The 130,232-nt window shown below is 43.5% G+C and overlaps 1 protein-coding gene across 7 annotated transcripts; it reads left to right on the forward strand.

Annotated features, from left to right (window-relative positions):
- Nucleotides 1-35,880: 35,880 nt before the first annotated feature.
- meis2a (Meis homeobox 2a) lies at nucleotides 35,881-117,886 on the forward strand. Of its 7 annotated transcripts, none has more exons than XM_040137813.1 (13): nucleotides 35,881-36,310; nucleotides 36,823-37,049; nucleotides 38,716-38,857; nucleotides 39,169-39,219; nucleotides 39,660-39,710; nucleotides 40,271-40,420; nucleotides 48,703-48,817; nucleotides 69,537-69,682; nucleotides 90,954-91,030; nucleotides 110,278-110,336; nucleotides 112,185-112,295; nucleotides 112,806-112,904; nucleotides 116,102-116,195. In XM_040137813.1, the coding sequence occupies exons 1-12, from the start codon at nucleotides 36,299-36,301 to the stop codon at nucleotides 112,862-112,864; spliced, it is 1,200 nt and encodes a 399-aa protein (XP_039993747.1). In that variant the 5' UTR covers nucleotides 35,881-36,298; the 3' UTR covers nucleotides 112,865-112,904; nucleotides 116,102-116,195. The 7 variants fall into 7 exon arrangements, with proteins under 7 accessions (XP_039993747.1, XP_039993750.1, XP_039993749.1 ...); XM_040137816.1 differs by having other exon boundaries at nucleotides 112,206-112,295; XM_040137815.1 differs by having other exon boundaries at nucleotides 69,540-69,682.
- The last annotated feature ends 12,346 nt before the right edge of the window (nucleotides 117,887-130,232 follow it).

The raw sequence follows: 130,232 nt of genomic DNA on the forward strand, positions 1-130,232 counted from the left end.
AGAGTTTAACCCTGGTGTTTAGGCTCGGTTACGTATATCCAATTCAAATTCGCTCTAAGAGTTTCGCATCTGCAACAAATAAATTCCATTACGTTAATAACATGGCGAAGTATGTCAGTTAGTCAGTAAGTGTCACATAATGTTTGCAGGTTTGGGACGTGCTCAACCTCCTCCAGTGGTCCTTGAGATAACCCTGTCCATTTGAAATGGCTACAGTGTGTGTCAGTTGTCTCTGTGTATTCTGACAGGCAGGTGAACCTCTCTTTTCTTCAAACAGGACAACAGTCTCCTTCTCGCTCCCACTCACTGTCTGTCTCTCTCTCTCTCTCTTCTTCTGTCTACAACACGACACACTTCTGTGCCAGTACTGTCACTGCGGATGAAAATGTCCCCTAGTTATCTGCCTGTGTAATTGCTGTCTTGTTTGGTTAGGAGATTAGAGGGCTGACACTCTTTGTGTGGTCTTGCAGATTGAACAAACAGGCACCAGTAGGAACCCCTGTCCAAAAATCACAAGACAGACTCTCGTCTGTGTGATGATAGCGAGCCAGATGGACTGGCGCAGGTGATAACTGTGGTGGTTGGCGTGTTGATGGGCCATGTTAGGCTTTGACGATGTAGCCTCATTTGAAAGCCATTCCGCGCCGTGCTTTTACATTTCCAGATATGAGAGCTGAAGTTTTCCTGCAGAGGGAAGATGAGTATTTGGACACCTCTGCTCATGACTGCATACAGATTACACCAAATGACTTTGATTTATTAGTAACATAGAAGAAATGATTTAATAGTTAAATTTGTCAAAACTCTTTTGAGTTCCCTCAGAGCCACAGTCTCTTTAGCGTACTGTATAGAACTGCTGCTCCTCTCCCAAGTGGTGAAGTCTGGTTTGGTCTTTTGTGTGCTGTCGCTAGTCAGAAGTGACAGGCTATATTTCAGCAGCCTGCACTTTTCCTCCCTGTCTCCGAGGGTGGTATCCCATCAACAGTGGAGCCTCAGCCTCAGCCCCAGCCCCGTACAATACTACACTCAGGTCCTCACTATTAAGGCAAATTTCCATCCCAAGCCCGCCAATCTCCTTTGGCCTCCGTGCTTTTATTTCCCTCTTCTTTCTCCTTTTCCCTTTTTCTTTTTGCTGTCCTCCCTTTCGTGAAAAGCGGAGGGAATGCCAGTCTCCTCTTGTCACGGTGGTTCCCATCAGTGGGGCAAAGCTCAGGGATCATGTTTGATATTGTCAGATGGCCTGGAAAATTAAAAACCCAATTAAAGTGGCAGTCCAGAGGTCAGCTCTTCTGCATATCAAAAGCTCTCCTCTGGCTATTCTGCACAAATTATATCCATTAACAGCTCACTTTGCTTAGGCTGCAACAGCACAGCACTTAGGGAGTAATAAGTGCTTTCCCCTCTCTCTGTTCCATTTCAAATGTAAACCTCTCAGACAGAGGAAATAGCGACGAACAAATCATCACCAAAACATTTTTCGTTGTGTCTTTCTTTGACCAAGACACAAAGGTCTGTCTTGGGTTTATTATTAATGTAGCGAGAGAAAGAAAAATACAACCAGGAGTTTATTTTTAGATATGTTGCCTCCTAACTCTTTTTCTCCTCTTTCTCCTTTGTTCACACATGACATGCTACATTTCTGCTCGTATTTATCTTTTGCTTTTGAGAAATAGCCACCAACCAAGCCTCCCATTTCTCTTTCACTTTCTCTATCTCTCCCTTTTTCTTTTGTGTTCCCTGTTTTACCCACGATTCATTAATTCCTGTACAGTGCTAGGGAAAGGACAGAGAAAAATGGCCAACCAAGCTTAATGGCATGCGTCTCGGGCCAGGCCATTAATATTCAGCTTAATGTTTCTGATAACGGGACTGGGGGCCATGAGGAGCCGCTGGCCCAGACAGCCTTATTAAGCAGCTGGAGTGGAATGATGCCCGCTCACGTCGGGGATCAAATGCAAGAGTAAACACATATGCACGCACACACACTCGCACGCACACGCACACACACACACACACACACACACGCACACACCCACACCCACTCACAGTAAAGACAGTTGTGTTCGGGACTTCGGCATCGGGATCTTCCCACCAAATCGCTCCCACCATGTGCCCTCTTTTTATCTGTGTCAGTAGCAGCGTCAAAGGTTCGGTTAGCTGAAGTAATTGTTTGTAAATGTATCAAACGGTCCTGTGACAATGTGCCGGTTCATTGTCATAGGTTGGTCAGCTTATTAAATGTTTATATTCCCACAAATGAACATAACCTTGACATTTTTTTCTCTCTCACATTTTCCTTTTTCCCTTCCCCTTTCTCTTTCTCCAACGAGCCACAAGTTCTCTGCATTGGGTCTTTTAGCTCCATCTCATTTACATTTAATGACATGATAATACACATTAGCAGACTATTTCAAATAATTACAGCCTTTCAATCGCTTTTTACCCTCACCTCGCTCCCCCAAATGTTCTTCTATATCCTACAAGCTCTTTTCTTTTTTCTTCTTCTAAACTTTCATATTTCTAATGGCAATAATAGAAAATGCTTTTCCTCAGAAACAATGTATAATAATATGTCACAGGGACATGGAAAAGAAAAAAGATTGAGCAATTTTCGGAACTGGTGCAGGGCGGGTGGTGAATAGGACATTAAGTTCTTTTCTGTGGTAGTGGCAGTGGGTTTTTTTTTTTTTTTTTCCCCCCCTGCCACACTGACGAGGTGTGACGACGTAGCTAACAGCAGCCGAGCACACAGGAAGGTGACAGCTCTTCTGTTCGGCCAGCCGTGGGCCGATGCTGAATAAGAACTGCTGCAATTCTCCCTTAAGTTCAAAGAATCCACTCAGTAAACAGGCTGAGAGTTGACTATATTATGATTCCCTCATATTTATCTTGTTTCGCAGTAGCACTTAGCTCTGTCACAAAGTATGAGGAGAGTCTGACATGCTGTGGACAATTACAGATAAAGAGGGAGAAGAAGAGAGGAGTTGAGATAAATAACTGATAGGATGTTGATTGACAGGTGCAAAATAAAAATTGTTCAACAGATTATTATGAATAATCAAAAGTATAACAAATAAAAGAATTGGTAATAAAAGCTACACTAAATTGAAAGAATAACTGTGTATTACAACTTTGGTTTTATTTTTACAGTTTTGACCAACAATTTTCATCTGTTATAATAACATCAAATTCTTCAGTTATTACTGGTCAGATGATCAGACAAGCTGCAAACACCAACAGTTTAGCCAGGTTACCTAGACCACTTTATTTGGAGGTAAAACCAAAAGTGACCGTACCTGTACTGTCTGATAAAGGCTGTCGATGGTATTTTAAAATAAAGCCTAAAATATTACCCTTCTTGGCTACAGAACTTTCAGTTAATGTTGAATGATGTTTTTCATCCTGGTGTCCATGAATCTACTTTTGAATCTATTTAGTAATGTGTATGAGGGCCTTTTCAATTTAAGGAACATAATCACCCAGTGGTCCCTCTATGGTCCTTTAAAATGCCCTCCACTTCCTTTGCACTTATGGTACCCTGCAGAGTGATCATTGGACCTAATGACTCTGTAAAAAGCCGGCTGACCATCCCGTTCCAATCCTACACCTTGTTTAACGGATGGCAAGAGACACTATTGGCTGAGCCTAAACCCATTTGAATTTAGGCAAAAGGTGTGAAAGATGACTCATTGTCAAGCCGTATTACTTTTTCTATTGCTTTGTGCTTGTTCTACCAGGGAATGCCAATGTTTTTAACATGCTAGTAGTTATAGATAGAGTAGAGGTGGTTTCAGGCTGTGTGATTTGTTGTTTTGTTGAGCATATTTTTTCATCATTTCTGAGGCTGCTGCTTGTCTCACAGTCAAGTTATTTTGCAGTTTTTGGGACTGATGCATCAATTCAGGCACCGACTATTTTCAGCCTTGTGTTGCTTTGAAAATGTGCAAATCTAACCGCTGACTGTCAGACTTCCGCAAGACCTGACACATCAATAACTTACATTCAACTTGATATGGTCCACCTTAGGGGTATACAGCAGAAACGGTATAGAAAGTACACCGGTAGGAAATTGCCTTACAGTATGGGTTGTGACTATACTGTGGTGACCGGCAGAACCCTCGCAGATCTAAAGTGGCAATGGCATAACTACACCTGTGGGAGGGAGCGATGCACTAAACCGTGCCCAGTCTGCCGAAAACAAAAGGGAGAAGATTCGTTGCAGGCTTCGTCATCATTAGCCTGCCCCGGCGAATCGTCTGGAAAATGTGAGAGCCCACGCTGCTTCGTTTGGAAAGGAAGAAATGGCTGAAAGTGCTGCACACAACGATAGATACTGTGAAATTACCATCCGTGCTTTAAATTATACCGTGAAATAACTTTTAGGCCATAGCCCTAGTCCACTTGCCTTATGTGACTATGACTTCAAACCTGCAACCTCCAATTTACACATTCTCTGTAGGAATAGAAAACATTTTTATTTGAACAGCACTGTTGTGTGCACCATCTCTGTAAATGTTCATATTTTAGTGTCTTGACCCACATGTCACTGTGATCTGAAGTCTTTTTAAACTTGACGTCTGCACTTGATACACATTACCATCTGACGGCTTATACTTGAATGCATGTGAGAAACATGACTGAACTGTCCAATGGACACTGGACGTGCTAACATGCTGCCTAAATGCCCAGGCTAGTGTAGACTCTGTAGATGTGAAACTACTCCAACTAACCAATAGAGGACTTTTAAATTTTAAAGCCAAAGAAAAAGGAGGAAGAGAAGCTGAAATATTTTAATTTTCTATTATGTAGCTTAATATTTACATTGTATTATTACCATATGACAAACAGACAGAATGTTATCTTTATATTAGCACATTCTTGTTTAGGAATATATCTCCATATATGTGTCTCTTTACATGTGTGTGAGCGTATGCATCCTTGTGTTAATGTGTACTTGGGTTGGGATGAAGGGACTTGTAAATGAAATCAAGGTTTCTATAGTCTCTATTTTTTTTCCATAATAGTGTGTGAAAGAATTAGCCATGTGGAAGAGTAAGCAGAGCTCCCTCGTGGTGCCGCTATGAATCTATTCCTCGCAGTTGCACTGTACTGGTCAAACAAATTAAATTACGACAGCAGTATGTACGTAATTTTATGTAAATTATGGTGTTAATGTTCTGCGTCGTGCTGTTGATGATGGGCTGGTGTGCTCCTCCTCTGGTGGCTCTCGTCTGCGGGCCTGGCAATCACCGGCTGGAAATGAACATGTATATTTGCCAAGAACAGTCGACGGTCTGCTCCAATTTTTTTTTTTCCCTCTACAGTCTGTACATTCAAAAGGATTTAACATATCTCAGTTGGCTTCAGGCTAGAACAGTAGTGGGACTTTGTAATAGAGGAGAGGGTGGTTAAGATGCACAGACCTATTGCTGTCAGTACAGATATATCCATATTTGGGAGTTTTTCGGCCAAGAGGAACATTTGTTTGGACGCTTACAGCAATACAACAACCATTATCTTGTGGATGTTATCGGGCAATGAATATTACATATGATGTATTCTAATGTAAAGCATTACATGTTAATTTCGCATGTGCTTCTAAGACATTGTTTTGTATGACTTTCAAGCTGGGAATGTAACAATTACAAAACAGATTGATGGATTTACAGACGCGGGTTTACCTAAGCACATATCGACTTTCATTTCCTTTCTCCACCGAAAACCTCGGCTGCCATCCTCCCTCCCATCCTCCTTCACGTTCCCCTTCTCTGGCTGCTACAATTTATACGGCCACGGAGGAGTGCAGAATTTACACTGGATTTTTGCTTCAGCCATCTATGGAATTAAGAAGTGTATCCTTGCATTTCATTAAATCTTGCCTAATGAGATGACTGTCTCTCCCCAAAGAGCAGATGATAGAGTACCCTATGCCACGGTGCATAATTTAGTATGGTGAGGTTAAATGCTGGAACTGACTCATGTTTCACAGAGGACCCTATCCAGCAGTTAAATCAACTCATATAAATATTGCCAACTGCCAGCCGAATTCACCTGCCCACTTAGAGCTTGCATCCAAACTAATGGATCATTTGTTGGCTCATAATGCAAAAGAATGGAGATGCATAGAAACTGGTGTCTTTGCCTGTGCACTGCTTTCCAAACCTGCACACAGATTCTCACGTATTGTGATTTTAACTGGCTTTCTACTGTGAGGAGTAGTAAAATGTATCAGCTAACCTTATTATCACTGAAGTTGAGACATTTGGTACTTACTCAAGTAAAAGTAATGATACCACATTGTAAAAATACTCCATTGCAAGTAAAAGTCCTTCCATTTAAAATTTAATCAAGTGTAAATAAACACGCATTAATGGAGATCGGGAGTCCCATTTGAACGTGTTCTATAATCTATAGCGGAAAGTAACTAAGTCCATTTACTCAAGTATAGTACTTGTGGTACATCTTCAACATAAAATATGGCTTACAGGTAAATGCATCAATAATGTTCCAATAATATAATATATATCTATATTGTTATTACACTCTTTCTGCAAAATGAGTACTTTTAATTTTGATACTTTTATGTATATTTTGCTGTACTTATGTACTTTTACTCTGCAGAAGTTTTACTTGAAACAGAGTATTTGACATTGTGATATCATTACTTTTACTTAAGTAAAGGATCCAAGCACTTCTTCAACCACTGTAAATTATTATATGCGATAAATCATTGGATTATTATTACCCATGCATTATCCTGTAAACAGCATAATGTTGTGGCTTGTCAAGTTGGCGTTAATTGTAACTACTTTATATTCTGTTGGATAATGGTCATTTACATGCTTTGCACTGCAAAAAATTCTCCATTTTAAAAAGTATTTATTTATTAGTTACTGAGTTGTGAAAGTCTTTTTTCTTTTTCTCAAAAAAAAAGTGGAAAAATCTGCCAGTCCAGTTAAATTATTTTAATGTTTTCAATAGGAATCAATTTGTTTTCAAGAATTTTCAGAAAACAGTGTGAAGGAAGACAGGATAAGAGGAAGGGCTCCTCCAGTATCATGAAAGTGACACTTGATGTTGTAAAAATTAATGAAACCAGTTGATTTCTCTCAGAAAAAGGTTGAAATAACCTAACCACAGAACCGCAGAGGTTTTCACCTGTTTTAAGAAAATGAGATTTCTAGAAATCAATCTGCAGTGTGTGCAGTATTTGCAGTATTTAAAGTACTAAATTTACAAAGTAACTATTTTTTATAGCTTAGATGTAGCAGAGTTAAATACACAATATTTCCCTTTGAAATCTAGAGGGGTAAAAGTATTGCATGGCATAAAATGGAAATGCTCGAGTAAATTACAAGTGCCTGAATTGTACTCATTGTGTAGACCCTTTTTTTCAAATACCACTTTTGCATTATTTGAACTAGGTTAAATTATTGTGTCAGAATTTTTTGCAAGTCTATGTATTGCATTTTTTTATTATTGCATTCTCTCTGCTGTGTCTATGGCTGCGAGTTGGAAAATACACAATGAGTGGTGATAATCAGTTTGATACATATTTCAGACAAAATTATATTACTATAATGAGGTGCCCCACATGGCTCATGCACTTTGAAGGAAGCATTTCCGATGAATTAGTGTAATTACCAGAGATGAGAAAAGTAACCAAATTTCCTTTCATGAGTTCATCTGAGCTGTGGTTTCACCACACACACTTATTCACACAGATTGAGAGAGAGTGTGTGTGTGTGTGTGTGTGTGTGTGTGTGTGTGTGTGTGTGTGTGTGTGTGTGTGTGTGTGTGTGTGTGTGTGTGTGTGTGTGTGTGTGTGTGTGTGTGTGGTGGGGGAGGCATAAAAATCATTGAGAACTTGAGTGGGGTTCATGCCTGATTTGATCATCACTTCGAATTGGAAGATAATTTTCATAAAGCCTTTCAAATGGCTGACAGCTTCTGTCCTCCATTCTGGTCTCTCTCTTTCACCATATTTTTCCTTGTTTTAAAAGATGCCCTCGGCAGAAGGGGAGTGATTGGAAGGGATGCTGGGAGTTTGCTGATATTCCAGGTATTTTAAGCTTTTGGGTCCACAAGGGTGTAATGGACTTATTCTCAAGCAGTTCTTGTCTCTCTAATTAGTGGTCCCCCCTCGAGCCGTAACAAGGGCACTGACGAGAGAGGCTTTTTCCCAATGATAATGTGAATGGATACCTGCAGGGGGAGATTTCTGCACTGTTCCTCATCCTGTCAGCCACTCTGGGTAACACTGGGGCTTAATGAACCTGAAAACAAGACACTGTGTGTGGTGAGGGGAGTGTGTGTGTGTGTGTGTGTGTGTGTGTGTGTGTGTGTGTGTGTGTGTGTGTGTGTGTGTGTGTGTGTGTGTGTGTGTGTGTGTGTGTGTGTGTCTGTGTGTCTGTGTGTGTGTCTGTGTGTGTGTCTGTGTGTGTGTCTGTGTCTGTGTGTGTACGTAAATCCAGATGGGTACTGTACAGCACCTCAGAGCTGGCTGGGGTATATTTGAAAATAAAAAATACAGTGCATCTCTGGTGAGAGATAGGCAGTCTGCGTTACCATGATGAAGTAAATTATTTGTCTGTGTGTTTTGGATTTCATGGAGTACGCCAGCTGTAAAAGTGAAACACGCATTGGCATCCCGCCACATTCACAGAGGCACAGATTACCTTGTGTGAAAGTGCAAGAATCCAAATCAAACCACGTCTTTCCCGCTAGAAACACAAGAGCCGCTGAACATGTAATGTGATATGTCCTGTATGTCCTGCCTACGAGATGGTTTGACTGATAGGTTGACACCATGGGGATGCATATCTAGGATGCATGCAATGTCACAAATGTCTTGTGTGATCGATTGAATGCTGCACTGTCTGAGTGAGAGGTCATTGCTCTCGAATATACAGCCGGGGTGGGGGGGGCGCAACAGAATGCCTGGTCAGCACATGGTCACATTTTGGATGCACCATGTTTCCCTCACCTCCTGTGTGGGTAATGAGCTGTTTTGTTGGTGGAGCACACGTCACTCCATGTGACATTAGACTCAGGCAGTGCTGCCAGAGCCTACCCTGTGCTTTATCTTGGGCCCTTCCAATGAGGGGCCGCAACTATGTTCTCAAGCTTGCTGACAGTGAATGATGTGTTTGTTTATCATGGTGGATAGGTGTCATGTCAGGCATGCATTAAGTCCTTGCAAAGTGAGCCGTGCATTTTTTTTTCTCTGATAATAGTGCTGTGGACCAAAGCAGCGAAGCACTCGCTTGATGATAAAGCAATGGGGAAAGTCTATGATGGACTAAACAAAGTGAAAAAAAATTGGATGGAATAAAGGATGAGTAGGAGAAAGATGGGCAGGTTGCGTGTGAGAGAGGTAGAAAGACAAAGAGACAGAAAGAGGGAAAGACTGAGAGACAGAGATGGAGGAAGGGAGCCACAGATGTGGCAGGGCCTCAGGCGATACAAGTCATTATGGTATAAACTGCTGCGGTGGTGATGTTGTAGGGAGAGCAGAGAGGTCACCAGCTCAGGGTGTGTCAAGCAATACATGCACGCATACACATAAGCAGACACACATACACAGAGGAAACTGAGAGAACATCTGGATATGTGCCACCTGCCTAGAGGAAGTCATCTAGTTTACACGCAGTACAGGAGGGGGTTTGTCCCTTCCTGGATGTGCAACCTTCATGCAAGCCTGCACCACTGGGAGAGGATGGAGGATGAAGTGGAGAGTGAAGAGCATGCAAGGCAAATGCCACACTTTACACGGATTAAGTGTTAAAGTAAACACGGATATCGTGAGCTAGGACAGGAAATGGGGAGAAATACACACCGCCATCTCTCCCCTATCATGTCACCACAGTTGCCTACTTTACTCAGCTGCAAGGCGCTGGTCCAAGGTGTGGGATGGATGCTTACTGACAAGGGCTATATCCATTGCAAACACACTCAAGGGCATTAATTGAGAAAATAGAACGGTTTTAAAATTTAAGGTAAAAGATTAGATTAAGATTAGACTATGATTTTGTTTTAAGGGTTTTTACGTCTGTATGCTTTCGTGAGCCTAAAAGAAAGAAAGCAAGAAAGAAGGGAGGAAAAAAAGAAAGACAGGAGCCACAAAACTCAGCACAAAGTATTGACCATCTGGCTCCAGCCCAAGCTAGCGTGCCACAAAACAATTGCATTCATTAGGTTAATTTATCATGGTGGTAAGCTCAATTTACTTTTGCTTGTGTGAGCGTGGCTCATTAAGATTCAGTCTGCCGTTTCCTCAGGCCGTCTTGTGATCATTCACACAGGGTTCACGCATTTTGGACCAGATAGGAAGCACTCCAGGGTTATCTGCCAGACCTAAACTGTTTAAATAAAGGCAGCAAAAGAAGAGGTGGAGAGAGGGATTATGGTGGCAAATGAGAGAATGAGAATAGGATGGGGGGGGAGTGTCAGCGGAGGAGTGATCTGAAGAAGGAATGCCGTTGAACAGAAGTGGAGAAAGAAAGGCTTGGCTCTCAGTTAACAGAATGGATGTCGTGGAGCCGTGGTGGAGGAGGAATGGAGAAAGAGCAAGGGAAGGGAGGCACGTGACTAAATGTATTCTGATAACTGAACAGCAGATGTCTCGCATGGAGCTCCTTTGTTGCCTGAACAGCAGGACACTGCACTTCAGTGGGCTCACTTCACACCGCATTCATTTGCCTGCCAGCTGCCAATTTAGGGTAGAGAGAGTGAAAAAGAAGGAGGGAGAGAGAGAGAGAGGAGGGAGGCTCACACCAGTCCGTCCCTCCCTTCCCTCGGCATGTCTTGCAGAGAGGCTGCCATTCCGTTCTCTCTTCCCCCGGTGGCCTCTACAATTAGTGATCTGCATAACCACCCACACCTCCACGCACTGCTCTCACAGAGCAGAGGGGGAGCTGCCTTTGTCTTTTGGCTGCTGTACAATGAGTTGCTTTGGACTTGGCTGGAAGCCAGGAACTGTGGCACAAAACTGCATGTTCTTGATGGATGACGAATACTCCGGGAGTCTTGTTTCCTCATGGAGCTGATTTGGCAGGTTAGAGATGAACTGCTGCAGCAGCCATCAAAAGCCCTTTTGTTAAAACACCTCCTAAACTGTGGAAAGGGAGAGGTTTCTGAATTGTGAGCTCTTATTATTCTCCCAGGTACCTTTGATCAATAGAAGCACACTCTCATTAACCCCACAAAGCCCACAGTTCATTAACGCCTGGGTGAAAACAAATTCACACCCCTCTGCTAAGTGATGCGGGCTGAGGCGTGATGGTATCGAGGCTGCAGCGAAGCTGGCAGTGTGAGGCGAGACTCAGGTGACTACAACCACAACTTCACAGCTCACCTGATGCTTGTGACCTCGCTGAGAACCAAATCACATCTCACTTTCTGCTACACATCCGCCGTCTTATGAGAGAAGGGGGACAGAAAAGTGTGAAGTTCATATTAAGTTATTATAATTGGCTATGAGCGTACTTATTATACGATAGTAGAGGTAAACTTGAGGCAAAAAGGTTTTATTTTCTATGAACTCCTTCATTTGCATTCTCCCTCAGTGCACAGCAGTACCATAAACTTGTGCTCTGTTTGACTTTCACCATGTGATTATCTTAGCTGTGAAGTCCATTCAGTGATGTGGGTGCGATGGGAGCTTTGAAGGGATTGCTAACCCCATTATTAGGGCTTGCGTGGTGCATCGTATGCTGGATAATACACATATTGATCGACAACCACCAGCTCATCTAAATTGTGCTCGCTTGTTACAGTACAAAAGGCAGCAAGAGCAGATCCCTCTCACCACCCTCCCCAATGTCAATTCACAGAGTGAGCTATGGAACAAGCATTATCCCCACTTCCTGAGTTGGAGGGGGGGGTGATAAAAACTTTTTGATTAAGGGAAGGGAATGTTCTATTTTATTCTGATTCGGGAAGCAGGAGAAAGAGCGGAGGATTAATCTTAAGGCCGTCGTTTTACTGCCTATCCCCACTCCTGTCTCAGAGCTGTAGAAGCGCGAGTGAATAATGGGTTGTCCATCAGCCGTGGGCTCAAGCCCAGATTGGGATTTTCTCTGGGGATAATACAAAGCAGGGCGACAATTGATGATTCATAATGTACAGTTTTAGCCTGGCGATAGCGCCAGCTATTGTGGCGGGGTTGGCATTAGTATTACAGTATCTCCCCATGAGGTGTTCCCGCCTGACAGCAATCTTTGGAAATGTTCTTCTGCTGAGGATGGGAGAATCATGAGTTTATAAATATGGATATAGAGAGTCATATATTCTGTAATTCAGATATGTGACAAATTGCACTTTTAAGTCGTCTGAAGAAACCTCCTCATTCAGTCATACATGCACCGTGTAATATTTAAAATCCTTTGAAAGGAAGGGAGGATCCAGCTATGGCAGGAACCAGCGAGGAATAATGGCGCCTTGTTATGTTCACTTACTCGACTCCCTCATTTTGTACACAGCGGCTTTACACTGAACCGAGAACAATCCTGCTAACAAAGTTGTCTGGCTCTCCAGTCATGTGAGCAGCACCTGTCGTGTCAGGGAGTGGAGGCTGAGGCGGCACTTGGGATCCATGGAAGGGACGCTATCCATCAGTGGTTCAATTTGATATTTAATTTAGACTTTTATGAGCCTTAGAGGATGGGCCATGTCATTTTTCTCTCCCAGGCTCGCTCTATAGGGATGAAGGATAAATTCCTTCCATCCATGCAGCAGTCTAACCAAGGCTCCCTCAGATTTATAACTGTATATGGTGCTGGCGATGCTGGTGGCAGACGATGACTGGCCCACTTACAAGACTCAGCACACAGATCTCTGCCTGGATCATATCCGCTCTAACTTGGGCAAAAGTCTGCAAAAGAATGCACATTCATTGCAGATTTTAGAATCTGCCATAAAAATTGACCATGGACGGTATTACATTGGCATTATATTAGTAAGAAAGATCTGTTAGGATGATATCATATCTGGCGTCTTTAGAAGAACAAAATTCTCATTTAAAAGCAGCAGAACAAAATCAATTAGTTTAGCATTAATCAACAGAGTTAGTGATATTATGCATACATGTTTTTTATTTCCATGAGTTATGAATGGAGTAAAATAGGCGATATTCTGAGAGGGTAATTTTAAGGAGCAGCAACGAGTTTTATAAACTAATCCTCTCCTAATGGTCTGTTTTAATGTAATTTATAGCTTCATTCATTACCCTTTTTGTATTAGTAATTATTTCTAAAATACCAAAGAGCCATCTTTTCTTTCCTGGTTCTACTCAGGCTCTGATTTATTGCCCCGGCTCTGTCCTGATGCTGTCTTCCCAAGGTGTGACATTTCAAAATATTTATAGCTCTGGCACATTAAAGGCCTTCCTTTGAAGGTGACCGACCGCTCTTCCACACCAGTGTAATTAATGGAATCTCAGCTTGTTCTCCTTGTGTTATTTATCCACTGCATTCTGTTGAAACATTATGGAAAACAGCAAGGTGTTGGCTCAGCTACCTCAGCTCATAAACAGACATTTTATACCCACGGGTCCCAGGATGCATTGCAGTGGGGGCGACAGGGAGACCATTCCACGTCAAAGCCCCAAAAGTTTAATATTTTATTGATTAGATCTAAACCTTCTGTCCAAAGTGGCAATTAAAATTCAATTAAACTGACTGAAAGCATCATATTAAATTTCATCTCTTTATGAGCTCTGAGATAATGCTGGAGGACAAGACTTGAATATAATCACACCCTTTTTAGATTATATTATCCTGTTCATTCCCTATAAAAGTGACACTTTTAGGTATACTTTCAATATTTCTTAACTATAACCCTCTAATGAACACATTTTATAGCCATTAAATCTCAACTATTACTGGGCATTGTAATAAAGAGAAATGGCTTCTTTTTGTTCTGTACTCCACATTAGAAAGAATTTGCGCCTAATTTTTTCACACAGGTAAATGAAATGTCAACCAGCCAGTAAAATATAAACAAATTGATTTGAAGATATTTATTAAAACCTCCATCGTACTTACAATTACACATAATAATGATAAAGTTGGCCTAAAACTTCTTTTTGAAGTGCACACATCATTATTATAAACAATACACTTTGTTTTAAGTCTGTCTTTGGGATGACACTCCAGTTAGTTTGTTCCCATGTATATCGTTGCATAGCAAAAGTATGAAAAATGTTAGTCAGTCTTATATACTTTAATTACATCTTCATATAGTAAACCCAAAAACAAGATAGGGAAACAAGAAACGATGGAGCCCTAGGCGCAGCAATGCTTTGAGCTAAATGCCAATGTTGGCAGGCTAACCATCCCACAGTGTTAGCATCATGCTAACATCATGATGCTTAGCAGGTGTAATGTTTACAGTGTTCACCATCTTAGTTTAGCATGTTATCATTCTAATATCTGCTAATTAGCACTAAACACATAGTATAGCTGAGGCTGATGTGAATCTCATTAGTTTTGCAGGAACCAAAGCATTGGACATAATAAAATTACGACCTCATGGTGGCACTAGACGAATAACCACAGGAACACCAGAGTGTTTACAAGTCAACCAGAAGGGGGACATAAATGTGTGTACCAAGTTTCATGGCCAACCATCCAATAGTTGACAAGAAATTTCACTCTGTAAAATGTAAAACGCATGGTGCTTCATCCTCTCGGAACCACCAATGTCTCTACAGAATTTTGTGTCAATCCGTCTGGTAGATGTTGACATATTTCACAATATAAGTGAAAACTGTGACCTGCTGGTGGCACTTCTCTGGTTACCATACATGAGTCTTTGGAAGTCCATGCAATAGTTTAGATATTTCACTAAAAACCAAAAGTGTGAACCTCATAGTGGCGCTGAAGGTAAAATCATTGCAACACCAAACACAGTAGAGTTTATCCTTTGGGGAACATGAGTGTGGACAAAATTTCAATCCGTCCTACAATGATTGCGATATTTCAGTCTGGACAGACAGACATTGCCACCACAAGAGACATGTCGTTAGCATAACTACAAATGTGTCCATCACATCTCAATTCTAACAAAAACATTTACAGTTAAGTTCGTTTTTCCAGTGTTTTTTATCCTATGGCCTCATCAAAGGTTAAAGGTCAGCACTAAGCCACAGCAAGGCCATTGATCTCACAGCATCCACTGCAGTAAGCAGACTATTCAGATGTACACAGAGAGCAGTGTGGGAGACTGAGAGAGGTTGTTATTACTGAGTGTCTCTCTGTTTCCCCAAGAATGTTTACTCTATGTGATTATTCTCTTCAGCTCCCCGAGCATCCGGGCTCCTGCCTCTGTGATAAAGATATTCATTTACCTGATATGAAAGTCTTGTTCATGCCGATCCCAAATGACTGTAGATAGAAAAGGAAGAAAGCCGGGAGGTGAGAGACAGCGAAGGAGGACAGAGGAGGTGGTAGGATGGGACCGCATGAGGGAAGGGAGAGAGAGAGTGGCTTTGAAAGAATAACATGAAATATTAATACGGTCGGAGCCGATGTGACACCCTAAAGTTTGCATGATAAAAAAACATAGAGCTTTCTAATGTGGGTCCCGGATTTTTATTGATTTGTGGAGAAACAACTGTAAAGACATGCAAGTCAGTTGAATAGGAGAGCATTAATTTCCCATAGGTTTTAAAAGTGTTCGTTTGTGATTCTGGGAAATGAATGAATCAACGGAGGCTGTGCATGACTGACTGACTGACTGTGTGTGTGTGTGTGTGTGTGTGTGTGTGTGTGTGTGTGTGTGTGTGTGTGTGTGTGTGTGTGTGTGTGTGTGTGTGTGTGTGTGTGTGTGTGTGTGTGTTTGTGTGTGTGTCTGTCTGTCTGTCTGTCTGTTGTAGCTGCGAAAGTGTGTTGCTCTTATTTTTTTGTGTTTGTTGGCGACTCTGCCATGGAGTATCCCACAGTACACAATCCTCCCCCTTCTGCTAATGATGAGATTTATATCATTTTAACTGCTTCTGAATAAGGAGGTTTTGCAGGCAGCACTGGCATCCATCCTCTGACTCTTCCACAGGGATGAAGTAGAGAGGGATAGATATTATATGGGGGGGTGGGGGGGGGGATGTGTCCTCTCGAATGCATCCTCATGGTTAAAAGGGTAAAATGAGATGCAGGGGTACGATAGTCACTCCCCCTCATCACGCAGCCAGCCCATCTTCTCTTCCTTTATTTTGTTTGAGTATATGGCTCACTCATCTCAGGTTTTATTGTCTCTATCTTGGGAAGCGCTGCTTTTCACTATAACACGGTCACCATGCGCGGCACATCAGGCAAGTTCTTGATTCTGTACTCAGTAATTTAAAGCCTTTATGGAATTGCAATTTCAGGGCTCAGTGCTTGTTTTTCTAAAATGTACTCAAGGAATTAGCTACTCCAGCCACAAATCAGTTGAATTTATGCACAGTTGTAATACACTTTATGGGCTCATGGTACATTGCTTCAAAAACAGCAGATGTGAAATTATGATAAATATAATGAGGGTTTTTTTCCCCCTTTCTGCTCCTTCCCTCACTCTCTCTCTCTCGTCTGTGAGAGAGAAGGATGTGAAGCGTGTTTACTTACCCCATACAATACATTTAATGTCTTAGTAAGGGCCGCCAACAAAACCTGATTAATGTCCTCATCTCTTTTATTAAAGATAAGAGTGGCACTGCAGTCAGGAGATAGAGAACGTACAATAAATCTCAGGCAAAATGAGCAGTCAAATAATCACTCATCAGAAATGAAATCTACATACATTAACACTTGCAGACATTCTGCTGTGAATATAAACACAGGGCTACGGGCAATGAAGCCAGCACCATTTATCCACATATTCCCGGTTAGGGGGAGGTAAAGGTGTCTGGAGATGGTAAGCTCTCAGCTGGCGATGATGTTTAAGGGGGTCTAAGCTACAGTCCACCAGACTTACCGTATGTCCAGGGAAGCAGACGCACAATCATTACGGGCAATGGATGAGCTAGATCGCAGAGGCAATTAAGCATCACCCCGAATAGGACCTAATGTTGATCCATCCCTACGATTAATCAAGGCATGCATTAGACAGTGATGGGCGACCCTGTGCCTTTGTGACAAAATGATTCTTCATCCTATGTTTGGGGATTGGGATCCCGAGGTCCCTAATGCGCCTTAGAGGCGCCCCAATGAAACCCTGTCATTTATTCTGTTTCCGTCCCTGACAGCTATCAACCTGTCTTCTGCCAGCCCGGGAACATTATCTGAACTCCCAAGGCGGTTAGCGACAGGGACTAAGCTTATGAGTGGTGGTAGCAGACAGGCAGATATGTAAAGCAATGATAATGCTACCGTTCTTTGTACTATCTACGTCAACCCAGGTACATGTGCATATACATGTTCCTATACATACATACATATAATATATATATATATATATATATATATATATATATATATATATATATATATATATATATCTCCTCTGGTAGAGGACCCGAGCTTGAGGAAGACACACCACCACCCCCTATGGGAGGGGGGTGAGAGGGAGATTTTTTATTTTATATACGGTGTATATGTATATGACAGACACAATGTGTAGATGCATGAAGGCTTTTATGTACACATACAGTGCACATGTGAAAGCAGTCATGTATGCACCGTTGCATGAAGCCATATATAAACATACTGTTAAGCATTCATCACAAATAGAGCCAAATGTGCTTTTTTCATCTCACTCACATCAGAGGCCTCCCTGTGACAGATGTCATATGTTGTGATTAAAAACTTGTGGAAGATTAAAAACAAATGCACAATGCACTATCACTGTTCTTTGTTTTGGTGTCAATCATATCTTAATAATCAAAATGAGCTTTTTTTTTTTTCTTCTTCTTCTTTCACTCATTCGCCACTACTGTGGCATCTGGCAGGGACAGGCTGACAAGGTGTCTTTACAGCGGAAATTACAAAAAATTGATTTTTCATGCTTGATAAAAGTCACACACAATTAGTAGGAGTGTCAAACCACTTGATATGGAGTTGTGCAAAGTACTGCAGCTCCACTCAAAATATTGATAGGGATGCGTAGCAATGTCAGTGGTCTGACTGTGATAATGACTTGCTTGCAAGCTGATACTGTACATGTGCCTGATAGACACAGTGCCAAAGCACATTTATTGTTGTTAATCTTCTGGCATTAGTCACTCATGATCTAAATATTAGGACTGTCCCCAAGTCAGAATTTTTTTTCAAATTTTTGTTGCTTCCAACCAATGCCTCAACTCTGGTTGTGTGTCAATATGTCTTTCTATGGTTGTGTTGACCAATTATAGTTTGAAACCATTGTTGTGAGGACAATTTGGCCGCTCCTCGCAACTTCAAAGGGCTGTTTGAGGGTTAAGTCTTGGGTTCTTAACCAGCGTCTGTGTGCGTGTATTTTTGTTTTTTTATAAAGACTCAATACTATTACTGATGTCTTTTCTTCATTGCGCTTTATTTAAAAGTAGAAGAAATATATCATTCACTCCTCTGTACTTGTAGTGTGAGTTGAACCCAGCCGCAGAGCAGCTGCCCCACACCATACTCCTATAATGACATGTTTTACCTAAAAACGCACGTTTGAATGTCGTTGTTCATCTTCTGGAAAGTGAAAACATCACATTTCCACACAGTGGGAGAAAGTAAAAGTAGTACCTTGGTCACAGCTCAGTTAGGAAAACCTACCACACGGAAGAGTGTCTCTCCTGCCGGCCTACTGGAAGTGTTGTCAGCTGGACACCAGAGCTGAGACTATCTGAGCGGCAACCGGAAATGACTCGCGCCGCCCTCTTTCTCCATCACCCATCTCTACTTCCATCCCATTCAGTTTTGTGGTTCGGTCGTTTTAAGATATGGCCAGGTTTGTAAAGTTTACAGCCTGCCATACTGTTACTCCTGCATTGCTTTGTGTATTGTGAGGCAGTTAAAAAAAAAAAAAAACAAGTGCAGTGAGTCGACTCACAAAAGTTGACTTGGGGTCTTCTCGACTGATCCATCGACTTTTAGGGGACAGCCCTACTGAATATTCTCTCTTCTTTTTTGTTTAATAACTTTATAGTTATCGTTTTACTGTACCTTTATCCTTTGAACGTTTTAAAAAGAATAAACAGGTAGAGGATATGATATAAAAATCTTTCATCATCAACTGTTATTTAGGATTATAACACCTCCATTACTTCTAATTGCCATGTAATTTTACACAATGTCCAGTTGTTCTGCTCTGTGGTTTTCTTCCCCTCTGTAGTCCCCCTCTGTCCATATGGCTACATATTCACCTGTGTTGCTGGATCATGAGGATGTCATTACCTCCGTCATTGAGCCCAAGCATCTGAGAGCCTGTTAACCTGGAACAGGCCTGGCTGTGCAGCCCCTGTGCTGATGGTACAATATGCTCCTTGTTATTCTAGGATCATTGACGCTAAAACCCTGGCAATCAAGTCAGTTTTGCTGAAGCTCATTGGCTCAGTGGGGTCTCGTCTCATCTGCGAGCTTGGAATGAGAAAAGGAGTGTTCGGGTTAGTTGGGTCGTTAGGTTGAAATTCCTCGATAATGGCGCATGTTACATTAGAGCCTTACAAACCAAGGAGAAGTGTTTCAGAGTCTGTGTAATGTAATTTACAGAATGGTTATGGTAGATAAGAAATTCTCTTGAGGTGTGAAGTATGGAGATGAATAGTTCCTTAGTAATCTAGACTCATCACATGCTTTACAGCCAAGACACACTAGTTACAGCATGAATGGATTCATACGTATCTAAGACACTTTCATTGCAGATGATATATGGCTAAAAGTATTTTTTTCAAACTGCAAACTCTAAACCCAGTGCATTGAGTAAGGGAGTGTGATTGTTAGTGTTATCGTTTTACTTGTTTAGCCATTGTTTAGACAATTGTTTTAATTTCACGTAGCATTAATAAGACGTTCATTAATGCCCCTTAGTTGTGAGAAATCTTTCAGCATTACCAGGAGCCTGATGAAATGCGCACCCATGATGAAGTGGAAACAGCTGAACAGCTGAGGCAGGAGATGACCTGCAGCCACCAGAGCCCCCTCATAGGAAACAATGTGTGGTGGGGCACTTTTTCTTTGGTCCCAGTGAGACCAGCATCACACCACATGAAAGTCTTTCATGCAACCAAACTTGCACTGTATGTAATGCTATCGCATGGAAGCAGTCCTGTATTATAGCGTATGCAATTTTATGTCATGGCATCCACATTAATTGTGACAAAATGCATTTGGAAAATTAATTGAGAAATTGATAATGTATGAAACAACTGAGGCAGAGATGTCTAATTTTAGCTAATCCAGAAGAGCAAATACTTGAAAAAATCAAAGTCTTTTATCACATTTTTGCGAAAAACATATAAAATTACAAAACAGTCTTGCTCACTGACTTGTTCACAATGGCCCAGTAAACCCAGAGATGTTACAGGTAAAAATAAATTCCACCATATACACATTATGGCAAAATCCATACAAAGGCAAATTTCTATCATGTGACATTATGTATCATTATATTGCCCAGAAATGTTTCATACACCTTAACTGCATTACATTCAAACTATTTCCTGCATTTTTTTTTGCAAAATCCAAATTCTGTCACGTTACTTTCAGCTGGATACAAACAATCTAAACTTTCATCAATCACTAGCAATCGGAATCCACTAGTCTCAATATTTGTGAGTTATATAAATTTCTAGATTTATATTAATGTAAATTTTGTTATACTTGTTGTATTGTAAATGATTCCCAAGTAAACTTTTACCCCAAAATTTCACTTTTTAATAATCACTAATCACCTAAGTGTGTTGTTTTGGGTGTAGTTTTCATTGTGTTTGAAATTTTACTGTACCAGTGAAACTACATGAACTTCCTGCAACATGCAGCTCACCAACCATGAATTTGTATATACTTTTAGAGCATAAGATTTTGCTGGTTTCAAGCCATGTTGCTTAGACCGAGTTGGAAAAAAATGTAGAGTTCAGCCTCTGAGTTGTAATTCGGAGTCACAGATATCAGGAATATAAAAAAGCTACAAAGCTACCATCACGGTTAAATAAAATCCAATATCACCACTGATATAATGGATTCAGCTAATTTAAAAGGAGCTGTACATAGTTTGCATGTTTGTATCTGCTTTCATTCGTTAACGAACCACTCTGCGTATGTAACACAGCAAACGTTGCTCATTTAGGCTATTTAAAGGTTGTAACTACAAGGCTAGAAACAAGAGTGACCATCTTCGTATGAACTGTGTGAACCAAATTGGAATAGCGGGCTCTTTAGCTGACATTGTATGAACACAGCATATAAATCAGCTATAACATGGGACATGCGGCCATATCACAACTTTAAGTAAAGTAAAATAAGGATAATATGTCACCATTATGATCAGTATTCAGTGCTGGGCTGTCCCGAAGCCTTGAGCTTCCATGATTTCCAAAGCAGATCCTCAGAAGCATCTCCAGTTTATCCCTCTCCCTGTGGGATGTCAGCCTCTCAGAGGAAGATGGGGCCATCTTTGAGAAGGTGGCGTCACACAGCTGCCATAGCCCAGCAAAGCTCCTCGAGGAAAGACATGTTGTCAGTGCGCATTAATCATCGGGCCCACCATCGGAAACAGATTCCCCTCATAAGCAATTTCACTCATTAGAGTTACGGTGCTGATTTGCTGATTGGTGCTACGCTGAGGCCAGTACGCTGTGAGGGAAGGAGAGGAGAGAGGTAGAGAGAGGGTCTGACACATTTACAGTGATGTGAACGCGGAGATGTTGATTAATGTGCATTGTTCCTGTCACATAAACGGAATAAATAAATATGAAACAAAAGCAGAGGGAGAGACTCATTTACAAACCGGGAAATTAAAGTTCCATTTAGTTGGGGAGTAAGACAGACTGGGATGACAGTCTGTAGACAAGACTGTAAACAAGAAATCCCCACAATGTAAGTCGAGGCCGCGCACCCACACGCACAAAGCACCTGGTATGGCTGTTTCAAGCATTCCATAAAGTGACGCAGTTCAATTCTTGTGGCATAGACAAAACATTACGAGGAGAGCCCCACTGCCCTGCCAGCTCCTCTGAAGTCCGCCACTGTGATAAGTCGCCTTCCTGTTTAGCATGACAGGCTGCAGTCAGCTCTTGAAAGCCCTCAGGCTGTGACTTGTTTCAAAACAATCTCGCAGCTCAAGCGGGGTATAAAATAAATACTTTTCACAGAATTTAAAACCCATCTTACGTGCTGCTGCAACCGCTGCATGGCCATCACACAGTATTCCACAGCAGCACAATCCTGCTTAGGTCATATTTAGGATAGGCTGTTTATATTGATCTTCATATCCCTTTCGCAAACACCCTTGTTTACATAAATAAACAATATTCTGTTTGCTGCCATGGAAACTGAGTTTACAGAGGCCACAAAATCACCATTTAATGAAGAAACATGTTTACATGACTGAGAATGCTGGCTAATAACGGCATATCTCAGCTGTCACTCTCCGGTTTCTCATAACTGGGATATGTGTTTATTGGCAGTGGAAGATGGTGTTTACAAGCAACAACTCTTAAACGTAACACTGGCGTTTGCCGAGTTACTTCAGAATATTAATGTCAGTAGTGCTCCTGTGATAATCCTCTAGCAGTGATAGTTGTAGATTTTTAAATATCATTTATATATCATTTTTATAAATTTTATTTCAATTCATTTTCTGACATGAAATCTAAGCAGTTACGTTTCTGCACAGAAGGAGCAGAATGTAATTAATGCAAACTTTGAAAGCCAACGCTCCCCACGACAGACTGAATCCGTTGTTTTGACAGTGCCAACTTTTGCACCATGTTTTGGTTTGATCCCTTCCCTTACATCCTCTCAGTCGGGTCCCTGTGTGACCCTCTCACCAGTCATTAGATCATTGCTCCGTTTTAGGGAGCAGCAAACATCCGAGACCGTCTGAACTTTTCCTGTGGAGTGCAGCCAACAACCACATGACTTAATAAATGGTGACAAACATAAGCCAGCAGTCACATCAGCAACGTTACATGGTAAAAGGGAAACAGAGCACCCAGTTGAACCATATAAACGGTCATTACAGGTTTTCGAAAGTTTGTGTGTGTGTTTGTGTGTGTGTGTGTGTGTGTGTGTGTGTGTGCGTGTGTGTATGCTCTCCTCATCCATCATGCCAGCATCGTTTCCGTGCTTTCATCATTTTCAAATGATCTCTGCCAGGTGATTGTTCTCACTATGTAGAGATACACAGCGTGCACTAATTAGCCGTTATTTTGTCAGGTGAACGATGGCTGCCGATACACCCCTCTGTCACTTTCTTCAAGAGAAAATGCGTGCATTGAGGAGTTCCTCTGCCTGCTCCCCTCAGCTTTTTTTTTTTTTTTTTTTCTCCCTAATTTTGCAGATTCCGCCGTCCGCCCCGGCAGCCTGGGAGAAGTCGTTTTACAGTTCAATCAGGAATTCTAATAAACTGACCTGTGCTTTAATGACTAATTCATTGTCTCCTTTACTACCTTCATGGGTATAAAGCGGATTAATGACTTGAGCAAGGTTAAAAACAGTACCACTGTGCTTTTCCTTCATCTACTATCAATCATCCTTTAGATTCTTAAGAGAGCAACGGAAATTGAAGGAAAATTAGTAATCCCTTTGATGGATGATAGCATAGGTAGGAGTGTATGCGTAAAATATAAGTGTGTCTATAGCATTTAATGGAAATTGCGAGATAAGTAGCTCCACATGAGGAGCTTGCATTTTAAGACGTGCCACATACATGGAACAAACCATAATGCTATATGACAGGAGAATTATCATTCTGTAAAAACAAAGCCACCACAGAAGTAAGAAGTAAGTAAAAGAAGTAATATTTTTGATTATCGTTTCAACAGTGGAGTCATAAATACCTGTTATCGAAGTGGCCCAGGGACATAATCTCATATATTGCACTGCACAGTTCTTTACAGTGTGTTTACAACAAAGGGCTTTCAAAAAAAAATCCAAGGAAAAAAGGAAGAACTCCACAGCAGTTTAGAGAAAAGAGGTTCAGAATTTCCCGTGAGTTGTCAAAACTTCTTTGACAGTTTCTTTACTTTTCCTCACACTGTACTTCTTTCTTGTTGTTCAGAAATCCCACGGAAGAGGAGCGAAATAAAAAAAAAAACAAAAAAAAACAAAGGGGAGGCAAAGGGGAACAGCGAGGGAAAGGGAAGAGCGGGTTTAAGGCTGCGTCCCTTTGTTTACCCCTCTATGTATATTCCCAGCACACATACACACGCCTCGGCTGCATCTCTGGGCTCTCCCCATTCTTGGCCCCGTCATTTCTGACAATGTTAATGATTTAGTGGAGAGCCCTCCACAACGGATGATTTGTGACATGTAGGAAGGCTCGAAACGGGGGAGGACTAGGCAGGTTTCTGTGGGGAGTGTTTGGGATCCAGGGATGCCTTGAAGATAGTGATTCATTATATTTAAGACAAGTGTGACATCCTACTTCAAGGAGGCAACACACATATGTATGGAGGGGGAGATTTTTCGGGTGGCCAAAGTGGGGAGGGGTGGGTAAGTACAAAGGAATGCCTCAGTGTTTTTGGAGATGACATAGGAATAGGAGGCAGGCATATGGAGACGGCAGACTGGAAAATAATGGGTAATGGAGGAATTTGGCCTCAGGCTATATGCCTGCTTTGCCTACTTCTGTATAACTAGTATATTTATAATTCAAATACATACCTTAAATAATTAACAACCAGTGAATATTAAAGGTGAATGCAGGATATCTTTTCTACAGATGGGAGTCAGGTGAAAAATAGTATTAAATTTCAAATTTGACAATAGCACAGAACAAAGGACCGAAGAGCAAAAACAAAAAGTTGGCTGCCGTTTTGGGCCTATTTTTTATTTTGGCCTCGTGCAATAAGAAAAAAGCGGTCTAGTATGAGTGTGACATTTACTTATAACACGTGATAGTGCGATGAAAAGGGGGTTGGAAATCTTTGTGTTCGTTATAATACAAATTAAAAAAACATTTGATCACCGGCTGTATTTACTGTAGGCTTATTGTTTCTTGGTTTCTCTCAGTGAATCATACTGTTAGCCAGTTGAGGGCGACTACCTGGAAACTCAGGTGTACAGTCACACAAGCAAACATCTCAGTAATTTGCCTGGAGTGTCACATGGAGTGTTTGATTATTGTCTGGAGTCACTGTGAACTTTTGCTCTGCTACAGTTATCAGCAGAACAGGAACAGTCTTGGTCCGGCACCCTTTTGTTTGGCCAAAATGTAAAACTGCTCTCTGAACACATTCAAATCACATGGAGTAACACACAATGATATTCATGTGACTGAGTGATAATCAACACACACCCTACTCTACACAAAATTATGTAATTTCAGAGGCGTTCGGGCTGTGGCTGTGTGTTACTAAATGCATTGAAATTCGGTGTATTTATGCAGAGCTCCTAGTGTGCCTTTTAAAATAAAATATCCCAAAGGACAGTGTGTTTTGTAGTCTGTACACAAGTGGCACAGAGAAGCTCCCATAGACTGTGTCAACCGATGTTATGCAAACACCAGAGTTCAACAAGAACCAGCACATTTCCATATTCTGGATCTGAAATGTGTTCCACTTTTGCGCAGGCCTCATTTCTCTCTCTGCTCTTTGATGTAGCTCATACATATTGACGACCCTGCTGAAGAAACCAACCACGTTAACTAAAGCATGAGCTCAATTTGTGCATCCCCTTTAAAAAAAAAAAAAAAAAAAAAAGGGTGCATTACTTTGTCCCATTTCTATTTCCAGGGTTAATTAGCAAGTAAGAGATTGGACAATTAGTTCATCCATGCTAATTGATTATAATATTACAACTTGGTGATGATAGGATGAACATAGACTCCTCGTCCCATATTCCTCTAAGGGATTTGATAATATATACAATGCTTCTGTGTAATGAGGGTTTTAAGGACCAAATCAACTAGGGAAATTGTTAATTCAATCCACTCAGATGATACTGAGTTTTTCAGGGCATAAATGAATTGAATTGAATCGCAGGGATAGGGGAGTCTAACAGAAATGCAGTGTCCTTTTTGATTTCGACTCACGTCCACGCCAAACGATGCAGATCACTGGTTCATTTTTGTCAATGGCACAATAGGATGTGAACTCTCAAACACCTGATCGAATCTAGGTCAGTTTTTTCTTCTGCTCGTAACTGAAAAGCCCTCCCTGTTTCATATCTGCAACTTTCAGAAATGCCTGTGCCTCGGAGGGAGAGCTACTATGTTAGAAATCAAATATTGCTTTACACGTCCAAATACCCCCCCCCAAGAAGTAAACATAGTGTCTTTAAATGTGACACCACTGCGGCACAACACTGTCAGTGTTCATATTAGGTATAGAGTTACGCTTTCTTTCATTATTCAGCGTTCCTCCCCTTATCTAACTTTACAGTAATATAGGACCACTACTGTCCTCAGTTGTCAAATGTCTGGAGTGTGAGGCTCAGGCATGAACCTCTAACCACCGCTCACTGGTGGCCCCACTCGAGCTCCGTCGCAGTGTGACAGTCTGTCATGAGCCGCAGGCCGCAAAGCCTTGCAGAGGAAAAGAGCCAAAGGAATGTTTGTTGATGTAGTTCACCTGGAAAGTTAAACAGCGAGTGCTCAAAGTCCCACTGTATCCACGAAAAATCAAAGGAAAGTAACATTTTAAATTTCACAGTGGACACGCCACTGCTTTTGATATAAGAGAAACATATTTGTGCTCTGCTGTGATCAATTTAACTTACTTTGCCTTTAAGCTCAGCTGTTATTCATGTGTATTCCCACACAATGCTCATGTTCTATTCGCGAATTATTACTCTTTCGTTCTTTAAACTCATCAATTTTGAGCACGTCCTTATTTTTCAGCCTTTCAACCATTTTGTGAAAAATGTCTTGTTCCGCCTCGAAATGGTCATCCTCAGGTGGAGCAAATAAAACATGGGATTCATGTGTTAAATACTGAAGTATTACACTTCTTTACTGTGCTTAATAATTAATAGCCCATCCCATCACGCTATGAATATTTACACGCAAAGTGTCCCTGGGAGCCTTCCATATGCCAGAGGGAGGGAACTCTGTGTGTTTATAGCATTAAACACTCAGACATCGTCACCAACCCTATTTCGCCTCCAACCATGAAAAACACTCACTAAAGCAATGCGAGCGTTTTATTTGTTGTTGCACAATGTAACCTATTCAACTTCCATTTAGACATGGCAAGTCAAATTACAGGTACTCTCTCTGTGCCGAACTGAAATCCCAGGACGCAGCTTGTCTGGGTTGAACGTGAAGGGAGCAGAAATGAAGTTTTTCTTGGGTGTTGTTTTCCAACGCAATGGCATTGCTCATTGAGATCGCCTTCCGCTTTCCGTGTCAAAGGTCTTGTCGTCAGCACTGCTCGAATCAAAGCGTCACTACACGGCAGAAGAAAACTACACAGTGTATTAAATTATGCCGTGAAAGCAGGACTGTGCGGTGCGGTGGGAGAGAAGGGGTGCATGCTGATTTGAAAGTTGGGTTGAGACTGTACAACTTTCAGCCAGAGGAAAATAAAATACAAACTTTGCAAATTATAAAAGTTTTTGCAGTTATCCGAGTTAATTAGGCTAAGAACCTTGGACTTTTTCTCTACCAGACATTAATGCGCTATTCAGTTTTAATCTCGGTGACTAGCTTCTCTTTATTCCTCCATTTGCGTTGGATCCATAAATATTGAATAAACGCTTTAACAGAAGATCGGAAACACATTGCGTGACCGCTCTGACTGCAACAGCTCCAGAGCACAATCACATTCATGAATTTCCAACCTTTGACCTTTGAGAGAGACTCAGCAGGACGCACATCGGGAAGGTCCAGGAATATAGCAAAAATCCTCCTTGTTAAAGCTGCACTGCGGCCACTATAAAGAATACTACAAGCTAATAATGGACAAGTAGGATATGTAATACAAATAAATACGCTGTTACTAGTGAACCTGGGCATGTTTGGCTCTGTTGCTCCTATTGTTGTTGTTGCCTCTCTGCAGGTCCCCGAGCTCTCAGATCTCCTTTCTGTCTCCTCTGTGGATAAGTAGTGGCTGCAAAGGCAATGCTGGTCTTTGATACTTCACTCCTCATTTGAATCAGTGGTCGCTTCATTTGACAATGCCAGGTAATTACCTGGGTACCTTGCTTGATCATGTGAACTCCTGCAGAACCAGACTGGAGGGAAGGAGGGAGGGAGTGAAGGAGGAAGGGAGGGGGGAGGGCGGGAGGAGCTGGGCTGTGGGTATCGGAGAAGAGATGGAAATGGGAACACATAAACAGGAACCAAAAAAAAAAAAAAAAAGGGGGGGACAAAAACAAAACACCCAAACACAAACAAACCATCTGCATTTGTTTACCTGCATTGTTTTCGGCAACTATTTCAAACAAAAGGAGTCATGAGTAAGACAGGAACCGTGTTGTGTTAAGCAAGTGGTGTGTGTTTTTAAACGTTCAGCAGTGGTTTTTTTAGTGGGACTGTCCCATGCTGTGAAGGGAGTAAGCACGAGGTCAGACGGCGAGGGTTACTACAAAAAAGCAACGGAAAAGTGCAAGATTATCATAACTCAAATGAATAGTTTTTGTCTCTGGGGTTCACTCATTTGATTAGACCGTAGTCAGTCTGTGTGTGTGCGCGTGTGTGTGTGTGTTTGTGTGTGTGTGTGTGTGTGTGTTTGTGTGAGTGTGTGTGTGTGAGAGTGTGTGTGTGTGTGTGTGAGAGAGAGAGAGGGAGAAATAACTCAGTGAAACCTTCTACTAATGATCTTGTGTACATGTGCTGAAACAGACACACACGTTTTAAAAACCAAATAAGAGAAGAACAAACCAAAGAATAGTTTAAAAACATTTAATGCCATTACATTAAAGCATCAATTGGGAAATCTTCAGTAGAAGTACAAAATCACAGTAAATTTATAGGGGGGAAGACAAAAAAAAAAATTGTTACAATATGCACATGAAGTCGCCTGAAAGATATCCAGAACTTTATGACTTAACAACAGCATTCAAAAAGAAATCTTACCGTGATTTCCTTTTATTTACAAATTTAGAGAGAGTGCTGGTACCCGACGGGGTTAAGCTCAGTATTTTCAAATGGCTGGATATGGGACCTTGTCAATGATGTTTATTGAATAGGAGAGCGGTGTTTACTCTGTTGTGTGACTAGAATATCAAAATCCGTCACTCCATGTGAATGCAGCTGCGTTCAGGCTGACTGACTGAGCTCTCCTTGGAGGAATCAAGCAGACAACTTAGGCTTTGCCCTGAAGTTCCGCAGAAAGACTGTGCAAGCATTTCTTATACATACACGGGAAAATACAATCTCACACTACTGTAGCCAAATGGGAAATAAAAATGAATTTGAGCACTAAAAACATCAGTTGTAAAATAATTTCTTAGCACAGATATAAACTTTTAGGTTGAATTTACACAGAGTCAAGCCTTGGTGGCTGTTTTTATGGTCTTCATCTAAAGGACATGTAATTCATTAAGGCTATAAATAAAGGAGACGGACGGAAGCCGGATTAGACAGGCTAAAAATATCCTAACTTTTCACAAGGAAGTTTGTTTTCTCACCTTTAATTAATGGTATGAATAAAGCAGCTCCATCTGTGCAGATAGTTTTGCCTGATATCTTCAGTGTAAACTGGGATTAGATGTGGTCATCTAGTTTGTTGTTGTTGTTGTTGTCGTCGTTGTGGTTGAGTGTCTCTGGCACTTGCATTATCTCGGATCTGGGCAGGTTGACCATTTTACAGACACTCGGAGGCAGCATGGTCTAACTCTGCGTAATTTCATCCACTCCTTCATCATACTGGAGCCGTGAAAACCTCCACACTCGACACCCCCCCCCCCCCGCTTCCGCACTGGACAAACAACACAAGAGTGGAATTTATATTCATTTCAAAGTGGAGAGAGGAATTAAGACAATTTAATAAAGGCTTAAACCGCTGGGGTTGTCGCTGCAGCGCCTAAAGCCATATTTCCTCCGATCAGCGGAGGAGGGCGACTTTATTGGACATGTTTCTATTTCCAAATCCGCATAACAGGCAGCGATGCATGTATTTCCTATAATGTAGATAAGGGAGAGAGGGTTTGATATGTAATAAAAGGTGGGTCTGGGCTCCCTGTTTAAGCCCCTTAAGCCTGATAAATGATGAGCGACAGAGGCACAGCAAGAGGGTCACCGCTATTAACTCCTCGGTTTCCCGGCCTCCACTTAAACTTCTCTCAATTACATCTGGTAATGTGGCTGGATACGGGCCTTATAGGCTCCCACCTGTTTCAATCTAGCTGAAATAAAAGAAGAACCCCTTCTCGGATCTGCGCAGCGCCACAGTGAACGCAGGTACGGGCTTTCCCCAAAGCCACGTGTTACGGGGGGGAAACACGGGGATTATAGTCTGTGGCGTTCACTAACGCATGCACACCAGGTATTCTGGGACAAACAGCCAATGCAAGCTCATTAAATCAGCATTTGGTGTAGCCGGGCAGGCGTTAACGACGGGCTCTAATCTCGGCGGTGACCTGTTCGAACTGTGTCACCGCCGAGCAGAGCTGAGACTCCGCAGAGAGGCTGCAGACAGGGGACACAGTCGGTGTTCCCCATGCAGGAGTTCTGGAGGAGCACGTTTGGTTTTCCACGATAAAAACGACAAGAACAACAACAACAACAACAACAACAAAACCCAAAGCACTCAGCTCTGAGATTCGTTTGGAAAAAACAGCAACATTTTTTTTTTTTTTACATCTGAATAAAGGCGTTTTGTGGACCAGAAGACGCATTTAAAATAATTTTACCATGTTAATACTTAATTTAAATAATGTTCATTATTTCGACGCTCTGTTTTCCAAGTCACATAAATTTATCAATTTAATATACACATATACGTAGATATTTTTCTCTTTTAAAAATGTAGGCTCCGCTTCAATGATAGGTTAATGGTTTAATTTGGCCTCTTTTTTTATTTTAATATACAATAACGCATAAAACGCCAGATTATAAAACTCGTTCAGATCATACCAGTAGTATAATATTGCCAAACACGGGAATCTCTGTGTTTGAGTTAGATACAAGGGTGCAGATTAAACATTTCTTTTTTTTTTTGTCTAACCATTTTGGATTGAAATGAATGCCGATTTATTGCCGATTCATAATAAATGTAAAAAATGAAATACAAAATGAAATTTGTCCGCGTAAATTAGAGACAAACTACGACTAATAAAGGCAGCGTTTTTGTAGTTTGTGTGACACTGACAAACTTGCAACAGCACCAACTGTGAAGAGTGTAAACAGTTAAACCGAATTTAAGTTCGAAAGGTTGCCGGCACATGAGTAACAAAATGTCAATCCCTTTAATCTTAATTTTAAAGCGCGGGTTGGTTATCATTGGAGTATATTTTTTCGTGTGAATTTATTTTGCTCGGTGGTGTTTTCTTTCCCTTTTTTTTTTTTTTTTTTTTTTGTGGGCCTTCTCCCATTTGCTGCAACGCTTTCGACAGCTCGGCACGGGCTGCGGCCGCCAGGTGTCGCTAGAGGGCCGCATATTTTCTGGCGAGTCTATGAAGGGAAAAGCCACAGTTGCATTTTGCGTCGGCCTCCCCTCTCTCTCCCTCTCTCCCTCTCTCTCTCTCTCCCTCTCCCTCTCTCTCTCTCTCTCTGTCGCTCTCTCCCTCCTCCCTTTACTAACCCTTCTGACACCAGACTCGGGGAATCGGTGGAGGGTAAAATGAGGCTTTAGAGCTGAAGAATTTACAGTTAGTCGCGAAACTTTTACAAGTATTTGAGTTGCTCACTCGACTCCCTGAAACCCTATAGTCACATTTCAGTCCGGGGTCAAAAAGAGTTCAGATGCGGAGGGATGAGTTAATGCTTTCTGCAAGAGGAAAACACCGAGGATCCGAATTATTATCAACAATCATAAATAAACTCATGTGGAAATATGTAGACACATGAGGAAAATGAAGTGCAGCGTATGGAGATGACTAATAGGATTTAATTAGTCGACTTCTTTACAGTTGAAAACCACTGGAGAACACAAAAGTGCATTACTTTTATTGAGCGCGAAAATGAAACCCTTACATTAAAATATGCACCAGCAGCTGCATCTCTTGTAATTTTGAAACTGGAACAAAAGGGGGGGAATGGACAGGCTGCAGGGTTTTTACTTTCCAAGCCTCACCAGCAGCCAGTCTATGATCCAGTCTTATCTCAGCGCCTCTATACATTAGCTTTGCTAATTTACATAATCTCAAACACTGAAGAGGGCCAAAGAAGAACAAAGTTACAAACAAGATTAGGGCGATTTTATTTGTTCCTGCGGTTGTGCGGCGATTGTTTCTCCAGGAGTGTTTAAGGTCACTAAGAGGATTTGAAGCTCGTTTCATATCAGTGATCTTTTTGAGGGAATTAAATCAACAATGCATTTCTCTCCATATTTAGCAACAGGCTTGTGTGGATGCGTGTGTGTCTGTGTGTGTGTGTGTGTGTGTGTGTGTGTGTGTGTGTGTGTGTGCGCCCGTGTGTGTGTGTGCGTGTGCGAACAACCGAGCCCGGCAGGGCAACAGAGGGGGAGACGGGTTGTAAGTCGTGCAAAGAGTAAACAGAGGAGTGGAAGTTCAGTGCTGGTGCTTGGCCGCGTACAAGCGGCCCTGGTGCACCTTTAGGATGTGACATGCAGTGGATCTTTAGCCTGGTGATTGTCCCACTAGTGTTTTCCTTGAAATGGATCCTCTACACCCCCCCACCCCCCCACCCCCCCCAAAATGAATCCAAACGCAGCTGGTCATGTCCCACACGGACACCGAGAGCTTTAACCCTAAACTGACCTCAATTTGACACCACCAGATGAAATGTTACCGTCTGTTAATGCCATCCACTGATTTTTTTTTTAATTTTCTTTTTTTTTTTTTTAACGCTTGAGGGTTTTGCGCGCACCTGAAACGGGCCGCAACGTGCAAGCCACTTGTAAGAAATATAAAACTACTTAAAAAGTATAATTGTCTACGATAGGAGTCCTCCTAGAATCATCCGGCTTGTAAGCACGGTCAGGTTATAAACAGGGGTGTTCAAGTTGGCACAGGTCTTGTTTATGAGGAAAATTAATTTTAATTACTGAGTGAATGAAGATTAAACTGAAATTAGAAAATTAAAGACCGACTTGTGTAATGTCGCATCGACAGCTGTTTGCAGGCGAAGTGAACCCATTTCACAACCTAAATGTTGTGAATTATGATGTCTTGTGTTTATAGCGTCCATTAATTACTCAAATAAATAGTTCGCAAAAGAAAGCGTCTAAAATTTCACGTCGCTGGGAGTCGTTGCTGGAAGTTTTATAGGGAAGGATGCGTTTCTGTGGAGCCCTACATTGGACACGCATAATTAGCCTCTGCTATTTTCACACGCTCTTCGGGTGTTTACATCCCTCTCCTCGGGGGCAAATCGCATATTTCCACGATAAGTGTGCAAAAAAGGAGGGTTGAATCGCAAAAACCTCCAGAAGAATGTGTATTTAAAAATTCACCCGAGCGCCTGGCAAAAAAAAAAAAGAAAAAATTTCAGGACGCTGTGCTGTGCGCTCTATACGGGAGATTGAACATGCACGTGGAAATCGGTTCGATTTGTCTGCGCGTTTTTATTTTTTTTTAATTTTTTTTTTTAATAGTCCAGCCTCAAAAACTTTCCCTTTACTGCGAACGTGAAAGGACGCGCGCTCACAACAAAGCGGTAGATACAGTATAAGGTTTATGCTACTTACCGTGGTCGTCCAGAGGAGGAGGATGGGGGGAAAAAAAAAAAGAAAAAGAAAAGAGAAAAAAAGAAAAAGAAAAAAAAAAGTCGAGCGTTAGTGCACAAATAAGTGTGAACGATAGTATTTAGCTTATAAAAATATCAGTCTTCAACAGCAGGGTCTGCCGGGCTGGTTGTGTTTACAGAGTGGGAGAGAGACTTGGAGACGGTGAATGCCTTGGCTCTCTGCGCACCGCTCTGCAGCTCCTTCCCGGGGTATTGCACGTTGAAATGTCCACACAGCCGTTTGTCAAACCCTGCAGTGCTACACTTCCCACCCCCCCTTTATGCCAACAAACATAACTGTTGTCACGGTTTCTTTTATTAACTCTTTTTTTTTTTTCCTTTAAGGAAAAAGCAAAAAACAAAAACCAACAACTGCTATTTCTGTAATCGACTCCGAGCAACTCTGCTCGGTATTTTGTTTGTTGGGAGAGTTTATTGACCCTCCAACGGTAGCCACAGCCCCGGCTCCCCGAGCGTGTGTCTGCCTCAATCCTAACCTGTGAATAATTAATTTCCACCATCAAAAATGTCACGGAGCCATAAATGGAGCCTTTTATGTGGGAACCTATCAATACAGCCATGATGCCGCATTAGCATTGATGGAACCACGGTAGATATTAAAGGGGATAGATGGCCTGCTTCTGTTTTGTGCGTGAAAGTGCTGGGGCTCCAAAAAAAAAAAAAAAAAAAAGAGCTCCGCTGCAAATCGATGGCCGCGGCGTTGCTCCTCCTCTAAACTTCAATCTCCTCGCATGATTGATGATCTCGGGGAGCTTTGATAATTGACTACTCCGAGGTAAGGCATGGGTTGCTATCAAGCGAGGGGATTGGACGAGAGAAACATACAAAATTACTTTCTCCACAAAAGCTTTTTTTTTTTTTTCTCCCCGCCCCCCACCCCCACCCACCCTTCTCGGAAAAGTTCATTCAGGGCTTCGCAGGGGTGCGGCGTGTGTCGTCGAATTAGCTAAAAAAGACCAGAGCAATAATTAGCTGTAAGATTAGGAGGTATTACTGAGATATTGCGTCGGCACACCGGCTTGTAACCACAGAGCAGATAACAAGTAAGCGTCAAGCGCGCACACACACACAGACACACACACACACATATATATATATATATATATATATGTATATATTAAACTCAAGACCCATAAGATGTCCTGGTAATTTTAACTGAAGATGCCTCATAATCTTTTGTTTTACCTCAATCACTTACTCTAAGAGTGGAAACAGTTAAAATATTCATCAATGTTTGCTCCCTGTTAACGTTACATGTTACCGTGCTTAAGAGTTTGGATCCGTAATTCTGCTTAACAATGAACTTTTTATTCCCTTCTTTTTTTTTTCTTTATCTTTTTTCTTTTTTTTCTCTTTCTTTTTAAACTCTAAATCAGGCTCCGTGCAGCTCAGCCCGGCCAGTGCTGTGCTCATCTAACTCAGAGCAGTCGCAGCCCAAGTGATCCCGCGCCGGTGAAGCCCTCCTCGTTCAGCCTCCTCTCGCTGCCTTTTCTGTGGGACTCGTCTCGGCGAAAAGGAATTGGGTGGGAGTTGGACCCTCGTGTTGGTTTGGCTTTTACCCCCAGTGTGGAGTTGAAGCCGTCCCCGTGCCTCGCATACACTCTGCATATCACAAGATTTGGTCTCTCCTCTCTCTTTTTCTGGAGCTGCCGTAGGACTGGCTACGGCCACCGCCACTTCCGGGATCCGTCATTTCATTCGCCCACCGCTCAGCGCTGCGAACTGACTCTGTTTCTATAAGCAAGCTAGCAGCCAACCTGCCAACACTCGCTGACACTCACTCATCTCAGTCTCGCCAGATAGACGAAATACCTACGGGGGAAAGGAAGGAAAGATCCGAGTCGCAATCTCTTAATTTCTACTGCCTTTTTTTTTTCCTCCTCTCTCTCGCTCTCTCTCTCTTTTTTTTTTTTTTTTTTTTTACAGTGATAATAAAACAAGATAGCGATCTGGAGGCATTAAAGGAGACGCGGACTTGCGGGATGAAAACGGACTAAAAAGATTCGTCCTTCTCTTGAACATCATCACCAACCGTCATTCATTCATTACCTTGACAACCTCTGGCTTTGATTGACAGCTGGAGTGGCAAAAAGCCATGAGACACGACAGTTTAGTTACATGCAGGTTGTTGATGGGCCGATTGTAACCTTCACTTTGGCGCATTTTTTTCTTTTTTTTTTTCCGAGGAAAGAGGGAAAACAAGAAAAATTGCACACAAAAAAAAACAACTCCCCGATGCCACGATTTCAACTGAACCACACTGGCGAATAGGAGAATTCGCAAAGTTGGTTGAGAGAAGGGATCCTGCCACTAAATCACTTTCTAACCGGGACTGGGATATTAAATATACGACAGATTCAGGAGTTTATTGGAGCGCAGCCTGATGGCGCAAAGGGTAGGTTTTTAAATCTCCTACACTTACCTGTTCGAATCCACTGTAGGGAGGCCCCCCCACACGAGTCGCTAGCCTCTCGTCGGGCGGTGGCGAATTCACCAAGTATCCGTATCGAAGCCGCTAGATTTGACATACATTCGCAGCGCCCTTCCTCGTCAAGCGAAGTGACAGCCTCCGCTTGTACCGACAGCCTGCGCCACGGTCGCGGAGCAGTTTCGCAGGAGGCTCCAAACTCCCTCGCTCCCTCCGCTCGCCGAACTCTCCGCCGGGGAAGCATCTAAGTTGTAATGTTTCTGGTAATGGCAAAACCCCTTTCACGCAGAATATGTGACGCTTTGCTGCCCCGGCGGCAGCGCGTTTTCCCGGCAGCGGGCGCATGAGTTTCTCCTTCGCGTAGATTCAAAATGAGACGGCATGCTTTCTTTTTTTTGTGTGTAAGCGCCACTTTTCACATTTGTTGCAAAAGCAACCGGGCGCAGCCCCGCTGACTCTTGCTCTGATTTCATCCCCAGTACGATGAGCTGGCCCATTACGGTGGGATGGACGGAGTCCCGGCGTCGATGTACGGGGACCCGCACGCTCCCCGGCCGCTTCCCCAGGTCCACCACCTGAACCACGGACCGCCGCTGCACGCCAGCCAGCACTACGGAGCCCACGCTCCCCATCCAAACGTTATGCCCACCAGCATGGGCTCTGCTGTCAACGACGTTTTAAAGAGGGATAAAGATCAAATTTATGGGTAAGGTTTGCATGAACCAAATACGCCTGCACACACACACACACACACACACACACATATATATATATATTTATATATATATATATTTCCCCCCTAGTTTTCAGCTTTTCTAGAAGTTTGTTTTGCTGGAGTTTTCTCTCCCTCCGCTAAATTTAAAATCGTGTTTCGTGCAGGATTGACCGCAGTTTTAGCCTTGTGTTGTTGGCCAGGGGGAGATTTGTTGATGTGTAATTTTATACGCATTGTAGAAGGCACCGTCAAGCCTGCAGTAAGTAAGAGTAAGCCCTCGAGCTTGAAATACAAGCTATAAAATAATGTGGAAGCTCTCTGTGCATAGTCCAAGCTTGCAAGTCGCAGGCTGCATGACAGCATAATAAAAACTATTTTCAACATCATAACAAATGTTCCATGTTATAAAGTTTGCCTTAATATTACAGGGCACGATTATTTGCCTTACTTTAAATAGGCTTGAGTCATTTAAACGTTCTCCTCGATACATGCAGAAACTTGTCCATTTTTTTTTTTTCCCCCTTCAGAATTTTAACCAACACGCAGACACACACATAGGCGCGTTTCAACGCACCCTGTGTGTGTAGAAATCTACCGCTGTGAGATTATTCTCCAATAATGAAAGGTCCCGTGTTTAGACTTCATTACTGAGAACGGCCAAAACTTTTAAAAATGTGTTCGGCTGCTGCTCACTAACACACCTACACAGAAAGTGCTATAATCCACAGTGTATCATTATAATCTGGGATGTAGCAGAGCAAATCCACTTCATCTCATATTGTCATATGTGGAATAGAGTTTGCCTTCATTTTTAGACTGAAAGAAATCTAAGTGACATGAAGTACGAAACTTAAGCCAGTTTTATGAAGTTAACTTGTTGTAGAAAAAATGACCTCACACTTCCCCAAAATCCTGATTTATCTTTTGACAATTATTTTGGTGACTGTTTGTCCCATGTTGTTGGACGACTGAAAGTTAGAGTTTGCCCATTTTTTTTATTCGCCTCTTCCTCGCTGTTAAAGCTATGGCCCTGTTAAGGACGAAATATTAAAGTGCTCGGTGTCTCAGTGCGTCTGCTTTGTAACTCTGCAAAATTATTTTTTCATTTCCAGTTTTTTTTTTTTTTTTTGCAGACTGTTTAATTTCTCTAAAATCCCAGGGAACCACTGTTGTGTGTGCCACTCTCGTTGTTTTTATTTTGTGGATTTTTGTTGACTTCTCTGCCGTTTTTGGTTTGCACTGCAAGAAATGTCAGTCGATTCATGCCACATTGGGTCTAAACTCCTTCGTTTTCTCAAAGCGAGGATCTGAAATATTCCAGATGCGTATGTAGCCCTGCTTCCACCTCGAAACCGCTTCTAGAAAGGATCCTCCTGAATCCACATTTAATACTCTCGTCGCTGTCTGCCTCGTTTTAAGATACGGCCACTCGCAGTCAGAGAAGTGTGTAAAAAAAAAAAAACCCCAGACAGCGGGAGAATGAGTCAAACGAACTCTTCCAGCAGTCTGATATTTCTTTACTCGCTTTAGGGAAAAGTCAGCTCCTTGAGGGCCAGAGAGCCGACAGATATGCAGGTTGATGGGACATTTTTTGCAGTGGGCTTTGTGGAGCCGGTGTGTGCTGCTTGTGCTCAGGCTGTGTTTCCCCTTCTTGCAGTCACCCTTTATTCCCACTGCTCGCACTGGTTTTTGAGAAGTGCGAGTTGGCGACGTGTACTCCGAGGGAGCCCGGCGTAGCAGGCGGCGATGTCTGCTCCTCAGACTCCTTCAATGAGGACATTGCAGTCTTTGCCAAACAGGTCAATTTTGAAATATTAAAAAAAATATATATATATATTTTTGGATGTTGTGGCTGCGTCATGGCGCATAGTTTTCTGCCTGCTTCATAATTTTTGCAGAGAAAAATCAAAAAAACAAACAACAAAAAAACTTTCTTTTGATAAGACTTAATATTGGTGTGAGTTCTCTGCAAAATTTATCCTTAACGCAAACGTTGTCTCATTTATGAAATTTGAAGTTGCATTATCAGGTTACATTCCAGTTTGAAAATAGACACACATTCCGCACATTTCATACCAAACTAACTTTGACATTTGGTGTATTATTTTAGGTCCGAGCAGAAAAACCTTTATTTTCATCAAATCCAGAGTTGGACAATTTGGTAAGCGCACACGTTGACCTCTCTGTCTCTCAGTAATCGCCGCTTCGGTGCGGTTGTACTCTGCCCTGTGTTTGGATTCTCTGGAGAGTCCGCAGCATCACACAGTAAATAAGTGAACGTACCATTTAAACTTCCGCACAGATGTCAGCTCAGTTTCGAAGTGAAGCTGTGTGACCACATTTGCCGCTGTCATTGTTCAGTCTTCCCATCCAACTGACCCAGCTGACCAGTGTGTAACTTATTAGACTGTGAGATGCAGCTTTCTTTTACAGTTAAAAAAAAAAAAAAAAAAAATGTTTTCTTCTTGCCTAGCTGTAGTGCCCTCCATAGTGTTGTGACGGAGGGATTATCATATAGTAACCCTACAAATGTGTGGGGGGAAAAAAAAAAATTGATTGTCAATTTTGTGATATGAATTTGCTCCTTTTCTTTACTTTCAGATGATACAAGCCATACAAGTATTACGGTTTCACCTCTTGGAATTAGAAAAGGTAAATATCCTAGATCCTTATGTTCTTCTGACCTATGGCAAACGCATGATGCCATCTGCACAAACAGCCTGTATTTTAACGTGACTGATATTATTATTAGACGCGCTTCAGCGTCCAGTGCTGTGTCATTTTTTTCAAAAGTATTTTTTATTTTATTTTATTTGTAAGTAGATATGTTTTAAAATCAACCGGCATGCACTGGGAGCAGGTTTCAGCTTTTTCATTCCCATGAAATATGCCATTTTATGTAGGCCACTATTTGTGCCGCTGAGGTGAACACTGCGAAGATATGCCGGAGCCTCTTCGCTCGCGCTGCACATTGTTATTGATCCGCAGATTTGGTCTCGAACTGCTCATTATTTCGCCAGCTTACGGCACGCTCTTTATCTGTTGTCGTTCAACTTGTTGCTCCGGTCTCATGAGAATAATAAGCACTGCAACAATTTCACTATTGTTTCCTTGCCGCCGATAATGCCCCCTAATTGGAGTTATTCTTGGACAGTCTGGCTCCTTTCCCCATCCTGAAAAAAGGTGTCTTTTCTCTCCCCCCCCTTTTCTAGGTGCATGAGCTCTGCGACAATTTTTGCCACCGGTACATCAGTTGTTTGAAAGGAAAAATGCCAATAGATCTAGTAATCGACGAGCGGGATGGCAGCTCGAAATCGGACCACGAAGAACTCTCGGGATCGTCGACTAACCTCGCAGATCACGTAAGCACCACAAGCTTTTCTTATATTCATAATATGCGGTGTGCTGTTTCTGTCCGCGTCTGCGTGCGCCTGTGCCGGTGACCGGGACTGCCCGAGCAGATGGGAATTTGGGAAAAGGCAACGCATCTGAATAATCGACTGTTTAAAAAAAAAAAAAAAAACCCAACCCGGCTCGTTTGATGTTTTCCGTAATGCCAACTTTTGGGGGCGGCTTAGCCTCCGCTCAGCGTGTGACCCTGCTGCGCCGTCAGTAAATAGAGCAATGCTCTGCTCTGCAAGGAAAATCTGCCGATCGATGTTCTAAGGTCAAAAGCTAGATGTGATACAATGGACTGAGTTATTGTTTTAGTCGTTTGATTAGGGGCAGTCATGTGTGCATAATGCGTCCGTGCTTGCTGGTGTGCTCGGGGTTGGAGTGTGTGTGCGCGCGTGTGTGTGTGTGTGTGCGTGCGTCTGTGTGTGTGTATTACAGGGTGCGCGTGGGCGTGTGTAAATCGCTGTCGTGCATTATGGAGAGTTGCACACGCTGAAAAAAAAAAAAAAAAAAAAAACGTGAGGCAATTATCTGTTACGCAGGTTTAACGTTAAAGCAGGGTATCAGCGGTAAGCTTTAGCTTTAGGCCAATATTTAAAAAGAAAGGGGCTTTATATTTGGGGCTGTGGGAGCTGGATATGGCCTGTGCGTAAAGCTGTGGATTTTGCTGCAGAGGTGGAGAAAGTGGTAGCCTATTGAAATAGATCTCAGAGCTGAAGGCTTACCATCAATGTCAAGTTCACAAGGCATATGATGGTTCGTCTGGAGGCCTTCCTCTGCTGTTGATGTTAATGTGTTTAATTGTTCCGTATTGATTGCCGTGTGGTTTGCTCTGCAGTGGCTCTCTCCTCTGCTCCCCGTTTTATGGCTGGAGGCTCCATAACGCTGAATTCAATTATATGCACCTGAAGTACAGTAGCTTTAAATTTGAAGATCGATTCCTCGGTTTAAATCCTGCGTTTTCGGTGGGGGAAACGCCGGCTCTCCTCGCTATGCGGATTGAGATGACAGTGTATTATTGAGTTGATAGTTGTGAATTATTGCGTCTTTCATGCATGTGCTAAAGCTAATGTTTGGATGGGGAGGGGGGGGGGGGAATGAGTGGCTATTGCAACAAAGTGACTGGTTAATATCTGTGCAGCACAAGGCCAAGCCTATTAGGAATTAAAGCAGATTTAAGTGTTATGCAGAGTCACTGCGCTACATCTGTTGCGTCTGGCCATAGGCCTAATAGCAGTGGAGTCCCTTTTGAAAGTCCCTCGCGTTCACAGGGCCGCGCTGCGCCCTGCACAAGGTGAATTAAACCGTGATTAGACCCGAAGATGCCGATGTTGGTTTGAGCAACGGTCAGAACGGCAATATTGTGGTCCTCCAGCACAAGTGCAGAAATGAGGCATGCTGTTGTTTATATTGCAGAGATTAGATAAACTAGCCTGTTTAGTTTCATGGCAGATGGTTGATACTCAAGCCAATTTCCAATGGTGTCTCCAGTGCTCAGACACCGGCTTTGTCATCAGACCACTTGTGAGAAATATTTTCATAATTAGAAAATTAGATATGCCAATAAAGCAAATCAGGAGCAGCAATAAACAAAGAAGGGTGCATGACAAGCCATTTATCTTGGAGTCATTTGGACTGACCACCTCATTAGGTATTTGAGTTCTGAGGGATTTATTTCACTTTTGTGGCACCAATGAACTTTTTATTATACCTAACGGCCTGGCTGGATTTTGACGAAAGCAGAAGAGAGTTTCCCCCCCCCCCTTGTTTGCTTTTAGAGCTGTGTCTGAGCTGAGAAGTGATTTTAGTAGTTAGTGCTGCAAATTATGGAAGCATACACACTCACGCTTTCAGTTATTTAAAAAAAAAAAAAGATCACAGTGTCTTATTTTTGTACAGTGTGTGTGTGAGCACCTGTGCACCTCGTGGTGCGTTAATAGAAAAAATATTTGGAGAAAGTGAAACTATTGGGGTTCAAATGTGTACACCGCCGTCATAATCTAGAAGCCTTGTAGTAAATAGTTAACTTCTTCAGCAGTAATTCCCATATCTAATTACAAAGAGTCCGGCTTTGCATGCTTAAAATGTGTTTTTAATTTTGGAAACAATGCACACAAATGCAGTTGGCTGCTAAACAGTACCGCTGGATGGAAAGCAATTTCTGTCCTACTTGTCCGGATTTATTGATATTATTAATTCATTTGTATTTGGCTCTATTTTATTATTCATTTCTGTCCTTGCTTCTCATACCGGAGAGGAAGGCGATTTGATAGTTAGATATGCTAATTTATTTAGTTAGAATCTCTCACGTCCATTTTTCTTTGCTTTGATATGCATTTTTTATATATAGCCCTGGGCTATATCTCATTTGGTGAAAGTTGGTTTTTCTGGAGATGATGAGGCTCTTCACTGTGAAGGAGGCGGCCCGTTGAGCTTGTTTTTATGTCTGTATGAGTGTGTGTGTGTGTGTGTGTGTGTGTGTGTGTCCTTTCTCTCCCCTCTTCATACCTGAGAGTAGAGCATAATAAGCACAGTTTTATTTACACTTGAATGCAGCATTGACTTAGAGATGATTGGATTATGGTATAGTGAGAGCGAGATGAGGTCTTGCTGACACTGTTGATTTCCCATCTTCGCTTTCGGTGACTATCTCAACCATGTAGCCCACCCAAGGCTTCCTAACTCATCGCCCCTCCTCAGATTAACCCCATCCCGTTTAAAAGAAAGAAAAAAAAGATGTCGTATTACACATTGGAGGGTCATGGGGAAAAAAAAAACACAGAGTGGCGTAGATTTGTAAACACTTGGTATAATGTGTGTGTATGTGCTTGTCAATGGTTTGCTCTCGTCTTTTAATTAATGAATAAAATTTCTGTCTTTTCTCTGCTACATCCAATTAGAGAGGCAAATAGAATTAACGCTTTCTGAATATTATCTATTCTAATGAATTAGCCTTTGTGTCTTCTCGTACTATTGTGCCGCTTCTTCAGTCAAGCTTACATACTAACAGAAGGCTTTTCATATCCTCTGTGCATGTGAATTATATGCTTTTGAAACTGTCTTTGAATTTCTCCTTAGCTCTAGATTTGTTATACAGGTTTTCTGTAGGATTTGCAGGACTCGGCGCTTTGTTTTGGAGAGCTTTCCTCTGGGAGTGATAGTCGTTCCCATAGAGGTTATGGTGTTGCTTATCTAGACTCTGCATGGCTGGAAAGGGAAAAGGGGAAGAAAAAAGACCTTTCTGTTTACATTTGACTCTCCGGTACAGGCTTTGGGCGCAGTGCACCATTGGACAGACATGGTGATGTCACAGGTTCAGTCAAGTAATGCGATAGTTCATCTTGTGCCCATGCGGTGATTTACTGCGTGTATCAGTGGAGATGGGTGCCCAGTAATGTCCCGTTTCTGTATGTCTCTGTGCGCGGTGCAGCGCGTACACAGCCCTCTGCCTCCGCTCTCTGCCTGTGGACAGCGAGCCCTCGGGCCGAGCTGGCCTGCTGAACCGTGGAATTTCTCCGTTTTGGAGGTGTTCTAATTCAACTAGCTTTGTTCTCCTCGGGGACCAACTATGTTTGGATCTCTCGCCCTTTTTCTCGTGAAAACAGTGCGTCGTTGACTTGGACCGCTCTGTCTGTTCCACACAATTGTTTTGTGATGGTGGGATGTCTGGCCTTACATTTCCTATTTGATTAGTGTTCAGAGACGGGGCCCCGTTGGCAGGCATATCTAATCATTGCTACCGCGGCTGGAGAGAGGCTAGGCTCACTTGTTGCATCTCTCACACTTGCCTTCCTTTAACTGCATGTGTGCAGTGAAAAACAGTTGCGCTGCAGTAATTTTAAAATCATGAGATACAGGTGTGTTAATGATAGTACAGACTCATTTCAAAGCCCATATTTTAGAGTTACTTGTAATAAGGAATAAATGAAAGTAGATTTATCTGTAATGTCTTGTCTGTTTTGTATTTATGCCATTTCATGTTTTGGGTGTCTCATTTTGATGTGTGCCAAACCCATGAATAGCAATAGTTAGTCATATTTTTTAATTTAATCTCTTATTTCTGAAGACATATTTGTACATATACTGTGCCATTTGCTTGTGTCAAAAAATGCTGTTTTTTGCCTCAGAGAAAGTTTTCAAGCGTGCATGCAATCAGTCAGTCCCTCATATCTGTTAAATCGCGCCGCAGTGAATTATTAGCTGCTAAATGAAGGACTCTTTATATTCAGGATAATTGACGGTGTTGTAACTACTCAGCTGTTCAATAGAGGTGCATCTACACTTTTATAAAGCGGCTGTATGTAATTACTGTACGTGCTCAACCCAACAAAAGTGTGTGAAGAGTTTTTCTCTGTTTATGCCACGTGGCAAGATGTGTCTTGAAGTGTCAGCTCGCTTTATGATTTACAGTCTTGTGTGTTTCTGTTGTGTCAGCGATTGTGTGCATGTTCAGCCCGGGATCCCTGTAGCTGCTCCTCGCAGTGGCAGTACAACTTACAGTTCATCATATATATACGCACGCACGCACACAAGGCTGGTCATTCTCAGCCTGACTTACACCGCTACTACACCAACATATTCCTTCCCTTCCCTCCAGGTTCCGGGGGAATTTGAGGGAAATTCAATGATGCCGCTAAATCAATTTTATCTGAAATTCCTAGGGATGTAGGCAGAGTGCAGGGAGGGAAGTGAGATTGTGCCAGGCAGGTGTTTGTAAATGAGAAACAGGGGACAGGAGCAGAGAAGACGGCAGCAGTCTCCCGCTCTCCTGTGTCCAGGCTGCTCTACAAGCCTCTCTCCCCATATTGTCTCCTGCTTTTATATTAATTACAACTTGTATTATCAGCCACCAGTTACTAACCCCAGCAAACAGAAAAGGCTGCCCCTAGAGACCACGCTTCTTTTGTATCCTTTTCTCTATCTAGTCCTACTGTGTGTATGTGTGTGCGTGTGTGTGTGCGCGCGCGTGTGTGTGTGCGTTCCTGCCTGCTCATGTATGTGTGTTTGCTTGCTAGCGTTCTCCTCCTCCTCCTGGTAACACTGCTCTTTAACACAATTAGTGAAGAGCATGGAGTGAACCATGTTTGACTCCTAATTATGCCCAGCTTTAGGGAATAGTCACATGGGCTAGAGGCCTTTTTTCCTCTTTTGATTCTTCCTCTATGTTTTTTCGAGGACTTCTTGTGTAGGTTGAAGAAGACTGTTTGGGTGACATGATTTTCCTTTTTTTCAACTTGTTTGAACTTTATCAGACCCACGGGGGTTGCGACAAAATGGTTGTGTGTGTTTGTGTTGTGCAGTGCGGTGTCTGATGATACACCCTCCATAGCTGAGAGAGGCCCACTAAATTATTCATGGGGAGGAAAGGCTGTTGCTTTTGTCGCCTTGTTGAGCGTGGAAAGTTAACGCTGTTGTTTTGATATTTCTTGTCTTGTTTTGCAGACAGGGTTATGAATGAGAGTTGACTTGCAGGTATTAAAAGAGAAGCGTGTGCTTCATTTAAAATATCCACTGCATATGCTGTGGTCCTACTATCCACTGCATTATTTTTATTATGTCATATAAAATGCTGCAGTCTGCTTTTTGCCCTATGAGAACCAAACTAACAACGCTTTATCTGTATTCCTGCATACAGACCCATTAAACCCACAGGGTAGCAAATCCCAGCAAAATATCATTCCCTTTAACACCATTAGCTGAGGTGTCTTTGAATTTAATTTAGTGCCACCACCATTAAAAATGACACATTACTCTGCAATGATAGCTGAATTAAGTCCTATCGATTCAGCTGTTGCATTAAAATCATGCTGTGGCCATAGCTGGCAAGTATTAGAGAGAGAGAGAGAGAAAGAAAGAGAGAAAGAAGAGAGTGAGAGTGTGTGAGAGCAGCAAGCATAGTTTTTCAGGTCTGCCTTGCGTCTTGCCAGTGGTGGGTGTCTCATTGTGAGGAAGCAGAACCCAGTCATTTTCTTCTCTTGGAACAACAACAGCCTGTTCGGAGCTCTGCTTAAATACATTATGCACTCTGGGAGTCTGGGATTTTTTTTTTACCTCTTTTTCTTCCTTCTCTCCATGTTCATATATGACAAAGATAAAATTAGAGTGTGTGTGAGAGGTTTGATGGGCCTTGCCTACATCACTGATTTTACTCAGACTAGGTTGTGTTGAGAATAACAGCAAGTGACTATAACAACAGACGTCGTTCCCCTGAAGTGTACCATGTGTTGATCATTGGCCCGGAGAGTGAGCACATCACAATCCCCCATCCCTCTCGGAACAGGGACACTTACCCCTCCGCTCACTTTGGAGGGCTAAAACCCACACATGGGCTATTGTTCACCCTGTCTTCTTACCCCTCTTCTGAGTAATTCTCCAAGCTCTTTATCTGATTGCCATTCGGTGAACAGCTGACGCTGAGAGGGCCTTGAGTGGAGCGGAGGGTCTGAAGGGCCTTGTGTGTTTCTGTCTGCTGTTTTTAGCTTCAAGCTGTTTAAGAAAACAGCCCTCCTTCCCTAAAAAACTTAGCAGATAAAAGGGCCTCGCTCACAGGCATAGCAGCAGCCTCGCCTCCGCAGCAGAACAAGCAGCAGCACATCAGGACTGCATACCCAGGGGAGCTTCAGCAGCCGCTCGTCTTGTAGCCTTTGTATCCCTGCAAACCTCCCCTAGTCTCCAGGCCCTATCCTGTCTGTCCTCCTCCTGTACAACTCACTCTGACTGGGGCAAAAAAGCAGGCAGGCAGGCTCCTCTCTGGCGTGAGCTTAGGGAAAGGAAGTTCATCAGGAGCATTACCGAAGTTGGAGAAAATGGTAAAAACGGGCTCTTTCTTGGAATATTCTGTGGCGTGTACATTTTCCTTCTGCTTTCTTATGTATATATGTGTGTTTGTGTGTGTTTGAAGAAGGAAAAAAAACCCTAGCGGGAACTGAGAAGTGGGTTGAGGTTTGTGGGAAGCCTGGGTGCAGGCCTGGGTTTGTTTGGGTTGGGCTCTGCTCAAGGGGCTTCTTCTTTCGGGTCCCTGACAACATTGGGCTTACGTTCGCCAACATTTTGTCATCATGCTCAGGTGACAAGTTAAATCGGGAAAGACCAGCTAGGGTTGTGTGAGCTATGAGGCCATATCAACCCTGTGTGAGAGGCTGTTTAGAGTGTTTACTTGATTGAGCCTGTGTGTTTGCGGGTGCAAGTGTAGTAAATGACGTGATCAGTTTGTCCCTCTATTGCCTGAACGGCAGAGGAAATTCCACCTCCAGCCTGCCTTCATGTGGCACTGATAAAGCCTTTCCTGTACAGTAGAAAATCCTGTTTTCCTGTGTGCACCGACAGGGCAGTGGGAATGACCAGGAAAGAGGGGAGGATGAGAGAGAAAATGAACTTTAGAAGGAGGGAAGGAGAAAAGAAAGTTGCCTTAAAAGCTATGAACTTGTTTATGGACATTTCTTTGAAGTTTGCCAGCTGAGATTTCACACTCTTTTCAGCATGTGTTTTGTATATACAAAAGTGAGTGTGTGCACATGTGTGTTTATACTTCTTTCTCTATTATGTCATTAGCATGTGTGCATAGATGTATTTCTGCAAGCCTATGTGGGCGTGTGTGTATGACAGTGCAGGCATGTACACATTTTTGGCAGATTAGCAGGAGAATCAGTGTCATATCTTATTTTCATTTCTGACAGTGGTAATGATTAATGGTGGCTGTGGCGTGTTTGGACTTTTTACCTCTATATTTCTCACTTGACACGGAAGTCTCAATTGGTATCATATAAACGAACTCCACTGGGCTCTGCCATATGTGTTTAGACAATCACTCAGAAGTGCTCTACTTGCAACGTTCAAATTCAAATGCCACTTTAACAGTGCTGCATTTTGCTCTCATGCATTAATGAAACACTTTGATTACAGTGTTTTGACTTATTGCCAGCTGCTTTAGTGCATTAGTTTCTTTCTGTTCATCTATTATTATAGTAGCATCGTTGATTGTCTGCTAGCGGGGAAATAGGCAGCTTACAAAGCTGGCCAAGGAACCTCACAGTGCTTGTAGACTCTTACAGATGTCACTCTCACGTTTCCAGCATACTCATATGGGCTCTCTCTCTTTCTGTGATTCTCCCTCTCTGTCTTCCCCTCCTCCCCTTCTCCCCCATCCTGCTCTCTCTGCTCCTGGTTTGCGGTTTGGACGGGGAATGTGGATGGATGCACGGATGGATGGATGGATCCCACGCTCGCTTTCTCTCTTTTCAAACCTCAGAACCCAGCTTCCTGGAGAGACCACGATGACGCCACCTCCACACACTCAGCCGGCACACCAGGGCCCTCCAGCGGGGGGCACGCTTCACAGAGCGGTGACAACAGCAGTGAACAAGGTGAGCCGGCACAGACGCGGGCATGCACATGCATGCATTCTCAAACAAACGCTCGCACAAACATACACGCATATATACGTGCATGCACTTGTTCACTCAAGCACTAACATATAAACATACAGAGATAAAGGTACAGATCCATGCAGGACATATTAATCATTATGCATGAGTAGAGTTGCCAACACTTCATTTTAACCCTGTCTAATGTGAGATCTAAAGTGAATAGATGGCACATCTCTCTATACACAAACACCCCAGTCCTTCCTTTTCCGCATTGGATTATCCCATTTTTTGACTGGCATCCATGTAAACACATAGTCACACCTAAAAATGAACATGCTTATCCACTGTTACACTTGCGTGCAAATACAAGCAACAGCCACTGTAATATACCAACCTAGTGAAGGGCTTTCCAAAACATTGCTATTTAGAGAGCTGAACAAAAGCTGGTGATTAATACTATATTTCTGCCAGTTCTTGCTTGCATTTAAACCATATTAACTTTGCTCTTGCACAACAGTCCCTAATTATGTCTTACTGAGCCTTGTGTTATCTAGTACACAACGTGCCAAACATTAATAATGCATCTCAAAACAAATGTATTTGAATTTGTTACAGGCAGTGTGTGTAAGTCACAGCTATCTGCCTTGTGTTTTTGTCACGGTCCGTATCAATTTTGACATGTACATTATCAAAAGCATATGCTGTAAGTTGAGTTTACAGGTGAGACCAAACATTACATTGTGAGGTTAAAATTGTTTAGTAAATGCAAATGCTGCCTGAGATAATGAGCTCTTGGCCTCTCCTTTCTTGTTTTGAATGCACCAAGATCTCCCTTCACTGGCGGCAGAGTGTGTGTGTGTGTGTGTGTGTGTGTGTTTTTGTGGGTCTCTTTCTGTATCTGTGCATGCCCTCTGGCAGTGTCCATGGTTTTGCATGAAATTTCATCACGCCCTCAACACACAAACGCACTCAAACACTCTGATACACACTTATTCCAGCTCTCTCACAGAGCGGAGCCGCTTGCCGTGTCCGTCCAAGGCTATCGTTTTGCCAATAAGCGATCAAATGTATCGATAGGATGTGTGTCTGTGGTGGGGCTGTTTAAATCATTTTCTCCCGTTCAGACAGAAGCAGCAGGTGCAGCTTCTGAGGCATTACTGACCACAGAGTGAGGGCTGCAGCAGACCTCTGTGGTTGGCCGTGTCAGGACTAGTTGGATCACAGTCTGTTGTCAGGCTAGTCGGAGAGGGGAAGACAATGATAGCCAGCCCTAGGTTAGGCAACAGCATGTGTCTGTCTAAGAATAATCAAGGAATGGTTAATAATAATGTGACACTTAATCAATCCGGATAGGGATGATTCTCCTTTTGCTTTCCCTCTCCAGAGTAGGCAGAGTGCAGTGACAGATACAGAACAGTCTCTTGCAGGTCAGGTCTAGGTCTAGGTCTAGGTCTAGGCGTACTCTCAAACAATCTGTATAAAGGACATTCTCTTTAAATGCAAGACATTAATGGTGAACAAGAATCTTAAAACTTTAAAAAAGAAAAATCTGAAATTGCAAGAAATTAGGTATTGGATTTTCTGGTATAGAGGTAATAATATTAGTTAAAAACCCTGTATGATTGCAGGTCAGAAGGCAGAGCATATGTAGAGTTGTTGCAACCCTCTTTGCAATTGCAAGTAACATCGGAGATGCAGGAACAACAGAGTGGGGTGGGTGGGGCCGGGGTTGGGGGTGTGGGGGGGTGGGGTGCAATGCCTATTGATTATTTTACACCCATAAGTACAAGTGACCTGTAATCCACAGAGCACTTATCGACTACTCTCCCCACTGTATCCAGTAACAGCAGATCAATACAGGCCAAAGACAGTTACGGTACAGTACCGTAACTGTCCAAAGATAGACCTGGACTAGATCCGGGCCAGACCAGAGCTGAAACTTCATTGAAGAGTGCTTAATACTAGATCCACCAGCTCCAAGTAAAAACAAAGTAAGCAGCATAGAATAGAATCCGAAATTTAAAAGAAGGCAAAAGAAGAGCTATTGATGTGCAGAGGTGAAAAGAGTAGAGAAGGTGAAAAAGTAGGCAGAGCAAGAAAAAGGAGAAAGAGAGAAAAGAGAGAGAGAGGGCAGCTGATTTAATGGTCTAATGAGGCCGTCCTCCAGCCAGTTGTTTTGTGTGAGGCATGCTCTGACCTTTCGCTCTGCTCGGGAGCCCTGCCGCCTCATTTTTCACATTCTTGCAATTACGTTAACGCTTGAAGCGCTCGCTGACTCCCAACTCTGGCCCTTCCATTCTGACAGAGCCTTCCCTCCCCAACCTCTCCACCTTCCCCTCCTCTTCTCCACTCCACTCTACTCCACGCATGAACTCGCCTCCTATCTCAATACATTTCCACATAAAATTTGTAGTCCACACTTTCAAGTCCACAGAGAAAATGTGAAATGTGTTCTTCACTTCAGTAATGGGGTCTTTAACAGCTTGGCCCCTGTTAAAAGGGGTGACGATGTGGATCAGTTGAGGACGACGGAATAGATGGGAGAGATTGAGTGCGAGGAGGAGAGAGAGAAAAGAGTGCGTGAGACTTACATTGCTTTTGGTTTCAGCTGCCAAGAAAAACATAAACTTTCTTCTGCCATTTTCCATCTCTAAAGGTGTGTTGTATGTGTGCCTGTGGCTTGAAAAACATTTACCTCGAAAATGGATCCATCAGTGTGTTGAATGTGTGACTCCATTCCATGTCTCCCAAAAATGGTGAAGCATTTCTGACAGTGCTAAGTCAAACTGTCTTGAAGAGCAAAAAGTTTTAACTTGTTTCTTCCTTTCCCTTTGCCTTTGGCTGATGTTAGGGGGTGGACAGTGGATTAAAGTTCAATAACACGCACAGACCTTTTTTCAAAAAGTAGTGTATGGGCAGTCATACAGCGCTCTCTTTGAACAGAATTCACTTCCACAATCTCCGGCTTGTATCTCAGTACTGAGCATTGTTCTGAACCTTTGCCAAAAAACAATTTAACAAGTGTGCAAATATGTATTGCCCCTCTTGTGGAATAATTTATTGTCAAGCAGTAAACCAAGGAGAAGCATGCTCATAGCTGTCAGTAAAGATTGCAAGTTAAGGTTGTGACACATATGAAAAATGTTTCAGTACAGTTCTCAGATCTGCAACCTCTCCCCTCCCTCCATTCTTAACAGACATTTTTTTTTTCCCTTTTTCTCAGAATTTTCCTCCAAAAAAGAAAATATGAATTATCACCCTCAGGGCAAATTCTGCACTCTCACTTACTGACTCTTAGAGAGTGACTCCCTATGTTCTGGCTAGATAAACAAATATCAGCAGTTAAAGGGAGATGGTTCAGAAGGTAACGCACAATAACTTCACTGGCTCTGCTTGCACATCATTTTGATTAACAGTCCTATGGAACTCCTCCAAGCTTATCTAGAAACATCAAAAACATCAGTTGCAGGGAGTTAAACTTGATGAATGTGCACACCTAAAGATAGCACTTGTTTCTATGTAGGTGTCCGTAATATGTTTAACACCCAAAGTGCGATGGAGCAGCGTGATGAAATACTCTGCACATTTGCCCACTCCAAACACAGTAGAGTCAAATGAACTCAGTCATGAACTGTAAATCCCCAACACTGATTCAGCACGGTAGGTAACATTTTCCCCTCTTGCTGTATGTGCATATGTGTGTGTCTGAGTGTGTGTATGTGCACATGCTTCAGCTCCAGTCCACACTTGTAATTATTAGCTATGCATGAGGACCAAATCCACATTGACAACTTGAGTGGGTGAGCAAAGGGGCTTTCTGTACAATTCCCGGATTCTGCTGTAGATGGTAAAGACTCAACAGAAGAGAGGAGAAAGCATTTTGTACATTTTCTCAGCAATTGAACAATCCCCACGCTTTGTGGAAAGACAGACTCCCCAGAGAGACTGAGAGAGGCAGAGATGGAGAGAGAGGGTGGAAGAGAGGGAGAGGTTGAGTGTTCGGCTCCAAGGGAGCATGCTGCGCTTGATGGAGTTGTGGTACATTTGTGTGTGTGTGGGGAGTATGGTGAGCTCCCTTGGCCCTGGCTGGGGGCCCCACTCAGCAAGGTCTTTGTGGTTGAGCTCATGAGAGGGGGGTCATTCCTGGTGGGGACACGACTCCCTGTGTCCGCCTAGAGAGTCCCAGCATGAACAAGGCGTGTTGAATCTGGTATTTTCCACACAGCTTTTAACAGCTACTCTTAGGGCTCAATAAGAACCAAAAGTGAAGGAGGCGAAAGAAAGAAAGAAAAAGAAACACCACAACCACAACAGAGAAACGTCCACAGTCTCTGCTAAACGCAAGATGGAAGTCTTGTTGCGTTGTAGTAGCTTATACTTCAGCTCTGGAGTGATGATCGAGGTGTGTCCGTGTATATATAATATACAGCGTGTGTGTGTGTGTGTGTGTTGTGTGTGTGTGTGTGTGTGTGTGTGTGTGTGTGTGTGTGTGTGTGTGTGTGTGTGTGTGTGTGTGTGTGGGCATGCATGTGTTAGCTGGTTCCCTCTAAGTGCCTGTTAGAGTTTAATTTAGTGTAGTAATTAAAGCTGAACACTGGCCCATAAACAACAGATAAACAATAAAGCAGACCCAAGCCCTGCTGTTTCATGGCTCTCACTCCCAGCTGTTGGAGCACTGATAATTTTTACACAGTGCCCCCACCTCACCACAACACAATGCTGAAGCAACAAGGGTGTGTATGTGTTGTAAATGTGGGCACGGGTATACTTTAGTGTGTGATGGCAGAGGCTGAACAAAAAAGGCCAAAGAAACACATAAACACACAGGATACGTCCACTTCCCCTCTCAAAAGAAAACAGAGAACCACAGTGAAGCAATCAGAAAGTAAAAGGAGTAGTCTGCCTCTTACAAAACCAGCTCAGTGGCAACAGCGATCACATAAACATTGAACCAAGCGCAGCCATAATGCGCATTCAGCCTATACCTTGCAATGTCTTGCTATCGGTGACAGCAAGCGGAAGCAGTCTGCACGTAAACGGAAAAGCAGCTAAAGATATAACTGTTTAATGAGGATAACAATACTAAAGTGTTTCTCAGTAAGCTACTGTGTGCAATTTTAGCCTTGTCACTACATGTCAGCCCCATGTTAGTCAGGTGCCTGTTGTGAAAACAGCGCAATACGTTTGTCTGACGGTTTGTTGGGAAGGGGTAGGGCCATTGTTGAAAGCTGAGAAGAGTTGCTGTGGAGGGGGAGAAAACACAGTACGGAGGGGATACTTTCATGATCCCATTAGCATAAGAGAGGCTAAATTATTCATGTCGAGTGCTTAATCTATAGGGAAAAGTATAGTTAATGCACATAGTTTTAAAATGGATCTCTCCCTGCCTCTGCTCTAACACCAGATTCATGCTGGATTCAGCATTCGCGGGCATTTACGGGAATGGCTGTCACTCTCCCTTGCATACACACACATAGACATAGTCTGTGTGGGTATATGCGCACACTTGCTTAAGCGCTGCTGCACTTCAGGGTGTTTCAAGGAGCTCTGCTCTCAGGCTCATCCCCTCTCTCCATAAGTCCCTTTCTCATCCTCTCTCTCCCTCTCTTTCCATTTATTCCTCCATCTCTCTTTCTCCCACCCCCTTCCTCTCTTGCTGTCTCCCTCGCACTGCTCTCCTCACTCACCCCTCTCTGTCTCGCTCTCAGTACCGCAGACTACCTGGCCCTCATCCAAAATGTGATTAAAGAGAATGATCAGCTCCCTCAGATCCCTCCCTCCTTCCTTCCGCTCTCTCTCTTTCTTTTTTCGGTCTCTCTGTCTTTCTTCTGACCCTGTGTTACGTTCTTAGAATCTATGGATCATGTGAGAAAAAACACATGAAAACGGCAAAACAAAAGGAACTGTAAAAGGATGAGTACTTCCAGTAGAGTCAGCTCCACTTCCAGTAACAGCCCTGCACGTACATCACCACCATCTCTCTGCCCTTCCATCCACACTGCAGCTCAAGCTTTCCCACTCTTCCTCTTATCGTCTCCTTACCACTCCTCACTTTTCACCCTCTCCCCTCTGCTTCGGCTCAGACCGGGGCCTGGTCCCTCTGGTCCATAATCATGAACAGGCCCCTGGCGCGACCCGGCCCAACACAGCCTGGCCTAGCTTGTCCAGGAACTGGGTCCCACACAGCAGGAAAGGCACATTAACTGGGTCAGCCTAATGTGCAAACTAATGTTTGGAGAACATAGGGAAAAAATTACCCAGATTATTCTGACAGCAGCTGAGGAGAATGCCTGTTTTGCGCCATTAAGGGAAAGCTTGAGGGAAACCTTTTTTTCTTTCTTTCTTTCTTTCTTTCTTCTCTTTCTGTCTTTCTCTGAGAAGTAGATGAAGACCAGCTTATCTGGGAGTGAGTTGAGCATAATTAAAAAGCAAAAAGGAAACTGTTGCAGGGAAGTAATCATGATTGAACTACACTAAAAGGAGGGGAGTGACTTCACTCTTCTACCCAAAGGCTTGGGCCAAAAAAAAGACAGAGTGTAGTGCTGTTGTATCAGTTCATTATACAGTGGGTTTACACATCAGTGTTCCACTGCTCATTACTCTAGTGTATGTAGTGATGATGAGGAGTGCACAGGGGTCTGATGTAATATGGCTAAAAGGGATTTGAGCGTGTGCCCCAAAGGGCATTTCCACGTCCATTAATGCTGCCGCTGCTGTATTTTCACAAGGATGACAGTGCTTTAGTTTTTTTTTAAAGGGAGAGTGTTTTCCCAGGAAATTTTCTGTCTTGTTTCAGCAGGCTAGCCTGAAGGGGGTCAGCCTAGAAGTCACCCTTAAGAGGTGATAATCCAATTGCTCTAGTCCTCACCAGATTTGTTTTCCCCTTGTCTGGCAGTGTGTTTGTGTGTGTGTTTACAGAGAGTGTAAGCATGCGTGTGTGAATGTAATAGACATAGAGTGGGAGGCAGAGGCAGCAAGATGCCACCAGTTTCTTCTCTGTCCAACCTCGGGCCCCTTTCTAGATCAGAGAGAGGTTATGGAGGCCAAGTCTGTCAAAGGCACACCTGCAGGGAAACTCCAAAAACCCCAACTGCCAGCTTACACAGACCCGTTTAAGGTGTGCTTATTTGGAGTTTAACCCTGACTGCAAATGTCCTTTCCCTCTCTCCCCCTTTGTGTTTGACCAATGGGCCTTGTGCTCTTTTACTTTCTTTCCTTTCTTCTGCCTCCCTTGGCTCTTTAATCTCTTCCACCACCCCCACCCTCCCAATTCTCCTCCCCCTAATGTCCGAAGCCATCACAGCAAAGGTCCCTCCCAAAAGACAACACGCGGTTGAGTAGAGTGGCTTAGCAAGGCCAGCTATAACTCGTTCACTTGCTGTGCGGTTTAGATTTGTGTAAACCAGGGCTTACACACTGAGGCATATTTGGAACTGAGCAGAGGAGCTATACCCTACAGGTAGTGCTTTAACCATGCTGCCACCGTCCAAGAGAGTGGGAGGATGATAAAGGAAGTGTGTTACAATCCGAGTTTTTCCTCTCTGCTGCTGATTTTCACGCACACATCTTTTACGTTTATGCAAAGCTTTTGAGGGCATTATGCAAGATAAGCTCATTTTCTAGTCTGATTCCCACTCTAGTACATGCTTTAATGACTCTTAAAGCCGAGGGCTGCTTTTTTTAGGCATAATAGCAGTGCCGCGGTCTCTCAGTTTCCACGTAGCCAGAGTGCTTTTTCCACACCTGATCACTTTTGTTCACCCATTTTATGGCTATTGGGGAGCAGGCGGAGGTGAGTGATTTGACAGTGGTTAGTGCCATGAGCCCTAATGTTTATTGGTAGCAAGCGTCTAATAATTTTTGATTACCCCAGAGGAGGTATTAGCCATGTTAGTCAGCAAGGATAATTTCTTATTTACATGCCCCAAGCAGTGAACACTCTGAAGGAACACTGGGGCTAAATGCGCAACAAAACGAATAAAAAATGCCAAACGAGATGCTCCATCCTGGCTGGCTGCAGGGCTGAAGCTGAGAAAACCTTCATTATGCATTTACCATAATTCATTTAGAAGGTTATCAATTTGCAGAATACAGAGGAGATGTTTGGAGGGGGAAGCGGGAAAACCATATCAAACGAAGGAAGAGAAAAAGGAACAAGGGAAAGCGAGATGAAAAGGAACGAGATATTCAAGGATAGCTCAGTGCCTGGATTTTTAAAATGTTGTTCCAATTACACACTTTTCCATGTTCTGAGGCAGAACTTGCATGTTAAATGCTGCAATCTCTTCTCTTTTACCAGTGTTACCCTCCGCCCCCTAAAAAAGCAGAAGCTGATTTCCCTTTAATGAAAGCCGTTTGGCTCAGGAATTCTCTTCTCTACAATTTTTGTTGAGATTGAGGCTACACAGAGATGCTGTAGTTCAAATATTGTCTTTCTGTTCATTTAGGGTCGCTCTTTGTTTGGCTTCTGCCCTGCTTACTCAAGGGTTTCTTGTATCTGTTTCTCAGTGTGTATTTCAGGACAGTTACTACATGTTTCCATTTTTCTCTCCTGGCAACACATACTGAGCAAAGAAAAAGTCCTTTTAAAAGCATCTTTCTCTCTGCCATCAGGCGAGGATGACTAAGGCCCCATTAGAACAATTGGAGGAAACTTAAAGAGACGGGGAGTGTTTAAAAGAATGAAACCAGCCAGAAAGCACCACTATCGTGTGATAACCAGTGCTTTCTTTCATTATCTAAACACAAAAACCTCCACCTTGGAAAAAATGCACTCACTTTATAGCTTCATTGAAAAATAAAACAATGAACACGGAGAGGTAGAAAAAAGGCAGACAAAAAAGAAAAAATATTTAACATTTTCCAAAGTGAGGGGGAAAAAGCTGCATTGTTTAGTACAAATGCTTACTCCCAGGGATGCAGTCCTTAGACAACTGAGTGTCTGCAGGAGACATCTGTGAAGCCTGACCTCGTGACCCCGGAAAGAATGCTCTTAAGGTGGGGGGAAAACTGCCTTTACCACTGCATCATGGCCTACAGGACAGCCCAGCAGCAGCACAACAAACACAACCACTACAGAAAATAACAACACAACAGACAAACAGTCGATGGAAAAAAAACAAGGATGAGGTGGAAAAAATTGTGGCGTTAGAGTGAGGCAAGCAAAAAAGAGAGAGGAAGAGATACTGTGACTGTAAAGAGAGAGTTAGGAGGAGAGAAAAGAGTGATAAGAAAGAGCAATAGAGACGTGAAAAAGAAAGAGAGAAGGACATAAGAGGTGGATAACATGTACAGACAACACAGACGGACTTGGTGTGAATTGTGCCTCACAGGCCTGGCTGTCTCTTACTCCTTTGGCCCCCCATGAGATCATTTTCCTCCTTTATGAGTCAAAAGGAAGCCCGGGTTGAAAATGAGAGGTTACACAAGCCAGAGCCCAAGCCCGCAGAGTGAGAGAGGAGAAGATCCCTGCTGCAAGGGCCCTGCTGCTATTCAAAGCACCTGCCATTGTGTGGGCGCCCATCCAGGACTATTGTTGTGCAGAAATTAGTCGTGCTCCCTTTGGCTCCCTTCGGCTTCCTTCAGCTCCAGAGGCATGCACCAGACCCCCTCGTTGTTTTGGGTTCAGATACGTGTTTGGATAGATGCGTGGCCCTGGCTACCATCACCACTGGCTGTGGCCCTTTGGCCTGTCTCCCACAGCACAGTATCGTTCTGTTTTGTTTCTCATCCACTCTCTGTTGTTCACTTCTCAAGAACACTTTCAGGCCAACATTCCTATAGTTTTCTCTGTCTTTCTTTTGTACTCCTACTCTCCTCTCTCCTTTGGTGTATATGCTTATTGTTCTTTGGAGCACCCTCATTATACCCATGGTTATATTTTAAGGGCCTCTCTCTTTGATTTTGGTCTCATGGGGAGTGAGTGGTGGGCTGGTGGGAGCTTTAGGGCTGGCCCAGCTTTCAGGGCTCCCCAGCCAGCGTCTCGGAGAGTGGGCTTGGGGGTATTGTTGGGCTGGGCACTGCCGCAGAAGCACTGGTGCTACTGCTGGTGCAGGGGGTGGGTGTGAGGGGAAAATTGAAAAGTCAATAACTAAGGCCGCACAAAAAAAAAAAAAGAAAAGAGAGGGTGAAACAAAAGGAGATGGAGAGCTTCAAAAAGCTAGGAGCTATAGAGCACTGCTAATTAATAGCATCAGAGGAAGAGCTTTTTTCTTCCTTCTGGAACTTTAATGCTGAAAATTAACTTGCAAGGCGAGGCGATTAAGAGCTCGCATTGTGAGTCAGGTCCATCACACTGCTAGACCAACCAACGGTAACTATGATTATGAGGGAGGATTGAAAATGTCTCATTTAGAAAATTAAAAGCAAACAAAAATTAAACCGAGTGGCCAAAATAGAAACCACTGTGTATTGTAAAGCAACCCTACTTTCGTGAATTATTGAATGAACAATCACCTTGTTAGAGAGGCGTTGATTCAAGTCTGCAGTAATTTTCAAGGCTTTAATTTGTGGTGTTAATTGAGTTGCATTATATTGTAAGGTGTTTCTAATGACCATATGTATATGCGATGAACAAAATATTAGTAAAACCTTTGAATGCAATACAGTCCAAATACAACACCAGCACAAAGTACAGCTTCAATGCACCACATTACTGAAGTAAAAAAAAAAAGTAGTCTAATAAGTATAATAAGTATTCTAATAGACGAAAACCTAACTTTTTAATTATGGTAGAATGTATTACAAGGCTATTGCATTGCATTACATTATAAAGGTGTTCCTATTTTTTTGTCACTTTGTGTAGGATTTCTAAACATTATTGTCACTAGGCATATGTACATTCACATGCATTTGTTTCTCTGCATTTTGTCAAAGTGTACCCTTATTCCAAAATAGATTGTTGTGTGTTCTCACTCCCCCTTTTCATGCAGCTAATCAAAAGGTAAGGTCCAGGAGTGTGATGAAATACGAATTTTGGAGGGTCAACGAAGAAGAGTGGCAGTAATTTGAACCTAGGCTTTGCAATTTGTATGTTTCACAGCAGTAATAGGCTCCTTTTTCACTGTTCTTGCCGTGCAATTTCCACTTCCAACAGCTGTCAAGGCCCTAAAATCAAAATTAGTGCCATGGAATTGGGCCCTAATGAAATGACCTGCTGGATTTACCTTAAGGAGCAGGGTGGACAGTCAATACTAGCCTCGTCAAAACCCCCTCTCTGCATGCTACAGTCCCATTAACGAAAGGAAATAGTCTCGAGTAAATCTATTAAGCGCTACTTCCACCTTCTAATTATATTTTTCCCTTCTACCATCATAATTCATTCACTCTTTCATTAGCTTTTAATATTGAAAAAGGCTTTTAACTGGCTCTTCTGTCTTCATGGCGTCACAAATTATTTGTCACTATGCATTACAGGAATGTCAGAGGACTCCATGTTGTGTATTGGGGATAAATGTAGTGATGTAGTGTCCCACCACAGCTAGGACTGGGGAAAAATATTCCCCTATGTGTAAGGAGCATTTTCATAGTAGACATGCAACACTATTTCCATGATATCATAGAGAATAATTTATCATTAAGCGTTACAACATGGAATCCAGAGCTGTGGGCCCCCCCCCTCCTCTACGTCCCATAGACAGAGGTGAATTTGTGCCAAGGCCCAGTGGAGGACACTGGGCCTTGGTTATTGACTTGTAAAGGAGCCGGTAGGTGAGGGGTCTTGACAAGACATGAGCGGCTGACTCTCTTGTAAAGCTGTATCTGATTTCTCTGCTAGTTGGCTCCCCGGAGAGACCCACTCTACCCTCTGTTGATCAGTCTTTTCACTCTCAGCAGTATGGAAAAACGCAGAGATAAAAAGAATGAAAGAGTAGTTTTGTGAGAGGAGATGCTCTCGTTCTGTATGCTATGATTCCCTGTTAAGGTGAGAATGGGAGCGAGGGAGAGGGAACCGAAAGAATCAGCTGCTTGGTGAAAGAGTTGTATCCATGAGTACATGTATTATCTCAGTATTCCGGAAAAATAACTCTACAAATTCATGTTTTGGTGAGTTGTGTAACATTGACTCGTCAATAAGGGCTTCTGCATTTGTGTAGGTGTGATAGGATAAAAAGGACTTGTGAATTGTATCAGAAAGAGGGCAGACAAAGCAAATATCAGCTAAGCAAGATCCACACTCCTCACAGATCTGACTAATTTATGAGGGTAAACTGCACTGACAGAGAGAGAGATGCAGGTGGAGGGAGGAAGTTTTCATTGACTCTCCAGAGCAGGCCAAGCCAAAACCCTGGAGGGATCTCTCTCAGTTTGAACTTTATCAGGGGCTACGCTTAATCAATACACTATCGGAAAAAGAATTAATTACTAAAGCAGAATAAAACAGCTGCATTTTAAACCAAGGATTCATCAATTCTGTAATCTCTTGGTTACAGCTCAGGTGTCAGGAGGCTCATTTCAACTCTATGTAATGAGGAACTGTGGGAGTTTACCCCAACCCTCTGCCATTCCTCCTCCTTCACATCTCCGTTTCTGACACCCCCCCCAATCAACACCCAGTTCCTATCCTATACCTCCTCGTCAAGCTATTTTCCATCCCTTCTTTTTCTTTTTCATCCCATTTCCTACATTCTCAGGTTGTTATCTACCTACAATATTCTTTTTTATACTCTTCTCCTCTTCCCTCACCCCTTGCTCCATCCTTAATAGACCAACTGTATTCCACTCTCTAACCCCCCCCGCCATCCTGCTACATTCCCTTCCCACCAAATTCCTGTCTTTGCGGGGATGGGACGAAGGGGTATTAAACTTGAAATCTCTGGTGCGAAAGCTGACTGGAACGGGACATTCCCGCTGCTGCAGCCATCAAGCCGGACATTCCTCCGCTCAGTCTGGGACACCGCTGGTGTTGCAAAAGAGGGGGAGGGGCATAAGGGATGGGGGAGGTTGATATAGGGCATAAAAAACAGTCCACCACCCTCAAATAATAAAAACAAAACATTTTTTTTGTATAAAACCAATGGAGTGTGACAATCAAAGGAGAAGTTTGTTTTGAAGGAAATCATTTGCGTATGTTGAACACATTTTGATACTGGGGAGCAGACTAGTCACATAGGGAGTATCCCTTGTGTCAAAATAACCTTGGCCACACTGTTGCCACGGCCACTGCCATCCACCTTACACAGCCCTTGACCCTAGCCCAAAGCTTGTAAACGGACTGTCCTTGACTCTCCATAATGGGGGATTTCAAGGCAGGTTGAGAAGGGGTTATGGGTGATGAATTGGGTTTTTAGTGAGCTCATTAGGAAGCCAAACAGAGTTTAGACTGGCGGAGCGGGGCAACAGCGCAGTAATCAGTTCTGCTCGCTTTGTTCCCTGCCTCCAGGACATTTGTGTGAAAAAAAAAAAAAAAAGCGTGGAAAAAAAAAAAAACTTCATGGCATTTGGCTGATGAGAGGGTTGCTGAGCAGAGGCTACAATCTGATGGTTGACTTGTTGATTTATAAACCTTTTAATCCATTTACTCTACCCCCCCCCCACCAAACCCCCTCATCTCTGTTAAACTCTACTTTGATGACACTTTCCATCAGGTGTGGCAAAGAAGATGTTTTTAATAAATCTAAGTCTTCCTCCTCTCTCAGTACAAAAACAGTGAGTTTGTTTGTTTGGTTTTTAAATTGTAATTGAGGGTAGAGAATCACCGCTGATGCTGTTATAATACATTGCCTAAAACAGTGTAAGCTGTTCTGAATCACGAAACCACACTATGTTATGCCCAGCAACTTGTATACAGCTGCTCTTTCTAGTGGTTTAGGTAGAAGACTTTGATATACAATAGTTCCTAAAGGGGATTATAAAGTCATTTCTTCACTCGCAGATGGATCCATGTGATGCATTTGCATGCTCTCCATCTCTTTGTTTTCTTTCGCTCTGTCTCGTCTCTTTATTTCTTGCTTTCACTACATTACCATTCTAAAGTGGAGCAACGTAGCAGTTTGTAGGAAGCAAATAGTGTGGAAACAGCTTGTTCTACTAATGATCCTGCTTGTTTCAATTCAGCATAGCCCCACTTGCTTTTGGGAAATACCTATTCTTTAATATTTAATGGAGCAGCAAACTTTCGGATTTAGGTGTGCTTCTCTTTGGGCATCGAGCCCTATTTTCTATTGTAACAATTATAAATTATAGAGGGAATAGTATCAATATACGCAAATTTAACCACTAAGAATAGCTCAATTGTACCATATTTGCTAAGGGAAGAAAGAAGGATGAAGTCTGGTGAGACAGAAGCAAAGGTTTGGACTGTTACATTGGCAGTTTTGTAAATTTGTTTATTAAGAAACAAGGGATGAACCAAGGTTACCTGTGAGACCAATTAGCCCCATTCGATTTGGAATCTAAGGGATGAGCAGAAGCAGTTTCTGCAGCAGTGTTGGAGTGCAGGGAGAGCGGGGTGGAGTTATCAGGGAGGCAGAGAGTGTGAAATGCCTGGTGGAGACCCAAAGCCCTTCATTAGCCACTGATCTCTGTCTGCTGAGTGAGGGGCAGTCATGGGCATCACAACTCCCTTTTAGTTCCCCCAAAAAGAGTGGGGTGAGATGGGTGGAGGGTAGCTCCCCCATCCCCTGCAATTTAGCCCTTTGCCATTCATGCAAATTGGGTCCTGACATCTGCAAGAGCCTGCCTCCTTTCTTGTATACATCTTTATTCCATCTCTTTTCTTTGGATCTTTTTCCCTCCTCAAATAAAGCCCCCTTTAGACGGCGGAGTCTCGTCTCAGCTGGCATACATTCTTTTATACATCTGTGTAAAAGAAACACTTTTCTGTGTGTTCATATACACATAAAAATGTGCAGAACTGGAAGAAATTATTTAAAAGATCAGATCCCAGGAGACGTAAGCAATCATTGTGTTACCATCAGTCCCAATTTATGATGTAATAAGATAATTGTTGTTATAGGTAGCAGGTTAATCACACCAGTAATTAGTTCAGTCCAAAGCCTTTGATAATGTGCATACTTTGTGCACCCAGTGCTAAATTTTTAGGTTCTTGGCAGATGATAATCTTATGAAAAGATCAAGAGAGTTCTAGGCAGTGACTCTGGAGAAAAGGCAGTAACCAGGCAGCCTACCCCCCTTCCTCCCTCCCCTTTCTGGACAAACTACTCTTCTTTGGCTCCAGGGGAGAAGCTGAAAGGGGAGGGTGGCTTTGCTCCAGCCCATATTTTAGGTTAAAAGGTAAAATAGCCTAACTGGCTGATAAAAACAAGTTTTACCTCCAACCCTACACCCTCACCCCTCCCCTCTCTTTGTCTCTGCTCCCTCCACGTCAACCTCGCCCTCTATGGTAGGGATGTGCACAGTGGGGTCAACACTGTGCCTGTGAGAGGAGAGAGGCCTTGTATCAGTGGAGAGGCGATAGTTATCTCCAGCATTCCAGGGATGACAGAGAGATATCTGCCTGATGGCAGGGTTAGGGGGCTTAGAGAAGGGGCGGAGAAGGGAGAGAGGAAGAGGTACAGAAGTTGTTGAGCAACTATACCCCCCCCCTCCCCCTTCCTTCCCTCCCTGCCTTGCTTACTGCCTGACTGCTTCGCTTCCCCACACGTAGAAAAAAACCCATCTAATTAGAAGCTCTTATTCCACTTCATTTAAGGGAACACTTAATGATGTGTTTTTGGGGGGGGGGAGACAACTACACATTACTTCTCATGCAAAAGGAACCACTCAGTCGTAGCACCCCGGATGCAGATACAGCTGTGTTTGAGATGGAGGTTTGTCCTCGTTTCTCTGGAGTGTCATGGTTGTTCGAGGAGAGAGGGAAAAGTGGTAGCCTTCTCTCCCTCACCTTTAGCCAGTGTCCTGGTGGTAAGAGGGGGCGGTAAAGAGGAGGTGGGTAGTGACATTTGAGTTTGGCAGGGAGGCTTGCTGAAGGAGAGAGTTTGTTGTAATTGCTCTGACAGGTTTTAGGGCTGTTAATGACTCCGGCCTGAGCGCTACCAATTTGTCAGCATGCTTGCTGTTTACTAAGCTGTTGTTTTATGGTCCAGTGCAAGGGGCTGCTGCTTGTTTAAGCACAGATCAGGAAATAATCAGCGTAAAACACTGGCTGCAGTGGTGCACACTAACACAGTTTCGTTTAGGGCCCTCATCTACTGTATGGATCTGAATGAGTGAAGTAAACCATTTGGTGTGTGGTCACACAAAGACTCACAAACACACTGATGATGATCTAACTTACTGTTAGAAATTGGACACTCAAGTGTGTGTTTTATCAATTAATGGATAATATTCTACTCGCTAACACTCGTCTGTGTTGTATGTTATCTGAGTGCAAAGCATATTGCTAGCATGTGGTTATAGCCAGAAGACCTGTAATCCCCAGTCAGCACAGAGCAACAGAGGGCCGGCCATTCCACCAGTGTGAATAGAGCCTCAACGTGTTTGTGTATGTGTGTATGTGAGAGAGATTGTGTGTGTGTCAAGAGCATGTGCTCCCAGAGCCAGCAAAGACCCCTTCGTAAATCCAGGGTAAATAAAAGGGGTAACCAGACGGACAAAAGAGGAGCCCCCACTGCTTCTCTCATTCGCTGCCATTTGGGGGACTGAATGTGCTAAACGCCGCTTATGTTGGCTGAAAAGTTGAGGAGAAAAAGAGGGAAAAGGGAGGCTCTAAATCCCCCTCTTCTTTTCTCTTCATTCTCTGCGGCCAAGCCTGCAGGGCTAGAGGTGGTGTTATAGGAGGGTGTTGGAGGGAGGGTTGGAGGGCCTGGTCACTATGGTGTGCTAAGGTAGAGAAGGGAAAAGGAGCTCCTGCTCCAACAAACCTCTTAGCTTCTGTTCTCCATCTACTCCTCTTTCCTTCTAACTGTCCACATGAGTTTGTCTCTTGTCCTCTTTTGGGTGAGCTTGGGTGAACAATCTAACTAGTTTGGGTTGACAGGGGGTGTGGGGGGTCTGTTGTAATTAGTCACTTTAACCACAGCTTCCATAAGCCACTGCCTCTACACTCTTGCTTCATTACCCTGAAACAAATGCCGGGGCCTCCCAGTGAGAAATCACCGCACAGCCTTTAGAATAATACACACACAACGTCTAAAGTTTGTCTTGAGGCTCTTCAGTGGGTGTATTAATAGTATAGGGACCAATAAGTCTGGAGTGCTATTTGATAACTAACCATGACTGGGTTTGAATGTGTATTCCAGCTATTGACAAGTCATTATTCATTCATGCATGGGTATATCGGAATGATAGAGCAGCAGAGGGAGCACATTCTTGGTGTACTGAAAGAGCTGCAGCATTTGCTACTTACGGTTATATCCATAATGCTTCCAGGGCTGACTAGACCTTAGTGGCTCCCTCAGGGGCAGGGTGCCTCCTAGACATGAAGCATGATCTCTAGAGTCATTAGGACTCCCCTGAAGTCCCCCTTACTCCCAGCAGAGACTGTAGGACACTTTATGCTAAACCAATTTTTTCTGCAAGAATTCCTGAAGCGACCCTGCATGTGCCAACATTAGATAAGCAGAGTTGCAGTGTGTTTACAGTCCTTTCCCAACCGTTAATGAGCTCAGCCCTGAGACCAATTTACTCACAGGGAGATATATCTGAATGCATTTTTAATAACCACCCACTGGTGATGAGAGAGGGAATGTATGTGAGTGTTATGTGCTCTTGGACTTGTGCCTGTTTGTTTGCTAGCGTGCTCATTCACTCCCTCACCCTCATTGTGTCTGGTCATTGTCTTCCATCTTGCCTGATTACACCTTCTCGGTTTCTGTGCATAAGAAAATATGCACAAACTTCCATTGCGAGCACTTTAAGTCAAGATATTGATACAGTGGGTGAGGGAGAAAGAGAGAGGAAGAAAGTGGGGAGAGTGGGAAAGAGGGAGGCTGTCTTTCTTCCGTCTCCAAGGGCGCTGTTTTTCCAAAAGTGCCTGGGGCTACACTCCAGCACCTCGGCTCCCCTAGGCCTTTCGGCTGCCTCCTAATAGCCAACCCCCATCTGTGTCACATGGCCAGATGATGGGACGCTTCCCCCTGCTCTGCCCTGCACTTTTTTTTCCTTTCCCCATTTTTTTCAGAGTGCACATCCACACAGGTTAGAATGGCAGAGTTGCCAGGGAACAGTCAGAAGCCATTAGCGTTTGGGACAATTTGCCCTGCAGCGTTCCTTCTCTCGCTCATAAGAAAAAGGAGTGGGGGTGGATGCAAAGCACCAGCTCGCCTTTAGATGTAATGAGGTTGTGCAAGTTGAGTCTTCTTTATTCTTTTTCTACTCCTTCTTTTCTTCCTCCTGCTTCTTTTCGTTCCTCTTCTTTCTTTCTTTGTTTCTTTCTTTCTTTTCACCTTCTGTCCACACTTGATTTTCCTTCATTCTCTATTTAGAATACACGTATTTCTGCATGTATATAGTAAGTCAAAACAACTGTTAATACTTTACTCTAAATTATTGCTCTAAAGCCACATGTCTGATGTGTGCACACATGGCAGTAGCCATGTACATGTGAGAGAAAGACAGAGCAAGAGAGGAGCTGAAAGCCTTGGAGTCTGGTTTCACCCTCACGGGCTAGGGCAGGAGGCAGCGAGCATGCTGGGTAATGAAGTGACAGGTCAGTCTGTAAATACGCACGGGTCGCTCTGGCCCTGGCCAGGGGGGAGGCTATCGCATTGCAGTGAAAATGGAAACGTCAATAAAATTAATCTGCCAGCCTTTTGGCCACTGTGTGGTTCCATTGGATGAGCCTGACTGCTCACAGCAGGAGAGGGATTTGGAAAGTAGCTTGAAAATCAACACAAAACCTAGCAGCATACAAACAAACAACCAAACTGTGTATCAACATTATTCAGTGAGGCTCAAAAGCAGAGAAACAAGGGGAGGGTGGTTAAGATTCACAGCTCAGTAGTTGTGTTGTTGCTGCAGTTTGGAAGCAAGCTGGGGGAGTTAGACTTGACTTCCGTCTGGGTTGCATTTCTCAGGAAACCCCTCACAGTCAGGGTAGGCTATGGCCAAACCAAAGTTTATTGTTTTAGGCTTTCCTGAACAAGGATTCGTACTTAGCCTGGGATTTACGGCATTTGCCACTAATGAATGCCCATTCTACAATTACAACACCCCTAGTTTGTGTCCCCATTCCTATATGTCCATCAGAAGGGCTGTTGCTTCTTTAACTTCACACAAGGAGTCTGCGTCTTCACGCAAAGTCTGCACTTCTCTGTTTTCCTCTTTGGTGTGGCTCTGCACTAATGATGTGGAAGGAAAACACTCTGCACAGACAGAAGAGAAAGACAGAGAGAGAAGAAAAAACTGTGAAAAACAAGGGAGAGGAAAAGAAAAAGAAAGTGGATAAAGTAGTTAGAAGTGAGGCCCCTGCTGTCCTTGTATTCTTCATTTACTTTGCATGTGATTATGCCACTAGTCAGATCCTTTTTCTTTCCCCCTTTTTAATGTTATTAGTTCAAATATTTATGCAAGATTAAGGCTTGTATAGGTGGTTGTGATTGATGCCTCCCCAAAAACAGGAGGACATGTGAGTCTGAATTTTGAGAACGCCAGGGTCCTTCTCTGCCGTAGTGGAGGAGTTTTTCAGATACATAATTTAGATGCCCTCAAGGAAGGCTTTCAAGGCATTTGTGCCCGGGGGCAAGAAAAAATAACTATGACTGTTAAAAGTAAATCATTTTTGCTAATGCACAATTAATGCCGGGGAAGAAGAAAAAGGCAAGGGACAAAGATGGAAACTTCGATTTAAAGGAGAAATCGTGCCTGGGTATATGCATGTTTCTCCTCTTGAAATCAAACACTGACGGACATTAATGCAGGCGAAGCTGCCGCTGGCCTGTCATGCTAATCTTGTGGCGGAATGGGGAGGGGTTGCTGCAAGGGAAGGGAGTCGGAGAGGAGGACTAAGAGAGTCAGGGTATGGGATGGGGTGGGGGAAGCAGACGAGTCCATTATGTGCATCGAAGTGCAACAATGAACCACCCCAAATCACATCCCTGCTTTAATACTCATGCGTCTCTACTGTATGCCGTGAATTATCAGCCCCCTTGAGTTTTGTTTGTATGCTAGTGTGTGTCTGTGCACGCAACATGAATTCATGAATGTCTGCGTATTACTGTACATGTCTGCATTACTCCTTCTTGTCCCCTTTGGCTCTCTTCAAAAGATGAAAAAAAATGCTCTACATTATGTCAAGCATGCAAATTTAATTGAATTAATGACATGAGTCCAAGCCTCTACTGTACTTGAAGGCTCCTTGTCCTTTTTTTTTCTTTCCTCCTCCTCCTACTGTAGAACTGGAATGAGGAACCTAGTGTTTCAGTGTCCAACCATAACATTAGAGTCATTAACCCCTATTCCCCTCTCCCATGCTCTGGGGTATAGAACAACTCTTCTAGGCCTCTGGGTAAACCCCTCACTCTCTGTACAGGCCTTCGTCTAAGGCCATTTAAATCCCCCTACCTCCATATTTTCACCACATAACACTGGCTTTGTTGCGGTAATTCTCTCAGCCTCAGTGTAGTGCTTTTGACTTCCTCCATAGGTATCTGGTATTTGTCCATTTATCCATCTCTCATAAGCCTTAAACTCAGCCTTAACTGTACTTCTGTTTCAGCTTTGAGAATTTTTAGATCAGGATTTTTTTTAAAATTGTATTCTGAGTCAGTGGTGTGGTCTGGGATGTTATTTAACCCTGGGTTTGGTTTCCGTCCAGGAGATGGTTTAGACAACAGCGTCGCATCGCCTGGCACAGGGGATGACGATGATCCAGACAAAGATAAGAAGAGGCAGAAAAAGCGTGGCATTTTCCCCAAGGTGGCCACTAACATCATGAGGGCGTGGCTGTTCCAACATCTCACGGTAAGCACAGCCCTTACTTTTTGGAGATACACATGTATGAAAATAACCCAAGTAGAGACACACACAGTCAAAAAAGCATGCACAGGCACACACACAGCTGTCACATAGTCGTTACTGAGGGAGTGAGCGACGGCAGGGTTGTGATGCTCACCTGTCAGCCACCTGTCAAAGGGACACAGTGACCAGGTCAATCTAATCACGTTGGACTGTTTACTCTGCTCAGCACAGCAAGAGGGAGACAGCCCAACATTCCATGACATTTACTGCAATATGAGATTCGCTGTTTGTTTGGTCTGATGTTTTTCTGGAGCAGATTAAGACAAAGAGTGGTAGGTAATAGAAACTGATTGTGCCTTTAAAGCTGTGTAAAGACTTAGGTTGAGTAAACTGATTTTTGAAACTTCTATGCCTGATAACTTGAAGTCAAACATATTTTTGTTATTTTTACAGTGACTCCTGTATAGGTGTATACAAGGTTATGGGCGCAGAATTGTAGGCCTACAGCCATGCCATGTCTTTCAACTTGCAGTTCTTTCCTTGGAAATAGCGTAGATTTAATCTATTCACCTCTTGATCAGTTTCACATTTCTAAATCCGGATGACTTGGTGATATGCTAGCTCAAGTTTGGGATATATTAGCATGCACCATCTCAAGGTTGAGATGGTGCATGCTAATATATTTCTCCTCCATAGCTGAGAGGAAATTGTTTGCCAGACAGCTCAGTCAGAAAGCGTCTTTCAGTTCACTAAGCACAGTGATGCTACATGGCTTGGACTGAATATTCAGATGCCACAGTAATTCAAACATACTCGGTAAAAAAATGAAATAATCTTTGCTTAGCTTTTTTTCTCTATGTGTCAGTCTGCTTTTCTGTCTGTCTGTCTGTGTGTGTCAAGTATAAGGGGGAGGAGCACATGTCCCCACACCCTCATCTAATGTCAGGACATTATCAGAACATCAGGCTGTATTGATTTTGCAATGCAGGTCAGATTTCAGGAGGAGGTGGCCATGCCAGGACACATAAGCTGCTCTCTGAGCACGTGGCTCCCTGTCCCAGAGGTGGAGGAAAAATGTGGGGGGAAGGGAGAAGTAAAAGAAGAGAGAAAGTAAAGATTTAGTTTAGAGCTTCAGTCGTATGGATCATCCACACATTTAAGAGGGTCAGGTGCTCCCTGTGCACCCTGTACCCCTCCCCACCCCACACCCAACTAACAGTGCCCATTCCCTGTCCAAAGCCCCTGTACCCTGATTATCTAACCAAAAGCCCAAGTAATGAGTGGCCAGCAAATACAGTCTAATTGAAAGGGCTGTAAATCCATTACATATTGGTCAGGGATAATCAGGAGTGCTTTAATCACTTTTATCTATTCAGGAGCAGTGAAGCTGCAACAGCAAAGCCAGGAGCCTCACAGGCCTTAGCGGCTCCACCATGCCAGTCTGCATGCTTATTATTCTCATCATTATCAAAATGACTTCACAGCTGTTCACAGCTCCATCGCTCCCTGACTGGAGACCTCTCACCAAAACGTACAAACCAAGCTTCATTCAGAGGCTGAGGATGGGAGGGAGGAAAAAAAAACATTTTTCAATTATTTGAGAGCAATTCTTTTTCTGGAGTAGAATGCCTTCTTTTTTGTATGAAGGGGACCCAAAAAAAGGCAAAATGTTTTATTTAAGTGGAATTTACTGTACATTTGTATTCACATGCACATAAACACACCTTATGTGAGTTTAAACTAGAAATGTCCTAATTATTTGGCATCTTTCCTAGTGAAAGCCTCACACAGCTTCAGCACTCCCCTCTGCAAAAGCTGCAGAGAGAGAGACAAAATGACACACACAAACGTTTGGAAGAGTCACCAACAATTTTCTTTAGAATTGTTTTAAAATTGAATTGAAAGAGTGGAAAGGAAAGGCGGAGGGGAAGCCCAGTGTTGGGCACAGGTGCATTTTTCCGAGAGCTGGTTAATTCAGACAGAGAGGCGCTTTCAAGGCCCTCTTTTTCTCTGACCCTCTCCTTTATCAAATCCCCTGCTTGTAGATGTTCTCTCCAATCTTTACTTGTTTCTTTTGTGTAAAGACCCTGGCCAGTCTTGTACAAATAATAATCCCTCCCTTTTAACCTGCCTTCATTTCTCTACTGAGGAAGAGGACTAATTGAATTATCCCCCTTCTCTTCTCACCATCCAATTCTCCCACCCATAAACTCTCTCACTCTCTCTCTCTCTCGCTCTCTCACACATACACACACACACACTCACACGCCCATTAGCCATTCTCCTTTCTTTTAATTTGTTAAGCAAATGTATTTGCCATTGCTGGATGCGTTTGTGCAAGGGTGAATTCTTGGGGACTTTGGCCCCTGAATGGCCTACAGCGGCATTCTGCCATTCACGCATTCATTAACTGAGTGGTGAGGAGTGAAAGGAGCGGCCTTGTATTTTCTCTAACTGCAGGGCCAGCATGGAGCTCCTCTTCCATGAGCCACAGGGGTCTCTCTACATATGTTCTCAACATCCAGCCATTGTCACATCTTCTGAAAAGCTCAAAAGGATAGGACCCCCCTTCAGACACAGAAAAACAACACAGGCCAATAGTAACAACTGTTGGCTTTTGGATTCAGTATAACAAAATTGCCCTCTCCCTCTGCCCTCCCACCCTCCCTTGCCTCACTCTGACCTCACACTCTCTTGAGAGAAATAGCAGGATGGTTTTCTTCAGGACAGTCACATGAGTAAGTAATTTCAACTCATATTTATCTTAAATCCTACTATGCCAGAATTCCACCTGCGGGCAAGATATGGTTTTCGGTGCCATAAACATCTCACAAAATATGCAAAGATTTCACAGTTACTCTATGGACAGGCTGTGATAACCCTGACCTCTTTTATGTTAAGGCCATATGTACATGCACTGGAGAGCATGTGATCTGGCAGCCTTAAATGCCCCCTATGTAATTGGCAAACGGCTGGACGGATCAGCTGGTGTTAGCTGGCAGAAGAGGGTCAGACTGTCTCTCCACTCCCTCCTTCAATCCTACCACCCACTCCTTCTCTCTCTCTCTAATACCCCCTCCCTCTCCATGAGTTTCTGGATGTCTTCCAGCCACATTAGTGGAAGGGAAATCCCAGAGTGTTGGTATAAGCTTTTCAATACTACAGGGAGATTATGTTATCAGAAAGGTAAACTTCACTGTTAGGGGTAAAATTGTCTACTACACTTCAAAAGCATGGACTACAGAATTTAGGAGAGGAAGTGAGAGATGGATAGGTAGATAGGGGCAATGAAAGATAGCAGAAAAGAAATGATGAGGGGGCAGGACGAAGGAGAGGAGAGATGAGGTGATGGGATTTTTTTCTTAAAGAGGTGATGCCCTTTTGTTTGGCAAAAGCAAACTCTAAAATCTACAATTAGCCCCTTGGCGCCCCTGGCCTTCCTTCCCTCTCACCCCCTGCTAGCCCCCTGCTAGCCCTTACTCACCCCTGTAAAGACAAGGGTCGGCCTCGCAATGAAAACAGGAAGCACTCAGATACAAAGATACTACTCTGGGCTCCGGCCTTGTCTTTTGACTAGTGTAAACCCTCAAACACCTATGAAAATAAATAGGGGACCTCAGGAGCAAACCAGGCCAGTTGAGATTTAACACACGCGTGTGTGTGAGCTAAAAGGAGGGAGGGAGAGATTGAGTGAGAGAGGGAGAGTGGTCACTCAGATAAGTAAGTAGGTAGCCCTCTCAAGCATCAAGCATCTCAGGTTTTGTGCTGGGCCACCCTTTGGCTTGGATGTTTGGGGAAATGCTGTTAAGCTGCTAAGCCAGGTGTATTGGTCCCCTGGGCTCCTTGAAAGGGAAGTGATATATCCCTTGGTCATTTGGAAAGTCTTTGGACTGTGAACAGTAGAACTGTGTGTTCAGATGAGAAATGCTAATGTATGATTGATGGTATTTAAATATAGTTATTAGTACAATACATCATTGTCTTCCATCCTACTAAGTGTAACACCAATGTATTGACTGATAAACAGTTTTTTGTTGGGTTTTTTTTTTTGCCTGAATTATGCGCTCTTCTTTTTTTACCTGGAATGCCGCTCATAGCAGAGCTCAGAAGATGCCGTCATGGCCATTTGAAACCCTGTTAATACAGGTTTTATCCAGGCTGAGGGCACATCACAAACTTTGTGAGGAGATGAGTGCATTGTGCTGCAAACATCATTAGATATACTAGTGACAGTGGATGCCCCCCCCCAAAGCCACTCCCAATCCAAGCCCAGCATAGCATTAGTCTCCATGACAACAGGGTGTCATCGTCAGGTCGAGCCCTCCTATGGGAGCTGCTCCCTCGGCCGCCCTTTATAGACGCACATAAAAGAGCCAGCTAGGGTCATTCACAAGACATGGGCACAGGCAAGGCCGAACCGTGACAACGGATGTTTGTCCCATACGAAAAACAAGTGTGCAAGTCCATCCCTTGGAGAGAGAGGGCATGTTGTTTGTGTAGACTAAACAGTCCGCCCTGTAGTATCCCCAGTTTTGTTTAAGCTCCTCTAGTCCTTCTAATCCTTGTGTGTTGTTCCAGTACAAGCAGCATTTAACTGGTGGAGACACACATCTGCAAACAGTTTGAAGTACCAAGCCCTTACTCCTTTTACACTGAAATGCTGAGAGCTGTTTATTACATATTTGTTGCTGCCGACTTTATGTTTCCAGTATACATGGCACAATACTTTAAAAAATGTATTTATGCTTAGTTCACTTACTTGTCATCTAGCATAATTGCATAGTTGATTTGTTTGGATTTTACATGGATTTGTGTTTTGAAATAGTGTTTAAATAAAAATAAAAAAACTTTTTAAAAGTCAGAAATGTTACAAAGAAGTTACTTTCGTCTATTTTTCACTGATGCACTTTCAAAATCTGTTTGCTTTTCGCCCCCTTATGTTGTTGTGTGAGTTTCGATCAGACGTTGGACACAAAGGAGAAGCTGGGAGGGGGTTTAGGGGTAAGAGCAAGGGTGAGGAGGGGGTAAAGAGGGGGCTCCTAAGGGTCACAGAGGTGAAAGCCTGGAGGAGGCCCACACACTAATCTGTCATGTGCTCGTTTGCCTCGGAGCCCAAAAGTCAGCTCTCCAGTCACCCGTAGCAACCCAGGCGACAGTTTGGTTCAGTGCCACTGCCCAAATGTGTGACGATCAGTGGGCGACGCAGGAAAAAGAGTCATCACATTACTTTTGTGACAATACCTATTGCTTTATGTGTGTGCTTGCAAAACAGACGTTAGTGACAACATGACAGGATAGTTTGGTGATGTTAAGCAAAGGACTCATTGAAAGTCACTGATAATGACTGTGGAGGAGATCTTTGTGGGGGGGGTTGAGGTTTGGTGTCTAGCTATTGTCTAGATACCGTGTTATGTTGGCTTCTCAGCCACCCGGGTAAACAGACACAAGCCACCTCAGTCTGCCATCTGTACTTCAACAGCGGGGCCACCACAGCATGGAAAAACCTCACAGGGAAAGACACTCAAATGGAAACACTCTTTATAGTGAAATCATACTCAAAACAGTCTTAATTTTACACAAGAGTTTCCCTTTTCCTTGTCAGTACAAATTAACAAATTGCTCCTACATGTCAACAAGATGCTTTTTTTTATAGAAGGAGAGTGCAGAGAATGTAAGGGAACTAAAGTTTAGAAAGGGGGTCTAGTAAATTCCTGTTTTCACAGGTTGTATAATTATATGACGGGCTGCATCAACTTTGCCATGTTATTGCGGAGCTGATTTGTGGTAATTCGCAAGTGTTAGTGTGCCACGGCTCTATGACGGACACAAGCCTTGTTTACAGTGTGCTTTGTCATAGTTGGTAGCTGTTCCGGAGGTTTAGTCCAGAATTAGAAATGTAATAAGCCCTAATTCGTTTTATGCTCCAATGTCAGACCTTTACACTTTGCCCCCTAATGCAGATCTGTTATAGTTCCACTTCAAAGCCAACTAACCCCACGTGGAATCCCATGACATATAAAGCATGGCACATTAACCTTGCATACACTATGCAATGTGTGTGTGCTTGTGAAAAGAGGAGGTATGTTTGCAGTTTTATTTTTAACTTAGCATTCCCAAAGGCTTGCCTATCCTCAAAATGAGTATCATGATATTGTGCACTTGGAACCATAGGGATACCTGTATATACCCACCAATTCTCCCCTCTCTACCTCTTCCTTTTCCCTCCCTCCCCGTTAATTTTCCTTCCTGCTGTTTGCATCCTAATGCAGGTTGTTTAATGAAGTAGCAGAAATGAGTGCTTTCGCAAAGGGACTGTTTACGACACGTTCCCACTGCATGGAGGTGATTAAGCTGAGTGAAACTCCACAGTGTTTGCCACAACATATCCTCCAGTAAGACAACAACAACAAAAAAAAAAAAAGCAAAAGAGGAGAGTGTTCCTTGAAATGTGATGCAATGTGCATTTCTTTAAATTTGGTTTTTCTGTGGGGGTGTTCTCATGGAAGACCAGAAGCGCAGCATGAGTTTGACTTGCTCCTGCAGAGTAGACTGCACATTCCCTGACCGCAGCAGAATACAAACCGAGCTAGGCCTGTGGAGGGCAGTGGGATTTATAAACTCACAGCTCTGAACAGTGAGAGACTCTTCCAAGATCACACATGCACAAAGCTGAGGAGACTTTTTCTAAGGCCCTACGCTCCACTGAGAATAGGCCCCAGCTCAGAAGCATTTCCCTGCCTTCAGCACAGCAGCGCAATCCACTGCTGTAGTCATAACACTGATCCATTGGCTAGGGCCTGGCTGAGCTGACTCCATGGGAAACAGGGATGAATTACGTCATGTGTAATAAGGGACTCCGCAAGGTAGACTGTGATAGCATATATGCCCCTGGTGAAAAACCAGGGTAATTAAGATGGTGGTAGCTGATTCTGTGCCGTTTTCCCTTTTCTACACTTTTGGGGTTATCTTTCTCATAACAACATGTATAAGAGGATTTTGGTTTCACATCTTAGAACTAGTTTCCTTAAATTACCCCTTACCCTTCCAGGGGTACCGCCCTGCAGGCTAGCTTCATCCCCCCACGGTTGATTGCAGGGTTGTGGCAAGAGCTGCTAGAACGGTGGTTCCTGCATGCTGGGGACCATGGAGGCCAATGAGATTCTGCTGCAGGCCTCTAAGCTGCCCCAACATTGCTTTAATATTCATATCACACCAAGAGAAGAAAATGCAAAAGGGAAGAGCAGCAGCACAAGCGTGGAAACGGCAAACCAGGCTAAAGAAGGGAAGGAGGCAAGGAAAGAGAAAAGGTTTAGGGATGGAGGCATTGAGTAGAAATCAGAAACAGACCTTTTGTTTCACTGTTTGGTTTGTCATGGGACTCTGGCTGCATCAAATCCCACTCCTGACATTTTGTGTGATTTTTCTCCCCTGCCTTCCTACTCTTCTCAAATGCAAGCTTTTGTTTTGCCCAGCACTCAGTCCAGGGACAGGCAGTGGGATTCCTGCACAGTGGGGTCCTTATAACTGGGAGCCATGTCTCTTGTTCTCACCTCTTCCCCCCGCTTCCTCCACCTTTTCATTTTTCCCCCGTTGATATCCTCTCTTTCCCTCTCTGAACATATGGACTGGTTTTTAAGAGAGAGCCCAGTCCACATCAAAGACTGAGGCTGAGCAGGTCAATTTGTTACTGCTTTCCCTGACTCTTCCCCCTCTACTAGCCTGAGTGGAACCTCCCCGCACTGCAGCCAGTTACACAGAATGCTCCATTGCTCAAGCAGCTCTGCCTAGCATATATATTGAGCCATTTGTTGTTAGGGTCTGTTCTCCAGATAGAGCAGACCTGGTTCACTTCAAACCTCTGAATTTCTCTGCAGCCACATGTTCCAAAGATCATGTAAGGTTATACATATGAGCATGTGTTATAGATAGCAACCCCTGTATCAAAAAATAGCTGTACCACACGCTGATAAGATAAAGCAGATGGATAGAGGAAGAAGAGAACCAAAGAGAAAAAAATCAAATAAAAGTTAAAAAAAAAAATCCAAAGCAATCCAAATCTAAGCAGAGCAGGCCTTGGCTCCAGATGTGAATCTCTCTGAATATTGATCGTGGGGAAAGCCAGTCCCCCATATCCCCAGGGCTGCAGCGACTGACACACAAAGCACCTCTCTAAAGCCCATAAACCAGCTTGTACAATTATTTAGATAAAGAGGGCGACAACAGCAGTGTATGCCTCCCAACCCAGAACCTCCTCCTTGGCTCTCATCCTCATACTGCTACTCCTGCTCCTCCTTTTTCCTCTTTTTCATCCAGCATGAAGACGAAGAAATGAAAAAGGGGGGCAAATGTGTAATTAGCCACACGTTTCTGAATCCTCCTTAATGTTCATTACTGAAACCAGGGGCAATTACTAGTTCAAAGGGGTTTAGGGCACCCGCAGCCCGCATAATCAGTTGCAAATTAAGCACTGCTCATTTGTCACAGCGCAGCACGCATGCTTGTATGTGCACACAGAAACACGCGTGCATGCATGCTGTCAGAGTTGAGTCATAGACAGGCTGACAGGCATCAATTTCCATACAGGCACAAATCTCAGCCACCCCAAGGCACTGGGTTAGGTCGCCCAATCCTCTTATGTTCTGATGCTTCTTTTTCACTAGAGAAAAGCAAACACCTTTGCCTTAGCTTGCTCGACATTACACTGCATCCTACTTGCATTCATCCTCTTATAGGTGTCCTGTTTGCACTTACAATCCCCACCACCACCTGTCCCGTCCTGTCTCCATTTTACGGCTTTTTCTTTTTAAACCTCTATCTTCCTCTGTGTCTGTCTCACCCCACCTGGCTGTGTCTCTGCAAAACGTGACAGTGTGTGTGTCATGTCTGTCCCCGGAGGTGTATCTCGGTTACCTCTGGGGCCGGGTCACAACGGCTAATCCTGTCTTCAGGTGCCTGTTAAGACACTGAGAGGAGAGCTCGCAGACCCGGAGGTGAGCTCCTGTTACAGGACTCCCTGAGCAGGGGAGTCCTGTTGCAGGACTCCCCTGCTCAGGGGTGTACATTGCAACACACACACACACACACACACACACACACACACACACACACGCATATTAACGTGCACACATGTCCTGGCAGATGTGCAAGAATAATTGCAAATGCATGCAAACACCTATACATGCAATCTGGTATACACAAACCAAAGTTTTCACACACAGATACTCTAACGAACACTGTCACTCCAACACATTGAGCCTGCTTATCTATCCCAGGTGGCTCAGCCTTCATCTCGTTCCTCCCTTGTTCTTCTTTATCTGTATACTGTACTACTTCTCTTCTAGTCTTTCTCTTTCTTCTCTCATTCCCAGATCAGTCAGACTCCTGTTCACATTAGGATTCCCTGATATGATCTCCATGAAGACTTGGTCTGGTAGCCATGCGTTGCCTGTCCTGCTCGGCACCCTCATTGTTTAAGTTGCTCTCACATGGAGAAACAGTCAGGTCTCCAGTGAATTGAATGGAGCCCTATCATGTGTGGCTCTGCCTCAGCGTAGTGGGAGAGGGAACTCATTTTTCACTGGGGGAATGACATCCATCTCAGCAGCCAAACACTGGCTGTTTCATTAAGTAGCCCATCCAGGCAGACAGATGTGTTCACCACACAGCCATGTTTGCCTATGCAAGAGCGTGTATTAACCCACAATCCTTTGGGGGAGATTAATAGGCTACCAGCCCCTTTCCATTGATTATCTCCATGCCATTTTCCCCTCCTTTGCTTGGCTAGATATTAAAAACTAATGAAGCCTATTGGAAATGGGAACTGCGAGGCTCTTCACGGATCATTTTAGGTTATTTGGACTCAAACAGAGAGGGATCTCTTTAAGGCACAGTTTGAATCGAATTAAGAAAATAAATGTGGAGAGCTGTTTTGACGAAACAGGAAAAAAGAGGAGAGGGTGTGACTGTAAAAAAGATGTGTGTTTAAGAAAAGACAACTCTGCTCTGACACATGGAGCAGAGACACGGCAGATGTTAGCAATTCCAGACCATAGCAAAGCATTCCTAGTGTTGGAACCACGTCCTAATTGCCATAATGGAGGTGGTAAGCACTGACAGTAATGGAGTCATGGGGATCCATCCCCAGCAACCTGAATTAGGGGCCACTTGGCAGATCCACTTCAAGATGGCCTGTGTTGTTTTTTTTTTTTTTTTTTTTGTCAAGATACCCTTGTTTTCACTATTCTGTGAACTTTTTAAATCTTGCTTTTTCTGAGGCTTGTTCTGTAGTGCGATCAACTCTCACCCTTGCCACGGTGTTAGAAGTAGGGGGCTCTGCAGTGTGTAGGGAGAGGGTGGTATGGGGATGAGGGATTGAGAGATAGATGGGTCGGAGAGACCTGGGCAGTGAGCGAGCAAAGAGTTAAAAGCGTCGATGTGATGGGCTCACCTCTGCACCAGGCTTGGTGAAAGGCGGCGGGGTGCTGTCAGAGAAAATGACTTCCTGAGACATTACCATCAATCACCAGACAGGTCAGGCCCCCCAATCCCGCCATCAGGATGGAGGAGAGGAGAGGAGAGGGGGATGGGGATGGAGGATTAGACTAGAGGGGACAAAAACAGAGAGGAAGACTCGGTTAAGGCTTGTTGGGGAACAGACTATTAACTATCTCTTTCTCTCACTATCTGACTGTTTTATGTCTTTCCCTTCCTCTGCCTATCTTTCTCTCTGTGTCTTTCTCTCTTTCTATTTTCTGGTCCTCCATAAAACGGCTGCCCAGGCATTCAGGAACGGCCCCTGCTGGTCAGAGTCCTCTCCTTGGCTCAATTGCATCATTAATTATTCCGAAGGCAGTGGGCTAGAAGCAAATCTAAAGAGAGGAAGAGAAATAGAGAGGGAGCAAGAGTTAGATGGGAGACGGGGGACAGCTGTCTAACACCCCCAGTTGGTCTTGCTCTCACCCTCTTTTTCTCTGTCTCCTTCTCTTTCTGTAAATGAAGGATGGGAGAGGGGAGGGGCTTGGGTTACCTCAGTGAGCGGTTGTGTTACATTCCTGAGAAAGGAAGGGGTAGGGGGGTAGTTCAACGAGTTGTTGAAAAGAACACAGACGCTTGTCAACAGCCTCCGAGCCGAGGAGCCATCATGCCTTGCTTTAGGCCCAGAGGTCAATGACCTTGTGTTGTTCCCAGATAGAGAGAGGTAGAGGGAAACAGTGAGAGGGAGAGAGAGAGACAGAGAGAGAACCACCAAAAGCTACAACAAATCCACCATACGGTACGTGTCACTACATGTCCGTGGCAGAGGTCATTAAAAAGCCTCAAAAATCTCCAAATTGTTCTCTTTCTGTCTTCCCCCATAAAACATTGTACATGAGTATTGGCTTGGTGTCTGTGGATTAGCACTCGCCAAGCAGGCGTTGAGTAAAAGGAAGAGGAGAGGCACGCGGGGAGACACAGAGGAAACGGCAAGCGCTGGCAGTCAAGGCAAAATGGCCCATTAGATTTAAGGAGTAAAAGTTCATCAGCTTTATTAATGGGAAGGTATATAAATGAAGTATGAATTACCTGACTTTTATGGAGTGGCGAGAGTGAAACTGGAGTGTCTTATGATATAATGTTTTAGTGAGCTGCTCTGAGCGCTCTGATGAGCAGGCTGCAGAGAGGAGGAGGAGAAAAAGAGTTGAGAGAGAGAGAGACAGAAAGAGACTGAAGTGTGCTGGGGTCCCCTGAGTCCAGCGGCTGGAAGGTTGCCTGATTGTTGCTAACATGCGTAGCTGATCGGGTTAGCTTGGAGACAGGGACGTTTGTAGCTTCCAGGCTTATTCTTTGCGTGTCATTAACTAGCATAGTAAAAATTGTCAGCACAGAAGAAAAAAGGTCAGCCACATTTCTGATTTTGTCGCTCTTCTACACATGCAAACACAAGTATGCAGCTACAGCCAAACATGCTTGCAGTTGCACATGCACAAGCACGTTTATAAACACGCATGCATGCACACATACAGTATACGCAAGCACAAGGACACACACACACACACACATCCACACACACCAGTGCGCAGACAGACAGACACACACAGACACACACACACAGACACACACACACACACACACACACACACACACACACATGCTCCCCACCATCCTGTAATAAGCGGTAAGCTGAGCTAGCTGATGGTCATCCTCCCATGGGGCTGCTGGGTGGCTGCCAACTTCCTGCCTGCTTTGTCAGTGGATAAAGCCCCTAACAAACGAGAGGGCTGTAGCTAGGCAGGCCAGCCAGGTCAAAGGTCACCTCGGCCCTCAGGCAGGATTGCGCCTAAGAGTACTACAAGGAGAGAGAGGGAGAGGATATAAAAATGCACTTAAACATTGGTTGCTATTAAACAGGACTAAAAGCTAAATCCCTGCCTTACCTCTTCTCTTCTCTTCTCTTCTCTTCTCTTCTCTTCTCTTCTCTTCTCTTCTCTTCTCTTCTCTTCTCTTCTCTTCTCTTCTCTTCTCTTCTCCTGTCTACTTTACTCTACTCTACTCTACTCTTTTTTTTTTCTTTGGCAGCGCTTCATAAAGGCATTTTAACTCCCATCACATGTCGACTCTCCTTTGAGGAACATTAAGAAAGTGAAAGACCCTGAGGGCATTTGTCAGTCCACACAGTCCCATGCAGCCAGCTGCCCCTGGGTGTTGAGCAATGACAGGAGATATCTCCTTGACTCATACACCCCTAGATGAAAGGAGAGCTCAGAAGATGTGCATATCTGAAAGGCAAAAATGGTCTTCAGTAAAAGAGAACAGACACAACAGGTAGGGACGGGGTGGTGAATGATCAGGGCTTGGCTGGCTTTGTTCCATGGAAGTACTTGTGATCTTACATGAATGCACCTATGGTTACCATCAGCTATGCTCCTCTGTCTCACTGACGGGGACATGATCTGAAGTGTCTCTCTGTCATGGGCCTAAGAGCATCTCTCACTGGCAGGGGATAGAGAAAATGGGAGACAGTGAAGGAGAGGAGAGAAAATCTTTCTTTCCACCCCAGCTGTCCATTCAGAGGGAGAGAAAATTTGACATGGTTGACTTGAACACATTTAGCATCATTAGCAAACAGGAAGTGTCCCCTGCAGCTGTTTTTCGGCGGGGGAGGGGGTGTTCCTGCCTGCACTGTAATGGACAAATGTTACCCAACATGTTTGCCTTTGATTTTTGACCTGAAAACAAAAATTGACATTACAAATGTCCTATGATATCTTCCAAATTGGCTTGACATTCCATAGCTGGCCCCAGGGGTTTCTTGTTTGTCCTCTGTAAGTGGTTGTGCTCTTGTTGTTGTGTCCTGAGGCTCACTATTAGAACGTACTGGCCTTTCTCTCTGGAGAATGTGGAGTCTTAAAGATACAGAGGGAGAGACTAGAAAGGGAGAGGGAGAGCGCTAAAAGAGGTCTTGGTTGTGTATTTGAATACTTATGCTCATTAAGTTAATGCACAATGAAAGGGAGAACCTTCAAGTGGAAACTCTCAGAAGCTTTTATTTGAAGAGCGAACAAACCCCATTTTTCTCTCACTCAGTCAGTCCATCTCTCCACAAATTAATCTGTTACTATTTCAATTGAAGATCAGCCCCACTTTACTTTGACTTAGGAAGTTAAACAAAGTCTAAAGAACACAATAGAGAGAGGGGATAAACTTAAAGAGACCCTGTATGTTAATATTAAGTCCTTTTCCCAACAGACTCTATCAACGGGCTGTAGGTTGTAAGTGCTTTACTGTCTTCTCACTGGTCCCCCAGCAATTCTTGAGAGAGGCTTGTAAGCTTCGGTATACCTCAGTGGTGTCTAATAACCTAGAGCTATTTGATGTAGAACATTTGTAATTATTTTAGTATATATGAAGCCGCATTTGTCATTTGTGTTGGCCAATTCATTTTTTCATTACAGAATCAGAAATGAATTTTTCCCCTATTGGAAATAGTGGGAACTAGAAAAAGGTATAAAACGTTTGTGTGTGTGTGTGTGTGTGTGTGTGTGTGTGTGTGTGTGTGTGTGTGTGTGTGTGTGTGTGTGTGTGTGTGTGTGTGTGTAGAACGATTTGGTGGAGTCCTTTGTATTCCACCCTGAATACCCACCCTACTAGAGGTTGTCTTAGGCCAGGTCTCTTAGTTAGTCAGTTTAGAAAATCATTACCTTTTTACAGTGTGTACATACATCATTAAACCAGTGCTGAAGTTTATTCAGAGGCTTAGTTCATTCACTACACTTAAACTATAGCTTGTGCTCTCAATGACATTATGACTGGCAACAGTGATAAGTCTTCTGCTTTGACAAGCCCACCAGGCCTCTAATGATCTGCTTATAGGCCCTGAAGATCCCTTGCAAAGGCACGACACCAATTACCTCACACTCCCAGCACGCAACATCATAGAGAATAAAAGAACAGGAGATTCATTTTCAGAGAATTATAAACAAAAATATACCACAATTTGAAATTTTAAACGTATTGAAAATTAATAGGAACAAAACCCTTTGTAGGAGGATAATCCTTTGGCTCAGCTGTAGTCATTGCCACAAGATGTTTTAAAGATTACTTGAGAGCAAGTAGTGAGTGTGGCTGTGTGTTGACATCAGGCAAGCTGGAGAGCAGAGCAGAACAGAGCTGGGTGCCCCTGAGCAGGCAGTTACCACAACAAAGCCAAAAGACTGGTCTGAAAAACCAGGCCAAATTCCTGCCCTCTAGGACCTGGCTTAAAGCTTGAGCAGAAACTTTGAAAGAGGGGGACGCGAGGAGATGAGAAGAGAGGAGAAGAGAAGAGGTGGAGTGAAAAGGATATGAGACGAGGCCAGACGGGTTAGCGTGTAGCGAGAAAGGGATAGCTTCTGGGGTCTGTGGAATACGGCGGGAGAAGGATAGATCGACAGAAATGAGAGAGAGGGAGAGGGAGAGACTGAGAGGAGACCAGGCCCCTGCTGTAAGGATGGGATCATATTCCTTCTCTTGAAAGCGGAGGGGTAGCCGTGTGGTGGAAAAAGAAGCCATGAACTCGATCTGACGATTAAATAGGCACATCTCTATGGCTGCAGGCCACAAATAAGACCAGGTCCACAACACAGCACACACACACACAAACAGTTTGTGTATATAACTGTCGGCAAACACAAAAGATCTATTTGGTTGAGCTCAGTTGATCCTTGTTTGGGAGTCTTGCAGATTTCTACGTAGATAATGAACACAGATTTTCCAGTTTTCTTTTCTTTATTGGATGAAAATTATATCTTTTCATCATCATTTCATTATCATGATATCATTTGGAAATGTTCCCTAAAAACATTGCTCTCTTTTCGTTGGTCGATTCTCCTAGTCCGGAGGTGCATTGGGATTGTGTGGGAGTGATTGCTATTTAGCCTCGTGGAGCTTGGTACAATCAGATTCCTATATCTCGCATATCCTCCAGGGCTTCTTCCTCACCCTCTCCCTCAATTCATTCCTCCCTCCTTCTGACTCCCCTCACCCACTTTACTGTTACTGTTGCTTGGCAGGCGAGCAGGGCAGTTATGCTGTAGAGCTTCTCTACAACCTTGCACCATCTCCAATGAACATAAATTAATGGTGTAGAGCAAACAGGCTGCTGGCTGGGGTCCAGGAGCTGGCTTCAGGAGCCTAGCCAACGATTGTTGTTGGGGGGGGCCGTGGCAGCAACAGCAGTAGTAGTACTGATGCACTGCCAACCAACCAAGCAGCCAGCCAGCCAGCCAGCCAGCCAGCCAGCCAGCCAGCCAGTCAGAGAGGCAGACAGACTAGGGGCCCTTTTGCTCTATAATAGATGCCGCGGGCCTCACCAGTCCGCCTTGCATTTGCAATCATCACTGTTTTACTGTCAGAGGGCAGTCCACTGAGAGCCCTTATAGTTATTGTGGAAGCTCTGGAGTCTGGAGTGAGAGAGTAGTGGTATGTTCTGAATGCACATCGTGTGAAGTGTAGATATGGATGTACTTTCATTTGCTCTTATCAGAGGTTGGCATGCAGTGCGTGCGGTTTGTAGGTTGTCATCATGTGTGTTCTGTTTTTAAGTTGGCTGTGTCTGTGTTTGTGCTGTTGAGAGAGAGAGAGAAAGGCAGGGCAGCAGGGTTGAGTCATTGAGTCATGTGGCATTCTTGCCTGTTTTCAGACTGTTCTCAGGAAGCAGTGTAGTTCCCAGTAAAGTAAAACAAACACCCAAAAAACTCTCTACTGCCTCCCACCTCCACCCGCCCAAAAACACACAAAGAGAGCGAGTGAGAGAGAGGGATGGAAAGAAAGAGAGAGCAGTGGAGATAGACATAAAGTTGAGCATAGAGATAAAAAATGCAGATTGATATGAAGATAGTAATGGAAAGAGAATGACGTTTCATTGCCAAAGAAATATGAAGCTCTTCTTTTTTTTAATTGTCAATTGTCAATCTATGTGATGTTTACAGACATAAGTAATTAACTGTATCCCTTTAAATCACATAATCTGTTGGAAAACTGCAGCTAAAAAGCCAGATAGTGCTCTGTGCATAGTAAACACTCATGATGGATTCAAAAACTCTAACTGGATTTATTTGTCATATCTATTTGATCTCCCAGTAATGCCGATATGCATTCAATCTCATTGTCATTTGTCAAAGAAGCCAATTGTAACATTAATAACAATGGCAACTTGATATTTAAAATGTGCCAATCTTACCCAAGCTCAATGCAGAATCCATATTAAAATGTCATTCCTACATTTGATTGCATTTATTTCTGACAGTGAATATTATTATCACCCTCCAGTCACTTTGATTAAAAACAAACAAGATTCCAATCAATGTGAGGAAGGCATATATGAAAGGAAATACCGGGATACAATATTGCTGTAAAACTAGACCCAAACTTACAATAAAGCCCATCGAATGCTGCCAACACATGAAAGCATCGCTATGAAAAAATAATTATATAGAATTATGTCTTTTTAGCTATTGTAACTTTCATTAAGTGCAGTACTTAAAATGAATAAACGAACACTTTTACTGTATGAAAAGTATATATGCAGATTATTTGAACATCCTATTCAAGGGACAAAATAGCTGGGGCTGCATCACACCAATCATCATCAGCAAATCCTTTGTGTTGCCATAGCGCTGGGGGTAAACAGCCAATGGCCTGTGATTTCCTGGGAGTCATTAGCATGGAATGGGTTTGCAAGCCACTGCAACCTTGTGACCTGGCTCTATAACTCATGTCACACACTGATGATGTCATTCATCAATGGGGTCCACCAGCGGCTCAGGCAAGGGGCTGGAGGTTCAGTGGGTGGAGGGGAAGGGGCAGAGAGGGAAAATCGGTGGGGGCTGAATGGAACAGCCGGGATAATGATCAGGCTGTGGGATTTGATGATGGCAGCAAATAGGTTTCAGGAGAGTTTGAAACTGATATACAGCAAGCTCGATGTTGAGGGAGTAGACAGGAGTCAGTGTGGTTGAAAGGTGTGTGAAGTAAGAGTGGTCCAGCAGTAGTTGTGGTTATTGTGTATTGTGAAATGCCAAGTTGGGGGGTTAAGGACCATACACAGCAGATGATGGAGCTAGCTCAGCTTGTAAAGTTTAGCAACCACAGGGGCCATTACTTCCAGCACTATCAGAGAGCACAGAGCACATCACACCCTGTAATTTAGCCAGCAGTTGGTTACAAGCACACGCACACACACACACACACAGCTCAGTTCTCAATAACTGGCAGAATCTGATCCACCTGCGTATGCACCTTTGTTTGTGTTCATATGTTTGTGTTGACGTTTGGCTGTGCTTTTTCAGGTCAGGAATTGGACAACATGTGTGCATCAGGACAGTGTATGCTTGTGCCATTAACAGGCTTTAGTATAATTAACAGAGCTGTTTCGATTGGTGACTGGCACTGCACGGACAACAAATTGAAGCTGCTCATTTCTGGCTCTAATTATTTATAGACTGGCTGTTTTACATTTTGCGGTCAATCCGCTTTTAAGGATATTGGCCTTGGTGTCTGTGACTGAACATATTGAGCGGATCCAAAGCTAGTGGGGAAATTATCAATACCATCTTTGATCTTGCTCCGTGTTTGTGTTTCATCCATTAAATAGCCATGTCGTACTGTCTCCTGAGGGTAGAGAAGGATATATCCAGGAAGAAACACATGAGAACAGATTTAGAACTATGACTTCATGTGTTTTGTTTAATATTTATTCACCAATTCATCTTATGTTAACTCTTTTTTTATATCAAATTCTTGTGATGTTCATTGGGTGATTTACCAACATATATTTTTTTTACTAAGGCAATTAACATTAAGAGCTTACTCAGGGGTCTAAATAGCTTATCTCCAATTTCACGGCTCCTGCAGCCTTGTAACCAGTGGGCCCACCATGTTAGCTTATTTCTCATGTCCATGTGTGTGTGTCACCATTGCCACCATACACATGCATTCCCTGTAGCTGAGATTTCAGAGTTCCATGCTTTAAGGAAGGCTGCCACAACGTAAAGTCTGGGTGGCCTGGAGTCGCAGCCATAAAAAGTGTGACTGTGTGTGTGTGTGTGTGTGTGTGTGTGTGTGTGTGTGTTGGGGAGGGGGTCAGCAAGAAAAGCAAGAGAGAGAGAGTTGAGGACGGATGAAGAGAGGATGAGGAAAGGTTATATACAAGCATAGTGTGTGTATGTTCATGCGTGTGTGTTTGTAAATTTGCTTCTCTGTGTGCGTGCTTCTCTGGGCATATGTGCATACAAGTCTTAGGTTGCAGGGGGGGCGATCTAGTCTGACACAATGAGGCAAGCAGTGGGGGAATGAGTAAGGGCTGAGAGGGGTATGAGCAGAACTAAATAGGATTTTTGTTTAGTGTTGTGTCTATGTGGTCAGAGTAAATCTCCTTACTCAGGGGTTTTGTGTGCGAGACGGGCTTTAACATCCCCACTCTCTTTGATGAGACATCTTTCTTGTTTGTTCAAACCATTCATTACGCGGTGGCTGCTGGACGAGCTGTGCCGCTGGCCGATGTATTTATCACCGGGCTAGAGCGCGGGCTCTGGCTGACATTAGGCGATTGATGACCGGGTCTGGGCCCGAGAGGCTGAGGAAGCCCCAATACAATGTAAATGACCCACTCCCTTTTCCAATCAAGACTGCTCGTCTCCCCACACCTCCATAACAGATCTTCCTTAGCTATGTTTCTTTTTGTGTATGTGCCTGTGCATGTGTGTATATGTTTGTGTAGTGTGTTTGTACATAAAAAAAGAGTAGGAGGGAGTTTGTGTACTTTCAAATTTGCGAGCATGGTTTGATCATGACCGAGCTCATAGCCAATGTGAAAACCTTAAGGAAGCCCAGGAGTGTAAGGAGAAGGGAAAAAGAGGTTGCACTTTTATTACATGTTGTTGTCCAGAGCAGACATACACGAGCACACATATACATGGGGATATAGATATGTATATCTGTTCTTGGGACATTATGCACATTGTGCATTTTCTTGTGCATGTTTAGACACACATTCATGTGTGCACGCACATAGACACATACACCCTAACTCATAGAAAATGCTCTGTCTCTGCTAGCCAAGGAAATGTCAGCACCTGGCAATCAAAAAATGTATTTCTATACAAGCATTGTCATCTTTCCTTTGTTAATGACTTTAGCATATTAAAAAGGACAATGTACACAAGTACAAATCAGATCAATCCCTCTCTGCAGCCAAGACTCATTATTTGTCCAATCTCATCCTTGTTTGTTATTAATTGAGCAAATTTCTTGAACCATTGTTTCGTCTCTCCTTTAATTAAAATAGACTACATTTAGACAGCGGTACTACCTGAAAGGTGAAATCCACCTCTCTGCTGATATGAAACCTAACTTACATCAATTATTTCTGCAGTAAATTAGAAAATAGTTCTTGAGCAACTGTTATCATTTCAAGTTAAAATTGAATTCAATTAACACAAGCCAGGGAGACATTACCAGGTCTATGAAATTTGCTTTGTCAATTAGTATGGAGGGGGAAAGGAGGTGAAAAGGAGGGAATAAGTCTTGAGGCTAAAGGTATTTTCTTTGAAGGGGAAGAATGTGCGTTAATGGAGCTTGAAACCACCTGAAAATAGGAGGATTCAAGTGTCGTCTTTTAAAAGGAATTTTTGTGTGGTGATTTGCAGGTGTCATATATATGAATATTTGTATGTGTCTGTGTGCATTTCTGCTTGCACATACTTGTGTATAAGTGTAGCTGTGTGTGCATGCATGCTCTCTGTCTACAGCGTCTGAATGAAACACATAGTGTCTCATTTGTTTTGTTTGCGTGCGCCCCGACTCCTAATCTGGCCCTTAAAGACATCTGTCACCAGCGATCATTGTTGTTTTGTCATGCTTCATAGCAGGCCCAGGGGGAGCAAGGCAGCCCAAGGTCTGCCATTTATATCAGCCCGTGTTCTCTAGATTGGACCTGACACAAATAGTATCATTGCAGCCCCGGTCACAGAATTACATTTTCAGGTAAAAATCTTGGCGAGGCTTTGGAGGAGATTTTACAGCAGTCTGTTCTTTTAGTATTAGTCTGTATTCAGCTGCTCTCTATGAAAGAGCCACCACCAGGATACATGCCAGACATTCAAGGAAAGATAAATGTATTCACTGCAAATCTGCACCCACTCATTCCGTTGCCTAGTATTATAAAAGGATTCTCAGACACCACAGTAGCTGTGTTAGGCCTGCTGCAAAGTCTTGTTTGTCTGTGTTTGTGAGTGTGAGTGTGAGTGTGAGTGTGAGTGTGTGTGTGTGCGTGTGTGTGCGTATATTTTTTCCGTGTGAGCTTCATGTGTTCGGTTTGTACGCTATACAGTATGTTGTGTTTGTGTGTAGGCGGGGTGGGGATAGGGAAGGGGGTTATCACAGTTGACAGTTTTGATAAACTTGTTTGGCCAGCTCTGAAAGGTTTTGCTCAGAATTGTGTGTGTGTGTGTTTGTGTGTGTGTGTGTGTGTGTTGATGTGTGAGTCAACACGTGTATGCTGTGAATGTCTATACCGTGCAAAGGAGGGGCCGGGTTGGGTGGAGGTCACGAGAAGGTGCAGTCTTGAGTTACACAATACAACAAACACGGGAACATATTGAATACAGACAGTAATAGGCAACAGCTAGGAACTTGACTCGGAGCATGTGTTCCCTTTCCAGTGCTTCTCTTAATGAGTGCTTACATGTGTGATTATTTACATTAATCTGTATGTCAGAGGCTCATGTGTGTGTGTTCCTCTGTCTGTTTGCTCCTGCAGCACCCATACCCTTCTGAAGAGCAGAAGAAGCAGCTAGCCCAAGACACAGGCCTCACCATCTTACAAGTAAACAACTGGTGAGTCAAGATTTCCGCTTGTCCTATCTCCACCACCAGCATCGCTCTACCTTTCATTTTCAAAAGCCTTCGCCTCCCTCTCCCCACCAGCCAAGACAGCTAATACTCCTAAAGTGTGAAAACCATTTATGCACAGCCCTCCCCATTGCATACAGACACACACAGAGGTGCACACGAAGACGTACACACAGACAACCTTTGTGACATTATTACATTTAAGCTACCAGGATGTTCCGGTGTTATCGGCAAAGTGTTCCGTGGCTAAGTCAGTGGTCTTTGTGGTTTGATACACATGTATTCAGTGGGATATATTTAAGGGAGAAAGGCAGAGATCATAAGCTACCCCTACAGCCCCCCCCACCCACCCTAGCCCTTCATCCAAAACCATACCTAGCGCTGCCACTGGTGCCCCCACAAAAGGCAAAACTGCCTTCCACCCCCTCCCCGTTTTACACAAGCTATATGGTGGATTAAGGTTTTGGTGGCCTGGCCAGCAGGGCCTTTGTAGATGGCTTAGCACATAACTGGGGGTGGTGGATTAAATAAAATGATCACAGAAGCAAAGAAATGATACAGGAATTACTTATCAAAATACTAGCCCAGGTTTTATCTGCAGCTTAATTTTGTTCAGTACATTCTCAGGGTGATGTTCAGATTAATTGAACTGACAGCTTCCTTTCAAAATTCCGGGAAGGTATTTGCACGGATTTCAGGTCTTACACAAACTTAATTATATGGAACCCCATTTTATCATTCTAATTCCATGTAGCGGGGGTTCTATTTACAAATGACAAGTCTGTGCCTTTTATTCACAGCTTTCCTTAATATATTTATCAAAGCGGGTTCATTTACAAAGTGCTCTATCTGTTGGGTACAGGCAGGCCGACATTAACGAAGCTTTTAGGTTTATCAGACTCACAGCCTGACAAGCCACCCGAGGGTCAATTGATTTTTTGGTTCCGTGATTCATTTTTTTTCTCATTTTTCCTGGATCACAATGAGAAACATGCCTGGAGAATTAGCCTGGTTTGTCGGCCTTATCTATCAGCCCCCCCCCCCCCCCCCCATCCTGACATACTCACTGTCTGTCTCTCTCTCTCTCTCTCTGTCCCCCTCTCTCTCTCTCTCACCCTTTGCTTTATTCCCTTCTAGCCAAGGGAAGTCAAGCTACTTAAATTGGCCACAGGAACCGCTGTTATCAGACTTTAATGCACCCTACAGTGTGGATAGCATTTCAATTACACCGGTAACCAAAGATTAGCCCCCGCTTGCCTGTTTCATGCCTCGTGCCACCGTTTCGGGACACGATGCACCTTACCTACAGGAGCAGAAAATTGAGTTGCCTTGCCTGTGTCATGGTGATTAATGCAGAAATAGTCTGCTAACCTGGGTGGAGAGAGAGAAAGAAATAGACAGAGACATAGACATAGACAGAGATAGATATAGGAAGATTCCCTGCCTTCCCAGAGGCCATGAAATCCAAGCCCGGCACTGAAATGCCTCAGATCCATTTATAAAGAGGTCTGAAAGAATCTTGCACTGGGTAACATCCTCATGAACCCTGTTTGCACACACGCAGGCACATACACATAGGTGGTCACGGAGCCTTGTTATTAATGTTACACCAGCTGCGTTAACAAAAAACACACCAGGAATCAATTTTCACAAATAAAGTCATTAGAGATTGTGGTACATTCTATGTGTTGTCACCACGCCTGGCGGATGCTGCCACATTACTGGCTATTTTACGGTGAGGTACTGATGGGAATTAGAGAATGCTGAAGTTTTCTTTCCCCCCTGTAGTTCTTAAACATTTACAATTAAATGTCTCTTTATTTTTCTCTTTGGTTCCTTGTTCCTGTGACTGCTGAGATGGTCCACCCACCATATGACAGAACTCTGCCATATGAAATTCCTGTTTTAAAAAAAAAAAAAAGCTCTTCAAATTCCTGGCTGGCCCCTTGCATTGTTCTGTAGTTCTCTTTGATGCATGGCTGCTGCCACGTTACTGGCCAACGAGAGGGAGAGAAAGATAGAGACAGAGGGAGGGAGAGGCAGAAGCAGAGGATGAGAGGGGGGAAAGGGAGGGGATGGCCGCCGTCTTCGGTTTCCAGAGCTCTCCCTCGGGGAAAGGATGTGCTGAATCAGGGCTTTGTCCGCCGGCACAATCGCAGCCCAGCGAGGGCACAAGGGTGCTCTGTGTGATAGTCAATAGACAGTGCATCTCGCTCTCTCCCCTCTTGCCCCATCACAACTCCCCAAACCATACCCTCCAACTGACACCTCCCTTTACGTGTACCTGCAGTTCACCTGTACACACAGAAAACAAAACCTAAAGTAGACCACTTCCATCTGCTTTGAAACGTTTTGTCTCTGTACAACAGGAGACACTCCATCTGGTCCTATATCTAGTCTATATCATTAACTAGCAGTCTCACTTTTTTATAGCCCATATCCCATTAGCTGTCTGATGTTAATAAGGAACAAAGGAAAAGGTTAAAGTCCACAATCTCACTGCGCTGGTGTTGAGCAGATGAGGAGAAGGACTTGATTATCCTGTTAATAGTATGCTCTGTGTGCGTACAGTAAGCCTGTGTGTATGTGCAGGCTATGCACATTATTACTAATGGGACACTATGCTCTCTGTATGTACAGAGATGTTGTGTGTACAGTGTGTCAGGACACCATTAGTTGACCATTAGGTAGTGTGTTTGCTCTGCTTACATTTGAGACACCTGGCGTCAAGTTAACCAAATAGGGGAGTGGTCTGACATGTAATTTCATTTGTAAAGATTGCAAGAAAAGGTGAGGGCCATGTCACACACGGCCCCGTTGGATAGTGAAGTAGGTGAAACGGCAGACTCAGGTGTCTATACGCTGGAAAAGCGTTTACAGTTTACAGTACCTAGCGGTGTATTTGCCTGCCTCAGCAGCTTTTGGTGTCCTGCTATCAGTCTGGGCTAAATGGGGCCTGACCGAATCATTTCATGTCTCAGCGTCAGACCCAGCACGATATGCACTCACTCACTGCCATAAACACACACACGCCAACTATCCTGCCGTTATTTACCACTGCAGCAATGCACGCACATACACGTATATAACCATATGCACGCAGGGTTATTACATGGGCCTCAGAGATGACGCCGATGACAGATGACTGAGAGAAACAGCATCTAAAAAAAGGAAGGAAATCGTCCCCTCATTATTCCCTCATCTCACAGGCAGCCAGTTGGTCATTTCCATGGCAGAGAGAGAGAGAGAGGAGAGAGTGAGAGCAAGTCGGAGAGCAAATATGTCAGTTCTTGGCATCTCTGATGACTGACTGCTGTGCCACTGGAGCACTAATAACAATAAAGAGGGCACTAAGCCACACTCTATTTTTACTTCTCTGCCTCCTCTCTACAGCCCAGGGAGGAATACATGCACAGACAAATACACACACACACTCAAACAGAGGAGAGGCTCTAATTAGCGGCAGAAAGGAATACAATGAGTGAGTTATTAAGACACAGGGGCGGATCACAGCCAACCTTTGCCCCTTGTCGGATCACAGGTCACATGATAAGGGAAGGATATCCGCCAGACAACGGCGCCAAGCGGCCTGTACCCACTGAGGAGATGAAATATGCTCAATCCATGCAGGGCAGGGCATGGTGCATTGATTGTGTTTGTTTTATCTCTCTTTTTGAAAAAACCCTCTCACCAGGAGGACAGACTCCACTAGTAATAGACAGTCCTCATATCACACCATATACATTTACATTTACATTTTGGTTTTAGATATTTAATCCTATTATTTAGAGACGTATCAACACTAGACGTTCATAAGAAGCTCATAATTCAGGATCACAAAAACAACGGTATATGCAAACAATTGAATGGACCGCTTGTGTTAATGCCAAGGTGTCCCAAAAAGATTTCTGTGGCCATTACATAGTTGAATTAGAAAGGTGTGGAAGAAAAAAAGATAACATCTGAGCTACAAAGAGAGGTCAAACAGATAATACAGTACTACGGATACCACAAAAGACTTTTAACTAACTTTAAAAGCCATCGATCATTACCCTCACATCCTTTACAACTTTTGCCTTTCTATGTAGAATCCACATTCTCCTCCCAGATTGCATCCTGCTGTAGGACAGCATGCAGATAAACTGAGTTTAGCTAGACTGACTGCTCTGTAGCTCTCTTCACAGCATGTTCCCCGTTCCCATTCATATCCTCTTCTCTCCTCTCTCACTCCCACCATGGATCCCTCGCGACTTCTCAGTGTTTCAATCGCCCAACGGAGGTACATAGAAGCCGTACAGCAGGTTCACATGCAAAAACGAAATAATGGTAAAGCACATTCGTATGTAGTGTCTGAGAACAAAAAAGAGAAAAACCAAAGCCAAATTTGTTCCTCCACTTAGCAAAGCATTTTCCACCCCTCTTTCTCAGTCCAGTGAGACACTTAAAAACACTGGCTTTTATGATTTTTTATGATCCTCTGGTTTGGCGGGCGAGCCCATTATGAAATGCAAAATAATAACTAATATTTTCCAAATGTAACATAAAGCTATGAAACTGGCCCAGCTGCCTCTGTTTTTCCCACATTCTTTTTAAGTATTTAAGTATTATGAATGTCACACAGAGGCTTTTGAGGTCCTTTTTCCCTCTCTTGACTCTCCTCTATATCACTGCCTGTTGCTTACTTCTATGTCTCTTCCGCTCTTCGACATTGGTGGGCTAGTTGACTGAAGTTGCTGGTTATCTGTCTAACTTTGACCCAGATGGAAATGTCAGGCCTTTTTTTGGCTGCAACCAGGGACTCCCAGCAGTGGCCATCTTATGCCCCTGGCTTTCTAAATATACAGCTGGAGTGTGGAGAGGTTGCGGCTGTGCGTGTTTGTGTGTGTGTGTGTCTCTCTGGTGAGTCAGGGTGTGCGAGCATGAGTGTATATGTGCATCTGACTGAGAGAGAGAGACTATCGGGGCGCTGCCAACACAGGCATCATGATCCCTCTCATTTAGGGACTGCTAATTGGCAGTTAATTAGCAGAATTGACTCTGTTGTCAGATCCCAAGTGCCAGCCCCCCCTACCAACACCCCCTGCCCGCTAAGTTCATTTGATCTGGCTGCTTTCTTGATGCCGTAATAATAATCCCATTTTATCTGTTTTGGAGGGAGAAACACATTTGGAAAAACATATTTTCATTATTGGCAGAGTAAAAGGCTCCCTGTTGTAGTAGGTTTCATATTGGATTTCATTTTGTTTAGCAGTTGTTACAGATCCAAAAATATGTTCGCGGTGCAATCCAGACACATGCTATACTCATAGGATAAGCCATGGGAGTCTTAAACAGTTGATGCTAATGTATGACACTATGTTTATGTGGGCACTCAGAGTATATGTGCTGCGTGTGAGTACATCAGCCCTGTGGAAACGCTCAGTGTGATTAACAGGGCCCACTCCTACTTTATCGGGCACTGGGGGCACATTGGGTCATAGTGTGGCATCGACATCCACCGTGGCCATTGAGCAGCCCGGTGCCCACCTCTGTGTGAGTCTAGAGTTATGAAAAACAGGTGGTGCTTTAATAAAACTGGCACTGCCAGGTGATCATGCCCAAAAATGAATGCTTTTTTTACTTGTTTTCCTATTACAAGTTCAAGACTCTCCAAGGCTGTGGAATTCTCCCAGCAAAGACAACATGTAAGGAGAATGAAGCCAGACGAGGCAAGATAGAGAGGCAAAGAGCTGAAAGAGGCATTACAGAGAAGGCATTAGAGAGATGGAGAGAGATGGGAGGAGGGAGGTCTTTGTACTTCTCTGCTCCTTTTGGCTCTTTTATTCCTCAACGGCTTGGTTTTATTGGTGGGTCGTTTAATAACAAGGGCTCTGCGTTTGAAATGAATTCGAGCTGCGTTTGCGTGGGCGAGCCTCCTTTTTTATTTTAAGACGGTAATTTCTGTACTAGGAGTGAGAACTGGAGAGAGATATAGAGAGAGAACGAGAAAGAGAATACACCAGAGAGAGGAGAGAGACTCAGAGGGAGAGCAGGAGGGTGAGAATGTGGGAGAGGGAGAATTCAAGGAGAATAGAGGGGAGGAAAGTAGGTTAATTTATTTCATTTGCAGGTAGAGAAAGAACTTAAAAAGAAAAAAAACGGTGATAGTGAGAAATAAAGTGTAGGATGCTGTTTTCATGAACAAGCAGCTTAATGCATATGGGCAGCCACAGTAAGCCTGCCAGAATCTCCCTGTGCCTGAGGCCATCTGTGAGCAGAATAGCAATTTTATTACTTTGTCATTAAACCAATTTCACAGCAGTATTGTTTGTTAATGAGCAGCCGCAAACGAGTGAAGATGTCACGTTCTAGAATAGCAGCAAGATTTGTGACCCCAGTTCTCCTCCGTCCCATTCTCCCAACCTGTACCTTATTCTAATTCTTCTGCTCTTTCTGCCATCGTCTTCTTTCTTAGCATCCTTACTGTCATCCTTACTCTCTCCCTGCCATCCTCCCACCTCGCTCAACCCCCCCCCCCCCTCCGTTACAGGGGTCCCTGGCTCATAAAAGGGGAAACTGCCGAAAGATAAAATGCAGAGTCTATACAGTCAAGTCTCTGTTTATGAGCTTCCATTTGCCTTTAGAGCTCATTGGGACGAATGGTTTCTCCATGGGCTTTCAGGGCATGCAGCTGGAAAGCCTGGGATATTGGCCTGCTATTTAGCTCTAAAGCCTAACATGGGTGCCAATGGCAAGTGCCAACAGAGGGACTAGGCATCTGAATAGGTGCATAAGTCCTTTGGATTTTACGCTAGATGATGTCATGCATTTTTAGTGATTTTTCAAAGCTGTTTTGAGTACCAGGTTTGATCACTACTTTTTTTTAGTGTATTTGATTAGTGTTGTGGTCATGCATTTAAAGAAAAATCTAACTTCAGGTCTAGTAGTTGTTTGGAATAGTCTGTTTTCACAGAGAAAGCCATGTGCTTCAGCTGCTCTGGTGCTATATGTATTTTTATGGCTATGCGCTCTGTTTATGTTTTTACTCTGGAGGTCAGTTGGCACAAATTCTTGGTCTTTTTGTGGCTTATGACCTAGAGAGAGATGCAGTGAGACTGAGAGAGAGCGAGAGGGAGGGAGAAAGAGAGAGAGAGATTTAAACTGAGGCCCCAGAGGATCAGACAACCTGACAGAGTAGATTTGGAATAATTAGTTTTATCTGCTAAGGGAGATAGCCAAAGGAGCTGTCTCTTAGCCACAGGGTCCTGCTATGTGTGTCTTGGTGGTGGTGTGTTTTGGACGGCTTAATGTTATGTATATGTTTGTGTGCATGGTGTATGTGTTTGGAAGGAGGGGTGAGAGTGTGGGGGACTAAAAGGAATAAAGGATAAAGGTGACCAGGTGTAACAGAATGGCCTGGAGGGTGTGTGTGTGTGTGTGTGTGTGTGTGTGTGTGTGTGTGTGTGTGTGTGTGTGTGTGTGTGTGTGTGTGTGTGTGTGTGTGTGTGTGTGTGTGTGTGTGTGTGTGTGTGTGTAGGAGCAAGAGAGGACAGGAGCTCCTTCTTTGGCTGAGCTCTTTAAACTCTGTGAACCTCTGCAAGGTATTTTCTCTCTGTCCAGGCATGCTTGTTCTCTCACTCTTTCTCTTGCTCTGTTTTTCTTTACCACCTCTTTTTCACATTTTTGCATTCCCTCTATCCCTGTCTTTGGATATACAGTAACAGCATGTAAATAAGCATGCTCCTGTCCCATTCAAAATAACCCCCACACGCCACCCCTCTCCTTTAAGACACAATGAAAGTGTGTGTTTCTGAGGAGAGTTGTAATCACATCCTTAACAATGCTCCAATGTATTATTCTCACCTGTTGTGTGTTTGTGTGTATTTTCTGAAGCTGTGATTCATGGCCTGGTGCCCTCTGTGGCTTTGAGGTGCAGGCCAATAAGCCCATCATGGCAGACCCTATAAATCAATATAGCCCTTTGTTTGTTTAAGCCATGCTCTGTCCCAGTTCAGGCCTGTTATGGATGAGATATCAGTAGAGTTGTTGCCAAGCAGAAAAGGGGAGGGAGGGAGTCACAGGACCTCTCCACAAAAACAATCCAATCTTAATTGGAGCATTGCCCAAAATCTTGCAGATATTAAACCCGGTAATTTGCAATTTGGGAGAGGTGAGAAATAAACGGTGCAGCTTGCTGCCACGTTCTCTCCACGAACACAGAGACACACACGCATGCACTTTGATGAAGTTATCAGAGGTAGCTGAAGGAATTAGCCACTATTAGCCAACACTATTACATGCATGCAGAGATACAGAGGAAGAGCTGGAGAAAGGAAGGAGGAGAACAATGAGGAGTATATTACCCTAATCTAGGATTTCTCTCTTCCCGGCCTTATGAATATTTATTCCTCCCATTACTGATGATGATATTTCAATTGGGAGTCTCTGTGAGCATGTGTGGTACAGAAGGAGGGCAGTGGGAATGCCTTTTCCCTGGTGGGGGTTGAGGGCGTCTGCCTGTAGCCCCCCGAAGACATATCTGCTTTATCATCTTCTTCTTATACTGTATGGGGGACTTTCTTCAGCTTTCTCCAAGAGCAGGAGGTGAAGAAAAAAGCAAGTCTCCAGAGATATATTTCTGCCATTTCATTAAAAGTTATACTTTTTTCTGAAATAATCACAGATGTTAATGTAAAAGTCATCTCTGGTTGGGGATTTTTTAAATCTTAACCTATAAAAATAAAAAAGTTTGAGAATGGGGTCATCTGTATTTTGAGGTAAAGGCTAGACCCTTCATGAGAAGAATCACTCATGACAGTTCACCGACTCAATTTCAGGGACCATATTGTGCAGTGTAGGCTGAATTGAATTTGGCTTTTGTGAGACACAGAGATTGTTTTATTTGTTTCAGGCTGTCACGTATGAAGGAGGCCAGTCAAAGCTGTACACAGTCAGTGGTAGAGCTGAACTGAGAGGCAGAGGGCTCGCTTCAGGCCACCAGTCACATCAGGGTCCCTGTGGTCTGCTCCACAGTGTCACTCCTGCTTCTGCCAGCAGTCCCCTTCACAAACAACAGCTATATATATCACTAGCCTGCTGCTTGGCTTTTTAGCCCTAACTTCTCCTTTTGACCGTGCCTGCACGTGTTTGTTTGTTTCCCTGTGTGTTCGCGCTAATATTTGTCGAAGCAATTATGTGCAATTGGAACTCAGATTAATTATTCAATAGGGAAGTGAGAGCCAAGCGCACAGCATTTGACCAAGGACTCTCATGGTCACTAATATGCTTGAGATGCAAACACACTTGCTCAGACACATCATGGAGACGTGCTTGGTGGAAACACTCACTCGCACACCAGAGACACAGCGATGAGATGATGATGACATCCCAGAGGGACAGAGAATCCCTTTCCAAACATACACACACGCAGACACACATACGTGGAGTCCTGTACTAGTGTGGCTCTTCAGGAGAACCAAGTGGAGCCGCACCTAAACGCAGGCAGTTGGGTCTCTCTTGACAGTCTGTCCACCGGGTTCAGGTGTCACTTTTTAATTGCTCAAACGGCTGTGTATGTTCCCCGCCCCAAACTCATGGTTAATAGTACAGCAATGTGAGCAGAAAAAAAACTATGCGGCAAGAGCAGAGAGTACATGTGCATATGTATATATATTTGGGGGCAGGGTGGTAAAATGGGGGCACCTTCCCTCTACAACCTCCCATTGGATCTGCTTTTTGACTTCTGTGAATGCATTTGAGATTCAGGAGCATAAGTTCATGTCTGCAAGTGTGTGTGTGTACATGTACAGCACATGCATGCTCAGAAGTGTACATGTACTATGTATGTGTGTTGCATAAGGATGTAACCGTTGAAACCCCTCTTGACAGGCCCCCTCTTGTTCGCTTTGAGCTGAACCCATTATAGTCTTAGAAAGGAGGGAGAAGAGAGACGTTTGATATGAGGCAAAGGAAATAGATTGGCCTTATTTCCTGCCTGGCTGCTGCAACGCAGACACTTGTGTTGCCTAGACGATGCAGGCAATTGACACTCAATTTTGTTTGAAATATCACGCCTCTATCATGTCATTATCAGCTTCCCCTGGTAATCCACAAAGCCGCCCTGTTTGATATCTGACAATAAGGGGGAGTCACAGAGTCGCGGAATCTCTCACTCGATTACCAGGCAGAGAGGGAAAAAAGGGTTGAGAATGAAAGGGAGCAGAAGACGATAGAGCAAGAGACAAAGAGAGGGTGAAAGAAATAGAGATGGAAAGATAGTGCAGGAGAGAGACAGAGAGGCTAAAAAAGTCACACATTTGTATGATAGGAGTGAGAAGTGGATGGAAACGAGGATTATACCTGCCATCCGCGCAGAGACATACAAAAGAGCCCAACAGGCCTGGCATCGTGGGAAAAAGGGAAATCTGGGCACCAGGGGTGGCACTCATCACAACTGAGGAAATGGGGTGATCTTGTGAGCACACCCACTCCTCTCATGAGGGCTGATGGGTAGGCCGGGATAATGATAGTGCTGGATTCATTCTTTCTTTTATTTTATTCTATTTTCCCCCTCTCTCTTCTGTGTGTTATTTGAGAGGGTGTGTGTGTGTGTGTGTGTGTGTGTGTGTGTGTGTGTGTGTGTGTGTGTGTGTGTGTGTGTGTGTGTGTGTGTGTGTGTGTGCGCGCCAGCCTGCCAGTATATCTCTGTTCTATTTCTTGCTGGCCCTGCATGAAAGCAGGAAGCTCTCACCCACCCAAAAGGTGAGAACCTGGTTTATGAGGAATGAGCGTTACCTTCCAGCGCTGACGACCTCTGTCATGCGCTGTGTGCTGGAACCTTTGACGGAGGCTAATATTGACATGTGCTGGATGTTTTCAGACGCTCTCCAAACAACGGAGAACACAGCTGTTGGTCCCTCAGCTCCTGGGCAGGAAGGGGGAATACCTTTTGTGCACCTATGCACATTAATAAGTTGTTATCTTAAGTGGGTGGTTGGGGGGGGGTGCAAGAGTAAGAGAAGGGGGGCCTTGTTAACAAGGGAGATTTGGATCAACTCTTTCCTTAATCCCCCTGTCTGGTTGTGATATTCAAAAATAACAGTGTTGGGGCAGAGGTGCCAGCCTCTGAGGAAAGGGAGGTTAATGAAGGGAAATATTAGGGGACTGTCTGGGAGGAAGAGAATGAAGAGATGATTCCACGAGCCCTCTTAAAATCAGAAAACTGGTAGAGCTAGGGCAGGTTAGCCATGCTGGGTTGCTACAATAAGGTCTCTTTCATACAGGTGTGTTGACGCCTGGGGCAGGCTTGGCCTCGGTCCATTCCATTCACCGTGGCTGATTTGAACAATAACTATCATATCTCTTAAAAGAGAAGGGAGGGTGAAGCGTTAAGGAGGAGATGCCTGAAAGCTGTGTTGGGGCCAAGAAAAACCCCCACTGCCGTTGTCAGAGCTTGTTGATGTTGTAGGGAGGAAAAAACTGGCAAGTTTTTTTTAATGCTCCCCCTTCCCAAACACACACACACACACACACACACACTCTCTTCTTCTTCTCATTTCTCTCCCGCCACTTCTGCACTGGATTCAGTGTTTTTGTGCCGTAGGACAGAGTGTGGTGAGGAGACAGAGGAACAAAGTGCTGCTGTGTGGAGCAGCAGCTGCTGCTTGCTGGATCAAAGGGGCAACAAGCGTGGTCTTCCTGGCCCAACGCTGCTCTGGAGGTGTTTGACGGACAGTCAGCAGCTGGGGCCGCACAGCCCGCCATGTAGGGGTCAGGCTGCTGGACTGCAAGGCCCAGGGGTGACATACCCTCACTGGACAGGGGGAAGAGGGGAGAAGGTGTTAGACGGGAGGGTAAATAAAGGGAGAGATGTCTCTGTTTGTTTCTTTTATTGTTTGTCTTGCTGTTGTAGTTTATAGAGTTACTTCTGATATTATTACTTTATTTTTATCCCTCAAATTGTATAGGACTTTAAGATATTTAATGTTTTGTGATGAGCCATGGAGTTCTCACTTGTTCACCATGATGCATGGCCAGTAAATGAAGCCCAATTTTAAGGGTAAAAACATCATTAGAATAGCATTGCACTCCACACTGCAGTATTCCACCTCTGTGGTGCTGACAGAAAGTCAGATCGAGAAAAGAGAGACAGACAGAGCAAGCATGCCGCAGTGCTATTGATTTATTTTAATTAGCTGCTCGTTAAATCGTGTCAGTTTGCAACACAAATATATAAGTCTTTGTCTGATTTTCCACTCAAGTCTTAATGACTCGTACTCCCCGGGTTTCAGAGAGGAATGACTTCTGTAGCTAGACTGAGAGAGCAATGCAAATGTTACTCATATAGGGCTATGGGGGGGGGGGCACAAAAGGGCAATGAGTGGAGTAATAAAAAGGGAAAGAAAAACAGGTCAGTGAAAGTCCATGGAGGAGAGGTGAAACAGTCCCCCTTTGAGAGGCAGACAAAAGAGTGTGGAGGGGGGTATGGAGGCACTGTGGATGAGAGAAAGAGGGAGCGAGGGAGAGAGAGACAGAGGTAAAACTATGTAAACACAGAGGCTGCCCTAAACGTGGGCCCTCTCTGACGTTCCTAAAAAACGATCTTGCCTCGCTCCGCTTCACATCTGTACTAAATCAAACACGGGGGTGAGGTAATGTTCGCCCAGCTTATGTCTCTTGACTCCTGTTTTAACTTAAAGAAGGGAAGGAGGGATAGAAAAAGGGAAACTCTGTCTCTGATAGGATGAGCTTGAGGAAGCTTCCTCGTTCCTACCCTATCTCTTTGTCCTTTATCTCTATCCTGGAAGAGTAGAGCCTGTGAAAAGCTCCTTTGTGATAGTTTATGATAAATCCACAGATACTGTAGGTTCAGTCTGGTGGCAAGCTATGTATAAACTGTTACAGGGGGCCTGTTAGGACCATGTGAGCTGATTAAATCAGTGCTGTTGACACTACAGTAGATCAGTGTTGGAGGTTCAGTAGCCCCAGACTGCCCCACTGTCTGACCGGACCATAATTAGTGTTTGCTTATACTAAACACACCCTCTTCATGGGGTTAATTTGCATGCACTTCCTGGTCAAAGGACATAGAGTGTTTTTACTCTCTTCTGTCTGTCTTTCCTTTTTGGGGGGAGAGGATCAAACTAAAGCCTTCCTCCTTTGATACCAGTGAGTTGTGACTCAATCACTGGGGGTTTGGATTCTTTATTTCTGTCTGAAGCGGAAGTATGGAAGCAATGAGCTTTAATAGGAACCAGAGAACAGTCAAGTTTGCAAGCAGTGATCAGGAATTGAGTTCAGCACGTTCTTGTGCAGATTGTGTTGCATCTGATCTTCCTGTAAAGACAGACAGGGCCCAGGAATTTGACTGACAAACGGAAACTACCCCCTGTCCCTGGCATGTTAGCTATCAAAATGGGCATGTGTAGGTCAGCCATTACGACAGTAAACTGACAACGATTTCTGTATCACAATATCAAAGCCGCCTCCTCTTTTTGCACGCTCTACAAGGCGTGATTTGGAGCAGTCCGGCACTCAATCCTTGGAGAAGACATGTTTAGTATTTCTCTGTTTCTCTGTCCTGTCTCACTCTGGCTCTGGCTCGGTTTCTTTCTTTCATCACAAACTCGTCAAACGAGTGACCCCACTCCTGATTGGCTGGATTCCCTCCGATCTCCACAGCAATTGGCCAACCGAGCAGCGAGGCTCTCTCTCTCTTGGCTGTGCTCCAGGGTAGGGTGGTTTGGCATGACAATTTCTCAGGGAAGGAATGCTGACAACAGGAGCGAGTTACCAGGTGTGGCTGCAAGTCAGTTAACCAGAAACAAGTCCTTTATGACAGATTGAGATGAGGGAGCAAGAAAAAAAAAACAAAAAAAAACAGAATACAAGGACTGAGTCAGAGTGGTTTGATCTTCTTCAAACCTCCAGTAAACTTCCACAGATTTTGTCAACATCTGAGGCCCTTTGTTTCATGATGATGCAGCTTTAGGATTATGTACAGTGAATTCAGAAAGTATTCAGACCCCTTCACTTTTATTATGTTTCAGCCTTATGCTAAAATCATTTTAAATCAATTTTTTCCATCTTAAATCTAAACTCAGTAGCCCATAATGAGAAAGTGAAAACAGAATTTGAAATGTTTGCAAATTTCTTAAAAAGGAAAAACTGAAATTTCACATTGTTGTAAGTATTCAGACCCTTTACTCAGTACTTAGTTGAAGCACCTTTGGCAGCGATTACAGCCTCAAGTCTTCTTGGGTGTGACACAACAAGCTTTGCACACCTGGATTTGGGGATTTTCCGCTATTCTTCTCTGCGGATCCTTTCTAGCTCTTTCAGGCTGGATGGGGACCATTGGTGGACAGTCATTTTCAGGTCTCTCCAAGGATGTTTGACTTCAAGTCAGGGCTCTGGCCGGGCTTCTCAAGGACATTCACAGAGTTGTCCCTAAGCCACTCCTTTGTTGTCTTGGCTGTGTGCTTTGGGTCATTTTCCTGTTGGAAATTGAACCTTTGGCCCAGTCTGAGGTTGTGAACACTCTGGACCAGGTTTTCATTAAGGATATCTCTGTACTTTGCTCCGTTCAGCTTTGCCTAAACCCTGACCCGTCTCCGTGTCTCTGCTGTTGATAAACACCCCACAGCATGACACTGCCACCACCATGCTTCACCGTTGGGTTGGTATTGGATCAGGTGATGAGTGGTGTCTGGTTTCTTCCATACATGACACTTAGAATTGAAGCCAAACAGTTCAATCTTGGTTTCATCAGACCAGAGACTCTTGTTTCTCACAGCCTGAGAGTTCTTAAGGTTCTTTTTTGCAAACTCCTAGTGGGCTTTCATATGTCTTTGACTGAGGAGAGGCTTCCGTCTCGCCACTCTGCCGTAAAAGCTCTTTCTCCCATCTCCACAAAGGACCTCTGGAGCTCAGCCAGATTGACCATCAGATTCTTGGTCACCTCTCTTACCAAGGCCCTTTTCCCTCGATTGCTCAGTTTGGCCAGGCAGCTCTAGGATGAGTCCTAGTTGTTCCAAACTCCATTTACGAATTATGGAGGCCACTTTGCTCTTGGGAACTTTCAATGCAGCCAAGATTTTTTTGTAGCCTTCCTCAGATCTTTGGGCTCTGCAGGCAGTGCCTTCAACCTCATGGCTTATATGCTCTTATATGCATTGTCAGCTGTGAGACTTTATATAGACAGGTGTGTGCCTTTCCAAATCATGTCCATCAATTGAATATACCACAGGTGGACTCCAATCAAGGTGTAGAAACATCTCAAAGATGATAGAGAGAAATTGGAGGCACCTGAGCTAAATTTCAAGTTTCATAGCAAAGGATCTGAACACTTATGTAATGTAATATTTCAGTTTTTCTTTTTTTAATAAATTTGCAAAAAATTCTAAAATTCTTTTTTCACTTTGTCATTATGGGGTATAGAGTGTAAATTGATGACAGAAAACAGGATTTTAAATAATTTAGCATAAGACTGATACATAACAAAATGTGAAAAAAAGGTAAGGGGTCTGAATACTTTATGAACGCACTGTAAGTTTCCTATTAGACCTAGATTTCCTCCTCTGTCTCTAACCATCCGCTTACCCTCAGTCTCCCCACACTCTCACTCACACAGGGTATAGCATAACATTGTATGCTAGCCAGGGTATTCAACACCTAAGCAGGCACGCTCTGAAGCGCACACACACACACACACACACACACACACACACACACACACACACACACACACACACACAAACACACATACCCCCGTCCTGTGTGAGCAGATATTAGTAACCAGGGATGCCGTGTTGATCCAGCCTAGCGGAGACCCTGTGTCAAGTGGACTCCTGCTGCTCTGGCTCCATCATTCATATCAGGCCTGTTAAATTTCCAGTGTGACATGCACAGCCTCAACACTCATAGCACTAGTAAACTTATCACTCTGTATAATCAGGGAACTGGGTTCTTAGTCTACTAGTGGAGATGCATGTCGAATCTGCGCATACACATGTTTGTACAAACGTGCCGCTCACGCCAATTCAGGGCATGACGGGAGGAAGTGCTCCAGTTGGCCAATCAGCAGTAGCGTGTGAAGAATGCGCTGACATGTACATACATTGCGTACATTCTCTTATTGACTGAGACATGCATAAATGTTCACATGCACACTGCAAAGCATGCTTAGCACTGCGAGTGCAGTTTTTCCAGTCTTATTGGCTATAGGAAAACTGTTGCCCACATTAAACAGCAGTGGACCACTGCCCCCACCAGCCCACTTTTTCCTGGGTAATGCATACACATTCTGAGCTGTATCCCGAGGAATGACCTCTACACGACCCCCTAACCTTGCCTTTAATTATTTGTTTGAAGACAGCATGGAGTTCCCATGCTGAGAGGTACTCTGTGTTCTGTGTGTGCATGTGTGTGAGTTGGTGTTTCTCTGCTCTAACATTCAGCAGAGGCAGGCCATAATAAGCTAGACCACCAGATGTAGATAATAAAACACGGGCTTTGGGTTGGAGGTTTTTAGCTAGTGTCCCCTGTGAGCGTCCTGTGTTCTGGTTAGCCTACGGACACACTGGCGATGGTTGTGGTCATGTCCATGGTGTCGATGTGTAGATTTACAACGCGCAAGTATGTTTTAGCGAGTGGTTGGGAATTCTGGGTCCCTGTGGTCAACCTCTGTGTCTCTCTGAGGGCTTTGGGTCCTCAGATCCATCCATCTATCTGTCCATCCAAGTTGACTGGCCTCCATCTCAGGAGGATTCCTGGTTGTGTTGTTCTAAGCACACACCATTAGCAGCTCACGGGTCGAGGGAAAACAGTGTTATCAGGACTGGCTCTGATAATCTCAATTGGCTTTACTCAGACTGATAAAAGGTGCTCTAAGGCCACCACAAGAGGGGCCCTTGCCCCCCTCCCACCACTCCCTCCAGTTCCCCGCATCGCCTCCCAGTTACTGTGGCAACTTGTTTAGCGTACAAAACCAAAGCCTTTGTGTGTCCATGTGCGTGTGAGGGTGTAATATGGTGGTTTTTAGCCAACAAGGAATTTTGACAAGAAGCAGGTCCATCTCAGAAGCAGCTTGTAGGGAATATATTTGAATATCCATGTGTGTCTACACTGCTGTCATACTAAAAAAATACCATTACAATGAGAGCAGCCACCCTGATAGCTAAACATTTTCCCGTATACATTTTGTCATGCATTTTCTGCAAGGAGGAGGAAAAACACAAGAGGAAGAACACTTTTTAAAAGGAACATTTAGAAAAAAGAAATCTGAAAACGGCACCTTGATCCTTCAGCATACTCTACACAGAGTATTTCATCTGCAGTCACTGGAAACCATACGGGCAAATTTAGCACCTGGGAAGAACATTCCTAACATTATGTGTTTATAGTTATGTCCTAGAATAGGTAAGAATGCACATGGTTGTGATTTTAAGCCCCTTGGTGTTTCTAGGAAGGGAGAAAGCAGGACATACATTTTGGCAGGCTTTGCACTCTGAACATAAAGAGGGAGTGTGATACCAGGAATGTCTTACTGTTTACTTGCTCAGCTGGTTTTGATGCTGGAAGCATCTTTCTCTCTTATGCACTGCAGGTATTTCTGACAGCACAGATATCTAAGAATGCTTTGTACCTTTTGTCTATCAAAAAAATACTTTCACAGTTTAAAGACTTAATCGTCATTCCTTCCTTAAATCACAAATCATGCATTACAGTCATATAATTTCCAATCCAACTCTCTTATTCGCTCACCTCACCTCCCTTCCTCCTGTTTCGTTCTCTCTTATTCTCATATGGATGTGTTTCATCTTTTTCACTCAGGGGCCTGCAGCACCCCTGCAAAGTTGCACTCTGGATGCCCCCTGGCAAATGAGCACCACGTCTCTCTTTTCCCAACCGTGCATTTTGTACGTTTAACCATGTCACTTTGAGCTGGGCAGATTACAGGCATTTAAGTTCATTGGAGAAAGTAAGGGCAGGTATCAGGGCTTCATGGGGGATTAGGAATCCAAATTGGTTCCAGCTCTCCCTTCCTTCTAATGACCAGTTCTTGAGCTGTACTGATGGTGCCGTGGCTCGTACGTTAGAGAGGGCAGTGGGGCCTTTTTTTTCCTCTCTAACTTCTGCTGTTTTGGAACCAGCAAAGGACTCCATGCTGGACAGCTCCAACGTGATTTGAAACCCCTCTTTAATATCAACCACATGGTGGTACCTGTAGTGCTAAGTCCATGCTACGTTTTTAGTACGTGAATGTGAATGAGAGAATTGCAGAGAGAGAAAAGGGGGAAAAGAGTAAGAAAGAGGGAAAGGTGGAGAGCTTGCTCGACCTGAGTGTCCAGCTTGCATTTGACACAGCCCGAGGTATCCCATTCCAAGTTAGAACGGTTGCCTCTGGCTGGCAGTCACCTCCAAATGACCTCTGGCTTTACACTGGAAAAGCCACAGGAGCAAGGCCGGCTGGGGAGGCTTTGTGGAGCTGCACTTATTCGCTGCTGTGGTGGTGATAAAACTTCAGACAGCCTAATTGATGGGCTCGCTGACATAACAATACCTTGTGAAAGCACGGAGTGGCCCATGCCTGGTCCTCATTTCTAGACAGCTGGAAGGGGAGCAGAACCCCCTACAATGCAGGCAGAGTGGGGGTCCCACAGAGGGGAATGGTGGAGGCGGGGGTGCAGTGATGGGGAGTAGTGAAAGGAACCATTTGTATCCTGCACTTTACTAACTTGAGGTTTACTTTTGAAATTCCAATGGATGATAACCCTGCAGAAATAACATTGTTTTAGAGAAGGAAGCGTAGACAGGATACTGTACCCTACGTATAAAGTTGGTGTGTGATGTTTGCATCTGGCAGGAGCGACTAAAAAAGACAGAGGGAGAAAGGGATGTGCTATGATGAGGGTTCTTCTGTGCCCAAGTTGCACTTAATACTTGAGGAATGTCTCCCTGGTGCCCATAGCAACCAAACGTAATCAAAAGCTTTATTAAAAGAGGGGGGAATAGATCATAAGGAACATTAAAGTATCCCTCGCTGGGTTCCCAAGTCAGCACACAATTGCCCTTTTGTTTGTTGCTGTTTTGTTGTGAGCGCCTCTCTCAAGGACTCAGTGGCTAATGTTGCCATTAAGTCATGCAAAACTGTTTTGTCTTTGTGGTGGCTTGTGATGAATCTTTCTGGGTGTGAATGGAGGGTGATTTAATGTTTGTTTTTCTCTTCTCTCTGTTTTCTTTCTCTCTGCCAGGTTCATTAATGCCAGGAGAAGAATAGTACAGCCCATGATTGACCAGTCAAATCGAGCAGGTAAAAAAATAAAAACTAAAAGAACAACCCAGCCAACGTACAGTACTGGTTCTCTCTCTTTCTTTCCTCAGTATGAAGACACCCTTTCCAAATCCTTTGCTGGCATGCCAATCATGCATGGAGCCCAGATTTTTTAAAGGGGTACCCTACATCTACTCCCCCGTAAAGTCCTTTCTACTCCCTCTTCTTACTCTCCCTCCCTTAATTCACCCTTTCCATTTTCTCAATGAGAAGTGTTCAGCAGTGGTGCGGGCCTTTTACTGATTGACTCTAATTGGAGATTTCCCAGTCTAAGTGGAGAGAGAGGTACATTAGCACTCTCTCTGTGAATTACTAATTGGACACAAGAGGAGAGCCAGAAACGCTAGCAGCAATTTATGAGTTATCTCCTTTTTTAGGATGTTTTGTTTTTAATTTTTTTTCCAGTCCAGGGTTAGGGGGGTTCCCCTCACTTTTTCTGCTGTGTATTTATTTTATTCCCTCAAGAATCTCTTTTCTGAATTTTGATCTTAAGTAGTCATTCAGCACATATCAAATTTCAAGACCACTACATAGCTACTCAGTCAAATATTCAGTTTAACAGTATCAATTAGAGTATTTTCAGTCGAGAAATCTGCCCTTAGGAGGGAGAATGCGTTTTATATGATGCTTTGATTAAATCAGATCTGATGTTTTGATTTAACGCCTTTGCAGGGGGAGATTCCCAGTTCTTTAAAAAGGATTGTGGAAAGCTTCATACTGTTAATTGATGGCACCTTTATTTTCCATAATTATTGTGGTCAGATTAAACAAAGCACAAAGTGAGTATTAAACACTCCGTGATCCTGTGGAAAGATTCAGTCACCTTAAGCTTCATTGACTGTGGCATTACTAACAAGACGCCAATTCATTTGTCTCAGGGAGGGAAAAGCTGTTTTTGTTGATTAGCAAGCTCCCAGTCTTAAAAAGGTCCCTATGCAACGGGGTGGAGATTTTTCAAATGAACCTGCGCCATGATTAAAATGAGATGCACTTACAAATGTGGGAGAGTCTTTCTGCAGTCACTGCACCTTTGTGTGGAATATTTGACTGGATGCAACCAATATGTGCCAATCAACAATCTGTACCAAAACAGCATGACTAACCGCTCCCCCTAATCTTTATGAATTACAGATTATCCAAGATAATACTGTTATAGCCTGAGAATACACTGTTTACTACAGTCTCCACAGAGCATTAGCTCATTAGGGCTGGTAATAAACAAAACAAGATACAACTCAGCAAATTGAATGCTACTTTATCTTCTATATCATGACAGATAAGCAGGTTAATCATTCATAATATTGAATGATTTACCAGCTGTAGGAGAAACTAAGTGTTTAGATTGTATGTAATGTTACGTAAAATTGTACGTTATATTATGTTTAAGAGTAGACATGTCTATGCTGTGTACTGTATATGACTACTGCATGGAGAACTGACTGGATGAATTGCCTGCTGTGGCAGAAATTCTTCTCATCCTGTCACACTGCATGTTTTCTTCTCTCGGTTAGAGAACAATGTATCTCCTGTGAGTTTGGTTTTGAATGACACTGGCTGCGTGTGTGTGCGTGTGTGTGTGTGTGTGTGTGTGTGTGTGTGTGTGTGTGTGTGTGTGTGTGTGTGTGTGTGTGTGTGTTTGCATGCATGCATGAGGGCCTACTGTATGCGTGCTTGCATGCCACACGTCAGTCAATGCGGTCCACAAACATGAGCACAATGTCTTACAGTATGTTTGGGCTGGAGCTGGGACAATTGCTGATTGTCTGGTGTGTTTTCTCTTCTTCTTCCCCCCTCCCTTTTTCATGTCCACGTTTTGACTACAATCAGGTTTTCTTCTTGATCCTTCAGTGAGCCAAGGAGCAGCATACAGTCCAGAGGGCCAGCCAATGGGCAGCTTCGTGCTGGATGGTCAGCAACACATGGGGATCCGACCAGCTGGTAAGTCTGTCCACCTCTCTTCCCCTGTCCCTCTTCCCTTTGTCATGCCTGCTTTACCAGACACCAGTTTCACCCTTCATTATCGTAGAGCTGATCGACGCTGATCATCTTGTCTGTAGCATGAGATGCAGTCACCTCAGCACATAGCAGGTGCCTATGTCATCCACATAAACCTAATACTAACATGTGCTATACAACCACAATAACACTAATCTTTAAAGGTCCCCCCCATCATTCCCCAGACTGTCGGCTGCCTGTCTTGCTTGTTTCTTTCTCTAATCTAACACATCTGGAAAAAAATCCCTCACAAGTGATCATCAATAAGGGATTTGTGGGATGCAGTGAAAAATAAAAACAAGTATACCACTTCTTCACATCCTCTTCCCCCACCCTTGTGATTTCCCATCTAAACGTTAACCAAACTCATCCTCTCTATCCGCGGCGTCTCCTCTGACCTCTGTGATTCAAACTCCTGCTGACCCTTTTCTGGCATTTATCTCTTCTTTCTAGGGCCTATGAGTGGAATGGGGATGAATATGGGCATGGATGGGCAATGGCACTACATGTAACCTCCATCTTGTAAAGCAAAACGCAAAGAAAAAGGGGGAAGTAAGTACTGGGCTCTTTTCCTTTATTTTACTCTTTTGGGCTGTGGGTTTTATTTTTTTATTTTTTTCACCAACAATTCCCTTTCACTTCACCAGCACTACCCCTTCTTACCCTGGCCATAATTTCGCAGCAAGCTCCGAGCCCCTACTCCCCAGCATCAACAACTATGAGCTAGTATGCTGGTCTGTTTTAGCAAGATGCTTTACGGGTTAGAGGGGGGCCAGTAGCCAAGGGATGAATTGAAGACTTGGGAAAAAGGGGGAACTGTCCTGGGACAGAGAGGACTCGACTTGTGGCGCCAGACAACAGGAATGACAACAGAAGAAGGAGGGGAAGAAACAACCTGGCATGGCATGCACAAATTTATTTATCACAACAGTGCCATCGCTCTCCCCATCCTGGACAGCCAATGCAAATGTTGGACATTTAGGGAAAAAATAACATCTCCTGGGGAAGGGGCTGACGGGGAGAAATTAAGCAGGCTCCAGTGAAGCGATAAAGAAGGAGAAGTGAAACTGTCCTCCGAGTGACATAAATCTGTCTGGGGAAGGATTGATGCCCAAATTATCTTATATGCAAAGACGGGAACACTGCAGTACATTACAGTCCTGAGCGAGATATACGGGCCGTGGGTGACATGGCCGATCCTTCACTGGGGGTTTGGTTTGAGCTGTGTAAAGGGAGGAATGAGCGTGGGGGGGGGGGGGGCGCTGTGTGTTTTGATTATTTTTTTACTGGAGGGAGACGATTTAAGGGGGGGCGGGGGCCAGTGACTAGCCTGACCTGAGACTCACAGACAAGAGCAGAGAGACATTGAGATAAATTTATAAGGTTGTAGACACAAGCATGGCTGTGTCTAAAAGGAGGGGAACTCTTTCACACATACAGATACAGTCCCTCTGCGTCACTGTCTTTCTGGCTCTCTCTCTCTCACACACACACACACACACACACACACACACACACACACACACAATCCCTATACAGCTAAATGGTGGCAGGCTGATTAAGCTGGCCATTCCGCCTCCTTCTAGTGCCACAGTGCTGACATTTGAAAAATCAAGACATATCACATCCCAAAGGCGGCAGGGCAGAAGAGATTTTATTTAACACCTAAACTCCCTCGCCCAATGAGGCACAATATAATAACACTTACCTTGATTAAAAGAACCCTTTATATGTAAATGGAGCCTGGATTTTCCAAAGGGTCATGGTGGCAATTCTGTCGACAGAGATCATTTCACCCCTCCAGTCCTTGCTTCCTCTCTCTCCCTTCCTCTGTTTCTCTCTGTCTCTCACTCCTTGTCTCTCATCCCCTCCTGTCTTTGCTAATGGCAGCAGGAAAAAAAAAAAAAGAAAATCAGGAAGCAATGTTCCCTAAAACAGCCACACAGAGACAACATTTGCTCAGGTTGGCTAATTCTTAATATAGGGCTATATAATTTTGAGACGATTTAATTACGTAACATACTTTATGCTTCATGACCAATTACATTAATAGCTTAATACAGAGGAATATTATCTTCTCTTGATTTGATTACAGAGCCACACAATATGGTATATTTGGTACTTAATTATGGCCAGCCATTGAGCAGGACTGCTGTGCCATAACAGAAGTGCACAGCCAGCCAGGGAGGCAGCGTGCAGAGATGGAGAGAGAGAGAGAGAGAGAGAGAGAGAGAGGCCCAGTCTGTGCTCCCTTATTGTCTTCAGATAGTTTTACCACTCTTGTTAATAAAGGGGGGCTGGGGGTCCTCAGATCTACTTAACGGAATGACTGCATCTTACAAGACTAGAGATTAGCAGCTTACAGTGTCAAAAACATCTGCTGGGCCTTTTAACAGGAGCTGCTCTAGGTTATATGGAGGTGAGGGCACCCATCATACCCCGGCACCCTGAATGATTTATTTATTTTATGACCCCAGTAGTGAGGTTTTAAGAGACCTGCTCTGACAAACATGTGCATTTCAAATGCACTGACGTGGAAAAGAAGTATTAGAAAATGGCACAGCTTTCAACCAATGAGACTGGTCATTAATCTTGGCCTTTGCTGTCTCTCTTTTCCTCTCTCCTTTCTGCCCTCCTCCTCTTCCTTTTCCCCTCACCGGGGCCCTCCAGTGTAATTTCTTAATTGCAGTGTACTAAGGTGGAGGAATGCAGAGAGTGAGCATGCCTAGTGACCTTGCAGCGACCTCTCCCCTCCTATTACAGCTTCTAATCCCCCAGGGGTTCACATTACAAAGCAGGCCGGCCCAGACCCAATCCCAGACCCAGGCCCCCTGGCTCCAGCGGGACCCCCTGCTCTCACTTGTCTCTCCCCAAGGTCCAGGCCTCTAGACCAGCCATGTTCCCATACTCCAGTCCCAGGCTCCAGGAACAACCCCCCACATGTTACTTTTTTCTTTTCTGATTACAACAAACTGTCACAGTATGAGAGATGCCAGCATGCTGAGGCCTCTGCACATATGAAGTGGAATCCATCTTAAGGGACATCAACATACCCCACCTCCTTTTCCCTTCCTTTCTCCTTCTGCTTCCTTTTATCCTTGTTATTCTGTCTTGCTACTGTTTGCTACTCTTTTTCTACTTTAGCTCCAAAACCCACACTCCGTGCATCAAGAGGAGCACTTTGTTTTGCTTTAAATCCTCTCATTCAGTGGTGGAGCCCGGCTCTTAATGCTCGCTGTCTTGGTGATACTGCTAACTGAGTCCTAAATTATTTAATAACTTCTTTAAGGAATTCCAAATCAAATATGTTCACTGAGGCACATCCCCAAGAGACAATGCCTGTTCAGCTTGCCACTAAAGTCAGCTGGGGAATTAACTGTTCCACTTGTAAAAGTATTAGCACTTCTCCACATCAATACGGCTGGTTGGTTTTCCTCACATCCTCCAGGACTACGGTGTCTGTGGATGACTGAAGATCATTTTCCAACCTGAGACCTGACCACAATGCTATTGGGCATTGTAAACCACTCACCATAGCCTAAAATAGCCCAGTGCTCTAATGCCTCTCTTTACTTGTAGAAGCTAAAAGTGCTGTAGTCACAGATGCAGTGTCATAAAATCTGCTCAGCTCTTTGTTGTCGAAGTAGTGTTTAAATTGAATTAAAGGCCTGTTAATGGAGAAGGAGCATGAGAAAATCCTTTTATTGACTTTGTCAATACATTTCTCTCTTTCCGTCTCTCTCTCTCAGGTCTGCCAGGCGTGCCCGGGGAGTACGTACCTCAGAGCGGTCCTATGGGCATGAGCATGGCCCCGCCCACCTATACCAACCCTCATCAGATGACCTCTCACCCCTCCCAGCTCCGACACGGACCCCCTCTCCACGCGTACCTGCCCGATCACCCCCACGCCCACCACCCTCATCACCACCCTCACCATGCCATGCTGATGCGCGGAGGACCCTCGTCGCACCCGGGAATGACCATGTCTGCACAGAGACCCCCTTTGCTCGCTCCCATTGACCCCAGTACTGGAGGACAAGGCCTGGACATCCATGCCCAATAGTATAAGGGAACTTTGCTACTACGACAACAGCAGCTACTACAAGAAAACAGTAAAAAAAAAAAAGAAAGCAGCAGCTCACGATAAATCCTATTTTGAGACTATTTTTAAGAATAAAAAGCGAACCCTTTTGACCAGAATTTGACACTAAAGAAACAGAATTCCAGATGAGCTGTGATAATTCTTTTTTTTTTTTTTTTTTAACTTGTCAATTTTGTTACTTTCATCCAAACGGAGGACCAAGCTGACAAGAACACTTTGTAAAGTCTTGGGCTTTTGGTTAAGATCAACAGAGGACATTCTGACGTATACGTGTGCAAAGAACGGACAGATGCACATATTTGAAGACACACACTTTTCGCACACTCACTCACACACCATCATAAACACGTTCAGTACACTTTCATGTGACGCGCTCAAACGCTTCGAAAATAAAATCACTCTGGAAGATTTAAAAAAGAAACAACGGAAAGACTCCAAGAGTTATAACTACTGTAGTATAAAAAGTATAGATAAATAAGTTAAAACTTGTGCATTTTTTGTTGATCACATGGTTTATGTTTCCTGAGCTAGTTTTAGAATTAAAGGTTAACCTTTTTTCTCTCACACTGTGTGTGCTCCTTCCTGGAGGAGAAACTGTCTCGCAGCACAGCACTATAAAAGAAAAAAAAAAACAATAAGAAGATGGAACATCTCAAAAAGGCTCCAAACCACAGAGGGCAATCAGGTCCTGTCCCCCATAAGAACAGGGCATGATGGGAAAAGGCTGCTAAATGACACCGGATCTCTCCAGAAGATTCAGTTTGAACATTTGTCATGCCCCTCTTTTTTTTTTTTTTTTGGTTCATGAATGAATGTTGCCCTGTAGGTTTTAAAGGAAAAAAAAAGTTCTTTGTTTGAATTGCCCAAGCACTGGATTGTGTTGGTTTTATACATTTTTATTTTAATATTATTTTATTTTTTGTACCCTGGACTCTCATCGGTAAGAGCCTATTGAAGGAAGCTTAATAGTGGAAAAGCAACATCCTACAGCGCTTCTTTATCTGCGGATCAGCAATTCTTGCCATAAGGACAATACTGACACAAACGTTGATTCCGTGGCACTGGAGAAGCATTTGATGGTTGATGCACCAAAAAACCTAAAACTAAAAAAAAAAAAAAAAGAAAAAAAACTTAAATTATGAACTCAATGCTTTTGGGGGAAAAAAGCTGAGAGAATATTGTAACAAACTTCGTACAGAGTTCAGTCTATTAATTGTTTCATGTTAGATATTCTATGTGTTTACCTCAATTGAAAAAGAATGTTTTTGCTAGTTTCAGATCTGCTGTGGCATTGATATTGTATGTCCATGAATTCCTTCCTTTTTCAGCACGTGTTCCTCACTAGATGATAAGATGCCGTCTCCCTTAAGCTTTGTCAAAAATACATTAAATACTTGTATGAGGACTGTGACGTAATGTTTAAAAGGTGTTCAGTCACAAATGCTGTAATAAATATTTCATTTTTGATTTTTGTTAGATTTTTGTGTGATTAACTGTGTTACAAACAGTCTTATCCACGTCCCCATTTTAATACTAATACAAGTAATTGCTTCATTATTATTATTATTATTGTAATAATAACGATTATTATTATTAGCAGTAGTAGTTATAGTAACAGTATTTTTAAAATGTGCTTTTGGCAAGGTGTTTCCTGTCAACAACTTTTTAATTTCTAATTTTATTTTTGCAAAAAGTCATCAAAATATATCAGTTAAGTTCCCATTTCTTCCAGCACTCTATTAGCAATGGCTTATTTTCACCAGGCTGCCCATTTGGTCATTGAATAACCTCTTAAAATGACAATGACAAATTATGGTTGAAATACATCTCGCCATGGCAATTTATTTAGGCACACAAATATGTCCTCCAAATGATAAACAACTGTCAAATTACACAGCGAATTTACCACCAACCAAGTTTTAGACCGAAAGATAAACTATCAGCAGTGAAGCGGAGGTAAATAAAAGGAGGTCGACTGTGGCCCTCGGGTCTTAAACGCGAGGGGCAAAAATGGCAGAGTAAACGTAAAAAACAAATGACACCTTTACAGAAATAAACTTGAATAAATGGAATGTAGACTAAATAATCTTTTAGCATTCTGCCCATATACAAAGGTGGTATAACCTTAATTTGGAATTAAAGTAAGTTAACTTGGTTTAGATGGACTCCCCCTTCACTCTATCTCTGTTGTTTAGACAATGGAGCAAGGATTTGTCCCCAGTGTGATTGCTCCTATAGCGAGAACCGGAGCCGGCCCTCTCGTTCTGCCGTTTTGCAGCGCCGCCTGTCGGCCTCGGCTGGCACTGCCGTCCGGGAGGACACGGATGGGCTTTGATAGGCTATCTCCTCTCTCGCTTCGCCGTCTCTTTTGCCTGCGTTCGCCCGCGGCCATCCGAGTCATAGCCTTAAACCAGAAATGACAACATCACTTTGGCCTGAAATATTTTCTGTCCTTCTCACAGAAGTTTCAGCTTGTGCTTTGTTGGATTCATGGCTTTGAATTTAGTTTTCTATTCACTTTTTTTTTTTTTTTTTTGGCTGTTAATTCTATTATGAACACTGCTTATCACTGACTTAATCTTGTGTGTTAATCAACAAATACAATAACTAACACAAACTATGATAATAATAATAATATTAATAACAACAATGATGATAATAATAATAACAATTAATAATAATAATGATGATAATAATAGTAATAAATGCAAGTGGATTTTATTATCTCTATTTAGATCACTTCAACAAACTGGCCTGGCTGGGATTTTCGTTTATAATTTAAGATATTTATTCTTACTATTCTGATGTGGCCTGCTTAAAGGTTGTTGTTGTTTTTTTTAATTTTATTCTAACGTTGGCCTAAACACGACATGGTCCTTTATTTTATATTTATTAATTGTGCAATTATTCAATACTATCGTAAAATATTCATTCTTAGAATTTTTTTTTTCTGCAAACACAGGTTTCTTTGTATAGTAGCCATGGCCTGTTGATTTATTTATTTAACGGATGGCTTTTGTATGTTTCTGTTAAAAAAGAAAAAGAAAAAAAAAACAGACAGTCATGGATCACAGTGACTCTTATTTGAGATTTAGATCACTTTTACATTGCGGTTATTTCTAGTACAATTTCCCGCATATAAAGCTCTGTTTTAGATTTTAAATATTAAGAGTTTATTTTTTAATGGTTATTCGACATAGAGCGTTATTTCTTTTTTCCGTAATTGTGGCATCTGGTTGGAAACTACGCAGGTTGTTTTATTGGAATTCCGGACATAATACCTGCGCAGATCATCTTTGTGTAACACACTCTTCCTCATACACAGGCGAGTGGAAGGTCTTTACCAGGTGGGGGGGGAAAAAAAAAAAGTCTATTTTTATTGGTTTTACACCAGAGTCTAGTTAATGATGCATCTACTTCTCTGAACTGTTTAAAACCTAAAAGTCCGTTTTGTTTTTTCTGGGTCTCATTATTCTGGGGATAAAACGGAAGGAAGAAGCCCTCCGTTTTGTGCGGAGATTATCAGATGAAAAAGTGAGGATTACTGTGGATGGAGAGGGTTTTAATATTAATAGTTTTTTTTTTTTCCCTCCCCCCCCTCCGCCTTCCCAGCCCCCCCTCCTCCTCCTCCACCACCACCACCACCACCACCCTTCCCCGATGAGACAGAAGGTAGATTGCCTCTGCTGCTTTCCTTTTGCCGATTTGGTGTGACAGGGATGATGGATGATCCAGCCGAGCTAAACAACTCCTCCCCTTCATCTCCTCCCTGTCAAAGCCAGTCCGGGCTGCTGCTGCAGGAATAAAATAAGGAATATATTCCCTCTGCACTGCTGCACAATGCAGCCCGGGCCTCTGGAAGACGCTCGCGTTGCCCGTGCAACAATATTAAAAGTCACACACACAGTTCACCCGCTGGAAACACTACGGGCGTGCGTGCGTGCGTGTGTGTGTGTGTGTGTGTGTGTGTGTGTGTGTGTGCGTGCGTGCGCGCGCCACAGAGGCAACATGTTAATAATGCTTACGCCTTATTGGCTGTTTTTCTAGTTGTTTGTTTCTTTCCTCAGCAGAGCATCTGGTAAAATGGGGCGTATGATCTGAGAGGGAGGACCGCAAACATATATTTTTAGACACACGAGTGCTTCTGCTGGCAGCGAGGGAGAAAACATATATATATATATATATTTTTTTTTTTAAGTTTTGTTTCCTCTTTGTTTTTCTTCCAAATTGCTGATTTGGATAGTGGTCATAAAGATGGACGCACACGCAGGGGCCGAGTGTCCTTCCCTTTGCAGCTGAATCGCTCTAAGGGACGGTTTTTAGGTTTTGTGTTTTTAGGCCTCTCTCTGTGTGTGTGTGTGTGTGTGTGTGTGTGAGAGAGAGAGAGAGCTGCCCTCCTTTCTTTTTTTTCTTTTTTTTTTTTAAACATTTCAGCAGTTTTCTCTCCTCTTGCCATAAGGTGTTTCTATGACTACGTTATGTAGGCCTGTGTGAGCGGGTCAGAGGCGGGGGTTCCTGGGAGAAAAGAGCCGCATTTGGCTGATCATTTATCAATGTCAACTGCATAATGATTCTCCCTGCAGTCCCCCTATTGATGAGGATAATTACATTAGCTCAGAGTGACTGATCAATAAAGCCCAGGGAAAATGGTTTATTATAGCAGCACCTAAAAGGCTTTATGGCTGCTTTTTTTTTTCCTTTCCTTTTTTTTCTTTTTAAATAAAAGGCAGGGTTGATGTGCGCAATCCAAACTCCGCAAAAGATAATCGGGTGAGAGGCAAAACTTCATCTGGTCGCAGATTTCATGTTGCAATTTGGACTCTTAATGGATCGCCACCGCCACCAAGGATTGTGCTCTATTTTCTTTTATTCTTTCTCTTTCGTTGTTCGTTGCTTGAAGCGAGGCATCTCCCAGTTTTGTTTTGGTTTTGTTTTTTGTTTTGTTTTGTTTTTTTTTCTCCATCCAAAAATGTACATCCGTCTTTATCACATGAGGATATAGTTCACCCTCTTTGGGCTAGAAAGGGTACAGCTGTCCAACCCAGCTAGTAAAGTCAAACAGACCTAGGGTACATGAAGTCTCACGCATTCTTGCCTTGCGTGGTCTTTCTCACAAGGATCAGGAGTTAAACGGGATCTCAAGGCTGCCAACCCCCTTATGGCAAGTGAAGGTGGGATTTCAGATACAAACTGTCCTGTTTCTGATGGATGTTGTCTGCGTCTCGATGGCAGCAACGATGTTCAAACGGCAGCAACACTGGGTGCAGTGTCCAAAAAAAAAAAACCCCAGGCTGCCTTGAAAAAGAAAGACTTCACATTAAGAGCACAACAACAACAAAAAAGAGTCGCGTTTCGTTGGCCAAGTAGCGAAGTTACTGCACCGATATAAACAAAATAGTCCACAAAGACGACCGGTAAATGGAATTCTGACCTCCCCCTTTCTCTCTGCGCCTCTCTCTCTCTCTCTCTCTCTCTCTCCTCGTGTGCGTGCGTGTGTGTGCGTGTTTTTTAATTGTCAACAACTTATCCCCTGCAGGAATGTTGCAAAGTCTTTCGCCTTAATTCTCCGTGGTGCTCCGCGCCAGCTCCCATTTACCGCTGATGAACGTGTCTGCAGGAGACAGCTCCATTATCTATTTATCATTTATGATAGTATTTCCTCAGACAATGGAGGAGGACGCGCGCCTACATCCAGTCCCACGGATGCCTCTTCACTGCCCTTTTACAAACGCACAGTCGCTCATTTGTTCGATGGCATTTTTGACAAATGGAAAATTAGGATTTTATCTTAAAAATAAAGCCTTGACGCACTGGAATACTATCTAAACATGCATATGTTGTAGCCTTCAAATTATCCCGATGACAATTTATTTTATTACTTCTATATATGTATATACATATATCTTATACAGCGTTACTTTCAAAAGAAAAATCATTAGAAAAAAAAAGAAAAAAAGATCGAATAGCCTTGAGAAAATGTGCATCATTAGTCTACAATTCAGACAGGCTGGGGGAAATGAGCGTGGTTTCAGGGGAAATATTTAAAACAAATCTCTAACTAGATGGGTGAGATTCAGGACTTTCTGCGACTACTTGAATTAGAGGCGATTTTTTTTCACACTTCAGCGGTGCCTGTCTTCCTAAAAATGAGTGACAGCCCCCCCCCCACACACCCCCAACACGCGCACACACACACACACACACACCACGAAAATAAATCTTAATGATGTAAAAATTATAATAAGTGAAATAACATAGCTGCGGGGGTTTGGAATTAAAGAAAACTGAAATTGCACTGGCCTGAAAGCTTGTGAGGAGAGAAGAGGGGGGAAATGGGGGCAGAATAAATAAAAAAAATAATAAAAAAAAAAAAATAAAGACTTGGTCAAGCCTTGAGGTGCTGAAATCTTTATTTCAATCAGTTAAGATTTAATTAGGCAAGGCTAAGGCCTTCTCCAGCGCGTTCGTATTATGGCCCCCCCCACACCCTGTCAACATTTTTTTTTTTCCAGTTTTGGTTTCAGTTTAATTGCTTGCTTAAGATTAAGATTCAATAAATAAAATCCGGCGTTTTTTTCTCTGAGACGGAAGTCGGAAGAGAGAGCGGCGAAAAAAAAATTTATTAATTTATGGTATGAGTTGATGTTTTTTTTTGTTTTTTTGTTTTTTTGTTTTTTAATTCTTAATTTCCTTCAGTTATTTCGAGAGCTTAAAAAAAAAGGTTAGAAATATCTTGCGGGTAGCCGAGGGCAGCAAAGTGAGACATTTCACAAGAACTGTAAATAACAGACGAGGGCTGATTGAGAGACATTTCACAAGAACTGTAAATAACAGACGAGGGCTGAGAGAGGGAGAAAGCGAGGGAGGAAGAGAGAGAGAGAGAGAGAGAGAGAGAGAGAGTGCGTTTTCTAAAATATAAAATTTCTCAAGGTTATTGATTCCTGTGCGCAGTGCACGTTTCAACTCTATTAATTAATAACTCCAATAGAATATAGATGTTCGATGGGTTTGGGGGAGAGAGGGAGAGAGAGAGAGAGAGAGAGAGAGAGAGAGAGAGAGAGGGAGCCGGAGCCCCCTCTCCACCACACCCTTGGGCACACTGTTTTTACAGGACGGCGACCCCTTCTGGAGGCCAGAGTAAATGTGTTCATAGAAAGACAAGAAGAAGCGACTTGTCTGTCTCTTTGTTGTGACATCGGCTCCGGAGAAGCTTTCATTCACATTTCTGCTTTAAATAAATATCTGTTGGGGTTTTTTTTTTTTTAACCCCAAAAATTCAGGCAAAAAAGGGGCTCCCGTCATTTCCCCCCTCTATTTCATCCACTAAGATGACAAGACCCCTGACCTGCTGCAGTAAACGTGACCTCCGAGGACTCTCATCTCATATTTACTCACAGGTAGAAAGCTCCTTGTGCATGTATTAGGGGGCCACGTTGAGGGTAAAATCAATAAAGATGGATTGTAGGGTCAATATTATACTTTGCACCTGGGGACTTGTTGCCGCCCCCCCCCCCCCTGCCTGAGTATGCGTGTGTGTGTGTGTGTGTGTGTGACAGGGAGAGCGAAACGAGCAATTCATAATACGCAACCGCAACATCTCTGCAAGAGCTGTGCACGAACCCGAGTGTGTGTTTAAAGGAGAGAGAGTCTGAGGATCAGGGCAGCCGGGGCTGAAGTCATCCAGCCAGGGGCCTGAAGGACCCGGCCAGCACTGACATCATTAATCACGGTCCACTTGAAGATTATGACTGAAAGTATAGAATCGGTAGCCATTATCGTCTCGGATGGCGGCTAAAACCTCTCCTTATTTTTCACAACAACATAATGGCACCGAGGTTTATACAAAAAAAAAAAAAAAAAAAAACGGGGAGGAGAGGAAGACTGGTGTCACTCGGATGGAGTTACACTGTAACGTTTCCTCTGGAGGAAATAACGAGGAGACACGGAGGTGGTCCACTTCATTATGTAGCCTCCACTGCTTCAATACAATAACAGACTAATAATTCAATCAAACAAACGACAGCAGTCGGCTACTATGGCTTTACATAATTGATCATTTTGTTGTTATTACCGAAAATTTATCAGCCATTTTTTTTTATAAAGGGTCTTCGTTATCATATTTCTATAACAATAAAAAAAACGAACGACAATAATTTCATGTATAAAAAAAAAAAAAAAAAAAAAAAAAAATTCAACGCGTTTTTATTGCCATTTAAGTACAAACAAAAAAAAAAAAAGCTGTCGACATCTTGAAATTGATTTAATAAAGAAAGAAAGAAAGAAGGAAACCAAGAAAATAACTATCCTTTGTTTGTCTCAAAGTGGAAACGGCTTTGTCAATATTTTCGACTATTTTAACTCCGGGTGACAAGTTGTTATAATCTCCATTACACAAAGCAACGTCGGGGAATTATCAATTTAAACCTACTGACCCGAAAGCAGAAAGCAGCCCTCTTTTTTTTCCTTTTTTTTTTTAACCTGATTTTTTTTTGCATGGACCGATCTCGGGTCCTTTCGCTGGACGAACCCCTGGTGACATCAAATGGGCAAAATATACACTTCGATGAAACCTTCGAGATGCGTGAGGACTGATCATTTTGGAAGGGGACTTTCTGTTCGGTTCACCTTACAAAAACATACTGGATCACAGAATGCAAACGCAACCAGGCCGATATGTAAAGAGAAAGGTCTCCACACTTGATTGAGTTTTCTTTTTGGTCAATCTGTCCGTTTTATGTGTTTGCATTTTTGGTGTTTTTATGTACCATAACTCCACGGCTGATGGTGTCAGGAATCATAGACAGACGCTTCATACCTGACATCTTGTAATATATTTGTGAAAACTCTGATGTGTGTGTTAACTGTTTGTTTTTTTTTGTTTTTTTCTCTACCAGCACACAGCATATGGGAGAGTCAGGAAAAAGCTAGCATGGCCAATGTTAGCAGTCGGAAGCTGCAGTGATGAAAAGCAATAGCTGGTGTCAAGAACTTTTTTAGCACATCACTACAGCTGGTGGGAATAAATAGTAGGCAACTGAAGGGGGGCGGGGGGCTGTGACATAAGACTGTTTGGGTGTGTGGCCACCGGGAGCCTGGGTTTTCATATCTCCTCCACACAATGAAAGCCCTGGGCGGGACTGTCTCACAAGTCCAACTTTGTTCCACAACAAGGAGTGTAAACTGTTGTTAATATTCAGATAGCCTTCATCTGCCAATAAAGACAGGCAGCTGGTTTCCCTATCTTATCTGCGGGGCCAGGTAGCAACGTACCTGGGGGGAATAGCTGCTGCGATAAAGAGTGTCTGGGCCAATAGCAAAGCTCCTGTCTGTCTGTGAGGAGTTAATGGAGAACGCCACTGGAGTCAGGAAGTCCTCAGAAAGTGAAAAGCACTTTACCGCGCACCTGAATGGCCTGGCATAGGGTTTCTCTCAAACCCAGTGGGAAAAACCACATTACAGCTCCTTACACAGGGTCATTACAACAGGGCGATGGAGTTCAAGCGATCCACTGCATTGAATGACAACATCACATCGCTCCATTCAGTCTTCCCTCTTGTGTGACCTGACGATGATCCCTGCGGGACCAGAGGGGGGGTTGCCAGTGGAGCGGTGCGCTGAAGTTGCGGAAGAGAGTCGGTTCATTCGAGTTTTTCACAAAGCGTATGTAAAAATTCACACGGGCACACCTGCTGTACGAGACAGTTCTGGTGATTGTTGCTTTCTTTTAGCAACAAGTTAACGGACCCATAACCCACAGCACACTGCAACATGACATCATCGGGTCTCTAAAACTGAACTGCAACATCGATCCCTCGCGGGTCGACCTGCCATAAGTCAAATACGGATGATGTGGGACATGTGTTTGGATGGAAGTGTATATTTACCTGTCACCAGGAACTCAAGGACATGGCAGCGGTGAGGTTTGTATCCAGCCCCACAGAGAAGTGTTTTGGGGTGAAAATGAGTTCTTAAAGTGATAAATGGCCCACGCTGGTCTAGCTGAGGAGCACTGGAGCTGGCACCTCGCTCTCAGCCAAACAGTTCATTGCTCAGCACAGTGAAGGCCCAACAAAATACTCGTAAAGCATCACAAAAAAAAAAGTTAAGTAGTTAGATCGAGTCAACCTCTTCATCTCTGCTTCTTCCTTTTCTTGACTTCTTCAGCTAAACGGCTGCTTCCATCCCTGCCCTTCACAACCTCCCAGCACAAAAATATTATGTTGCCAGCGGCAACAATTCAATAAAATAACCAATCACATCTGCTCTTTCAAAGATTTCCAAAATTAAGCCGAGTCTGTACATAATGGCGTCGTCGTCTCAACTGTGCGTTGGGATTCAGGCTAGGATTTATTGTGTTGTGATAAATTATCATCAGGCTTATTTTGACAAATGCAAGGGTAATTCTGAATGAACGCCGGGACGGCGCAGGGTACACGGACAGACCCGCTGTTATCAACTGGATTAGTGGCTCTGATTATGCCCTGGATTCGAGCTTTCGCTCTAAGCACCAATCAAACGACTGTGGTTCGTGCATCCCATAATAGCTACACTCATCTCCAAGGCCACCGCCACCTGTATACAGTACCCCCCCCACCCCACCCACCTCCTTCTAAGTGCACTTATTTCATAATAACCAGCCTGCGACAGCTCTCATCAAGCCATCAAGCTCACAAATAGAGGACACGGGAAAGGGTGAGCCAGGGTTTGTTTTGCCTGCATCAAATTTTGTCTCCAGCCTCTTGCAACTAACCTTTTCCCCCTGACTACCTCCACAGTTGTATTTTTCTAATCTTTTAGAATGTCACTGGCGCTCAGAAGTCCACCGCTGCCTCTCTGCTGTCTCTTCCTCCTTTACCTCTCCCCCACCCTGCTGTTTGCCTCACCCCCGCCCGTCTCCCTGCTGGTCTGTACCTGTACCTGTGAATGTTAGCGGGCCTCCTCTGGAACCTCGCTGTGAACAGGAGATGACACAGTTTCTGGGTCACTTCTGTCACAGTCCAAATGCCACTCAGGGGGGCTGACCTTTCCGGTGGCCAATGCTAGAGCAGGCAGCCTCCATGCAGGCTGTCACCCCTGTGGTTCCAACCACAAATGCACGCTCCCTCCATTTCACTGACAGACTTTTTTTTCCGCACCAAACTCCCCATGCTCCTCTGTGCTATTCCCCACCTCCTTTCTATCCATGACAATACATGTTAAAAGAATGGGGACAAATCCAATCTGACAAGCAAAGTACCTACCCTAAAATATTTTTGATGTAGGTTATCTTGGCTAAACTCAGAACCATCACCCGGCCCCAACGAGGGCCACAGACATATGGTGTATCGGGTTTCCGTGGAAAGGAACTCCTAAAATGCTTCCTGGATTTATTTGAAGGTGTGGGTTACACAGTGAGCGCCACTGTTTTTACAAATGAGAGCTTGGCTCTAAATGGAATACCTCAATTAGCAAGAAGCCCAGTCAAAACCTTTCCATCCTCCCTTTTTTCTTACATACAGTAGTACACCGTCTAAGATATGTAGGTTTCCACTGCCAAGCTGTTCCTTTTAACGTAAAGTGACTTGTTGAGTTGCACATTTCGGGATGGAATGGAACATTTCAATGACCAGGCCCTGGGTGCATGCGATCTAATGTCACATCAGTGTCAGGAGGGACTCTTTTGCAGGATGTTCAGAGCTCTGAATTATTGTTTTTTTTCGAAGCTCTCGGCTGCATCTGCTTGTCCTGCACTACCAATGACTCATACGCAACTAAACTAAACTAGCCCCACATCTCCCCCCACCCATCTGAGTAGATTATTGTGTCACAGTTTCCCTCAAACATACCATCTGCCTTATATCCTGTCAATCAAACATCCCCTGCTTAGCCATTCAAATTCCCCAGACCAGTTTTCTCATGATCCATTGTTGTTTTTAAATAACAGCCTCTGATTAGCAGGCATAGCTTCCTTAAAATAAAAATGAAATCTCTTTGTATCTGCTTAAGTTCAGTGCAGAGAGGCCGCTTTTCCCCCGGTGCTGTTATTCAAGCCCTTAGAAAAAAAAATCCTTTTTCAATTTCAAAACTGGCTGTTCTGACCCTTCCAGGAGAACTTTTATTTATTTCCACCCTGTGATGTCTTGCTGGCTGAGGGAGGCTGAGAGGATCCCTACTAAAAGCACTGTGCTGCCTGGGGCAGAAACAGGCCAGAGCTCTCTACACATAAATAACACAGGAGCGTGGAGGAAGTTCGTTTGGTGGTCTGCTGGAGGGATAGAACCTAGCCTTCCGTCTCTCTCTGGTTCTGTCCTTTCTGCATCTCAGTCGTCTGTCTAGCAGCTTGGCTGAGGAGACATAAAACAGCAGGGTCTGGAAGAGATTGGGCCAAGATGTACATCTGAGTGTATAGTGGATTTCCAATAGCCTGTGGGCAGGGGCCGGACAGTGAATGCTGTAAACCGCATCAATCAAATTTGAAACATGGAGTCACAGATTTAAGAATTGTAACCAATATTACAATATTTAATAAAATGTGTAACTCAATTGTTTTGCATGTTGTTTCCTGGCAATATTGTCACAGAAATGACGTGAATGATAATGTGCTTTCAATTTTTTCTCCATCACACAAAATTTGAATATCATTAATACTCATGTATTATTATAAGTCAAAAAATGTCTTCAATGAAAAAATACTGTATGTTGAATCTCGTTCTTCCTGGATGCCTCTCGAGGATCAAATTTCTCCAGAACTCTGTTGTTCCTGGCCCCAGGAAGCAACCTCTCTGAACTGGCTTTATTTGGAGAGCACTTGAGTGCCCCATTGTTGTGACAAGAACAATGAATCTAAAAAAGAGGTGGGGGACGAGGGCAAGGAAAACACAAAATAAAGACATCTGGCTGTTAAAATATCATCAGATGGAAGCTTTTTTTTTTTTCTATATTTGCACTCACATCATGGAAATCTTGTCAGCTGATGGTGATGTCGGCCCTTGCCTTTGAAGTAGGTTTAAAAAAAGCTGTATTTAGTTTGCATTGTGTGCAGAACCTAATTTATAGGAGTTGACCCTGGCTCCTCTTTTGTGCGACAGCCATCTTAGAAAACAATGACAGGAAGGCTTGAAACTTGAGAGGAACTGAATCTGCTGTTTTTCATTTTTTTCTGTTCTTATTCAACAGAGAATTTTCCCTCCCTGAGTAAAATAGCTCTGTTTTTGTGTCCAACAGGAGCCATAAACTGATGTCTAAGCATTCCGTGGCCAGGCAATAGGGCTGAGTTTAACTGGACACATGGGGACAGTTGTTTTGTACCACATGGAGCAGGGGGGCCTGACAGAGGAAGCCATGGCCGCCTGGCGACCCCGTGTTGACCCACTGGCCTCCTCGTGGAGGGATCAAGGCCTAGATGGGAGCCGGCTGAGGGTTAGAGGTTTAAGGGTAACAAATCAAGCAACACTTTAGTGGTATTTAACCCCACATACCATATCTCTCTAACTGTGTGAGCGGTGCATTACTGTGCAGAACAAACATAGAAACACTTCTTTTTATTCAGTATGGGGGAGTTTCTTTTTCTCTTCAGCAACATAAGAGGAGTGGCTCAGCTTTGGGAATGATTACACTGTAGTGAAGATGAGGAGAGAACATCCCTTTATTCATACCTTACTGTATTTTTCACCTGAGGCCTGCTCTGCTCCTCTGCAGAACAGTAGGTGGGGGCCGATGGCCAGCTATGAAGCCTCTGTAATATTAGGAAGCGAAAAATAAATTCTTTGCTTTAGTCAGTTTCAATATTACAACAGTTA

The sequence above is a fragment of the Xiphias gladius genome, chromosome 10 (genome assembly GCF_016859285.1).
Source record: "Xiphias gladius isolate SHS-SW01 ecotype Sanya breed wild chromosome 10, ASM1685928v1, whole genome shotgun sequence".
NCBI classification, from domain to species: Eukaryota; Metazoa; Chordata; class Actinopteri; order Istiophoriformes; family Xiphiidae; genus Xiphias; species Xiphias gladius.

Coding starts and splice junctions, on each gene's coding strand:
- meis2a (XM_040137818.1), top strand. Junction 40,421..48,702: donor CGACTAACCTCGCAGATCAC/GTAAGCACCACA, acceptor TTCAAACCTCAG/AACCCAGCTTCCTGGAGAGA. Junction 91,031..110,277: donor ATCTTACAAGTAAACAACTG/GTGAGTCAAGAT, acceptor TCTCTCTGCCAG/GTTCATTAATGCCAGGAGAA.